The 137,517-nt window shown below is 49.4% G+C and overlaps 9 protein-coding genes and 1 pseudogene across 27 annotated transcripts in view; 2 read left to right on the top strand and 8 right to left on the bottom strand.

The window, feature by feature from the left end:
• Nucleotides 1-8,177, bottom strand: part of gon4lb (gon-4 like b) — a 27,317-nt gene extending 19,140 nt beyond the window's left edge. Inside the window, exons 1-20 of one of the 2 annotated variants that reach the window (XM_088386101.1) lie at nucleotides 7,705-8,177; nucleotides 7,316-7,435; nucleotides 6,755-6,901; nucleotides 6,555-6,670; nucleotides 6,105-6,179; nucleotides 5,974-6,024; nucleotides 5,862-5,900; nucleotides 5,691-5,789; nucleotides 5,515-5,574; nucleotides 5,326-5,442; nucleotides 3,509-3,743; nucleotides 2,834-2,935; nucleotides 2,320-2,360; nucleotides 2,119-2,234; nucleotides 1,725-1,902; nucleotides 1,572-1,658; nucleotides 1,313-1,493; nucleotides 1,095-1,245; nucleotides 799-949; nucleotides 620-736 (exon numbers count right to left, since the gene is read on the bottom strand). In XM_088386101.1, the coding sequence (XP_088242227.1) occupies nucleotides 620-736; nucleotides 799-949; nucleotides 1,095-1,245; nucleotides 1,313-1,493; nucleotides 1,572-1,658; nucleotides 1,725-1,902; nucleotides 2,119-2,234; nucleotides 2,320-2,360; nucleotides 2,834-2,935; nucleotides 3,509-3,743; nucleotides 5,326-5,442; nucleotides 5,515-5,574; nucleotides 5,691-5,789; nucleotides 5,862-5,900; nucleotides 5,974-6,024; nucleotides 6,105-6,179; nucleotides 6,555-6,670; nucleotides 6,755-6,901; nucleotides 7,316-7,349 (2,097 nt within the window). In that variant the 5' untranslated portion in view covers nucleotides 7,350-7,435; nucleotides 7,705-8,177. The remainder of the gene's footprint in view (nucleotides 1-619; nucleotides 737-798; nucleotides 950-1,094; nucleotides 1,246-1,312; nucleotides 1,494-1,571; nucleotides 1,659-1,724; nucleotides 1,903-2,118; nucleotides 2,235-2,319; nucleotides 2,361-2,833; nucleotides 2,936-3,508; nucleotides 3,744-5,325; nucleotides 5,443-5,514; nucleotides 5,575-5,690; nucleotides 5,790-5,861; nucleotides 5,901-5,973; nucleotides 6,025-6,104; nucleotides 6,180-6,554; nucleotides 6,671-6,754; nucleotides 6,902-7,315; nucleotides 7,436-7,704) is intronic. The other variant, XM_088386102.1, reaches the window with a different exon arrangement.
• A 6,411-nt stretch (nucleotides 8,178-14,588) lies between these two features.
• Nucleotides 14,589-22,915, top strand: ankrd34a (ankyrin repeat domain 34A). 3 transcript variants are annotated; one of them, XM_088386104.1, is made up of 3 exons: nucleotides 14,589-14,995; nucleotides 17,532-19,160; nucleotides 19,425-22,915. In XM_088386104.1, exons 2-3 carry the CDS (start codon nucleotides 17,564-17,566, stop codon nucleotides 19,562-19,564), a joined length of 1,737 nt encoding a protein of 578 aa, XP_088242230.1. In that variant the 5' UTR covers nucleotides 14,589-14,995; nucleotides 17,532-17,563; the 3' UTR covers nucleotides 19,565-22,915. The 3 variants fall into 3 exon arrangements, with proteins under 3 accessions (XP_088242230.1, XP_088242231.1, XP_088242233.1); XM_088386105.1 differs by having other exon boundaries at nucleotides 14,589-15,139; XM_088386107.1 differs by having other exon boundaries at nucleotides 17,532-19,574.
• Nucleotides 20,590-27,874, bottom strand: LOC148392675 (ras GTPase-activating-like protein IQGAP3; annotated as a pseudogene).
• A 29,673-nt stretch (nucleotides 27,875-57,547) lies between these two features.
• Nucleotides 57,548-75,854, top strand: LOC148392674 (DNA-directed RNA polymerase III subunit RPC7-like). 2 transcript variants are annotated; one of them, XM_088388029.1, is made up of 8 exons: nucleotides 57,548-57,745; nucleotides 62,835-62,941; nucleotides 63,011-63,149; nucleotides 63,215-63,286; nucleotides 67,174-67,230; nucleotides 70,230-70,321; nucleotides 70,543-70,641; nucleotides 74,506-75,854. In XM_088388029.1, exons 2-8 carry the CDS (start codon nucleotides 62,840-62,842, stop codon nucleotides 74,578-74,580), a joined length of 636 nt encoding a protein of 211 aa, XP_088244155.1. In that variant the 5' UTR covers nucleotides 57,548-57,745; nucleotides 62,835-62,839; the 3' UTR covers nucleotides 74,581-75,854. The 2 variants fall into 2 exon arrangements, with proteins under 2 accessions (XP_088244155.1, XP_088244154.1); XM_088388028.1 differs by lacking the exon at nucleotides 74,506-75,854 and adding an exon at nucleotides 70,698-70,905 and having other exon boundaries at nucleotides 57,551-57,745.
• Nucleotides 70,888-85,027, bottom strand: prune1 (prune exopolyphosphatase 1). Of its 4 annotated transcripts, XR_015861054.1 has the most exons (11): nucleotides 84,619-85,027; nucleotides 84,085-84,195; nucleotides 83,810-84,015; nucleotides 76,930-77,114; nucleotides 76,708-76,866; nucleotides 76,546-76,637; nucleotides 74,781-74,939; nucleotides 74,542-74,632; nucleotides 72,903-73,164; nucleotides 72,319-72,441; nucleotides 70,888-71,845 (listed from the first exon to the last, which is right to left on the bottom strand). XR_015861054.1 is itself a non-coding variant. In XM_088388026.1 (9 exons), exons 1-9 carry the CDS (start codon nucleotides 84,655-84,657, stop codon nucleotides 72,956-72,958), a joined length of 1,251 nt encoding a protein of 416 aa, XP_088244152.1. In that variant the 5' UTR covers nucleotides 84,658-85,027; the 3' UTR covers nucleotides 72,891-72,955. The 4 variants fall into 4 exon arrangements, 2 of the variants coding, with proteins under 2 accessions (XP_088244152.1, XP_088244153.1); XR_015861055.1 differs by lacking the exon at nucleotides 72,319-72,441 and having other exon boundaries at nucleotides 70,888-71,487; XM_088388026.1 differs by lacking the exons at nucleotides 70,888-71,845; nucleotides 72,319-72,441 and having other exon boundaries at nucleotides 72,891-73,164.
• A 567-nt stretch (nucleotides 85,028-85,594) lies between these two features.
• Nucleotides 85,595-92,875, bottom strand: myo1eb (myosin IEb). 8 transcript variants are annotated; one of them, XM_088388020.1, is made up of 27 exons: nucleotides 92,711-92,875; nucleotides 91,965-92,102; nucleotides 91,796-91,885; nucleotides 91,235-91,329; nucleotides 91,070-91,157; nucleotides 90,911-91,000; nucleotides 90,707-90,838; nucleotides 90,396-90,530; nucleotides 90,166-90,298; nucleotides 89,910-90,106; nucleotides 89,764-89,844; nucleotides 89,505-89,591; nucleotides 89,344-89,430; nucleotides 88,981-89,148; nucleotides 88,827-88,912; nucleotides 88,669-88,750; nucleotides 88,335-88,604; nucleotides 88,163-88,240; nucleotides 87,968-88,082; nucleotides 87,735-87,904; nucleotides 87,506-87,651; nucleotides 87,180-87,326; nucleotides 86,928-87,085; nucleotides 86,793-86,867; nucleotides 86,535-86,718; nucleotides 86,103-86,278; nucleotides 85,595-86,004 (listed from the first exon to the last, which is right to left on the bottom strand). In XM_088388020.1, exons 1-27 carry the CDS (start codon nucleotides 92,711-92,713, stop codon nucleotides 85,892-85,894), a joined length of 3,324 nt encoding a protein of 1,107 aa, XP_088244146.1. In that variant the 5' UTR covers nucleotides 92,714-92,875; the 3' UTR covers nucleotides 85,595-85,891. The 8 variants fall into 8 exon arrangements, 7 of the variants coding, with proteins under 7 accessions (XP_088244146.1, XP_088244149.1, XP_088244144.1 ...); XM_088388023.1 differs by having other exon boundaries at nucleotides 88,190-88,240; XM_088388018.1 differs by having other exon boundaries at nucleotides 88,163-88,334; nucleotides 88,399-88,604.
• Nucleotides 92,876-97,161: 4,286 nt separating this feature from the next.
• LOC148392671 (uncharacterized) lies at nucleotides 97,162-100,614 on the bottom strand. The gene is made up of 6 exons (XM_088387992.1): nucleotides 100,596-100,614; nucleotides 100,353-100,421; nucleotides 100,214-100,278; nucleotides 99,431-99,530; nucleotides 98,616-98,772; nucleotides 97,162-98,008 (listed from the first exon to the last, which is right to left on the bottom strand). The coding sequence occupies exons 2-6, from the start codon at nucleotides 100,413-100,415 to the stop codon at nucleotides 97,755-97,757; spliced, it is 639 nt and encodes a 212-aa protein (XP_088244118.1). The 5' UTR covers nucleotides 100,416-100,421; nucleotides 100,596-100,614; the 3' UTR covers nucleotides 97,162-97,754.
• A 184-nt stretch (nucleotides 100,615-100,798) lies between these two features.
• pi4kb (phosphatidylinositol 4-kinase, catalytic, beta) lies at nucleotides 100,799-113,778 on the bottom strand. 2 transcript variants are annotated; one of them, XM_088387989.1, is made up of 12 exons: nucleotides 113,652-113,778; nucleotides 107,482-108,063; nucleotides 106,812-107,147; nucleotides 106,443-106,670; nucleotides 103,275-103,502; nucleotides 103,103-103,212; nucleotides 102,444-102,548; nucleotides 102,256-102,379; nucleotides 101,925-102,190; nucleotides 101,565-101,697; nucleotides 101,368-101,488; nucleotides 100,799-101,285 (listed from the first exon to the last, which is right to left on the bottom strand). In XM_088387989.1, the coding sequence occupies exons 2-12, from the start codon at nucleotides 108,022-108,024 to the stop codon at nucleotides 101,104-101,106; spliced, it is 2,376 nt and encodes a 791-aa protein (XP_088244115.1). In that variant the 5' UTR covers nucleotides 108,025-108,063; nucleotides 113,652-113,778; the 3' UTR covers nucleotides 100,799-101,103. The 2 variants fall into 2 exon arrangements, with proteins under 2 accessions (XP_088244115.1, XP_088244116.1); XM_088387990.1 differs by having other exon boundaries at nucleotides 103,103-103,209.
• A 1,058-nt stretch (nucleotides 113,779-114,836) lies between these two features.
• On the bottom strand, nucleotides 114,837-120,135 carry selenbp1 (selenium binding protein 1). The gene is made up of 12 exons (XM_088387991.1): nucleotides 119,885-120,135; nucleotides 118,620-118,673; nucleotides 118,442-118,554; nucleotides 118,026-118,211; nucleotides 117,307-117,427; nucleotides 117,068-117,250; nucleotides 116,652-116,833; nucleotides 116,437-116,515; nucleotides 116,243-116,364; nucleotides 116,070-116,162; nucleotides 115,371-115,489; nucleotides 114,837-115,225 (listed from the first exon to the last, which is right to left on the bottom strand). The coding sequence occupies exons 1-12, from the start codon at nucleotides 119,886-119,888 to the stop codon at nucleotides 115,063-115,065; spliced, it is 1,419 nt and encodes a 472-aa protein (XP_088244117.1). The 5' UTR covers nucleotides 119,889-120,135; the 3' UTR covers nucleotides 114,837-115,062.
• A 146-nt stretch (nucleotides 120,136-120,281) lies between these two features.
• On the bottom strand, nucleotides 120,282-137,277 carry pogzb (pogo transposable element derived with ZNF domain b). Of its 4 annotated transcripts, XM_088387988.1 has the most exons (17): nucleotides 137,048-137,274; nucleotides 136,200-136,312; nucleotides 135,497-135,633; nucleotides 133,341-133,398; nucleotides 133,160-133,267; nucleotides 132,455-132,644; nucleotides 132,244-132,389; nucleotides 132,085-132,185; nucleotides 131,742-131,888; nucleotides 131,508-131,642; nucleotides 131,251-131,444; nucleotides 125,268-125,393; nucleotides 125,146-125,205; nucleotides 124,970-125,082; nucleotides 122,945-124,591; nucleotides 122,832-122,868; nucleotides 120,282-122,590 (listed from the first exon to the last, which is right to left on the bottom strand). In XM_088387988.1, exons 2-17 carry the CDS (start codon nucleotides 136,306-136,308, stop codon nucleotides 120,745-120,747), a joined length of 5,154 nt encoding a protein of 1,717 aa, XP_088244114.1. In that variant the 5' UTR covers nucleotides 136,309-136,312; nucleotides 137,048-137,274; the 3' UTR covers nucleotides 120,282-120,744. The 4 variants fall into 4 exon arrangements, with proteins under 4 accessions (XP_088244114.1, XP_088244113.1, XP_088244111.1 ...); XM_088387987.1 differs by having other exon boundaries at nucleotides 124,970-125,205; nucleotides 136,200-136,396; nucleotides 137,048-137,277; XM_088387985.1 differs by having other exon boundaries at nucleotides 124,970-125,205; nucleotides 137,048-137,276.
• Nucleotides 137,278-137,517: the final 240 nt, after the last annotated feature.

Below are 137,517 nucleotides of genomic sequence, written 5' to 3'. Positions count from 1 at the left end.
CAGGATGGCGCGTGAGATCGACAGGCGGACCGGTGCAGCGTCAGCTGTAATGCGGACTCTGTACCGGTCCGTCGTGGTGAAGAGAGAGCTGAGCCAAAAGGCAAACGCCTCAATTAACCAGTCAAACTATGCTCCTACCCTCACCTATGGTCACGAGATATGGGTCGTGACCGAAAGAACAAGATCCCGGATACAAGCGGCCGAAATAAGTTTCTTCCGCAGGGTGTCTGGGCACTCACTTAAAGATAGGGTGAGAAGCTCGGTCATCTGGTAGAGACTCGGAGTAGAGCTGCTGCTCCTCCACGTTGAGAGGAGCCAGATGAGGTGGCTCGGGCATCTCACCACGATGCCTCCTGGACGCCTCCCTGGGGAGGTGTTCGAGGCATGTCCCACCGGCAGGAGACCCCGTGGACGACCCAGGACGCGCTGGAGAGACTATGTCTCTCGGCTGGCCTGGGAACGCCTTGGGATCCCCCGGATTGAGCAGGATGAAGTGGCTGGGGAGAGGGAAGTCTGGGAGTCCCTCCTAAAGCTGCTGCCCCCGCGACCCGACCCCTGATAAGCAACTTCCGATCACGAGGACAAAACTCTGCCCCGATTCAAGGACTCTCATTCGTACCTTGAGCCAAAAGGGCATGATGGAGGAGTTTCTCTCCACTGGGGGGCGCTGGTCTCCAGGTTGCACTCTTGCACAGGCCAGCGGCAGCGGCGTAGCAAGCTGCCGAGCGAGGAACATCTGCAAAGAGCAGAAAGAGCTCAACTACTTGTGTCCAACACAGGACCCTTTCCCATATTCACCTTGAGCACATTTTCACGCGGCGCTCTGGAGCTGCTCATCTCACGGATGTGTTTAGTCAACTTCCAAGAGCTTTTGCAGAGCAGGTAGGAGCTGATCAAATGCTCGGGCTGGACGGCCCCCTCAAAGTGCTTCAGACCTAAAACAATCAGCCTCGACGCCGACACCATTTGTTATAACACGGTTGAGCAAAGATTTTATGGAAAATCATATTCAGAGAGCCGGCCGACCTTGTCTAAATAAGTTGGGAAACTCAACTTATCAAGTTGCCTAAGAATGAACGCATGTATTTATTTACCCGTCCTCTCCTGCAGTAAAAATACTGCGATGGGGTCGTGGGTGGTGGGAGGGATCCAGGTTACAAACAGGAAGTAGTTCTGGGTAGAGGAAAACCACTCGTGTGGCAAGCAGCCAGGCAGTGTCGGAGGGCAATACGGGGAAGGCGTGGCCTAAACACAGCAGGAAGTTCAGCCACGAGGCTTGGAACAGGTGGGGGTGGGGGTCATTTGTCCTTACTAATGGTTGCCGAAGACATTACAGGGAGCCAGCGCCTGGACACGGGAGGTGGGGGAGGAGGAAGATCCACTCGACGCTCAATCTCCCGAAGAAGGTCCAGTGCTCCCTGCAGGTTGCACGCCCGGAAAGACGAGGCGTGCAACAGTTGCTCCTGCTGCACGGCAAAACGCTGCAGCTCCTCCTGCTCGACACGTTACAGTGTGCTTTGGTTTGTGTGTTTGGTCATCAGTGTTTCTGCCCTGTTCTTGATTCAACTGACCAGGAAGTGTTTGGTGACAGACGCTTCGTGTTTCAGGGCGCCGACGCCGCGACTCAGCAGATGAACTTCTGCCAGAAGCTGCACGTGCTGAGAGAAGGGAGCAGATCAAGAGACCGGAGCTCTATTGGGGGAAAAGAAGGAAAGGGTGAGCACCTGTTGGATTTGTTGTTGCAGTTGGCGTTTGTGGGCCGAGTTGGGGCACAGCGCTTTAGGAAGCAACAACGGAGCGGGTGCAGCTGCGGGCCACGTGTGGTTGGTGGTGTCCTGCAAGGCTCTCCTGAATGGTTCCCGTCTCCGCATAGTGAGCGTGCCGGTTAAAGGTGGCTCCAAGCTACAAAGGGCAAACATGGCAAAAAGTGTGAACGGAAAGCCCCCCCCCCCCCCCCCTTCCCAAGAATGTTTCCTCTCTAGGTCAACCAGTCTTCCTTCGCAGCGCAGAGGAGCACGTTGCTCTTCCTCCTGACCCAAACGCTCACAGCACATCTTTGCTGGAGCGTCCCGACAAGAGGGCGCATCGGGACGCAAAACCCGAGCTGTGTTGTCTTACCACAAAGGCTGCGGGACATTGAAGCCGGGGCTGGCCTCTGGCTCCTCCCCCTCAGCTGGATGCTCCTCTTCCTCCTCATCGTCCTCCTCGTCTTCTTCCTGACGGTCATTCCAGAGCTGCAAACGCACAATGACAAAGCCTATCGACTCCTCGAGCATCTGGTCCGCATCCTCGCGGGCGGCAGAAGCAAGATGAACCCACCGTGTCAAAGAGCTCCTCCAGCAGCTTGTTGACTTCCCTCTCTGAAAAAGGAGAGAGAGAGGTGCACACGCTGCGTGTCAAGCATCACAACGCTCGCAGCTCTCGTCCAACTCTTGGCTTTTGCGGCTGGACATGAGTCCACGCTCGGTCGCCATGGAAGTTTGGGAAATTGCACACTTCTGCTCGCTATTGACTGAAAATGACATCACAGTGGCTTTGGGCTTAGGTAACGACGACCGCCCGTTTTCTGAGTTTGGTCTCGTAACGCCCCCCCTCCCCAGATGCTGACACATGAGTGGGTGGCTTTGGCGGCCTCATTCCTTTTCCACAAAAATGATATACAGCCGAATGGGATCTTTGGATGAGTGGAGCAGCATAGAAGATGTTATTGTCAAGAGCATTTGAGATTTAACTCCATCATTTGAATCAATTGGTATCAATAGTTGGGATCTCAATACTAGGACTGACAAGCGGGATGTACATGCTGGCCCAAACATCATCATGGGACACGTACTGGTGATCTGAACAGCCCGGTCTGTCCTGTAGTCCTCCAGGTCAGGTTCATCCAGGTCGTCCAAGAAGTTATACTCTGGGTCGTCGTCGTCGTCGGCTTCCTCTGCACAAAGCCATTACACATTCTGCCAGCGTCATCCAACTGATGAGCACAACTGTGTCATGATGTTCAAATTCAAAATAGGAACAAGTGAAAATAGGGATGGATGCCTTCAACAAAGTTTAGAAAAGTCTCCAAACACTGCTCTTTCTGGGCCAAAACTATTTAGAGAGTTTTCAAGGTTAACCTTTGTTTTGTCTCATGGCCCTTGACAAATCGCTGGGCAGAAACCTCTTACGTCCAATTTTGGTCAACATTTTAGACATTTTTATGTGTGGTTTTTGGGTCTCCTTGAGACGGGAAGATTGTGCGGAGCAAGGATTGGGTCAAGTCATAGAAAAAAGGAGGAACTTGCATTGAGTGAGCGAAGTCTTTCTTCCAAATACTCACATTGGTGCTGGTGAGTAACTTTCAACTGAAAATAACTAAACTGAAAATACCAACACGTTCTACAAGTACATGCCAAACGACAAAGGAAAAAGGTGGTCGTAATGGAGTGGCATAGCGTGAGAACAGGGCTGAAGCTTTGCGGTTTTGCCCAAGTGGTGAGCGAGCGATCGTTCATTTTTTGCTGACCTTGGTTGTCGGTGGCCATGAGTCCTTGCAGCCAGCGAGCCCAGTGGCGGTCTTCCTCCTTGCAGCAGGGGCTTTGCTCATACATGTCGGCTGTGATGTCAGGAGGCAAAAGCTCCGCCTCTAGCTGTTCCAGGGGGACGTTGACCAGGCGAAGTTTAGAACGCGTGCGGAACGCCAACCCGCTGGAGCCTTCGTCCCTCTGCTCCTCCTCCTCCACATCTTCTGTCCTGTGAGACTGCACACAAAACCAAATGAACTGGAGGCCCGAGCGTTGTTGAAGATCCCGCCGGTGGTGTGGGTAAGCTACGATATCATCATTCCTGCATCATCTGTTCTCTTTGATGTTCCGGAAGCCGGTTTTTGTGGTTGCGGCGCCGCAAAACGACAATGAAGGTTTTCGAATGGACGTATGTATGTTTAGTGTTGATGTTCCGCAGGGGTTGCCAACATTTTCAAAACGGAGAACTACTTTTATAATGCAAAGAGCATTGTCTGTTTATTACATACCGGACAAAAACATTTGCAAAAAAATCAGCTTTATATGACTATTCATAATAAATGACATTCATTTCTGTAATTTCAATTTCTCAACCATTGAGCACAGATGTTCTTAACCTGGGTTCGATTGAACCCTAGAGGTTCGGTGGGTCGGTCTCAGGAGTTCAGCAGAGCGTCCACTGCGGAGGTCCGAACACACCTGTATGTCGTGTAAATTTGTCACACTGATTTCCTGGTATGTAATTTGTTGTGAGTTCATACATTGTGTTGGTTTTGTTCTTTAAACAATGTGATGTTTATGCACGGCTCATTTTGCGCACCAGTAAAAAAAATCTGTGTTAAATGTGAAAAAAAAGATCATTTTAATTTTACTAAAGAGGGATTCGGTGATTGCGCATATGAAACTGGTGGGGTTCGGTACCTCCAACAAGGTTAAGAACCACTCTCAACAATGTACGCAATTCTTTTCATTACACGTTGCCAGGTTTTTTACATTTTCAAACGGTCACTTCAAAAACTTTGCAAGAAAATACAGTGGAGGCTGTTCGAGAAGTGAATCATTCGAATTCCGAATCATGTTTTCCCATTACAAATAATGGAAAAAAATTAATCCGTTCCAAACAAAAAAAAGGCCTTTTTTAAGCATTTTTTCATTTGTGCGTTTTTGTACGAGCGCGCAACTGCAGCGCACCGCCGAACGCCCAACCATAGCACGTAACCGACCGTGCAACTGCACCGCGCTGGTCGCATTACTGTGACAAAGCCGTTGCTGAAATTTAGAAAGTATTTTTAAAGTCCTAATGGACTTTCCAAAATTTAAGTGGCCCTCAGTGCGCAGGGAGCTTAATTTGGTCCGATCGCGCAACCGCAGCGCGCCGGGCGCTCACTGTCGCATTGCTTTAGGAGCGTCTTTGTGTTTTAGGATGGCTTTACTGCTCCCACTTGCTTCCTTTGGAGGCATGATTAGTGTTGATGCAATCGTCGGAGTAACGAGAACGTAATAACGAACGGAGTCAGTTGGCATGCAGGTCCTCTCGGCTCATCTCACGAGGTTCAACAACCAAATTTTGTCCGACATCCGAAGCAAAAAAAATCGAATTTTTTGTTCGAAATCCGATTTGTTCGAGAACCGGGATGTTCGAAACCCGAGGCTCCACTGTAATCTCAAATAGCAGGTGGCGCGCTATTTTAAGAAGAGGCCCGCCTGACGGTTACTCCTGCACTCCTTGGCGGCCACCTGCTTGGTGACCCCTGATGCCGCGGCAGTTTTTCAAAGCTCGTGTGCTGCCATGTCCCACACGCCGACTGCGAATGTTTACCGGCAAGGACACACAGGCGGGACCACAGTTGAGCTCCTCCTCCACAGCATTCAGGCGTTCCAGGAAGGAGGGACCGGCGGTGTCTGTGAGCTGGTGGGCGGCCAACATCGAGTGCCTCTGAAAAAGAATCCCGCCAGAGGCCACGTCATCGCACACCACCAGGCAACATAGGGGGATGTCACAGGTTACCTGGGAGCTGGAGTCACAACGTTTGTCAGGCGAAATGACGTCACCATCACTGAGGAAAGTCTACGTCCGCACAAAAGAGCAAACAAGAGAACCTTTGAGTCGTGATGCAGCAACATGACAGGCGGAAGCCATACGCTTCAAAGCGCTCATCAGGTTGCTCTCAAAGTCGGACAGACCTCTTCAGCTGTGTCATCATCGTCTTCATCTTCGGGACAGTACTCTTCATCCGACGAGTCTTCGTCGGCATCGAGATGGATGTCGACAAACTGAGGATGCTTGAAGACAAAACACAGCGTCAGCATTTGATTCAGCCCGCTGACATTAGAGGGGCGGCTATCCTGTTTTACCAGCAAACTTTGCTCTGCGGGCAAACTCCAATCGAGACACTGGCACAAGGACAGTTTGTCAAGTAGATGACGCCGATGACGACAACGAAGTTGTGCGTAGCGAACCGGTTACCTGTCCCTGCTGGATGGCTCTCTTCAATCTTGAGCGCGTCATCTTTGGCTCCTGGTTTGGTGACAAGGGACAAGGCATCATAAGCACACAGTCTCATGAAGGGCATTCATGTGAGCGTCGGCGTAACCTACAAACATGGGCATGTCCTGGGTTGCTCTGATGGCAGCTTTCATCATGTCCACCACGTGCTCGTGAGTAATCACCTCCTGAGAAAAGTACAAGCGCAAGTGCACAAAAAGTTTCGCAACCCTAGTCGGGAAGATTCCGCTTCCCTTTGGTTTCTTACAACAATGGCATTTACTTGCAGACCTTGCACGCGTTTTACCCTTACATGCAAAAAAAAGGAAGACAAATGGTCCCCTTTATACCATTCTCGGACCTTTCCCACCCATAAACAGCACTTATTTGTGGCTATTGGTTCAATTGTGAAGCCTACGGGATACATCGCAAGAATTCGACTTAAGCTCTTGTTTCGATGATAATAATACAAGAAATACGTCCGTAAAGCTGTTTTGTTCAGCAGAGTAACATCTTGGGGGCGCAACTCGAAGTCATGGTTGAGAGCGACAGGAGAGACTGACATGCAGGATGGTGCGCACGTTGCCAGACGTCAAGTTGTGCCGTCTGGATTTTCTGTCCAGATCGATGTCCAGTCGGCCCAGCTCGTCTTCACTGTACTCCTGCGGCTGTTGCCCACCTGAACAACATGGCAGACAACAGCCGTCGTGTGACTGTGCTGATGTTGCATGATGGTGATGATGTCACATTCGTTCTCAGTCACCTGACAAAGGTCTCCATTCATCTTCCAGTCCAGCACTCCTGATATTGAACCAAAAAGACGTTTCTCCCTTGTCTGCATCTTCCTCGCGCATCCCTGCTGATGACATCGACAAAAACCAGATACTTGGTTTGTATTTCTCCTCTCGATCTATCTACACGAAGACAGACAAGTTATGCAGTTATTTTATTATGACCGTTGAGGGATTAATCAAACCTAACTATGCAGGCTATCTCTCACGACGGAGGACATATTTATTGAACGCGAATCAACTACTTGCGTTATACAAGAGCACGAGCGTACGGTGAAGTAAACTAAAAATAAAGCGACAAAAATAAACGGCAACTGAGATGTGCTTGTGTCGCTTGAGCCGTCAAAGATGATGAGGACGTTTTGCTCCGTCACTAAAAATCTGGAACATTATGCACAACAGCCCGAAAAAGCCAGTCAGAATAAATGCCACTGCGCTTGTAAATGACAGCAAGAATCGATGTCCCAAATTGTTGAACAAATGTCTGTTTCAAAGGCTCGGGGACGTAGAAACAGTGGAAGAAGATAATTTACCGTCGAATGTTTGCTTCAAGCCAACTGGCAGCATCCTGGCTTCATTTCCGCCAACAATCCGGCTCCGGCTGAAATGGCGGCAGATGGTGCAGCAACAGCGATATGTCGCCACCTGCCGACCTGGAGGTTGACCGGGACATCAAGCGAAAAACTATGAAGACCAACAAAAATCAATTCAACGTGTCATGCGGTGTTTATGTACCGTTTATCATAAACGACGATGGTGTAAATGAAATACGGTATATAACACATACATAAACGGTTTATGCATGTTATGTACCGTATTTCATTTACATCATCATTTCATTCTTTCAATATTTATTTCTGTACTGTAGTATTTAAATATGCCACAAAATACTTACAAAAAAAAAATTTACTTTGGCACTGACCTCACTAACCCGTTCCCGTGTACACAAAGGCCTTTCTCGCAAATACTGCACACAAAGCTCTCCAGAGCTGTTGGATTTTGTCCACAATTTAGGGAGCGCGCTATCTGCGCCTCACGGCATGTCATGCGGTCGCGTTTAATTTTCCGGGCTTCTGTCTCGTCGATGTCGTAATTTTACTTCCGGTTTTATTTTGTCATCCCTTCCGTTTCAGTTCGTGTTTCCTTCCTCGGTGTTGGTTGTCTTGTCTTCCCTGATCCCGATTGTGTGCACCTGTGTAATTGACAATAATGGTCAGCACCTGTGTCCACGCCCTTTTGTGTGTATTTAGTCCGCGTCTTCCCCTTGTCCTGTGCCAGTGTGTCTTGCCTCGTCCCGACCACCAGCGATTCCTTGATGTCCGAGTTCTCAGTAAGACCCCTCCTCTTTGTCTCGCCACCGAGCGACGCTTTTGTTAGTACTGTGATTCCCATAGCCTTTTTGTCTCGCCTCAGTGCGACGCCTTTTGTTTGTACTTTTTGCCACGTGTTTTCCCTCGTAAGAGGCGTTTTGATTTGTACTTTTAGCCTTTTATCTCGCCTCAGTGCGACGCCTTCTGTTTGTACTTTTTGCCACGTGTTTTCCCTCGCAAGAGGCGTTTTGATTTGTACTTTTGATCAGTGTGCTTGCTGGAATAAATCCAAGAAAGAAACGACTCTGCATCCGAGTCCTTTGCCTTGTCCCGTGCCTGACAGTACACACTGGCCAGACATGGACTCGGCAGAGTCGGAGCACCTGTGCGCCGCAGTGCGCTCCCATGCCTCACTGCTCGCCCAGCACCAGAGGCAAGTGGGCGACTTGGGTGAAGAAATCCGAGGACTCGCTAAGAATCAAGAAGACTTCAGAGGAGCGGTCGCCACCCAAGTAGCAAAGATGGGTCAGCAAATGCAGGAAGTGCTCTCGCTCTTAAACGCGGGACCAGCAGCGACCTCCAGTACACCCGTTGCTTCCCCCGTTACTCCCCTTGCAATAGCTCCCATGACTGGCGGTGCCAGACTGGCTCCTCCAGAGCGCTACTCCGGAGAACCCGGCCTTAGCCGGGCCTTTATTACAGAATGCGAGATGCATTTTGAGAGGTCCCCAGCAGATTTCCCCACCGAGCGCTCCAAGGTGGCCTACGTGGTATCATACCTGACGGGAAGGGCCCGCACGTGGGCCACCGCGGAATGGGCCAGGGATTCCATCTCCTGTCGCTCTCTCCCCGCTTTCATCGAGGCTCTGCGAACGGTGTTCGATCCAATCTCCGCTGACCGAGACAAGGCTCGCCAACTCTGTCAGATAGTCCAGGGACAAGACACCGTCGGAGACTACGCCATCCGGTTCCGCACGCTGGCTGCGGAGTGCGGTTGGAACGCGACGGCACTATATGACATCTTCCTCCGGGGCCTGTCTGGATCCATACAGGATCAGCTAATCCCCTTAGACCTTCCCACCGACCTCGACACCCTCATCGCTCTGGCTATCCGCACGGACAACCGGCTGCAAGAGTGGAGGCAGCACCGAAGCAGGAACGCCCCCGCCTTCGTCCCAGTAGCCGGCCCTGACGTTCACCACTCCAGGCTGTACGGGGATCGGCAGCGCCAGGAGCCAGAACCGATGCAGTTGGGCAGAGCTAAGTTAACAGAGGAGGAGAAGTTACGGCGACGCCGAGAGGGAAGATGCTACTACTGCGGTGAGCTCGGACACCTCCTTCTCTCCTGTCCAGTGAGAAGGACCCTGAAAGTAAGCGCCTTCTCTGCGGCTCTGTCCCCGGGGCGAGTGCTCCCCAAGGGCAGGATTACACAGTTGGGAAGAGAAATAGAACTTGAAGTATTAATAGACTCAGGAGCGGACGAAAGCTTGATAGACTGGGCATTTGCTCGCCGGTGGGGGGTAAAGACTGAGCTACTGAACACTCCCGTGAAAGCTAAGGCACTCAATGGACAGGCACTCTTTGAGATAACTCACATAACAGAACCAGTCTCGCTGTCAATTGGTCCCCACCAGGAGAACATACGGCTACATGTCGTGACCTCTCCAATGAACCCCCTCATTCTCGGGTATCCATGGCTTCAACGCCACAACCCCGCTATAGACTGGGGATCAGGGGAAATAACGGGATGGGGGTCCGACTGTCATGATTCCTGTATCAAGTCTAACCCGTGCCCTGTGCCTCCTGCTCCAGATGCGCCAGCCCCAGACTTAACCGGGGTCCCTGCGTGCTACCACCAATGGGCCGAGGTATTCAGCAAGGCCAAGGCCACCTCTCTACCTCCCCACCGTCCGTATGATTGCGCCATTGACCTCCTGCCGGGTTCAACTATACCCAAGGGGAGGCTTTATTCTCTTTCGGGACCTGAAAAGCAAACCTTGAATGAATATATAGACTCCTCCCTGCAAGCAGGACTGATTCGACCATCGTCGTCGCCTGCGGGGGCGGGGTTCTTTTTCGTGGGCAAGAAGGACGGTACCCTACGTCCCTGCATTGATTATAGTCCCCTCAATCAGATCACCATCAAGAACCGGTATCCGCTCCCACTGATGTCGACCGTGTTCGACCAATTACAGCAAGCCCGGGTGTTCACAAAGTTAGATCTGCGCAACGCCTACCATCTGGTGCGCATCCGGGAAGGGGACGAATGGAAGACAGGGTTCAACACCCATCGAGGACATTTTGAATACCTCGTCATGCCATTTGGCCTCACCAATGCTCCCGCTGTGTTTCAGGCCATGATAAACGATGTTTTGAGAGACTGTTTGGACCGTTTTGTGTACGTATATTTGGACGATATTTTGATTTATTCCCCGGATCTGAAGACCCATAGGGTTCACGTCGAGACGGTGTTGCAACGACTCCTTGAACACCAACTATACGTAAAGGCCGAGAAAAGTGAATTCCACAAGAACACCGTTTCTTTTCTCGGCTTCATCGTAGCCCCGGGCAAAGTTGAGATGGACCCGGCGAAAGTAAGCGCGGTAACGGAATGGCCTACCCCTGACTCAGGCAGGAAGGTGCAGCAATTCCTGGGCTTTGCCAATTTTTATCGGCGGTTCATCAAGGACTTCAGTGCCACGGCGGCTCCCTTGCACGCGCTCACGTCTCCTAAGGTTCCCTTCCACTGGTCGGCGGAGGCGGCCTTCCAGGAACTAAAGAACCGCTTCAGCACCGCTCCCATCCTCACGCTTCCTGATCCGTCGCGGCAGTTTGTGGTGGAGGTGGACGCCTCCAATCAAGGAGTAGGTGCCATCCTTTCACAGAGAGCCAAGAGCGACAACAAGCTCCATCCGTGCGCGTTCCTGTCTCGACGGCTGACGCCCGCCGAACAGAATTATGATGTAGGGGATCGTGAACTGTTGGCAGTTAAACTGGCATTGGAAGAATGGAGACATTGGTTAGAGGGAGCACAGCAGCCTTTTTTGGTCTGGACCGACCATAAAAATTTAAAATACATAAAGTCAGCTAAGAGACTGAATTCACGCCAAGCCCGCTGGTCACTTTTTTTCAATCGTTTTAACTTCACTCTGTCCTACAGACCGGGAACCAAGAACACCAAGCCTGACGCCCTCTCCCGTGTTTTCAACTCGGATCCAGAAATTAAGAAGCCCGAAACCATCCTGCCTCCTCATTGCCTGGTTAGAGCAGTGACCTGGCCTATCGAAGGCCGGGTACAGCGGGCCAATGGTAACAAGCCACCCCCTAGTGGTTGCCCTGAGAACCGACTATTTGTCCCTGCTCAATTACGATCCCAAGTCATCCATTGGGCTCACACCTCCAGACTCTCCTGCCATCCGGGCATGCGCCGAACGCTGTTTGTCATCCAGCAGCGATTCTGGTGGCCCTCCATGAGGGCAGACGTCAAGCAATACGTTGCAGCCTGTCCCGTCTGCGCCCGGAATAAGAACTCCCACGGCGCCCGTATGGGGTTGCTGCATCCCCTACCCATTCCTTCGCGCCCATGGGCAGAGATATCCATGGACTTCGTCACCGGGCTTCCGGCCTCGCATGGGCGAACCACCATACTCACAGTGGTGGACAGATTCTCAAAGATGGCTCACTTTATCGCCTTGCCCAAGCTCCCGTCCGCTAAACGAACGGCCACCGTGATGATGGACCACATATTCCGGGTACATGGGTTCCCGAAAGACATTGTTTCCGATAGAGGGCCCCAATTCGTGTCCAGGTTTTGGAGGGAGTTTTGCAGGCTCATAGGGGCAACCGTGAGTCTCACGTCAGGCTATCACCCGGAGGCAAACGGACAGACGGAACGTATCAACCAGCAGTTGGAGACAAGTCTCCGCTGCCTGGTCTCCCAGAACCCCTCCTCGTGGAGCAAGAACCTCTCCTGGGTGGAGTATGCCCACAACTCCCTGCCCACCACGGCTACAGGTATGTCCCCCTTCAAGTGTGTGTATGGCTACCAGCCCCCAGTCTTCCCTGACAGTGAGCCGGAGGTGACGGTGACTTCGGCCCACGCCTTGGTGCGCCGCTGTCGTCGCGTCTGGTCGGCGGCTCGGGCCACGCTGGTCCGACAGGGGGACCGGGTCAAGCGGATGGCTGACCGGAGGAGACGTCCGGCGCCCGTGTACCAGCGAGGTCAACGTGTCTGGCTATCCGCCAAGGATCTTCCCCACCGGGGGGACTCCAGGAAACTGGCGCCTCGCTTCGTGGCTCCGTTCCCCATCGCCAAGGTCGTGCACCCGGCCGCGGTGCGTCTCCGCTTGCCCAGGTCCCTTGCAGTCCACCCCACCTTTCACGTTGGGAAGGTCAAGCCGGTGGTGGACAGTCCATTGGTGCCAGATCCTGCGCCGCCTCCGCGGACTGTGGGAGGTGGGACGGCCTACACCGTAAAAGAACTATTGGATGTGCGCAGAAGAGGCCGGGGCTGGCAGTACCTGGTGGACTGGGAGGGTTATGGGCCGGAGGAGCGGCAATGGGTGCCGCCTAGTTATATTTTGGACCCGGGACTTTTTGAGGACTTTTATGCGGCTCACCCTGGGGCTCCTGGGCCGTCTGGGATCCGGCCCTAGGGAGGGGGTTCTGTCATGCGGTCGCGTTTAATTTTCCGGGCTTCTGTCTCGTCGATGTCGTAATTTTACTTCCGGTTTTATTTTGTCATCCCTTCCGTTTCAGTTCGTGTTTCCTTCCTCGGTGTTGGTTGTCTTGTCTTCCCTGATCCCGATTGTGTGCACCTGTGTAATTGACAATAATGGTCAGCACCTGTGTCCACGCCCTTTTGTGTGTATTTAGTCCGCGTCTTCCCCTTGTCCTGTGCCAGTGTGTCTTGCCTCGTCCCGACCACCAGCGATTCCTTGATGTCCGAGTTCTCAGTAAGACCCCTCCTCTTTGTCTCGCCACCGAGCGACGCTTTTGTTAGTACTGTGATTCCCATAGCCTTTTTGTCTCGCCTCAGTGCGACGCCTTTTGTTTGTACTTTTTGCCACGTGTTTTCCCTCGTAAGAGGCGTTTTGATTTGTACTTTTAGCCTTTTATCTCGCCTCAGTGCGACGCCTTCTGTTTGTACTTTTTGCCACGTGTTTTCCCTCGCAAGAGGCGTTTTGATTTGTACTTTTGATCAGTGTGCTTGCTGGAATAAATCCAAGAAAGAAACGACTCTGCATCCGAGTCCTTTGCCTTGTCCCGTGCCTGACAAGGCAAATGCCATTGCCAATCACCTGTTATCCAATTTACTCACTGCGTGCTCGTTTGATTTCTTCAGATTTAGGAAAATGCTAAGATACTGAAGCAGAAATTAGACTTACACAGGTTGGTTGAGTTCAATCACAATTCTTGTTCAGAAAGCTCTGTTTTCAGGAAAGTACAATACAGCGCTGGGCCTTTCAAGACCGGAAGGTCTCCATTCAGAAAAGGCAACGTTCAAGGTTCTTTGGTCAGCTTATATTCAGTCGGCCAGTGTGGGCCGAGTTTGATGGGTGATGAGTCTTTGGGGTGGGGCAAGTTCGCAGGAGAGTTTGATTCCATGGGAGTGGGTGCTGGTTCGGTGAGAGCTGGTTCCGTGGGGTTGGGTGCTGATTATGGGCGATTCGATGTGTGGGGCCTGTTGTTTTCCTTTCCGTCTTTCAGCCTTGACGATTATCTTTAGCTGGGCTGTCTACCTCTGGCACCTGCTGGTTTTATCTCCAAGTGACCTTCCTGTAAACATTCTCCTCCATTCTTGCACATACCACCTCATCCATTCATCATTCTTTCAATTTTGTCATTTTGTACGGAATTATGTGAGCTTTTGGCTGTGACATCATCTACGTATTTATTAATGTTCCCTGACTATGCAAAGTTTGTACTCACCACTTACCATGTTTTTGTTTGTTTGTTCTTTTGATCTCCATGTACTTCCTTACGTCATCATATTCTTAGTTTAACCATGCTTTCAACCATATCTTTTCTTTTTTAGGCAAAATATTTCCCTCTATCCAGAACGTTCAGTAGTAATCGAAAACTGGCATCTAGCATTAGTCAAAACACAAGATACAATCAAGTACTGAACATTTTTAGACGACTTTGGCAGTGTCCGTGATTTAGAAAATCATCAGGCATGCATTAAACAGTTCCTTAAGGGTCATTAAGCTATTCAGGCAATATATCAAAAACATTTATTTCAAAGTGCTCAGAAATATATATCAGATCATAAAGTTATAAAAACCTTTCTCATTACCACTTATCAAAAATGTCTAGTTATGTCTTCTTTATTGATTTGGTGTGTAGGTATAATTACATGCTTAAAATGTTTCTTTTATTTATTTAATATCTGAATATACCTGTCTGCTTATGTACTTTATTCAATGAGGTTTGAGCATATCTGTTTTTGTAGCTAGGCAGGACTTTTTGTATTTCGACCCCGTTCCTTCAGAGCTGTTAAAATACAACTCATCTCACAGGTGAGGCACATCAAGATGCTGTTTGGACAGCCTGACTTGTGCACAAGTGCGCCTGGGGCTTCCCTCAAAAACAGCTCATGAATAAAGGAAGCAAAAATCAAAGTGTTTAGACACCTGCACTCTCACGGCTCGAGCTGATTCGTCTGTGGGTACGGCTTTAGGCACCTGCAAACAAGTGGCTGTTCTCGGTTGTCATAGTGACAGTCAAGTTACATGCTGATGCTAACGTAGCCACGTCACTCGGATGCAGCCAGCTAAGAGTTAAACTGCTCAATGAGGACGAGGAGGAGGAAGAAGAGGAGGATCAATGCGTCAGTCGTTCACGGCTTTCTTATGAAGATGAGAAAGATGAGGATGGCGATGAAGAATCTCTCGCCCGGCGGTAGGAAGAAAAATCTATTCTCTTTGCGTGAGCGCCCCTTCGTTCGTGCGTGTGCGTGCGTGCGTACGAGAAAGAGGCAGCAGTCTTGAAATATCGACAAGACTGCACGTGCGCGTGCAGCGATACGTGACGGCATCATGTCAGGTAAATGCTATGCTAAAGAGTAGCTCGCATACTTGCTAGAGACATCTAACCTCGCTGTTTTGAAGTTGTCGTGACATCATCATCATCCTACCGGCCATGACTTCATTGGGATGCCATTACAAACCCCACTATGATATCATCATGATACCAAGGTGACAGTGACGTGCGGTGAGGTTCATGACTGGGGAGGCACTGACATCGACATCACCCCCCCCCCCCCCCCGGTAAAATTTGTCCGGCACCTAACCGTGTCACAAAAAAGGTTGGGGAACGCTGCTCTAGAGTAGCTTATTCATTATTTTATTTGAACTATTTTAATTAAACTCCCATATCAACAGATCAACAGTCTTCACACATAAAAACACTCAATAAAGCACATAGAATCAAAAACTTGTTTAAGATCGTGTGTACCACTCCGTTTGAAAAGACATGCTCCGAAGTCCCGTTTGTCATGGAACGGACGCAGCAGGGCGACAGAACGCAGCTTGGACCAGGGTTTATTGAGAAAACTCAAAAGGCAAACTATAGATACTTGACTATGCACATGAATAACGGAACAGAAAGACAAAATAAGACTAGAACAGACTGCAGACAAGAACAAACCGACAGAGAGTGACATGCAGACAGGACTTAAATACACGCAACAGGTAACGAGAGGCAGGTGACCGTGATTAGTCATAGATTGAGAGACACAGGAAGGGAGGGGCGAGCACACAGACACTGACACCGTTGTCCGAATTAAACCTTTTAACTCCGGAGTTAGTAACTGATGACCTCCTGCTTCAACCGAAAATCCATAGTTGAAAATCGTTTGAGTTTGTATATGTAATCCTCCATTGTAAAACCAAATGTAAAAACAAAAAAGCCCGAATGTAAAACGAAATAAATGGACAACTTGTTGTTCACTGTAAATTTGAACTGGAGATCACTTATTCTACAGGTGGGCGCATGAAGCATCCCAGGATCACTAGCGCTCCCTGCCATAAGGCTGGAGAACCTGTTTTTGTTGCCTCCTTTGGGTCTCTTTTCAAAGCCGATTTGTTCATCTAAAGCAGTGGTTCCCAAGGTGGGCGGTACCGCCCCCAGGGCGGTAGAAAGATCTGGGGGGGCGGTGAGGAAGAAGAGGGCGGTAGGGGGGCGGTGAGGACAAAGGGGGCGGTAGGGGGCAGCAGTCCGAAGTCAGAAGTTGAAGGTGGCGGTAGGGGGGCGGCAATCCGAAGTCAGAAGTTTGAACGTTTGTTTGACGACACATGTGCAGTAGGACGAGTCAGTCGACGGGGGGGGGGGCATGGCCTCCCTTGCCTCCTCTGACCGCACGTCCCTGCAAGGTGACATCACAAACGCAACTGTGATGTCACTATTACATAAACATGTCACCGCAATGTCACTAGCCAGGTTCCCGTGGTGACCAAATCAAATGAAAATGCTCCATCTAAACACCTCAATCCAGTGCTTTAAGTGGGTAAAAGTGCCCTGTGTGCAGAGAGAGAGAGAGAGAGAGAGAGAGAGAGAGAGAGAGAGAGAGAGAGAGAGAGAGAGAGAGAGAGAGAGAGAGAGAGAGAGAGAGGCAAATGTACCCCAAGACCACCAGAGACTGTGGCACAAAGCATAACACAGAAGAGAAGATACTGTAGGCTCATTCTGAAAAATTGGCTGCACGATAGCTAGAGGCTAACATTGAGAAGTGCTGGTACCCCAGATTGGCCACTTAAAGCACCACATCTGTCACGGATCGGATGGAACATGGAGCAGGGCGACCAAGTGCAGCTTAGACCAGGGTTTATTGAGGGAAAAGGGAAGTGGAACGAGGCATCGAGGGAAACAGACGAGAACTGGCAAACTAATGACATGACAGACTGACCGACAGGGATTGCAAACTGAAACAGACTCGAAACAGACAGGAACCACAAGGACAGCAAACGTGACGACAGCAAACGTGACGACATCAAAGATCCGACAGGGAGTGAGGGGCAGACAGGACTTATATACACGACAGGTAACGAGAGGCAGGTGGGAATAATCACACTGATCATGGGCACACAGGAGGGGAGGGGCGAGCACACAGACACACGAACAGAACTATGACACGATCGGGGACGAATCCTGACAACATCGATCGGAATGACGGGCTCCAATTGGCAGGGGTGCTCTGTTATTTTCGCCCATCGCAACACGCTGTAATGGGAGTGTGCAGATTGGTCTTGGCCTGGCGACGTCGTCGTTCACGCACGCGAAAATGGCGGCTTCCAAACAGAACCAGTCTGCCCTGGATGGGAAGGCAATGTTTTGAAGCATTTGGCACCTGTTGCTTTGCTAAGATGACCAGAGATGGAATGACAAAAAAACACCTACAGCGAAACCCACCAACATTTTCTCTGGGCTCCTTCCCCAGGTCCGGCAACATCCTGAAAAGACCTCCTGACCATGGGAGACGCGGACCGGCCGCAGATGGAAGGCAATGCCCTCCTCAAAGCCGTCTCCCAGGGGAAGCTAAGGCTGACCCGTCTGCTGCTAGAGGGCGGCGCCTACGTCAATGAGGGGAACGAGCTGGGCCAAACCCCGGTCTCAGCGGCCTGCCTGGCCGGCTACGAGGATCCTCAGACCCGCTTGCGCATGGTGCGCTACTTGCTGGAGAAGGGTGCTGACCCCAACATCCCAGACAAGAGCGGCAGAACGGCCTTGATGCACGCCTGCGCTAAGCGGGCCGGGAAGGAAGCCGTCTCCCTCTTGCTGGAGAATGGGGCCGACCCCAGTCTCAAAGACTACTCGGGATGCTCGGCCCTCATGCATGCCCTGAACAAGGGCGACCGTGACACCCTGCAGGTCCTGCTGGATGCCTGCAGGGCCAAAGGCAAGGAGGTCATCATCATCACTACCGACACGTCACCATCCGGTACCAAAAAGACAAAGCAGTACCTAAACTCTCCTCCGTCTCCGGGCGTGGCCGACAAGGTGTCCCCCGAGTGCACACCCGCCGCCTGCATGTCTCCATCGGACGTGGAGATCGTCACCTCATCTCCAACGGGGTGCGACACGGGAGGAGATGAGGATCGAATTTTCAGCTTCCCGCTGGCCTCTGCGTTGCCGCTACTCGACAGCCGGCCTCAGGGAGATAAGAGAGCGGCGGCAGCAGTGGCACCTCCTCGCAAGCTGCTCAAGAGGCTCAACTCAGAGCCTTGGGGTCTGGTGACCCCCTTGGTTTCGGGCGGGCTTCCTCAGGAGAGCGTCAGGGGGCTTCTGGAGGAAGCGGAGGGAGTCTGCTGTCTCAGTCATCGAATGAACGGACTGTGCCTCAGCGAGTTTGCCAGACCTCTGTTGTCACGCCGACACAGCATCGAGACCCACGAGCCTTGTTCCCCAGAAGGCACGGAGCAGCCCGGCTCTGAGGTCCTCGCCCACTCCTCCTGGGTGGACAAGGTTCAGCAGCACCAAACGTTACATTGCAGGAAACCACCGCCGGAGTCCCAAGAATACGCCGCCGGTCATCAGAGCTTGGTATATCCCAAACTGACCCGGACGGAGTATTACAAGGCTGACGGCCACGCGGGCCCAGAATCCATCCCCGCATCCCCTGAATCTGGGCAGGTGTCTGTGGAGCGGAGGAGGTACAATGGGTCCCCCCTTTCCCTGGTCGCCAGCTCATCTCGGGAGTCTCTAGAGAACATCCCCAACCCCGTGTCCCCTGCGGCAGCGCGTCACCGGAGCCCCGGACTCCTGGAGCGGCGCGGCTCGGGCACCTTACTCCTGGATCGCATCGCCCACACCAGGCCCGGTTTCCTGCCACCGCTCAACATCAACCTCCAGAGACCCATCCCAGATATCCGCTGCAACAGCAAGCCCCCCTCGCCAGTTCACGCCGCTCACAAAATCTTGGTTCCCGTGGTCCCAGCTTCGCCCAAACGCAATCCTGACTTCAAGGTGAAAAAAAAGCTCACGAGGAGGCACTCCATGCAAACGGAGCAGATGAAGCAGCTCTCCACCTTCCAAGAGATTCTGGCTGAGAAGGTCATGGAGTCAAACGGTGATTGACATCTTCATGGATGGGCCAACCGTTTCTGCTCTTCAACGGGGTGTCCTGCTAAGAAACATCTCTTCAGCACAGGCTTTGCCATGTTTGATATCGTCACTTTCCTAATTAGACACACAAAGGGGCAATATACATACTGGATATTGATGTGTCAGCTTAATTATTTGGCAAAATATGTGTTCTCAATCTTAGCTCGGGCCGACAGAGTGTTGATGGGTGGAGCTTATGTGTTTGATATCTTTTCATCATCCGAGGTAGAAGCTGTGACCGTCGGGCCGGGGGACTGCCGAGGCTCCGGCTGGAGGACGTCTTCGTCGGTCTCAAGACCACCAGAAGGTTTTGCGAGATCACTGCTTGTTCATTTGAATGGAGACCATGCGATGTGCGCTGCTTGCTAATGGTTTTCTTTTTTTTTTTTTTTTCCACAAGTTTGAATATTTCTTCAATCTGTACGCATGAATTAGTCAATGTGAAAAAACATAATACATGTTTCTACAGCTTAACGAGTTGACGGTGGCCAATTGACTTGAAAGCAGGCAACGGGCGTGCGCAATAGATAGTACGCCCAACATCTGTCGGCCAATCAGAGGATAGTGACGACACGGCCCGCTGGTTCATTCTGAGGAACGGTTCCAATGTGACCACAGGGCCCCAAAAACCTGGCACGGGAACAGAGGAACTTAGTTGTTTTGGGTACAACGAAAACGGCTGGCAAGTGAGAGGGGAGAGTGGTCGTCCTCAGACGAGCTTCCATAGTAGAAGCTATACATTGCGCATTAGTAATGACAGTGGGGCACAGCTCCTCACAGCATCCCCAATCCAACCCTTAATGCTGAGTGTCAAGCAGGGAGGTATCGGGTACCATTTCTTTTATAGTCTTTTTGGTATGACTCGGCCGGGGCGAGGATTGAAACCACGACCTCCCAGTCTCAGGGCGGACACTCATACCACAAAGCCACTGAGCTGGAGGGGGTGGGGCTGAAAAGTGGGCAGACCCGTGCAGGGTTAAAATATTTTCTATAACACTAGACAAGCTAGGCTTATTGTTCATTTGCTGACAATCTATTGATTTTTCGCTCACTCAATCAATTGATTGATTTTCTTCCCAAGGTGGCACAACAAGTGACTGAAGGCTTATTATGCTTCTACTTCAGCTGAAAAGACGTTTCTTTGGCCAGTGATGTTTTTCGATGCTGACTTGTCTTCGGCATGGGTTTCTATTGATGAGCTTTTCGCCTGAGCGCACATTGGTATTCGCAAGGAGCACACACGAGTGCCACATGGCCACATGCATGTTGTACTGTCCACACGTGCTTGTCAAAAAACACTTCCATGTTTTGTCTCGCACAGGACAGTTCTTAACAAATGTGAAGAAAGTTACAAATATGTACACAGTACAAAAGTGATGGTGGTTATCTGTGGATCAATTGAAAGATGAAAACAAAGTAAGCTCCCCAAGGTTTATTTTTCATTTGTTGAAGAACTTTTTGTTGAGGAGGAATATGAGCAAGTTGACGTTGACTTTGGCTTTGTCAAACGTCTTCATCACTGCCACGCCGTCATACTGCAACTGGAGGAGGTCCTTGAGGCACACGAGCGATTGATGGCTGGCGTTTGCAGTGACACACGCGCTTAGCGTTACCTGGTATTTGATGTGGAATTCTTCCATGTCCACGTCGAGGAAGTGAGCTTTGCCAAGGAAGCTTCCTTTTTCTGCGCCGTTGGTGATATCGAAGACTACATTCTTGAACCTTCAGCCAAAAGAGAGACGACAGGAGCCTTATGAGAAGGCTCAACTCTTCTGGTTGGATTTTGCGATGACTCTATTGTGCGTATTCACTCAAAATGTAATCTATTTTTATTCATTTATTTATTTAGAATACTCATACTATCCAACTGGTGGTGACATTTCAATGACATTATCTATGAATACGATATATGAGGAGCGTTACTTGCTGGCGATCATCTCCAACCAGTAGGGTCCCACATGCCAACGTGTAAGAAAAGTACTATTAGACGCAGCAGCTTTCTTTTTGAAAAGGGGCCAAAGCGCCAGCAGGCGTTGCAACTTGGTGGCATCTGGCCAGATGAGGAGCACCATCTTTTGAGTCCGTCTTTGATTTTCTTCACGAAAACTAAGGCCAAATTGCTCCTCTTAGCGCTGACCAGTTTTATTTCTCCAAACCAACCACCGCATGCACACTCAGAGTCGGGGGCAGGTCCTGGATCTCCAGCAGAACGCCCTTCTCGTGCAGGCGCGTGGCCGTGTAGCTCACAAGCGGAACTTTCTTTTTGGCTCGCGCATCCTCCGTTTTCTTATCACCGGGTCGCCGACAAAGGCCAGTGGGTGCCAAGGAGCGGCTGACAAGCGGCTGACGAGCACCCTACCCGACGGCCGTCAGCCAGTCCAAACAGGAAGCAATGTAATGTCCATAGTAGTCCACCTGCTGGCCCAGAAAGCCGCTCTAGGTGCGCAGGCAGCACAGAGTCTGGCCCAGTTTCGTGAGCTCCACCCCCCGCGGCCAGCATATCCTGTAACTGGTGGGAAGCGACGTCAGCAACAAGAAGCAGGCGGGGCGGCGTCACGCGCGATCATATCAAGGATGCCCCCGAATGGCCCGCATGGCGCGAGGACGCCCAACGCCTCGAGACGGCGAATGTTTTGGCCGATCTTGCGCTTCTTCTCCTCCAGGCTCAGAGCTGTGGCCATGCCGGACGCCCTCCTCTTCATCTTGTCCGGCATGTGCGCGTCCTGAATCGCGCGGCGCCACATCAGTTCCCGGTGGCGCGCTCCCTGTTTCCACAAGCGACTGTGAGCAGAGGAGCCTTGCAACATATCTGCCGCAAACAGCATGCACAACGACATGCACAACGACATGCACAAGAGAGGTGCAGGAACGCGCGAGGACACGAGGCAAAAAGATGGCGAACTGGGACATGAGAAAGCTCTGCAACAGCACACAAGCATGAAAATAATGTGATGGACATGAAACTAGACCGATTTGCGATCAGATGAGGACCACGCGCGACTGCCATCGCACTTCAAGCGACTCCTTTAAAGTTGTTTGGCCCAAGCAAACAAAGATTAGATGACACTCAGAGTTGCTGTCCATCGAGTGAGGAGGAGGAGTCGGTGGTAGTGCGAGAACCCGACTGACCTGGTCAGGCAAGGCAGCAGCTCCCAGTACATTGACGAGTGTGTCCCCCGGCTGTGTCCGGATCACGTCCGCCACCAGTTGTTTGGTGCTGAACACAAAGCGCCGTCAGTGAGGCCGCCCGCCGCTAATTTGGGGCGACCCGGTGGGCAGGGGTACGACAGCAGTAGCCCGCCCGCGTCGTCCTGAAGCTCCTCCAAAGCTTCAAACTTGTTTGTGAGCATCAAAGAAACTTCCATCTTGCCCCAGGCCCACTGGCATCCGGCATCTGCTGCCCAACACAAATGACAGACACCCCAGCGTCAGCGCACTCGCTGCCGCTCCCATTGAGCTGATGCTGCCAGTACCCGGGGCCGTGGCAGCGCTCCCCATGAGCTCCTGCAGGCTGGGAATTGGGCCCACATCAGCCAGCAGAAGTCTGAGCGGGTCGGTGGGATCGGGACACAAAGCCTCGCGGTGTTCCAGCTGCACGACGCCACCGTGCTGAACAGACCCCACGTGACCGGCGTCGGGCCAACAAACGCCAAGGCCTACCTTGTGCATGTCCAGCAGCTCACCGAGTGAGATGTAGACGAGCGGCCGGCTGAACATCAGCGTCTCAGAGTACTCGTCCATCGCAAAGCGCTCCGCCGGCTCGGGAACGTCACATACGCACCACACAAACTTCCTGCCGCATGCCGAGATGACACTCTTAAGGCCACGGCCATCCTTCCTTTCGTAGATGGCTGCGCTCAAGTAAAGTGGCCATTTCCTCCATGCTTGGCTTAGATGAGGTACGGCTATTATCTATTGAAGAGGCGGCGGTTTGCATCCAGACCTGAAGGTGGCGTGCGCACGCGCAACGTAGCAGTTGACTGCCATCGCACTCCAAGTGACTCCTTTAAAGTTGTTTGGCCCAAGCGCACTAAGATTAGATGACACTCAGAGCTGCTGTCCACCGAGTGAGGAGGAGGAGTCGGTGGTAGTGCGAGAACCCGACTGACCTGTTCAGGCGAGGCAGCAGCTCCCAGTACATCGACGAGTGTCCCCCCCCCCCGGCTGCGTCCGGATCACGTCCACCACCAGCTATTTGGTGCTGAACACAAAGCGCCGTCAGTGAGGATGCCCACAGCTAATTTAGGGCGATCCGGTGGGCAGGCGTGCGACAACAATTGAGGGCATTGACGTGTTCGCCGTGTCCCAGGAAGAGCTCGGTGGCGGCAGCGCGCTGCAGCAGGCGGGCCACCGATCCCAGCAGGTGGCGGCGCTCTGGCCGCAGGGCTCCTGGCACCCCCTAAGGCTCCAACACGTCAAAAGGACCTGTGCGCAGACAGGATGACATCAGCGCAACGGACCTGGTTCGTGCCGTTCGAAAAGGCTTCGTTTCAAACGGCCCTGCTTTGGTAAGTGGTAATTTGTGATGACCTTGTAGACTTCATCTTCACTGGTAGCTGGAAACGTTGCCCTCAGGGTGTCCCGAAGAACCTTCACCGTGTAGCAGAAGGCATATCTGCACAAACATGAGCACTGGTGTGAAAAACAAAGAAAAAAGGCGGGGAGGGACTGTCAAAGAGACAGCGCACAGGAGTTTATTGATGTTGGAGGTGATGGCCTTGAGGATCCTTTGGGTCAGGTTGTGCAGGTTCACCATGGCGATGTTGACACGGTGGCGGACTTCGGGATGAGACAGAGCGTCCTCGGGGGAGATGTCGTAGGGAAGCGAGCTGGCGGGAGGGGCAGGTGAGCGGGCGGCTGACGGGTCGGGATTCGGGAGGGCGCGGTCAAATCTCTTGGGTCCACTCCGGCTCTCTGTCTGGTTGATCCAGCTCTTGTAGACGTCCAGGGGGTGGTCCTGATGTTGAGGTCGCCGACCACCAGGACCTCATGCAGCACCAGACCCAGCACCTCCCGCAGGACGTTGCGGCAGCGCTCGTGTCGGTAGAAGTTGAGCACCATCTTGATTACGAAGGGGCTCCCCCTGATCACGTCCTGGGGCTCGCTCACCTTGGACCTGATCACGACACGCTCATCAGCCCGGCGGCGGACGCCCTCAAATCATTCGGTCTCCACTGCCGGAGGCGTTTCTATTGGTCAACTGCAGATTGCTCCCGTATGGACCCAGCCTATTGGCGATATATCCCGACGGCAACACGGCCAATGTGTTGTAGGTGGACTCCATTGCAAACAGGCTGGGTTGACTTGGGCACGCCTTGTCTATTGCAATCTGAGCCATAGACGAAAAGAGAGATCTCACACGGTTTGTCTGCAAGTTGGACAACCATGGCGCCAACTAACAATCCGTGTCGATGCAAGCATGGCGGGGCTTTGGATTGGAGATCAGCGCAGCTTTTGCACTTGAGATAGAGTGCAGGGTGTGAATCTCAGCTTGTCAAGTTGAGTAAAAGTGAGAGAAATGCCAAAACATTGGGAGTCAGAAATTAGGGACAGCTCACACTCCAGCCCCTGAGTCTAACAGCCTGACATGTTTGCTTGCACTTTCTTGCATTTGTTTTTTGTTGGTGAATTGATTAAAGATGCGGTGAAAAATCGGATTGCCTGGCGAAAGAACTGTTTTGGTAGGTTTGCTGCTGATACTGTCACAGAATACAAAATTGTGTGGCTCTAAACCCATTTTGTGCGCTGAAGCAAGCAAGCAGAGACAAGTGGGCAGAAAAAATGCGGTGGTGGGGATGCGGTATGGAACCTGATCTCAAAATGGAGCGCCTGCGTGAACAGCTGCAGGAGCAGGAAGGCTTCCCGATCATCTGCTCCGTAGTCGAATAGGCTGAAGACGAGCATCTCCACAAAGGACGAGCAGCGATTCTGCGACATCAGGAAGATCAGCTGCGCCAAGTAGGACGGTCGAGTCTGAAACACAGCATCGTCTTGAGTGGACTTGAAACGTAACCCGCACGCGAACACACACGCCCCACCTGGAGCAGGTAGAAGAGGTTCTCGTAGGCCTCCAGTCTCGGCTCAGTACCTTCAAGCCTTTACTCCTCTCCACATCCATCAGTTCCGACAGCTTCTCCTTGTTCTTCTTGGTCAGCTTCTTGCAATGAGCCTCCACTTCCTGGAGGGGGCGCCGAGCTGTGGCCGGACCAAGCGGCAGGACCAAGCGGCAGGAGCGGCTCACCTGCAGGGTGGCCCTGCTGCGCACCAGCAGTCCGATCTTCAGGTCCATCAGGTCCAGGTCGTCCTCCAGCTGCCAGTTGAAGCGGATGGTCCAGGACACCTCCTGCTGAAGATGTGCCAGATCTGCCTCCTCCCTGATGTCACCGTGGCCCTAATCCAGCAAGTGGATGAACTTCCTGAGCACACTTAAGGGGGGGGCGTGTCCCCTCGCACTGGGACGGGAGCGGCCGTGAGTCTTCAGGTGACTAATCGTACACTCTGAGAGCTTACCCACCATCTTGTACTCAGCCGTGCCCGACTGCCTCGGAAAAAGCTCTGGATCTTTACAGCGGCGGCCACCTGCGGAACCGTGCGTTGGCTTACTCGGGGATACCATGTGGCCTGCATCTCATTGGCCGAATTGTTGCACGCGCACACTCACGTTCTGTCGGAAAATGCTCAGCCGCGCAAGGTATTTTCTCCTGGCCAAGCACATCTTCACGGAGGCTTGAATCTGCAAACAAACATCACCACAACATGGACATCCAAAGAACGGAGTAGGGCTGTGAACGACTTCTCGGGCAACTCATTGACGCGCCCCGTCAAATTCACGTCAGGTCTCCACTCTGATTGAGTCATCGGGCTGAGGAAAACCAAAGGCAAGTGTCCTCCAATGATTGAAGTCCATCTCCATTAATCCTTGCCACTGTACAGCGGCTTTTGACAGTTGCGTAATGGCAACAGATGAGGTTCTGCTCTGTATTTTTGAGGTGGCGAAGGAGACGTACAAACCGGCCAGTCCAAACGGGATGGTGTTAGGCTGAGGTGATTGGGCAACTGTACAACGTGGGCAGGGTTGTCAATGAGTTGTTGGTTGTTGGCCTCACCTTGACCGCTGCCCTCCAGTTGCCAGAGAGAGATCCCAACCGCCGAATGTACACCCTCTGCTGGACGATCCTCCTCCAGTGAGCCTGAACCCAAAAAGGCCGGTTGTCAGTCGGAGCCGGGCACCACGCGATCGGTCGCCGCTTCTGGTACCTGGATGAGGATGACGGCGCAGATATGGTCGTGCAGGTAACGCTGGTGAGCCGCCAGTTGCCAGTGGGTGAGGAAGCTCCGAATGGCCGCCTGGAAACAGACGACCAACTCTGGGTTGTCGCCCCAAAGCTCATGGTGCTGGTGCGCCCGCCACACGTCGCTGACCACATCACAGCAGCCGCAGTCAGCCGTCGTCATGACAACCCTAAGCCGAAGCCTCACCAGGATGTCGCGCCGGTCCAGGAACACGCCGTTGTGGATGAACCCGGGCGGTTTCTCCCACGTGCCTTCCGGTGTGTGCAGGTGGATGAAGAAGGAGGAGCCGTTTTGCGTCATTTGGAAAGCCGCCCACTGACTCTTGTTGTCTCCTGCAAACATGCACCAGACTCAGCATCTGACCTCTGACCTTGTGCAGCGTCAAAAGCGAGGAGTCACCTGCGATGGCCTTGCGCCGCAGCAAAGCGCTGAGCGGCTGCTGGTACTCTGCTGCGCAGTGCCGCGTCACGCCCTGCAGCGCCAGCTCTGGTAGCAACAGCACTCGCAGCGTCTGCGCGGCCTGCTTCTCCCTCACGGCTTGATTGACAGCTGCCACCGCCAAACACACTACGCACGCGCGAGTGCACACACAGTCAGCACCCATTTCAAATTCAAATTGAGAGAATGTTTGCAAAATAAAAAAAGAAAAAACTCAATATCTGGACTTTGGAGTCACGATCTCCTGATCAAGATGTTTTGGCTTGCGATCAGATAAGGGTTTTTTTAGGCCTGGTCTTTCCGTTTTTCTATTTTACTGTTTTACTTCAAGCCCGAGGTGCAGAAGGAATCACAGATCAGATAAAAAGCACAACTGACTTACAAGATAGTGAACAATAGTGTTACAGATTTTAACAAGCCTGAACTCATGATAAAGAACAAAATCAATCTTTTGCATCCTAAGCTTGAAAAAAGCAAAAAAAAAAAGTACATAGATCCGGTTTACGGCAGCCGCAAAGCATGCGAACATCACAAAAACGCATCAGATGGGATTGACCCAATTCAGAGTCCGATTCTGTCCAACACTCACAAAGGAGCCGGATACCCGAATATCCGATAGGGACATCCCTACTTTGAAGTGGATGCATTGGAATAGGGAACAATACTGTAGGTTTGCAAGCAATTAAATACTTTTTTGTTTGTTTTCAGAATGTGAGGACAATGTCCCGACTTGAACTGAATTGAGGTAGACGTGGCCCTATTTTTTGTTGAAAAATTAATACGTTGAGCAGAAAAATGTGCAACACAGCAACAAGGCAAAAAGAATCATGTGAGCGACTCACGTTTCAGAGCTAGCCGAGTGCCCCGATTGGCTCGTCTCATGACTTCCTGGATGTCAGCCAATCGGGGCTCTTGGTCTCCCACATATTTGCTCAACTGAGAACACATGATGACCTTGGGTTGAAGCTCAAAATGTCACAGGTTGGAATGACAAGTCACATTTCTAGAGTCTCGCCTGAGTCAGGAATGTCGATTGGGCAGTTAGGGAAAAATAATTTGGCTAGATATTGAAGAAATCGAAATTAAAATTTCCACATTTTTCACTCATTTCAAATGCAGCTTAGCATTCATAGTATTCAACTAGCAAAATTTAACGACTATTTAACGAAATATCGTGAAGTTCAATCCGTTCAGCTGCATCCAATTCAAACCATGAAGAAGCATTGTCGATCATGTCTCTCAATCATATTTATTGTGTTTTTCCTTTTGCAAGTCTTGGGACTGACTGGGCAAACCATCGTGAGAGGCCAAAATGGAAAACAGGATGCCCCCTCCGGTCGACACAAGCAGTGATAGGCCACATTTTGGAGCCTCTACTCGTCTATCTGCTCAGCTGTCAGACGGCCATCTGCTCATGGGACACAACATTCAACGTGAGCGCACATCAAAACAACACATGTGCAAATGGGCAGTAGTGTTGCCACCTGTCGCGGATTTTCCTGATTGTGCCGGATTTTCATGGTCTTTCCTGGGGAAAAAATAAAAATAAAAAATCCAGGACACTGAGATGTTCCAGTGGCAGGGCAGTGGCAGGGCGGCTCAATCGGAATGGTGAGGTGGAAACGGAGTGTGTGCAGGATAAGGAGAGAGAGAACGGAAAGGATCCAGTGACTAAAGAGTGTGAAGTTTTATCGTGGTGGAGAGACGGATGACGAGCGTGCTACTTTTATCTTGGGTTAGAAGTGCGAAGGGCGCCATTGCTTACATTACTGACACTATAGCAATGTCAAAAGTCCTGATGCACTTTCCAAAATTTAAATGGGCCTCAGTGCACACGGAGCTTAATTTTGTCCGATCGCGCAACGGCAGCGCACCGCCGAACGCGCAACCGTAGTGCGTCGCTGACCGTGCAACTACACCGCGCTGGTAGCATTATTGTGACAGAGCCGTCGCTGAAATTTAGAAAATATTTTTAATGTCCTGATGTACTTTCCAAAATTTAAGTGGACCTCAGTGCGCAAGGAGCTTAATTTGGTCCGATCGCGCAACCGCAGCGCGCCGGGCGCTCACTGTCACATTGCTTTAAGAGCGCCTTTGTGTTTTAGGATTCAAGATTCAAGAGTTTTTATTCGCCAATTATTCGCCATGTTTGAGCGTGCCAAACAAGGAATTTGACTTCGGTACGTCACCGCCTCTGTTAAACATTTAGGTGAAATCATTCAATCATATAGGAAATGAGAACCCTTGAGAAGAGACCACAGATGGGGGGGTCCTTTCAGGATGACCAGGCTGCAATGGATGCAAAGAGGACACAGTACAAACAGTGTAGACCAGGGGTGCCCAAACATTTTCAGCTCGCGAGCTACTTTTGAAATGACCAAGTCACAAAGATCTACCCACAAAAAAAATAATTTATTTTTTATATATATATATATATATATATATATATATATAATTTATTATATATATATATATATAAAATAAATTATTTTTAATTTATAATTAATATATAATATAATATATAATATATAATATATAATTAATTTATTAATCTATATATCTATATATATATATATATATGGCTGACGTAATTTTGGGAAGTCCAAATGATCACACATGGAACTATACATATATATAAATAATATATATATATATATATATATATATATATATAGTTGGATTTTGAGACAATTTAGGGAGCGCGCTATCTGCAGCCTGTTATCCAATTTACTCACTGCCTGCTCGTTTGATTTCTTCAGATTTAGGAAAATGCTAAGACACTGAAGCAGAAATTAGACTTACACAGGTTGGTTGAGTTCAATCACAATTCTTGTTCAGAAAGCTCTGTTTTCAGGAAAGTACAATACAGCGCTTCAAGAGCAGAAAGTCTCCATTCAGAAAAGGCAACATTCAAGGTTCTTTGGTCAGCTTATATTCATTTGCACATGCCAGTGTGGGCCGAGTTTGATGGGTGATGAGTCAGGGGGTGTGACAAGTTCGCAGGAGATTCTGATTCCATGGGAGTGGTGCTGGTTATGGGCAATTCGGTGTGTGTGGGGGCTGTTGTCTTCCATCCCGTCTTTCGGCCTTGGTGATCATCTGTGGCCGAGTCCTTGGCTGGCTCGCTCTGGCACCTGCTGGTTTTTATCTCCACGTGACCTTCCTGTGAACATTCTCCTCCATTCTTGCACATACACTGTCGCACCTCATTTTTTCAATTTTGTCATTTTTGTGAGCTTTTGGCTGTGACATCATTAATCTATTACTGTTCCCTGACTATGCAAAGTTTGTTCTTTTGATACTCCATGTCTTTGCACTGTTAAAAATGGCTGTGAAATCTACAGTTACTTACTGTATTAAACACAGTAACCTTACTGTGTATGATTATTACAGTAGAATGCTGTAATTGTTACAGTTACAACTCGTAAACATGACAAAATCACAGTAGGATAAGTATTACAGTGAAAAACACAGTAGTCGAAGCATTACTGTAAAAAAATCACAATAGCCAGTATAGTACTGTAAATAGAAAAGTAAACTTACTGTAATTTTATTGTCAATGGCGACTGTTAAAAATGACTGTGAAATCTACAGTTACTTACTGTATTAAACACAGTGATCTTATTGTGTACGATTTTTACATTAGCTTGCTGTAATTGTTGCAGTTAAACTTCGTAAACATGACAAAATCACAGTAGGATAAGTATTACAATGAAAAACACAGTAGTCGAAGCATTACTGTAAAAAAATCACAATAGCCGGCCGGTATAGTACTACTGTATTTTTATTGTCAATGTCTTTGATGAATGAACATTGAAAATTCCTATTTAAGTTTTTATATATATATATATAAAATGTTTTTACAGTAAGTTACTGGTTAATTGCTGCCAGTTAATTACTGTAAAATGTTTTTACAATAAGTTACTGGTTAATTGCTGCCAGTTAATCACTGTAAAATGTTTTTACAATAAGTTGCTGGTTAATTGCTGCCAGTTAATTACTGTAAAGTTTACAGGAATTTTTTTACAGTGTGCTTACGTCATTATATTAATCATGCTTCCAACCGTATCTTTTCTTTGTTAGGCAAAATATTTCCCTCTGTGCAGAGTGTTCAGTAGTAATCGAAAAGCTGGCGTCTCGCATTAGGCGACATATGACGTTTAGTCAAAACACAAGATATAATCAAGTACTGAACGGTCAAGACGACTCTGGCCGCGTCCATGATTTAGAGAAAAAACAACAGGCATGCATTACACAGTTCCTTAAAGGTCATTAAGCTATTTAGGCAATATATCAAAAGACATTTGTTATTTCAAAGTGCTCAGAAATACATATCAGATCAGAAAGTTATAAGACCTAAAATCTGTTTTTGTAGCTAGGCAGGACTTTGACCCCATTCCTTCACTATATATGTATATATATATATATATATATATATGCGTGAAAAAAAGTCCTCCCATTCACTATGAAAGTGATACTTTTTTAAAAATCTTTTTACTATGTCCAGCTGCTCTTTTTATACCCTTTCTTAAATTTAAGAGAAAAAACAGGGATCTGACAATTGGTGGAAACTCGCGAGCGTTAGTGTTGTGTTGTTCGCGCCGTTGTTTGCGCACGTGTCAAGTGCGAAAAAAGCCCAAAAACATTTTAATGTCACGCGATCGACCGGTCGATCGCGATCGACGTATTGGGCACCCCTGGTGTAGACAATTCAAAAAAAGGTGTGGAGCGCAGGATGTAATGGCACAGCAATGACTCTGAGACTCTTAAGAGTGGTGTGAGTTCATCAGAACAACAGCCTGGGGGAAGAAACTGTCTCTGTGTGTGCTGATTTTGGCGTACAGAGCTCTATAACGCCGTCCGGAGGGGAGTAGTTCGAACAGACTGCAACCTGGGTGAGAAGGGTCTGTAGAGATGTTACTTGCACGTTTCCTGGTCCTGGACAGGTACAAGTCTTGGATAGATGGGAGGTTAATTCCAATGATCTTTTCTGCAGTCCTGATTGCCCGTTGCAGTCTGTGGTTGTCTCGTTTGGAACCCGATCCAAACCAGACAGTGATGGAGGTGGAGAGGACAGACTGGATGATGACAGTGTAGAAGGTTTTCAGCAGCTCCCGCGATAGGTTGAACTTCTTGAGCTGTCTCAGGAAGTACAGCCTCTGCTGGGCCTTCTTCCGGACAGAGTCTATGTGGTCGGTCCATTTCAGATCCCGAGAGATTGTGGCTCCCAGGAACTTGAAGGTGTCTGTGGTGTCGAGTTACATGGTGGATAGGATGGTAAAAGATGGTGCGTGAGTGTATATTGGATTTGGCCCAGACGAATTGGCTTAAATGAAATTCCAAATTTCAAAGTTTGACATGGAAGACCTGAAGAAAGGGGCCTGAGTAGAGGTTACTTAAAAGTTAGTTCTTCAAAATTAACTAATGTTAAATTGGTAAAGTGGAATTTGTTGGTTGAACCAGTAAACCTCCATTCCCGTTCCAAATTTCACCAGAAGATGGTGCCAAATCAGATTGACCTAACAGTAAATTAATAGTTTAAAAAGTTGTTGATTAGATGAAGACTTGTTCTGAAGCACAGCAACACCCAATTTTGGATTATGTTATATTATTTTGTTTTGCTATAATATACTTTGAAACTGCTTGAATATTTTAATTTGCTAATTCGGGAAGCCCATGCTCATCGTTAGCTAATGAGAATGAGACATGTTAATCACAGTTAGAGTAAGCTGCAATACACAATATACTTTATTTTATTCTGCTTTGCAATACTGTATAGTTAGTAGCAACTTGAGCAGCATCATAGCACTGATGTTTCATTTACATAAAACAAACATTTATAAAAGGTTCGTTCAGACAAAGAGCATCGCTCTCTCTCGCCCAGTGGCCTTTCCCCGTTAGGAGTATGGCCCTGCGGCTACTGCCGTGGGTCGAGAACGCCGATTAGACAAAGATAGATTTCATTCTTTATGAGATTGACCCTAGGTCCGTTAAAATTAATTTATACTATCTTCAAATTGGACTGAGTCAAATTTTAAGATCAAAGACAGGCTAGGAGATGCAGACCTCGGTGCAGGAGACAGGAACCATTTTTAGGGCGTCGTCATCTCCATTCTTTAGGCCAGCCTGTTAGGGTTGATAGATTAGTTTGATCCTATGCTTATGTTGGAATGTAACCTGTAATAATTAACCTAGCTTGTCCTGTCCTAACAAAAGTAGTAGAACAAAGTGCTAAGATCTTTTGAACTGAGTGACCAGCTGCGGAGGAAGCAATCAAAGTTGTTCTGTTTACACAACGTCGTAAAAGACCCCCTGCTATGCTTTGACCAGAGGCCAGGGGCTTTAACCCCATCCTGTCCACTCTCACCTCCACTCTCATCTCCACTCTCACCCCCACCCTGTTTCTCTCAATAAAAACGCTCTTGCAAGAGGCCTGAGCCAGACCTCATTCGATCATCGCTGTACGGACAGCGACGAAGGGCTCTCCATTTGTAAATGCTTAAAAAGGGCATACTGTCTCCCGTGTGGTTCTTGCAAAAATAAGTTAGAGTGAGCACCACTCTAACACAGCCTGTTCTTTTAAACAGAATTCAGATTTTGGAACAAGGAGAACTGATCACTCGACTTTTCCACCAAACAGCATTTTAGACCTCTAGCCTCTTACCCTTTTTTACTATATTTTTGAGTTTTCAATCGAGAGAACTTCGAGACTGAATAAATTTTGCTCTATTGAGAATGGTGAGTGGAAATTATTGTTAAACAAGTTCCTGTGGTCTTAACAAAGACAGCTAAACTATTCCTAGCGGATAACTAAAGCAACAATCTTAAAAGGGAAGGAGAGCCGCTTAAACGGCCGCAATCAAGGAGATCCTGGGTCTCGACAAAGTAGTTACTCAACCCTCGGGTTTCTTTGATTTCAGCGGCACTGGCGTCCGGAAATGATGGAATTAATCTAACAATAGATTAGTTACCTGAACAGCGGTTAGACTCGGAATGAATCTTCTTTCCGTACCGGCTTAAATCAATTCTCGTCTCCCCTACAGACTGCGTTACTGCAGAGGGGCTAAAGTACAGAATTTTACCCTTTAAACGGAGAGCCGGTCACTTACATCAGATAAGTGCACGATTGACAGTGGAGAGAACAGTATTACCGTGGATAATGAGGGGGGAAAGTGGTGAAGGGTCTCGCCTGAAGTCCACTGTCATCTTCACGGTCTTGAGCGGGTTCAGCTCCAGGTGGTTTTGGCTGCACCAGTGGACCAGCCGCTCCACCTCCTGTCTGTACGCATTCTCGTCACCAGATCAGTCCGATGAGAGTGGTGTCGCTGCATAATTCAGGAGCTTCACAGGAGAGTCACTTGCGGAGAAATCGTTGATATAGAGAGAGAAGAGCAATGGGGAGAGGACGCACCCCTGAGGGGCGCCAGTATTGGTGGTCCGAGTGTCAGATGTGATGGTCCCCAGCCTCATATGCCGTCTCCTGTTGGTCAGGAAGCTGGTGATCCACTGACAGGTGGAGGCTGGCACGGCGAGCTGGATGAACTTCTCTTGGAGGATGTCAGGAGCGATGGTGTTGAACGCCGAGCTGATGTCCACGTACAAGATCTTGGCGCACGTTCCTGGAGTGTCCAGGTGGTGCAGGATGTAGTGCAGTCCCATGTTAACCGCATCATCCACCGACCTGTTTGCCCGGTAGGAAAACTGGAGGGGGTCAAGCAGGTGGCCGGTGACATCCTTAAGGTGGTTCAACACTAACCTCTCGAAAGATTTCATGACCACAGATGTCAGAGCGACAGGTCTATCTATAGTCATTCAAACCTGTGATGGCGGGCTTCTTGGCCACATGTACGATGGTGGAGCTCTTGAAGCACGAGGGCACCTCACACAGCTCCAGGGAACGGTTGAAGATCCGTGCAAAGGTGGGTGCCAGCTGTTCAGCACAGACTCTCAAGCAGGAAGGTGACACGCCGTCTGGGCCCGGTGCCTTCCTGATCTTTTGTCGCCGGAACATCTGGCGCACCTCCTCCTCACGTATCTGGAGTGCGGGCGCAGCCTCTGCAAGAGAGAGAGTAGGTGACAACGGTGATGGAGGTGTGGACAGAAAGGTTGTGGGGGGAGGTGAGTATGTTGATTGTGCTGCAGGAGGTCCTGTTGTGTGGGAGGACCGATCAAACCTGCAGTAAAACCTGTTTGGCTGGTTTGCAAGCCTTGGGATCTCCACAGGATGGGGGTTCGTTTCTTGATGCCCGTGATGCTCTGCAGACCTTTCCACACTGTTGAGGGATCAGGATTGGCAGAGAGGTGTCTCTCCAGGCTCTCCCCATATTACCTCCTGGCTTTCCTGACCTCTCGGTTCAGTATGTTTCTGGTCTGCTTGAACAAATCCCGGTCGCCACTCCTGTAGGCCTCCTCCTTGACTTTGTGCAGCCTCCTGAGCTTCGGTGTAAACCAAAGTTTGTCATTGTTGTACGTGCAGAAGGTCTTAGTCTGCACACACAGATTCTTACAAAAAACTGACGTATGATGTGACAGTGTCAGTGAGTTCATGCAGGTCTGAAGTTGCAGCTTCAAAAACTCCCCAATCGGTGCAGTCAAAGCAGGCTTGGAGGACCTGCTTTGACTCCACTGTCCACTTTCTCACAGTCCTCACCACAGGCTTAGAAGTTTTTAATTTCTGCCTGTAGGCCAGGTGGTCCGAGAATCTTAAAGCTGCACGAGCCACAGAGTGGTATGCATCCTTAATTACGGTGTAGCAGTGGTCCAGTGTCTGTGCCCCTCTGGTGGGACATGTTATGTGCTGTCTGTATTTGGGGAGTTCGTTTGTGAGGTTCGCCCCGTTAAAATCACCCAGAACTATGATGAGTGAATTTGGTAGAAGTTTCTCCATGTCTGTCACCTGGTCAGCCCCTGGTCAGCCAGCGTCTGCGTGGCTTCACTCGCACGTGCGTGTGGTGGAATGTAAACAGCCGCAATGAAGATCGAAGAGAACTCCCGGGATGAATAGAACGGCCAGCAGTGTATGAAAAGTGTTTCTAGGAGAGGGCTGCAAGACTCTTTCAACACCATGACATCAGTACACCAACGTTCATTAATGTAGAAACAGAGACCACCTCCCTTTGATTTTCCGGTGAGCTTCGCGCTGCGATCTGCACGCATTAGCCGAAACCCAGCTAACTCCACGGCTTGGTGGGGGGAGCGGTTCGTCTGTCAAGCCACGTTTCAACGAAGCACAGCGCGGCAGATCTACTGAAGTCCGTATTCCTTGAAGACGTCTGTTAGACGCCTAATAGACGTCTATTAGACGTCTATGCTATAGACATCACGGCATAGACGTCTATTAGACGTCTATTAAACGTCTACGGAATAGACGTCTAGTAGACCTCTAGTAGACGTCTATTAGACGTCTATAAGTAAAAGTTTTTTAGACGTTTATTGAGTAGACGTTCGAATAATGGCTAACAGCCCTGCGAACATTTTGACGTCTAATAGACGTCTATTGAACGTCTATATGATAACCAGACGTCTCGGCTAAAACACGTCTATAAGTCGTCTAAAATTGTAACAAATATAGACTATGCCATAGACGTCGGGAGCATAGATGCCAAAAAGACGTCTAGAAGACGTTTATTAGACGTCTATACTACAAACGTCTTTTAGACGTCTAAAAGAAGTCTTTTAGATGTCTATGGGATAGACTTCTATTAGACGTCTATATGTGAACTTTTTTTAGACGTGTATTGAGTATACGTTCGAATGATGGCTAATAGCTATTAGCGCGATCAGTTAATTTGAACACTACATCTAGACGTTTATTCAACATTGAGGTTCTCTTCAATACATTAAACTGGTGATCCTTACCTTTGTGTAGTTCCAGGATGTTGTGAAAATGCATTTGATTAGTGATGGTCCAGGGTGTGAAAATTTACATTTTTTAATACAGAAATAAGTTTCAGTAACTTACAGTCATACTTATGTTACCTGCAGATATAAATAGACCTTTTGATGTTAAAATTAACCAAAACGATAATTGAACCTAAATAAATAAATTTTTTCAAACATTATCCAACCATCACAAATATGAATGTGCAATGTTTTTAAATCATATGTTTAAAACTCTAATACTATACATGGAGTATTAAAAAATGGGGGCTATTTAATAGAACAAAACTACTACGTTACAATATAAATATATACATATTTTATGTAGGACATATCAAACAAAACAACCAGCTCGGCAAAACACAACAATATAAACATCATTTTCTTGTGGGCTTTTGATAGCCCCCTTTGCTACTCAGCGCTGGAGCCCGTTTTAATTTTAGAGCCATTGCGGTCCTTGTTTCATCATCCGTGACCTCTGTGTGTGTAGCCAATACCTTCTACAAAGATTAACTCGATGTACATCAGGGACCACCTGTTGTAGACTTTAGGATTACTCCTTAAAAGAAATATGAATATGGGAAGAAAAAAAACACAACTACCTGTAAAATAGTCTTTCCTTGATGCATCTCATGTCAGTCGCACTTCGAACATGAAGCAATCGCACAGGAACAAACAGACAAGTTTTTCTTTTATTTACCAGCGCTATCAGAGCAGTCTTCCTGAGGGCTTTCTGCACGAGTCACACGAGCACGCATATTGAACGTTGTCGTCATTTGTGTACAGTCTACAACAGAAAAAAATGTTATCAAACATTAAAGTCCCAGAGACATCCTTTTTTCTTTTTTTCAATTAGAACAGAATTTGATAGAATGTATAAAGAGAACACATTTGCCGCATTGGAAATAAAAAATGGACACCGATTACTAAGAATAAAGCTAAAATTAAATGCCAGTTTATCGATCGGGTTCCGCACGCAGCCACACTGGTGGCGCCATTACTGTGACGTCACAAATTGTGCATTGGGATCTCAACAAACCCAAACAGACATGAGACAGCATGTCAGCCTCCATGGCAGCAATAATCTTAAACAGAATGCAACATATTTCAATTACATGTGCTTCATTGATTTTATACATTTATTCTTGTTGGAATGAGCCTTTACAAGACAGTTATTTTTTTATAATATTTTGGGCTGGAGAAGGTATTTTTCCAAGGGTAAAATTCCCCATTTGCAATAAGTGATTTATTTTACCCTTGTAGTACAAAATGTTGTACTTGTGTGGGTATTATTAGGTACCTAGGTCTCATAAATGGTTTTATAGCAGCCCGGCTGGGGGTGGGATGGAGGCAGGCAGGTGGGTTGTGCAGGCATGTCAAACCACTACCGCTATCCATTAAAAATTAAAACAAACCAAAATCGCAAAAAATTCAACAAAGGCAAAGCTCTCAAATCATATCTTTAACACTGCGCCTTTGAAAGATTTCACTGATAAAGGTGCATTATTATTATAATTATTATTATAAGGGGGGATTAGAAAATTTGAAGCAATTTCTGGGAATTTCTGTCTATTAAAATCCTGTCTCCAAGGACCATATCCAGTCTAAATTCCCAACTCTGGGAACTGAGAAAGATGTCTAAAAAATTCATAATATTCATTTATTAATTATTTCCTGATGAGTGATGTCTGTAAAATATTTATTTATCCATCCATCCATCCATTTTCTGAACCGCTTAGTCCCCACGGGGGTCGCGGGCGTGCTGGAGCCTATCCCAGCCGTCATCTGGCAGTAGGCGGGGGACACCCTGAACCGGTTGCCAGCCAATCGCAGGGCACACAGAGACAAACAACCATTTGCACTCGCACTCACACCTAGGGACAATTTGGAGTCTCCAATTGGCCTACCAAGCATGTTTTTTGGGATGTGGGAGGAAACCGGAGTGCCCGGAGAAAACCCACGCGGGCTCGGGGAGAACATGCAAACTCCGCACAGGGAGGGCCGGAGGTGGAATCGAACCCGCACCCTCCTAACTGTGAGGCGGACGTGCTACCCAGTGCGCCACCGAGCCACCGCATTGTCAACATGGATAGGCGAGGTCATGGTCATTGGTCTTGAAAAAATTGTTGGGACAGAATCCTTTTTGAGCACTAGCTTGCACCGTGTACTTATGCCAAGTTTGATCCTCATAAGGGGTCCAGGTTCAAAGCAGGTTTCCTGGAAATGTGCACTGCACAGAACACTATAATCTGTCAGACCGGACCAGTCTTTCCGCGTCTTTTGTACCTGTTTGGTCCATTGTTTTCTCAAACCCTCGTCTTTTGGAAACAAAAATAGCGATACACCTGCTTCGTTGATGTTTCTGCATCCCATAGCGATACACCTTTTGCCTCCACGCTTTGACATACTTTTGTTTACATTCACTGAAGCTAAACGCGAACAATTTGAAACGTCACTTCCGGATTCTTCCCCAGTCTAGAAGGAGGCCGCTCGGTGCAGTCAAACTCGTCTGCGCGGCAAATATAAATTAAATTTTTCAAAGCAACAGCTTCCTTTTCGTTGTTTCGATCGTCAATTTATATTTATAAGCCCATAAGCTGATTTATACATATACCGGTGTCTCTGGGACTTTAAGTGCAGCCACTACATCGTAAGCCTTCACTGTTGTCTTTTTTTAATCTACAGTACAGATGTCAAACTAATCATACTGTCAGGGTCTGTCCGGGGTGGCATACTTCTTTTGTCCACAGGGAGCAACCGTGAGCAGAGTGGCAGAGTGGCAGAGGGCCCAGGTGCGGCTCATTAGGCTCGTTAAAGGAGGGCTCTTAAGGAGCATGCTGTCAACTGCGCGTCGCCTGAGTGTCCCTTCAGTGTGATCACCTCCACGGTTGTGCCTCTAGCTCCTTGAGCTCGCTCATAGTTCTCTTTTTGCTCATCAACGCCACGTTCTTCAATTCCTCTGGTCTGCAATATGATCTCCGCCACAGCCACATTGAATTCTCTGACCAAGTCTTGTTTATCCCGCTCGTAGATTCCCTCCACCGATCACTGCCAAGGTCCACCCCGTTCTGGCCGAACTCCTCACGCTCCGCCATTGCTGCCCCCGCTCCGTGCTCCTGGCTCCGATCATCCCGCTCTACCGCCACCGCAGCTCCTCCAATAAACACTCCTCACTCATTCTGAACGTCTGAGTTGGTTTTTCTGCATGTGGGTCAAATCAATCGCTAAAACGATGACAGAATACTCAGGCCAATCAGACCCAGCAAAGTCACTCAGACGCGCCCTCGCAGAACAGCAATACCAACTCCAATCCCACAAGTCCACTCTCCAAGCCCTCCTTGAGCAGCAGCAGCAAACCAATGATCAACTGGAACAAGTGACCAGATTGCTTCAAAACACCCAGGTCAGAGAAACCCCCTTGTCGCCAGCTGGCGCCTCGAGCGCCTCAGTATCGCCACCGACCCTGCACTTTGGCGAGGTTCGTTCCCCTCATTCGGAGAAGTTCTCCGGAGAGGGTGGTAATTGCGGAGGTTTCCTCCTGCAGTGTTCGCTAGTTTTTAATCGGTCTCCCCAGTCTTATCCCCACGATGGAGCAAAGATCTCATTTATTTTGGGACTCCTCACGGGCAAGGCGCTAAGATGGGCTGAAGCCCGATTTACCAACTACAGGCATCTTGGCTATCTTACGAAGACTTCTTAAAGGAATTCAAGCAGACCTTTTCGACCGAGATTGATCAGACCGGTGTGTCTCGCCGGTTGTGGGGGTTCAGGCAAGGGAACAACCCCGTGTCAGAGTTCTCCATTGAGTTTCGCACGTTAGCAGCTGCGTCCGGATGGGGCCCTGTAACCCTGAAAACGGCTTTTTTTCTTAAATGTCTTAAATGAGTCCTTAAAGGAAGAACCAGGGACTTTGGACGACCTCATTTCCCTGGCCATTAGGTTGGACAATCGAATTAGGGAGAGACGGAGAAGCGGACGGAGGAGAGATCACAGGTTTTTTTTAGCCAGGCCCAGTCCGCCTAGGCAATCGCCTAGCTAGTCCTTTCCAGAGCCCGAGGCCATGCAGATTGGCCGGGCCCGACTTTGCCCGGAGGAGCTGCAGCGGCGCGGCGAGTCCCGACAGTGTCTGTACTGCGGCTCCCCGGATCATTTCGTTGCCTACTGTCCAGTTCGGCCAAAAGTGAGGGTCCGATGGTCTTGAGGGGAGGACCGTCAGACCAGCCGACAAGTGTTAAGTCTCCTCGCTTCTCCCTACCCGTCATGATGTCTGCGCACAACCATCACTACAAGCTATCCGCGCTGGTCGACTCGGGGTGCGAGAGAAACTTGATCGACCAGGAATTCGTCTCCCGAGCCAAAGTCAAGACGGAACCTCTCCCTACGCCTCTCGCTGTCTCTGCCCTGGATGAGAGAGGGCTCTCCAGCATAACCCAACACACCAAACCCGTGGATCTAATCATCTCTGGCAACATCGTGAAATAATTTCCTTTTATGTCTTCCTCGTAAGACAGTCAGCCCTTGTACTTGGTTTCCCCTGGCTCCAGAGACACAACCCTCAGATCAACTGGTCAGAATGCCATATCGAGTCCTGGTCCACAACGTGCTTGTCTTCTTGTCTTCAGTCTGCCGTGCCATCTCGCCCGCCCCTAGTAGCACCTGAGGAACCTGGTCCGATCGATCTTTTTTTTTCAAAGTCAAAGTCAAAGTCAAAGTCAGCTTTATTGTCAATTTCTCCACATGCCAAAGACACACAAAGAAACCGAAATTTCGTTCCCCCCTATCCCACGGTGACAAGACATGGCTCACAACAGACAAACAAGTAAACAAGTACAACAAAAGCGTGCTGAATAAATAATGAATAAATAACACAACAATAAATAAATAAATAAGAGGAGCAGAAAAAAAAGGAGCAAGTGCGCGTACAGCAGACATTCCCGAAAATAGCGCAACAGTGCCGCACGCTACGCAGAAGGGGGTAGCGAGTTCAGGGCCCTAACAGCCTGGAGAAAGAAGCTGTTGGCGAGTCTGGTGGTGTGGGAGCGCAGGCTCCTGTACCTCTTCCCAGAGGGCAGAAGGTCAAACAAAGAGTGAGCCGGGTGACTCACATCTCTGGCAATCGAGGTTGCCTTGCGGGCGAGATGGGAGGTGTAAACGTCCTTCAGGGAGGGGAGCGAAGCACCAATAATCTTACTAGCCATATTCACTATGCGCTGCAGGGCCTTCAAGTTCTGTTCAGTGCAGTTACCACCCCAGACAGCGATGCAATTGGTGAGGACGCTCTCAATGGTGCCACGGTAGAATGTAGACAGGACTGCCTGAGGAGCACATGCACGCCTGAGCTTCCGCAGGAAGTACAGGCGGCGCTGAGCTTTCTTTGCCAGTGACGAGGTGTTTGCGGACCAGGAGAGGTCCTCACTGATGTGCACCCCCAGGAACTTGGTGCAGCTCACCCTCTCCACCACAGCACCGTCGATGATCAGCGGCAGGTGTGTTGCGTGACCCTTCCGGAAGTCAACAATGATTTCCTTGGTCTTATTGACGTTCAGCAGGAGGTTATTGTCCCTGCACCACGTGGTCAGAAGGTCAACTTCCGACCTGTACCGAGTCTCGTCGCCCTTCGTGATGAGACCCACCAGAGTCGTGTCGTCAGCAAACTTCACTATGCGGTTGTCGCTGTAGGTCACAGTGCAGTCATGCGTCAGCAGGGTGAAGAGCAATGGACTGAGCACGCAGCCCTGGGGGGCCCCCGTGCTCAGCGTGATGCTGGCGGAGATTTTGTCGCCAACACGCACCACCTGAGGCCTCTGACAGAGGAAGTCCAGTACCCAGTTGCAGAGGGAGGTACTGAGGCCCAGCTCGTCGAGTTTGCAGATGAGACGCTGCGGCACAATGGTGTTGAAGGCAGAGCTGAAGTCCACAAACAGCAACCTCACATATGAGTCCTTTCTCTCCAGGTGGGTGAGGGCCGAGTGGAGGGCAGAGCAGATGGCATCCTCAGAGGACCGCTTGGCACGGTACGCAAACTGGAAAGGGTCAATGGTGGGGGGGAGAACGGACTTAATGTGCTCCATGACCAGCCGCTCAAAGCACTTCATGATGATGGGCGTCAGTGCCACAGGGCGGTAGTCATTGAAGCAGGACGGTGCAGGTTTCTTCGGCACAGGAACGATGGTGGCAGCCTTGAAACACGAGGGGACGATGGCCTGCTGCAGGGAAACGTTAAAGATGTCCGTGAAGACACCCGACAGCTCCCCAGCGCAGTCCTTCAGCGCTCGACCCGGGATGTTGTCAGGGCCCGCCGCCTTACGGGTGTCAATTGCGGCAAGCGCCCTCCTCACACCGTCGGCAGAGAGGTGCAGGGGCTGCTCGTGTGGGGGGGGAGTGGTCTTCAGCGGGCAAGTGCTGTTCTGGGCGTCGAAGCGAGCAAAGAAGCGGTTCAGATCGTTCAGCAGACGGACGTCGCCCTCACAGCTCCTCGGCGCGGGCTTGTAGTCCGTGATGGTCTGAATGCCCCGCCAAAGGCTACGTGCGTCCTTGCTGTCCTTGAAGTGGGTGGAGACCTTGCACGAGAACGCCTTCTTCGCTTCTTTGATGCCTCGGGACAGGTCGGCCCTCGCTGTCCTCAAGCCAGCCTCATCCCCCGCTCTGAAAGCCTTGTCCCTGGCCCTCAACAGTCTGAGGACAGCCCCCGTCAGCCACGGCTTCCAGTTCGCGTGAGTGACGACGGATTTCGAGCAAGTCACATCATCGATGCACTTCGTGATGTAAGAGGTAACAGAGTCAGTATACTCCTCTATGTCCGTCCAATCGTTGTAGGTGGCTGCCTGCTTAAACATGTCCCAGTCAGTGGTGTCGAAGCAGTCACGAAGTGCATCGGAGGCACCCTCAGGCCACACTCGAACCCGCCTCCGAACCGGCCTGGATGCCTTTACCAATTGTCTGTATGCGGGCAAAAGCAAATCGGTGAGATGGTCAGAAAGCCCCAGATGGGGGAGGGGGATGGCTTTGAAAGCTCCCTTTTGCGCCGAGTAGACGAGGTCCAGGAAGCTGTCTCCACGTGTCGGAAAAGGAACATGCTGGTGAAGCCTCGGGAAAACAGACTTCAGGTTGGCATGATTGAAGTCTCCAGCGAAGATGGTGAAACCGTCAGGGTGCGCTGTTTGCTGTTCACTGACAGCCTGGTACAGTTCACCAAGCGCCGCGATCCTGTCTCCTTCGATATTGGAAGGCGGGATGTATACCGCGACTAGCAGAATCGCGGTAAATTCCCTCGGCAGATAAAAAGGACGGCACTTAATGATCACAAACTCCACAAGCGGCGAGCAGTGCTTACATACCACCACAGAGTCCCGGCACCATTCTTCTCGGATGTAGACGCATATTCCTCCTCCTCGCGACTTTCCCCCTCGTACAATGGCACGGTCCGCCCGATAGCACGCTAGCCGCTCCAGATGCACGGCAGAGTCCGGAATGTTGTCGCTCAACCAGGTCTCGGTGAACACGAGCACACAGCAGTTCCGCACTGTCCGGTTCGTAGACCTCAGCAGGCGAACGTAATCCATTTTGTTGTCCAGCGATCGAACATTCGCCAGAAGAATGGAGGGCACCGCCGGCCGCGCTGGGTTGGCCGCCAGCCTGGCCCGGACACCTCCGCGCTTGCCCCTCTTCTGCCACCTCGCACACCGTTTCCGACGGCTCCCAACCGGGGGAGGAATAGCGGGTGAGGTCGGCGACGTTTCAGGACGTAGCAGTCCGAGCGCCTTTAATGTCGACGCTTCAAAGTCCAGAACGCCGCAAAACCCACTTCTGCCGATGTCAAGCAGAACCTGCCTGCTGTACTTGTAGCACGATAAAGCACGACGAGACGAACACACAAGACTGTCGGACGAACACTCATTAGACGAACAAATCACCGTACTGACGGGACAGAGAGTGGCCGCTGCGTGTGCACGCGCCGCCATCTTGAAAAATATATCTTGAAAAATATCTTTCACAAGTGCCTAGAGAATACCATGACCTAAGACAGGTTTTTAACAAGAGCAAGGCTTCATCCTTACTGCTACATCGCCCCTATGATTGCACCATAGAGCTTCTTCCCGGAGCCCCGCTACCGTCCACTCTACAATATCTCACGCACTGAGAGACAAGCTATGGAGACATACATCAATGAATCACTGGCCGCTGGGATCATTTGCAGGTTTCTTCTTTGTGGGCAAAAATGCTAAGACTCTCCGCCCTTGACTACCGTGGCCTCAACCTCATCACTGTCAAAAACAGGTATCCTCTTCCCCTCCTCTCATCAGCATTTCAACGGGTCCAGGAGTCCACCATTTTCACTAAGCTCTACCTCCGTAATGCATATCATTTGGTCAGGATCCGCCAGGGAGATGAGTGGAAGACTGCTTTCAAGACCCTGCTAGGCCACTTTGAGTACCTTGTCATGCCTTTGCAAAGCCCTTGCAGTTTTTCAAGCCTTAGTCAATGATGTCCTTTGGGACTTCAACATATTCGTCTTTGTCTACCTTGATGACATCTATTCACAGAACCTCTCCGAACATCGCCATCATGTCCGCCTGGTGCTGCAGCGTCTCCTGGAAAATCGCTTATTTGTCAAGGCTGAGAAGTGCATGTTCCACAAACAATCCGTCTCATTCTTGGGATTCATTCTCGAGGTAGGTCAAGTTCGGCCTGACCCCGACAAGATCAAAGCTGTCCTGGACTGGCCTGTTCCTGAGAACCGCAACCAGGTCCAACGCTTCCTCGGGTTTGCCAACTTTTACCCCCAATTCATCCGCAACAACAGTCAGACAGCCGCTCCCCTAGCAGCCTTGACCTCTACCAAGACAACATTCACCTGGACTCAAGAAGCCAACGCCACGTTCATCACTTTAAATGAGAAGTTCTCACAGGCACCAATCCTCATTCATCCGGATCCCTGCAAACAATTTATTCTGGAGGTCGACGCTTCCGACACAGGAGTGGGGGCTATCTTGTCACAGCGCTCGGACTCTGATGGGACGCATCACCTTTATCTCTCGACGTTTGTCACCCGCAGAGAGGAATTATGATGTCTGTGACTGGGAATTTTTGTCCATTAAGTTGGCGCTTGAGGAGTGGCGTCACTGGCTGAAGGGCACTGAGCAACCCGTGCTGGTCTAGACCTACCACATGAATCTGTCGTATCTCCAGTACGCCAAACGCCTGAATTCTCGACAGTCTCACTGGTCCTTGTTTTTCTCTCATTTTAATTTGCCCATTTCTTATCGCCCAGGCTCCCAGAACATGAAGCCAGATGCCTTGTCCCGCCAATTCGCTCCCGGCGAGTCAGTGGAGGAACCAGCTCCCATCCTTCCCCCCAGTTGCACCATAGGCTCCCTCTCCTGGGATATCGAGGGACTCGTTGCTCAGGCTCAGCTACGGGTGTCCGATCCAGGCACGGGGCCACAGGGAAGGACCTACGTCCCTTCTTCAGTCCATTCTCGCCTAATTCACTGGTTTCATTTGGCCAAGTTCTCAGCCCACCATCACGATCACCAGACGCGGTAGCCATCTGTCCACAAGGACGTCAGGGAATACGTTCTCGCCTGTCCCATCTGCGCTTGCAACAAGTCCTCCCATAGACCCCCACTGGTCTTCTACAGCCTCTCGCATACCCAACCGTCCCTGGTCCCATATTGCATTAGATTCTGTGACAGGCCTGCCCGTCTCACAGGGAATGCCCACCATCCTCACCATCGTCAAACGCTTCTCCAAGTCATGTCATCTTGTACCGCTGAGAAAGCTTCCCTCTGCATTCCAGACAGCTCAGCTTCTCGTCAAACACGTATTCCGTCTCCATGGTATCCTGCAGGAGATCCTGTCCGATCGAGGTGTCCAGTTCATATCCCAGGTGTGGAAACAATTCTGTTCAGCCCTCGATGCGAAGGTCTCCCTGACATCGGGCTACCATCCCCAGACGAACGGACAGACCGAGCACTTGAACCAGGAGCTCGAGGCCGCGCTTCAATGTCTCTGCCGCGATAACCCGTCCGAGTGGAACAACTTTCTTCCCTGGGTAGAGTATGTCCACAATTCTCATGTCTCCTCTGCCACAGGACTTTCCCCGTTCGAGATTTGTTTCCGGCCGACGAGAAGGAGATCACGGTCACGTCTGTTCCGCCACCATATACGACACTGGAAGAACGTTTGATCCAACGCCATCAAGGGCCTTCACCGATCCATCGAACAGAACCGCAAGTACTTTATTCCCAGGTCAGAAGGTCTGGCTTTCCTCACGAGATGTCCCCCTCAAGTCTGTGTCACGTAAACTGGCCCCCCGCTTCATCGGGCCGTATGAGATCCTGGCGGTGATTAGTCCCTCAGCGGTCCGTCTCCATCTTCCTCCGAGCCTCCGATTCCACCTCCCACGTCGTGGGTGCCCCGTTCCTAAATCTGCGAACCTACCCTCATCTCGGATTACTGGTCGTCACTCCCATCTTCCTCTTCTGGGCCGCCAGGGGGCCGCCGTTGAGGGGGGGGGGGGGGGGGGGTTCAGGGTCTGCATACTTTTTTTGTCCACAGGGAGCAACCGTGAGCAGAGTGGCAGAGGGCCCAGGTTGGGCTCATCAAGCTCGTTAAAGGAGGTAGACGGCGGGCCTAACACGATTTAAGTGCACTTGATTGATCTGCATTAAGAGAGTACACAATTCTTTGTGTGTGATATCTAGTTATCATAAGTCAAAAACAATTTGTTGGGAGCTAATTTTTGGTCATCCTTTTTCACCATGTTACATTTTAATGAAATGTTTTCTCATGCATATCGTTGGACACCTCTAGCTGATAAACCAATGAAAATTTGCATACGGGGATTAAGGACCCCCCCAAAATGTAAACAAGATGGCATTGCATGCTGTCTGCATTGCATCGGAAGACAGTAAATACAATTCTAATAAAACTTTCAAGACTATGATCCAACTTGTGTAGTGTTTTCATTAAATTTTACTACAATAGTTGAACCCTGGCATATTTCCTCTTGTATTTCGCAAACTGTATTCAGCCATACTGACGTTACCGAGTTTGCTTGCAATTAACCGAGATAGCTAACGTTACCGTGATATTAACGTTAGTGCTTGTAACGTTACTAGGTGGCGTTTTTATTTATTTATTTATTTATTTATTTATTTATTTATTTATTTATTTAGGTATTTACAGTGGGAAAGATTGCAGATGGGGTGCTGCATGCATGTGTGCCATTCATGTAAAGAGCCCACTAAAATAATTCAATTTTCAGAGACAAGTTGGGTCAAATTTATTAATTGTACATTGCATTGGGCTAATTTAGATGTCCCAGACAGTGTAATAGCACAATTTGCTGTTAAAAGATTCACAGCCCGATTCCAGATGTGCTAGCTAATGTAGGTTACCACAGAGAATGCTACGTGCAATTTGCAAACACACGGAACATGGAAGCTGCCCGCAAGAGGAAGGAAAAATTGACAAAGACCGCAAAAGGTTCGTACCAAATTAGATTAGATTCAAATGTATTGTCAATGTACAGCACAAGTACAGTACAGCAAAGATAACTTTGACACCCAACCAGAAGTGCAAAAAGCAGTTAAGTGCAGAGTAAAAATTAATCCTGAGCAGTAGGTACAGTGCAATCAGGTCAATATGAGGTGAGTTATACTATGCGGGATAAAATACATGAGGGACGGATATGACTAGCTAAGTATTTACAATAAGGTGTAGAACAAATATTTGCAGGCGATACTAGAATGCTAATTATAAATATAGGGTTATAAATATGCAACATAGTGTCAGTATAAACAGATATGAACAAATATGTACAAGCGGAGTAAGAGTGATGAATAAATATATAGGATAGGAATTCAGCAATTATATGCAGATATGGACAGTATATGCAGGTAATACAGGTGTTGTGGTGGGGTTGTTGTGCTGCAGGCTTCAGAATGATAACAATTCAGGGGGATAACAGGGGTGCTGCAGAGTTCAGGGCAATGTCAGTCGTCTTGACCCGAAGAGTCCGGTATTGCTTCCTAGAAGGAAGAAGAGTAAACAGTCTGTGGTTGGGATGATAGGAGTCTTTGATGATGCACTTTACTTTAAACATGACACATGGTTACTGTATTTTATTTTACTGGACTGACCGTGAAATTTGCTCTGGTTTTTCTCTGTCATGTAACATGGGGGGTAGAGATGGTGCAAATGGTAGAATATGGATTGTTCACAGGAATAAATTGGCAGAGCTAAAATTCCAAATTTGTCCAAAAGATGGCGCCAGACCAAAACGTGAGACCAAAAGAGGGGCCAGAATAAGCTAAACAGGTTAAAATAGAAATAAAAGAGGAACACGGTGTCAGAGTGTGAGTCACGCATGGAAGCACAAATGTGATTTTTATTTTTTGATTTCTTTGCTTGGCTAAAAATGTATTCTGTAACCGCTTTAAGCAATATTATTTGTCAATTCGATCAAGAGACCCGTCACTATGAGAATAGTGGCGTGACATAAACTGTTTGGAGAAGCACAAATGTGATTTTTATTTTTTGATTTCTTTGCTTGGCTAAAAATGTATTCTGTAACCGCTTTAAGCAATATTATTTGTCAATTCGATCAAGAGACCCGTCACTATGAGAATAGTGGCGTGACATAAATTGTTTGGAGAAGCACAAATGTGATTTTTATTTTTTGATTTCTTTGCTTGGCTAAAAATGTATTCTGTAACCGCTTTAAGGAATATTATTTGTCAATTCGATCAAGAGACCCGTCACTATGAGAATAGTGGCGTGACATAAATTGTTTGGAGAAGCACAAATGTGATTTTTATTTTTTGATTTCTTTGCTTGGCTAAAAATGTATTCTGTAACCGCTTTAAGCAATATTATTTGTCAATTCGATCAAGAGACCCGTCACTATGAGAATAGTGGCGTGACATAAATTGTTTAGAGAAGTAGGTCAAGGGTTTGGATTTTTATTTCAGAGTTAATTGAAGCGTAACTTTAAAAAGTTATTTTCATGGAACAGGAAGAGAAGAAAAGGGGAAGTGAAAGGTTTTACCAAGGGCTAGCTGTGCATTTGGTGGAAAGTACTGCGTGGTCAGGGCGGAAACAGCTGCTGAAGGCCACAGATGTCCAAGCGTGGGAAGAAAACTGGGCACTCCTACCCTATAGTAGGCGTGGGAAAACTGACCAGTTCATTCTATAGGCGTGGGAAAACTGGGCAGTCTTACCCTATAGGGAAGGTATAGGAACAAAGAAAGGGGAGGGGGGGGACAGAGAAGTCTATAAAAAGTCCTGCAGGGACAGCTTCAGGGCTTTTTCCCCCAAAAGAGCGCTCATACGTGAAGAAGCCCGGAGGAGTTTCAAGATTTTTTTCCAAAGTCCCGAAGATCTTTGTGTGAGACGCAGGATCGCTGGTCTGAAATTAACTTGGATTTACTCCCAAAAATTGGACTGGACAACTTTACAGGAGAAATAGGTGAGGGATTACCATTTTTATGTATTTTAGCAAGAGGGGGGAATAGTCATCGGGCCGCCGGCTCCCTCGGGGCCAGCCTGTTTCTCTAATTTGGATTTTAGAAGTAAGATCGAATTGATCACTCGACTTTGCTTCCACCAAAAATAGCACGCAGCTGGTATTTACCTCTTCCCTCTTTCATGAACTGTGTTTTGCAATCGAATTGTTCTGGGATTGAATGATTTTATTAACACGGGTATCAGTGAGTGAAGTTGTTCGGTTTCTGGAGTAATTGAGATTTGTAATTCTATTCCATGTTTCTTCAATAAATGTGTTTTGTATATTACTTACTTCGTTGTGCGCGGATTTGTACTGAATATGCAACCGATGGTTTGGGGCCGATTTAAATAAAATAAATTAACGGAAGTGTTTAAATCGGATTATTGGTTTTGTGTAGAACGGAAAGTTATTTAACTATTTGAAAGGCTCAGGCCCGCTTCCCCTTTTTGACGGGCCGCGTAAAAAGTAACTCCGAACAAGTTAAAGACTTGAATAACTTCTGTAGTTATTTGAGCCACGAGTGAATTTCGATCCGTTCGAAAGTTTGTTTCGTCTGAATAAATTAACGAAAGTGTTTAAATCGGATTATTGGTTTAGTGTAGAACGGAAAGTTATTTAACTATTTGAAAGGCTTAGGCCCGCTTCCCCTTTTTGACGGGCCGCGTAAAAAGTAACTCCGAGCAAGTTAGAGAATTAAATAACTTTCGTAAATATTTAACGGAAGAGTGGATTTCGTTAAAAGTGAATTCGGCTGAAAATTTACTTCTTCTAAATAACATAACGACGACAGTTAAAATAAATCATTGGAGTTGGTGGAGGATAAAAGTATTTCGATTGTCCGTCGGGCGCGGCCCAGTTCCTAAATTTGTCGGGCCGCGTCAAAAGTTAAATGGGACACGATCAAAAAATAGACTTGCCTTCCAAATTAATTATTGGGCAAATCTAAATAGAGCACGACATTTTTATCCGGTTTAAGAAAGTTGTTATTCTTTTTAAAGCAATTAAGTGGGGTGAAGAACTCCGACGGTTAAGTGCTAGATCTACGTATAAGAAGTTGGAATTAATCATATAAAGGGCATTAATTTTCTTCTTAAATGCTATTATTGTCACACTTTTATTAATTCGATTCTCTTTCGAATAAAAAAGTTGGTCGGCTCGCTGCATGAGCGACCAAGTGGAACGGACCCATATCAACATTTACTTCGGCAAAACTAGTGCTTGGGTGCGCTATACAAACGAATCCCTGAGGTCTTAACAAAGACATCTAAAAAATATCTGTAACAAAATAAGAACTTCAAACGCTAGCGGGGAGCCATCAATACGATGCGGTCACTTCGAAGTCTTGCCTCGAATTGAGTTACTCGGCTCGAGCTTCGGGTGACTTGAGAGGGATTGGCGTCGTACACAAATTAGATTGATTCCGGTGGAGTTAATTTAACTCGGGTGGTTAGATTACGGACGAATCCCCGAACCCGGCTAAAACAAACCCGTTACCGGGAAGCCGGGGGCACCTTAATGCAAGAGGTGCGTTTGACATCTCTTAAAGAGAAAGCTATGAATACGGCTGTGAGAGATGTGTATTAATCCTGTAACATGGACACAACATCTTAATCCTGTAATATGGGCACAGCATGTATGAGTCAAGGTCAGATCTAGTCTGGAATAGACAGGAATCAACAGAATGTTGATTTTGTGATGTGTAACTACAGTGCAGGGTGTCCAGCTCAATCTTTGATTTTCAAGATTACAATAGACCCCTCAGGCTTGGTTAGATTAGATTAGGCCTAGAAGATATCTGTAGTATCATCCAAGGTTGAGCATCTGGGGAAACAAAAAACAACCAATACATTTTGGAGCATTGCTACTACAGTACATAAAGTTGGTCATATTATCTCTCTATCTAACCCATCCATCCCACTTTGTTTCCCTTTCAAATGTAGAAGACGTAGAGGCACACGTAACAGAGAGAAAAATGAGAAAGACAAGAGCACAGGGAACATACAGTATTAAAAGGGATACAAGCACTTCTGTGAAACACCTACCTTGTACAGTGTGTGTGTTTGGACTGTCAGAACACTGTTAATAATAAATGGTAAATTTTGGTAAGTGGGAAGTTGTGGAATAGGTAGGCAAAAGATGAACAGTGGAAAGTTGGAATGGGTTGAATCAGTTGAAAAATGTAGAAATGTACATCCGGTTCAAGATGGCGGCGCGTGCACACGCAGCGGCCACTCTCTGTCCCGTTCGGTGTTTTGTGAGTGTTTACTGAGTGTTTGTCCGGCAGTTTTGTGTGTGTTCGTTTCGTGTGATACGTCGTGCTACTAGTGCGGCGGGCATGTTCTGCTCAACATCGGCGGAAGTGGGTTTTATGGCGTTCTGGACTTTGGTGCGGAGAGATTAAGAGCGCTCGGACTGCTTCGTCATGGAGCGACGCCGGACTGGCCTGCTCTTCCTCGGTTGGACTGCGTCGTGAGCTCGGACTGCTCCGTCCTGGAGCATTGTTGGGATGCGTCGGCAGCGGGTCTGCGAGGCAGCGGAAGAGGGGCCAGCGCGGAGACGTCGGGCCAGGCTTGCGGCCAACCCAGCTCGCCCAGCCGTGCCTTCCATTCTCCTGGCGTACGTTCGTTCGCGGGACGACAAGATGGGTTGCGTTCGCCTGATAGGATCCACGAACCAGACAGTGCGTGCCTGCTGTGTGCTCGTGTTCGCAGTGGCCTGGTTGACTGTCATCTTTCCGGACTCTGCTGTGCATCGGGAGCGGTTAGCGTGCTATCACTCTTATATGTTCATCTTCTTGTTTTATTTTTCCTGTGTTGTTTACTTGTATGTGCGTTGTGAACTCTGTCTTGTCACCCTGGGATAGTGAGAAACGTAATTTCGATCTCTTTGTGTGTCTTGACATGCGGAGGAATTGACAATAAAGGAGACTTTGACTTTGAAATTAGAGTAGAATAACGAAATTTTGGAAAATTTGGTTGAATTTCAAACTTGGAAATTTTGGTAAGTGGGAAGTTGTGGAATAGGTAAGCAAAAGATGAACAGTTGAAAGTTGGAATGGTTTGAATCGGTTGAACAATGGAGAAATTAGAGTAGAAAAATGAAATCTAGGAGAATTTGGTTGAATTTCAAATTTTAAAGTGGAATTTTTGCTAAGTGGGAAGGTGTGGAATAGGTAGACAAAAAATGAACAGTTGAAAGTTGGAACGAGTTGAATATGGTAAGCATAAGGTGAACAAAGTGAATAAAGTTGGAATGGGTTGAATCGGTTGAAAAATGTAGAAATTAGAGTAAAAAAACAAAATTGTAGAGAGTTTTTGGTAAATGGGAAGTTGTGGAATAGGAAGGCAAAAGATGAACAGTTGAAAGTTGGAACAGGTTGAATCGGTTAAAAAATGTAGAAGTTAGAGCAAATCTTGAATCCCCGTAGAGAATGAATGGGAATTAAAAGAAAAAACAATTGCGCCAAAATTTTTTGAAATTAGGAACAAAAGGTAAAAAACGGCTTCAGGAGGTTCACTTTTGGGGTTAAAATGTTGAAACGGGTTTAATCGGGCAAAATTTGCAAAAGTTAGCGCAAATGTAGGTATTTAGGGCACTTAATGTTGAAATATGGTCATTTCCGGTTTGATTTGGGTCACTTCCGGTCTATTTGGGTCACTTCTGGTTTGGTGAGAGGCACTTCAGGTCAAGCTGAGGTCACTTCCGGTTTATCTGGGGCCACTTCCGGTTTAAAAAGGTCACTTCCGGTTTGGAATAAGTGAAAAGTGGAACGGAGTGAATCGGTTGAGTATGTGGAAGTAGTTAAAGGACAAAAAAGTCAGCGGAATAAGTAGAATAATAATAATAATGAAGGACAGCAATAACAATAGTGTGAAGGTCTTCACCTTCACACTAATAATAAAGGACAGTAATAACAATAGTGTGAAGGTCTTCACCTTCACACTAATAAAGGACAGCAATAACAATAGTGTGAAGGTCTTCACCTTCACACTAATAATAATAATAATAATAAAGGACAGCAATAACAATAGTGTGAAGGTCTTCACCTTCACACTAATAAAGGACAGGAATAACAATAGTGTTCACACTAATAAAGGACAGCAATAACAATAGTGTGAAGGTCTTCACCTTCACACTAATAATAATAATAATAATAATAATAATAATAATAAAGGACAGCAATAATAATAGTGTGAAGGTCTTCACCTTCACACTAATAAAGGACAGGAATAACAATAATGTGAAGGTCTTCACCTTCACACTAATAAAGGACAGCAATAACAATAGTGTGAAGGTCTTCACCTTCACACTAATAATAATAATGATAATAATAATAATAAAGGACAGCAATAACAATAGTGTGAAGGTCTTCACCTTCACACTAATAAAGGACAGCAATAACAATAGTGTGAAGGTCTTCACCTTCACACTAATAAAGGACAGCAATAACAATAGTGTGAAGGTCTTCACCTTGACATTAATAATAAAGGACAGCAATAACAATAGTGTGAAGGTCTTCACCTTCACACTAATAATAATAACAATAACAATAATAATAATAATAATAATAAAGGACAGCAATAACAATAGTGTGAAGGTCTTCACCTTCACACTAATAATAATAATAATAAAGGACAGCAATAACAATAGTGTGAAGGTCTTCACCTTCGCACTAATAATAATAAAGTGAATGGAGTAGAATAACATATGTGTGAAGGCCATCGCCTTCACACAATAATCGAGAATGGTGTCGAATAACATATGTGTGAAGGCCATCGCCTTCACACAATAATAATAAAGGACAGCAATAACAATAGTGTGAAGGTCTTCACCTTCACACTAATAAAGGACAGCAATAACAATAGTGTGAAGGTTTTCACCTTCACACTAATAATAATAAAGGACAGGAATAACAATAATGTGAAGGTCTTCACCTTCACACTAATAAAGGACAGCAATAACAATAGTGTGAAGGTTTTCACCTTCACACTAATAATAATAATACAGAATGGAGGAGAATAACATATGTGTGAAGGCCATCGCCTTCACACAATAACAATGTGTGAAGGCCTTCGCCTTCACTCAATAATAAAGGACAGGAATAACAATAGTGTGAAGGTCTTCACCTTCACATTAATGAAGGACAGGAATAATAATAATGTGAAGGTCTTCACCTTCACACTAATAATAAAGGACAGGAATAACAATAGTGTGAAGGTCTTCGCCTTCACACTAATAATAATAAAGGACAGGAATAACAATCGTGTGAAAGTCTTCACCTTCACACTAATAATAATAATAAAGGACAGGAATAACAATAGTGTGAAGGTCTTCACCTTCACACTAATAATAATAAAGGACAGGAATAACAATAGTGTTAAGGTCTTCACCTTCACACTAATAATAGAGAATGGTGTAGAATAACATACTATGTGTGAAGGCCATCGCCTTCACACAACAAAGAAATCAAATCGGCAACACGGTGACGAATATCTGAAAATCAGAGCAGAGCTTTAACTCACAAACACTTGGTGACAGAGGTGAGGAAACAGGAAACACTTCCTTGAAGTCAGCCTTAAAATTTTTAAAAGTTAAGATTAGTCAAAAACAAGTGGTGCATCAAAAACTTGCCTCTGTACTTGTGAAGTGTAATTTGGAATTCCCTCTCTATTCCCGTAGGTGGCCTTAGAATGTCCACCTGGCGTCAGTGATACGATTCTATTCTATATTTGCTGGTCAGGAAGAATTCAGTTTCAGCAATGTGTGCAATCCTATAATAAGGTAAAGTGGCTGTTGTCGTACATCACCAACAGCGCTGGTCAAGATCTCCTTTTTAGGACTGAAGTAAACTAGTAGATTGAAAACCGCAGCTGGTACACAAAGCCATGACATCAGCTCCTTGCCAGGTATAAAAGATATGGGCCTGACAGGGGTTGGGGGGCTTTTTTACATCCATGCCTTGGGCCACTCAACTTTTTGGAAAGACTTCACTTTGACATCGGTTGAATAAAATCTTTTCCCAATCAGCCGTGGTCCCTGAAGTGCTTATTTGTCTGGAAACAGCCACCGACCACCGAGTGTTTTTTGGAGACCAGCGAAGCAACTAAAACCATATACCACACTTGACTTTTGATCCGCAGTTTGTCGGTGAAAAAGTTTTGCTGAGTCTTCAAATTAGCTGTCAACCTCTCCGCTGTAGCCGCCCGTTTTTGTGTTGACTGCTAGCGTAGTTAGTATGCTTCGTAGCAAAATGACGGCTAATATTGTACTCCTTGAATACTGCAACTGTTTCTTGGCATATCAGACAAACCGGCATTGATCGGACTCAAGCAAAAACACATTTTGTTGTCCATTCTTTTTTAAACACTCGGCACTCAGTGTCCACCTTTCTTTTCTGTGCCACTCATTTTAATGGAAGGATTCCAGAGGAAGATTTGTGGGTGGCTTTAGCGTAAAACTGTATCTGAAAGCTCAGCGCGCGAATTACGAGAAAGCTAACGTCACAGCCCACACTCAAAATTCGGCACTGATAGAAATGGAGCGCGGAGTGCGCCGGGTCCGTACTACTGAGTACGTCCACGCACTTGTGAGTGTGCACCGAGCTTTTTGACACGGCTTCCGGGAGTAAATGCGTGGGCGGGCGGTTCTCCATCTACTGGGGAAACGCAGTCATTGCAGGGAAAATAATTTTTAAAAAGTTTAATAATACAATTTATTCAGGTTAAACGGGCCGGATTAAACGGCTCCATGGGCCGGATGTGGCCCGCGGGCCGCACGTTGTCAATAGCCGAGCTAGAACCATATAGCAACGAAATGAAATTCGTTGACGTGATCTGGTGTATCCTTCGTGTGCAACGTCACAAAAAGGCGCGCGAGAGTTAGTTTACTTCAGCTTTAAACTCCGTTTTGAATAACTAGAAACACGTTGAGTCATTACTAAAGACCCGATCGACAACGGCAGTGGAAGAAGCATTTATTTCAGTAGGAGACGTGGATTAATTTCCCCAACGGCACTTATGCTCTTAACTGATTGGTTCATTCGAACTGTCTGTTTGCTGAGGTTTGCCCCACCTCAACACAACCACCAGTCCCCACTGTTGGAACTAAGGACGCGTCCATCGAGTGTTGCTCCATGCGGGATGTTAAGAGGTGGTACGTGTCTGAGAGAAAATAAAGTACGTCATCACAAACGCCACGCACGGAGTCGAGTGTGTCTTATTATAGTCACACCTGGCTTGCCAGGCTCGGATTGTGAGTTTGCTGCAGTGCTTCGGCGAGCCGCTAGGAGGCGGCGCGCTAACGTCTGATTCGCTGAAGGATCCAAACAGCAGAAAGTAGAAACAATGGGAAGATGGCGGCTGGCGCGTAATGACTCGGGCAACTACGAAAGGCTTCATTTTTCAGCCGACTGACGACTCACAGCCGAAGTAAGACTTTGGATGGAAAGGAGTAAGCTTTGTGCAAAAGATTTGACTTTAGTGCAAAATCTTTACGACGACTGCTGAGTGGAACTTCACTCAACGGTTGAGTGGAACTTCAAGCAAGGTTTGTTGTCGTATCTGCTTGGAGAACTTGCTTCGTTTGTTTCACACTGTGGCCAGTAAGACGGACAACAACTACTAAATTTGTCCGCTCTCCGATTGTGCTTGACGGGGCGCATTTTCTGTCGCTGACAACGTCACGGTCACCATCCTATCGACGTTCTACAGTGCACGACTGAAAGGAGAACCGACTTTATCACTAGTCTCCAATGACGTTACGTCCAAGTTGGATATGAGATAGAGTAAAGTAAACCCACAATCGAATTTTTGATGGCTGAACAAAGTATGGCTTGGTGGCGATTTAAACGCAACATTCTCATAGTCATTCATCGTCGTCCCAATTAAAACAAACACAAACCTCTACATACAAATTTAATTCGAACAGGTGTTGTGCTCGATTTGGTTCCCCCGTGAGATTTTGTTCCCCCTACCGCGGGAGCGCGTACGCCTTGTTTGGAAAGCGAAAAACCGATGCCGTACGGCGTCAGCACTATGTTGTTTTCAATAAAAACATGAAGAACTCGCGTTTGCGTCAGTCAATTTTTTTTATTTTTTATAAAGGATTATTCTCATTTGATGTCTTTAAATTCATCCGCGTTCTGCCGTTGAAGCGGGGTGCATTCAAAGACCAGTCGTACAGACAGAACACTCATTCACTTCACCAAAAAGCAACAATATAATTACGTGAGCTCTTTGCATAAACCTCGATGCAAAGAAACTCCTCTTTTTGGGTACCGTTACATGCTACAAGGAGTATATGTTACAAAGGCGACTTTATACTTACTTGTGATCATCATTCATCCATCCATTTTATTACTCTGGTATTTTCAAAGCAAATTAATATTGTTGCGTTTATTAATTTGCTTTGAAATGACAGCGCAATATAATTAAAACCTGACACTATAGCAATGTCATACATTTAAGAAAAAGCCACACACGTTTTGTGATCACATCTTTCATAATGAGAATGATTTGAGTGAATTGATTTGAGTGAATAATTGAGAAGAAATTTCAGTTCTGAAGCCTCCTTTTGTCCCAAGCAAAGTGACAGGTGGTGGGGAGGGGGGATAAAAATTGTAACAGGAACTCTATGAAAAGTGTCAAGCCGTGAGAATTTGTGCCCCCCTCCCATTTTGAGAATGGTGAGTCCTGGACATCGACCGGGGGGACGACGACGACGACATAACCTCACGGGGCCGCCGTGAGGATGTGTTCCCCCCTGTAAGTTGGCCTAGTAATGAGGGATTCCGTTCTAATTTGCCAGACAACCTGAACAGACCCCCAAGAAAATAGAAAATAACCCGGTCGATGTCCAGGACTCACCGTTCTCAAAATGGGAGGGGGGCACAAATTCTCACGGCTTGGCACTTTTCATAGAGTTCCTGTTACAATTTTTATCCCCCCTCCCCACCACCTGTCACTTTGCTTCGGACAAAAGGAGGCTTCAGAAGTGAAATTTCTTCTCAATTATTCATTCAAATCGATTCACTCAAATCATTCTCGTTATGAAAGATTTGATCACAAAATGTGTGTGGCTTTTTCTTAAATGTTTGACATTGCTTTAGTGTCAGCTTTTAATTATATTGCGCTGTCATTTTAAAGCAAATACAATTTCCCTGAAGGACATTTACACCTCCCATCTTACCCGCAAGGCAACCACGATTGTGAGTGATGTGAGTCACCCAGCTCACTCTTTGTTTGACGTTCTGCCCTCTGGGAAGAGGTACAGAAGCCTGCGCTCCCGCACCACCAGACTCGCCAACAGCTTCGTTCTCCAGGCTGTTAGGTCCCTGAACTCGCTACCCCCTTCTGCGTAGCGTGCTGCACTTTTGCGCTATTTTCTGGAATGTCTGCTGTACGCTCACTTGCTCCTTTTTGCTCCTCTTATTTATTGTTGTGTTATTTATTCATTATTAATTCAGCACGCTGTTGTTTACTTGATTGTCTATTGTGTGCCATGTCTTGTCACCGTGGGATAGCGGGGAACGAAATTTCGGTTTCTTTGTGTGTCTTTGGCATGTGAAGGAAGTGACAATAAAGCTGACTTAGACTTTGATTTGACTTTGAAATGCAACAATATTAATTTGCTTTGAAAATACCTGAGTAATAAAATGGATGGATGAATGATGATCACTCTTTTGTAATATATACTTGTAGCATGTAATGGTACCCAAAAAGAGGAGTTTCTTTGCATCGAGGTTTATGCAAAGAGCTCGCGTAATTATATTGTTGCTTTTTGGTGAAGTGAATGAGTGTTCCGTCTGTACGAGTGGTCTTTGAATGCACCCCGCTTCAACGGCAGAACGCGGATGAATTTAAAGACATCAAATGAGAATAATCCTTTATAAAAAAATAAAATTGACTGACGCAAACGTGAGTTCTTCATGTTTTTATTGAAAACAACATAGTGCTGACGCCGTACAACATCGGTTTTCCGCTTTCCAAACAAGGCGTGCGCGCTCCCGCGGCAGGGGGAACCAAATCGAGCACAACACCTGTTTCACCAGCAATCTCCTTGTCCTTTATCCATATAAGCAAAAGGCGTACATCTCTTCCAGGGTAGGGCTCTGACATTTAGAGATGATTGGGATCCCCTTGAATCGCTTGACCGCTTTGAGGGCTCCCTTCTGCTTAATGATTGTTGGCACGTTTTTACGGTGATATTGTTTTGCAAGATCACTCACACGCACCCCGCGCTCATGTTTTCCTATGATGTCTTGTTTTAATTGTAAGAAAATCATCAACTTCTTTTTTCACCACGACTACCATTTGCGTTACCCTTCTTGGGATGCTAACTGATGACACCTCGTCGTGCCGCTGTCTAGCGGGCTAAACATGATGACGTCGTATGTTGGGAATTACTTTGGATATTGTGTCAAATATTTGATCTAATTTCACATGGTATGATGACAATTTTTTGTTTTATATTGATATTGAGTCAAATATTTTATCAAATTTCACATCACATGTTGAAAAACTTATGTTTAAGCAATCGTATGTACAGTTAAGGACAAAATTATTAGCCCCCCTTTGAAAATGTCATTCTTTTTTTAATATTTCCTGACTGCTACTTACTAGAGCAATGATATTTTAGCACAGCATTTATGAACATATCAGATTTATTAGGAAACCTTCATTACACATAATTTTGCTCAGAAGCAGAACATTACATACAAAACCAAAAAATACCATGGTCAAAATTATTAGCCCTTTGGGAGTAATGGTTGATCTGTTGAGTTATATTCCAAAGCACTGGTCTAACAAGTTGTTAAAACTTTGCCAAGCTCTCAATGATTGACCTGAAATCAAATCTAGAGGTTGCTTTCAATATTACGCATGGCTGAAGTTTACCTGTGGTTCACATTACTCTGCAATCATGGTGAAAGGAAAAGAAATTAGTCTTGACTTAAAAAAAGAATTGTTGATCCTCACAAGGAAGGAGAAGGTTATACAAGGATATCAAAGTAATTCAAAGTCTCAAGAACTGCAGTCAGAAGCATTACAAAGAAGTTCAAGGAAATTCACACAGTACAGAACAACAAAGGCAGAGGCAGGAAGCGAAAGATTTCCAAATCTTTGGAAAGAAAGGTAGTCAGAGATGTATCGAAAGATCCACGAACAACTGCCAAGACACTAGTTAATGACTTGGGGAAGTCTGGAATAGATGTCTCAAGGAAGACAGTCACAAGAGCCCTGCACAGAAATGGTCTGCGAGGGTGCAGAGCAAGAAGAACTCAACTCCTTCAAAAGAGACACCTTTAACAAGATTGCAGTATGCTCGGGACAACATGGAGAAAGGCGATCAATATTGGAAGCGTGGTCAGATGAGTCTAAACTGAAGCTGTTTAGTCACTGAGATGTAGCCTTTGTTTGGAGGAAGAAGGGAGAAGCATACAACCCTAACAACACTGTCCCGACTGTGAAACATTGAGGTGGGAGCATTATGCTTTGGGGGTGCTTCAGTGCAGCTAGCACTGGGAATCTTGTCAGGATAGAAGGAATCATTAGGAAAGAAGATTATGAGAAGATTTTGAGGGAAAACCTTAAACGGTCTGCTTCGAAGTTGGGTTTTGGTCGTCGTCTTGTGTTTCAGCATGACAATGACCCGAAACATACATCGATAATGGTTAAGGAATACCTTTAGAAGAGCAAAGTCAATGTTCTGAAGTGGCCTGCATAAAGCCCAGATTTAAACCCCATCGAAAACTTATGGAAACAACTGAAGACCAGAGTTCACGCCAGACGACCATCAAACCTAGAGGAACTTGAGAGAGTTGCCAAGGAAGAATGGGCTGCAATTCCTCAGGAGACCTGTCTTAAGCTTGTTGAGAACTATACAAAACGACTGCAAGCTGTTGTCCAGCAAAAAGGATACACAATTGACTATTGATGCAAGGGCGGCTAATAATTTTGACCATGGTATTTTTTTGTTTTGTATGTAATGTTCTGCTTCTAAGCAAAATTATGTGTAATGAAGGTTTCCTAATAAATCTGATATGCTCATAAATGCTGTGTTGAAATAATTTTGTCCTTAACTGTAGAGGTTTGACTCTGTCATTAATTGGCTGGTTAATTGATGTATTTTAATCAATATAAAATAGTGATTTAATTTAAAAATCATATGTGTTGCTGTTTTTTTCAAACTTTTAGTCAAATATATTCTGAACATGAATGATTTTATTTCAACTTTTTCTTTTCTGCCTCTCATCTATGGTTGATTTTGACTTGTTATTTATTTTTGCAGTCCTACTTTTGGATGATATATGGTGCACTCTTGAACCTTTTTATTTTGTGCCATCTTCAGGAGGGAAATACTTTTTGAAGGCACTGTAGTTCATAACCGGCTGCCAAAGGTCGCTACCGTGGCATCTTACATGAACACATTAGTTGTGGTTTTCTTGCATTGCCACGGCGACCACCTCCCAAGCAAAAACAGTCACGCTTTTGCTGTTGTCGTTGCACAAATGGCTCATAGGTGGGATGTCGGGGCGTGGTCGTGGCCGGCGCGGTGCAGAGGGCGCAAGCGTCACCAGAGGCGAACCGCTCCTGCCGTCTGTTCAGCAGCCCAGTCCTCTGTTTCCCGTAAGTGACCGACATCGGCATCAGCTCGGCTTGACCTGTGACCTTTGGCCTTTTTCCTGTGCCGCGCAGGCGATGGAGCACAAGCCCCTCCCCCTGACGTGCGGCGAAGAGGCAGAGTACCTGTTGGCCCTCAAGCAGGAGCTCAGAGGCGCCATGGGCGCACGACCAGGTTTCATCCAGCCGCACGCGGGTCACAGGTCACACGCAGGTCAGAGACCTTGGCTGCTGCTGCACATATCTAGATCCATTGTTTGATTTTGATCTGATATTCAGATGTGGAAAGATATTCAGACAAATACCACAACTCCAGCGAGCAAACGGACGCGCTGACCAACTGGATCACAGGTACATTTACGGACTTGCCATACCTTTGTTTTCCCATCCATCCATCCATCCATCCATCCATCCATCCATCCATCCATCCATCCATCCATCCATCCATCCATCCATCCATCCATCCATCCATCCATCCATCCATCCATCCATCCATCCATCCATCCATCCATCCATCCATCCATCCATCCATCCATCCATCCATCCATCCATCTTCTGCTTATCCGGGGTCTGGTCGCGGGGCCAACGGCTTTAGGTGGTACTCCGAGACTTCCCTCTCCCTAGCCACTTCATCCAGCTCATCCCGCGTTCCCAGGCCAGCTTAGAGACAGTCTCTCAGTGTGTCCGGGCTCGTCCACGGGGTCTCCTGCCGGTGGGACATGCTCAGAACACCTCTCCAGGGAGGCGTCCAGGAGGCATCTTGATGAGATGCTCGAGCCACCTCATCTGGTTCCTCTCAACGTGGAGGAACAGTGACTCTACTCCAAGTCTCTCCCGGATGACCGAGCTTCTCATCCTATCTCTAAGGGAGAGCCCGGACACCCTGCGGAGGAAGGTCATTTCGGCCGCTTGTATGCGGGATCTCGTTCTTTCGGTCACGACCCATAGCTTGTGACCATAGGTGAGGGTAGGAACATCTATCAACCGGTAAATTGCCTTTTGGCTCAGCTCTCTTTTCACCACGACAGACTGGTACGGAGTCCGCATTACTGTCGACGCGGCTGTCGATCTCACGCTCCATCCTGCCCTCACTCGTGAACAAGACCCCAAGTTACTTGAACTCCTCCACTTGGGGCAGGAGCTCATCCCCGATCTGGAGAGAACATTACCCCGTTTTCCGACCGAGAACCATGGACTCAGATTTGACCGCTTCACACTCGGCTGCGAACTGCTCTAGCGAGAGCTGGAGATCATGGTTTGGAGAAGACAACAGCACCACGACGTCTGCAAAAAGCAGAGACGCAATGCTGTGGTCCCCAAACCGGACACCCTCAAAGCCTCGGCTGCGCCTAAAAATTCTGTCCAGAAAAGTTATGAACAGAATCGGTGACAAAGAGCAGCCTTGGCGGAGTTCAACCCTCACTGGGAACGAATCCGACTTACTGCTGGAAATGCGGACCAAACTCTGGCATCGATGATACAGGGACCGAACCGATAAGGGTATCAGTTGGTTCAGCACCCCGTACTCCCGAAGCACCCTCCACAGAACTTCCCTAGGGACACGGTCGAACGCCTTCTACATTTCCACAAAACACATGTGGACTGGTTGAGCCGAGGGTATAGAGCCGGCCCACTGTTCCACGGCCAGGACGAAAACCACACTGCTCCTCCTGAATCCGAGGTTCGACCTCTCGACGGACCCTCCTCTCCAGCACCCCTGAATAGACCTTACCAGGGAGGCTGAGGAGTGTAATTCCTCTGTAGTTGGAAGACACCCTCCGGTCCCCCTTCTTAAAGAGGGGAACCACCACCCCAGTCTGCCAATCCAGAGGCACCGTCCCCGATGTCCACGCAATGTTGTAGAGGTGTGTCAGCCAGGACAGCCCCACAACATCCAGAGCCTATAAAAACCCCGGTCGGCTGCCTTTACAATGGAGGCACGGAACATGGTCCATTCGAACTCAATGTCCCCCGCCTCCTCCAGGACGTGGGAAAAGCTCTGCCGGAGGTGGGAGTTGAAGCTCTTCCTGATGCCAAGTGCACACATGGACACCCTTATGTTTGAACATGGTGTTCATTACTGACAATCCGTGTTGAGCACAGAAGTCCAATAATATAACACCGCTCGGGTTCAAATCGGGGAGGGGGCGTTCCTCCCAATCACATCCTTCCAGGTCTCACTGTCATTGCCCACGTGAGCATTGAAGTCACCCAGTAGAACGATGGAGTTCCCAGAAGGAGCGCTCTCCAGCACTTCCTCCAAGGACCCCAAAAAGGGTGGGTACCCTGAGCTGCCATTTGGTGCATAGACACAAACAACAGTCAGGACCCGTCCCCCCCACCCGAAGGCGGAGGGAGGCTACCCTCTCGTTCACCGGGGTTAACCCCAATGTGCAGGTGCCCAGTCAACAAGTATGCCCACACTTGCTCGACGTCTCTCACCATGGGCAACTCCAGAGTGGAAGAGAGTCCAGCCCCTCTCAAGAGGGCTTGTACCAGAGCCCAAACTGTGTGTGGAGGCAAGTCCTACTATGTCTAACCGGGACTTTTCTGCCTCACACACCAGCTCGGGCTCCTTTCCAGCCAGAGAGGTGACAGTCCATGTCTCAAGAGCCAGCTTCTGCAGCCGGGGATCAGGTCACCTCCCAGCTCACTTAGCACCTGAACCCTTTGGCCCCTCCCACAGGTGAGCCCATGGGAAGCGGGACCCACGTCTCATTTTAGGGCTGTGCCCGGCCGGGCCCCATGGGCAAAGGCCCGGCCACCAGATGCTTACCTTCGAGCCCCACCTCCAGGCCTGGCTCCAGAGGAGGGCCCCGGTGACCCGCGTCCGGGGGATGGAAAACGAAGTCCATATATGTTTTTCTTCATAAGGGGCTTCTGTGGGCCATGCTTTGTCTGGCCCCTCACCTAGGACCCTTTTGCCATGGGTGACCCTACCAGGGGCATGAATCCCCAGACAACATGGCTCCTAGGATCATTGGGACACGCAAACCCCTCCACCACGATAACGTGGCTTTGTTTTCCCAGGACAGTCAAAATGGGGGAGACCACTTTCTGCTCGCGCACAAGTGCAAGAGACAAATTGTGTGAGGCGAAGCTTCACGACCATCGAGTACTCCAATCGCGATTATTATGCATTGGCTTTAGACAGTCGCCATGGCTTCCCTGTGCAGGCAGGCCGAAAGACGGAGGCGTGGCTGCTGATGCGCACCAAGGACCCTCCGACGGCCACCAAACGACCGGCAAGCTCAGTGGGATTCGAATGGCCGACCCTGCCGCCTGAGTCCCAAATGGCGAGACATAGGCTTAAACTAGTGGGGTCCATCTCGAGGCTCGCGAACCAACACGGTTCGCTCTCAAAGCAGTCAGAAGCGGGGGGTTGAGGGTCATCGGCATTTGCCACGATGTGTGGGGACGATTTTACTCAGCATCCCGCCACTAGGGAGCGCTATCGGTCTCCACGTCAAGGAGATCTGCTCAACAACTAGGAGTACAATTGCTGCCAAGAGATGATGGTTCTTGAATCTACTTTTCAGATTTTAGGAGCGCTACTTTCAATACATTTTGGAGCCATTCAAATGCGACCGGCTTTTTTTTGCGTCTCTACTGGGCCATTGTCTTTTGGTTCACCAACAACTACATTTGATATGCGAAGGCTCGATTGGCATTTTTGTATGTACTCAAGAGTTGTCAAACAATACGCCATGTTCCAAAGTCACCGGCTATAAAGCAAAGCAAATTTAAGCTTCAATGTCATCGACCGCAAACAACGGAACTTCTTGTTGTTTCTTTGTTTCTCATAAGGTTTTGTCTTCAAAACGAGTTGAACACACCGAAGAGCCATGGAAAAAAATACAAGAGCCCAGTCGGCGTGTGTCCTCTAAGGAGGTTCAACATGGTTGAAGTTAGATTTGAATTTCAGTCATGAAAAAAAACAGTTGGCTCTTGCCATGAAATGAAATCAATCCAAGAGTGTTTGCGTCCCGAGTGCAAATATTACAAGTCTGAGCAACATTGGCGCACAAACCAAGAGCATCTGCAAGCTTTTTTACCTCCACCATTCCTTTTCCATTTGAGCTGGTCGCCCCGTTTCCCAGCTTCTTTTTGAGTCTTGAGAACTCAGGTGTGCGCTTGCATTGGCCAGCTTGCCGCTGCCGTCTTCAGTCACATGGGTGTCTTTTGCAGATTTGCCTCAACAGGTTCACTTTTATTTTTTGTTTTTTCTTGTTGTCCAGACTGGAAGAGGTTCCCAAAAGAAATACAACTTTGTGTTAGAAGATCACTAAAAACAGGTGAGTGCATAGAAACACGCGCACGCACAGCGGCGAGTAGAAGTGGGCTAATCATTGTTGACTGCCGAGAACAGGGGTGTCCAAACTTTTTTAAAAGGGGGCCAAATTTGGTGAGGTGAAAATGTGTGAGGGCTGACCATTCAGCCTGACATTCTTGACATAGAACACAAATCTAAACAAATTTGACTGTCACTCATTTTATATGAGCCTTTCTTATTTATATTTCTAGAAGCTTAAACATGTCTGGTTTTTTTTTGAAAAATGACATTATTGGCAAGTAAATGCTCACTGTAAACACGACAAGATATTGGAACTTTTAAATTCAAAACTGAGAAATAGCTAATCTTATTCAGGAGTACAAACACATAAATGTGGATTTGATAGTCACAAAACAAAATTAATTGTCTGAACTGCACTGTCTGGCTCAAAGGCGGTGGTTTCGATGTGCAAGATGTCACGCAAAGGAGGATTAGTTAGTAGTGTTCTCATGCAGCTCTTGTTTATAACCGAAAAGGTCTTCTCACACAAATACGTCGAGCCAAACAAGCTCAGTATTTTCTTAGCAAATGTTTGAATCTCATGGAACCTGATGGCTGTAAAAGTCCGCAAGAGAGAGCTGTAGTTGTCGACTGCAGCAATCTGCGTCACACTGCAGCTTAATGTTTCAGTTTGTTGCAGTTTCAGGTGGTCTGGAGCAACATCAGGGTCCAGGGAGAAAGGAGAGGAAAAAATCTCTTTCTCAATTGCTGAGAAATCCCGAAAGCGTTGTTGGAACTCCTCAACCAGAGATTAGATGTCTGCCGCATACCTCTTCGTTTGAGCGCTGATATTGCTCTGTGGAAAGCTGGTCATGATTTCCTGCAGTGTTGGATAGTGTGTGATATTAGGCTGCGTTTGTGACAGGTGCCTTTGGAAAAGTTGCATCTTGGTTCCAAAGGCTTTGATGTGTGAATACAGTTGGCTTACCACTGAATTGGGCCCATGAAGGCTAGTGTTCAGCATGTTCAGGTGCATTATTGTGTCAACTAAAAAACCCAAATCAGCCAGCCAAACTGGATCACATAGTTCTGGGATCTATTGTTCCTGTTTTGCCATGATTTCCCACCTAAGAGAGTAGAAGCGCTGCAGTGCAAACCCCCAACGTCGTTGTGATAGACATCTCTGTATTCACTCTGGATGTTGATTAGAAACTGTTGAAACTGACAGTGGCACACGGCTTTAGAGCGGATATAATTAATAGCCTTTATCAACAGTTTCATAACATGATCATATTTTAGATGTTTGGCAAAGAGAACTTGCTGGGGATTAATACAATGGCGTTTTACAGCTTTACCTCCTTCACAGCCTGTTACAGATTAGGGTTGATAATACTCTTCAGTTGCCAGCCATAGCAGGTGCGCCATTCATAAGAATCCCTTTATCCCACGGGAGTTTCATGTAATCTACGGCAGAGCAAACAGAAGTGAATAAATCCATTCCTTTTGTTTGCTCTTGAGGTCAAGTAGCTCTTCAGTCACATTCATTTCACTGTCCGCTCCTTTCAAAAAATAAGTAACTGAGCGGTTCCAATGCATCCGTGCTTTTGTCGCAAGCTAAGGAAAACAAGTCAAACTCCTCTCCTCTGGCCTCCAACTGCCTCTTAATATCTGATGAAAAATATGTGATGAAATATCTTCAATTCTTCACACCAGGCAAACATTGGCAAATTCTTGCTTCTTCTCAGGGCAGATTTTCTCTACCATTGACATCACAAAGTCTTTGATAAATTCACCCTTGGTAAAAGGTTTGCAGTGCTTCGTAATCAGCTTTGCCACCTCGTAGCTCACCTTTGTGGCATTTTCATTTGACTCTCGGGCTCTTACGAAAAATCGCTGCTAAACCAGCTTCCAGCTGCTGCAGTTTTTCGCTGCGTTCCTTCACCGTTACCTTGTTGTATATGTCACCATGTTTCGTCTGGTGGTGTCTATTGACGTTGTATTGCTTTAAAACAGACAGTCTCTTGGCAAATTAGGCGGACACAGTTGTTTCGTATTTCAATGAAAAAAATAGTCATATTTCCACTTGTTCTGGAAGCGCCGACACTCCCTGTCAACTTTCCTATTTTTATTTGCTTTAAAACAGACAGTCTCTTGGCAAATTAGGCGGCCACAGTTGTTTCGTATTTCAATGAAAAAAATAGTCATATTTCCACTTGTTCTGGAAGCGCCGACTCTCCCTCTCACTTTCCTATTTTTATTTGTGGTCGCCATTTCGGTAATTGGCCGTAAGTCACAGGTTCATGCAGCCAGAGTGCGAGAGAGTGGGGCTTACCAGATAGTAATCTGCTGGGTAAATATAAAATACCTTTTGTAGCCCGCGTGTGTGTTTTATACTTCAACAGTGCTGGCCACATATTATAGATTTTATGACAGGCTGCGGGCCTGATGAGAATTTATGTCCAATGATTGATGTCCACAATACAGCCCGCGGACTAATTGCGGTCCGCGGGCCGGACTTTGGACATCCCTGGCCAAGAATGATTTTCTTGGGCCACATTGAAGCCAAGCGTTGCCCGCCAAGTGCCAGCCACTAATCAATCGGTCAGATTACGTCCACTGCAATGATTAACAGACACCAGGATATGGTAGCATGCATCACTTTGGATTTGAAGGAAGCACAACATTTTGGTCAGTTAAACATTCGGCGAGGATTTTCAGCGTGTCACCTAAATTAATGAAGGGCGAGAGAAACGTCGACGTGTCGCATCTTTTGTCACTGACAATTCAACACAGGATGTGTGTGTCTAGCGTGGCAGTCAATGACTTGGCCAAATTTACAGTGATTGTCAGCTTGTCACCTAAATTAATAAAGCGGAAAAGAAATGCTCACCAGTTTTGGCACTGACAATCCAACGTAGGATGTGTGTGTCTGGCGTGGCACTCAACAACTTGGCCAAATTTAGCCACTAGCAAATAAATCCAGAACGCAATGCAGTGTCCTTGCTCAAACCCAAACGTTAGGTGTGTCTGGAGCGGCGCTGCGATCCAAGAGAGGTCGGGCTGATGAGCAGAAGGAAAGCGTGAAAGAAAAACAAGTCCTCCTCAAACTTGAGGTGAGCCAATCACTAAATACGCCAACATCAAGTCCACCTCGCCGCCGTCAACACCCCTCATTCCGCCTTCAATACACGCTGCCACCCTCAATGCTGCCTTCCACTCTCTTCACCATCTTCACCACGTTTCGCTCGCTACCGTCGGTTGCGCTGTAGACACGTGGCTGCTGTCCGTCACTTCTCTTTTAACTAATCATCTGCCGCATGTGGTCGTCATGGAGACGCTGGCAAACGAGGAGCAGCGGGGCTCCGAGGACGAGGAGGAGAAGAAGGACGACGATCAGGAGGTGGACGAGGAGTATGAAGAAGAGCTGGAGGAGGTGAGCCCGTGCACGAACGACTTTTATTTTGAAAGGTCACTCTGCGTTTGTGGCAGGACACCGATTACATCATGTCCTACTTTGACAACGGTGAAGATTTTGGCACCGGAAGCGACGACGACATGGACGAAGCCGTTTACTGAAACCTTCAGGCCATTGCCGTGGCAACACTCAGACGAAATGACCATTTTGCGAGCTTTCTTTTTTTAATTCCTTTTCATGTTAAATGTTCACTTTTTACTGAAATACAAAAAGTCAAAGTCAGCTTTATTGTCAATTTCTCCACGTCAAAGACACAAAGAAACCGAAATTTCGTTCCCTGCTATCCCTCGGTGACAAGACATGGCCCACAATAGATAATCAAGTAAACAAGTAACCAACAGCGTGCTGAATAAATAATGAATAAATAACACAACAAATAAATAAGAGGAGCAAAAAGGAGCAAGTAAGCGTACAGCAGACATTCCAGAAAATAGCGCAACAGTGCCGCACGCTACGCAGAAGGGGGTAGCGAGTCAGGGTCTTAACAGCCTGGAGAAAGAAGCTATTGGCAAGTCTGGTGGTGCGGGAGCGCAGGCTCCTGTACCTCTTCCCAGAGGGCAGAAGGTCAAACAAAGAGTGAGCTGGGTGACTCACATCACTCGCAATCGTGGTTGCCTTGCGGGCGAGATGGGAGGTGTAAATGTCCGTCAGGGAGGGGAGCGAAGCACCAATAATCTTACCAGCCGTATTCACTATGCGCTGCAGGGCCTTCAAGTTCTGTTCAGTGCAGCTACCACCCCAGACAGCGATGCAACTGGTGAGGACGCTCTCAATGGTGCCACGGTAGAATGTAGACAGGACTGCCTGAGGAGCACATGCACGCCTGAGCTTCTGCACGAAGTACAGGTGGCCCTGAGCTTTCTTTGCCAGTGACGCGCGGTGTTTGCGGACCAGGAGAGGTCCTCACTGATGTGCACCCCCAGGAACTTGGTGCAGCTCACCCTCTCCACCACAGCACCGTCGATGATCAGCGGCAGGTGTTTTGTGTGACCCTTCCGGAAGTCAACAACGATTTCCTTGGTCTTGTTTACGTTCAGCAGGAGGTTGTTGTCCCTGCACCACGTGGTCAGAAGGTCAACTTCCGACCTGTACCGAGTCTCGTCGCCCTTCGTGATGAGACCCACCAGAGTCGTGTCGTCAGCAAACTTCAATGCGGTTGTCGCTGTAGGTCGCAGTGCAGTCATACAGTGAGTTTTACGCCAAATCCTTGTTTTTGTTTGACAAAGTAGCATAGGAGTGGTCTGACTTGAGATTTTCAGCTTAGGCATCATTAAGTTGGCCTGTTGGGTTGCTTTGTGTGAGAGCCAAAAGCTGAGACAGGAAAAAGTCAGTGCGAAAAAGATGTACGAAAATGATGCCAGTGTGCGTACATGCATGGGCAAAGACAGCCACAAAGTACGACAGCTCACCAAACAGATCAGTTGGCCTTGGCTAGCTTAATGCTAAGCCAGAATTGGGAAGCTCATAGTCAGGAGCGTCAAGAGTGTTGTGAAAAGTGTTTGCCCCAATTTGAGGAGAGCAATCCCTTTTTGATTGCTGCAAAGCGGGAAGTTGAGCGCCCCTTGGGATCATGCGCACACGAGTTAAGTTGTAGCTGTCAGCCATCTGTGCTGCAACAGGCGGTATCAAGCCCACCTTCCTAGAACGTGGCATAAATTGTCGATGTGTAGTTGCCTACTGGCAGGCCAGGCACCGGTTGTCGTGGCGCCACTCTCACTGCGCATTATTTTCGTATCTGTGAATTCACACGCAGGCGTCCTGTGGGAAGGAGACGCTGTCATCAACACACACGCAGTGTTTCATGTAGCACACACACTTAGCTGTCTGTGGTTGCAAGTCAGACCATGGGGCGTCCCACAAAATCCTGCGCAACTGAAGTGCCAGAGGGCGGCCATCCTGCATGCTTGGCAACAGGATGGAGTTGGGAGCTAATCCCGCCATCCAGACCACGTCATCTTAGTCTGGTGAAATCTACGGGCGAGCTCGACATTTGCCAGCCGATTCTTTTCCCGATGGGGAGAGCAGTCCTCAAGTGGCACGGACAGATGTACCTTGACTTTAGAATGCAAGCGCAAGCCACAACATGCACAAAGCGCTCCTCCGAAGCGCTCCTCTCACACACACCGAGGCGCTCCTCTCACACACACTGAGGCGCTTTCACCCAACTCGACATTGCCTGCTGCGATGCGCAAGAAAAGTGACCCATGTGAGGTTGTTACCTTTATTTGCACATACATGACAGTGCGGTTGGAGAAGAGCACATCTTGCGGGCTCAACGAGCGTCGATCTGGCCAAACTTGTCATGCAGAGCGTGGGCGCTGATGGGGGGCGGTCCAGCGTCCAGGGGACAGCCCTCCGCCAGGCTGTTGGCGGGCGTGGGCGGCACCCGGCGCTCCCCGTCCTCGTTGTCCTTGTCGCGGCGCGCCCTCACAAAGTCTTTGAGCAGCGGCAGAAGCTTCTTTCGCGACGCCGACGCATTACCTGAAGAACAGACGGACCAAAGTCAACCCCATTGGCGGTGACCTTCCACGCTGCTTTGCCCTCACAAGGCCTCGTTGAGGCCTTTTCCCTGACCCGTAGAAGAAGGCCCAAAGTTTGCAGGTGGTGACGTATTTCAATAACCTGTCTGAGGAGGTTGACAAACTACAACAGCGAGAGCGACAGCAATCAATGAGAGTGAAAGGCTGAGGAATCAGTAACGGCCTGTCCTTGAGAGGAAAAGCTGCTTGGTCTGAGTTGTCACATAGTGTCGTCAGTCTCATCAGGGCAGCTTGCTTGTGGGTGCGCACCCACGACTCATTGTGGGGTGAAAGCTGCAGCTCAACAATTTGTTTTCTTCACACCTTCTCACACTTTCATCCTAACGCCAACCACATGTACAGTATCTCACAAAAATGAGTACACCCCTCTCATTTCTTTTAGTTTTTGGTTGTCGCCACACACGCTGGACACCATAGTTCCAGTAACCTATATCCTTAGTCTGCTTGTCTTCAGGATATGGATACGAGTTACTGGAACCATGTCCAATGGTCTGATGAGACCAAGATAAACATATTTGGTTCAGATGGTGTCCAGCGTCTGTGGCGGCAACCAGGTGAAGAGTACAAAGACAAGTGTGCTGGAAAATAATGGTGGCCACACAAAATATTGACATTTGGGTCCAAGTTTGACATTTTCAGTTGGGGTGTACTCACTTTTGTTGCCAGCATTTTAGACATTCATTGTTGTATTTTGAGTTACCTTGAAGTAACGCTACATTTACTTTGCTATCCAAGCTCTACAGTGACTACTTAACATTGTCTCAAAGTGTCATTTCTTCAGTGTTGTCCCATGACAAGATATAATTAAAACATTGCAGAAATGAGAGGGGTGTACTCACTTTTGTGAGATACTGTATGTCACTAAGTGACCTATTTCCCACAAGAGAAAAAAAATAAAGCCATATGAGGACAAATGGAACAAAAGTTTGAATTTGGATGCAGGGCACGCAATTAGGGATTTTGCACTCAACTTTTGTGCCTGATTAAAAGTCAACAAATTGCTTAGAATCAACAGCCGAGACGGTTCCAAAAAGCTCGGCCGGGCTGGGCGCATCACCGAACGGCGGAGGCAAAGGCGGGCTCGCTGAGTCTGGCCGCAGCGGTGCATTCGCAGGGAGGCACATTGATGGCTTTGTTTTTCTTGGATGAGAAGGCTTTTAAAATGACGAGTAGCTAAAATTCAAACCACAATTCCATTTTACCCGATTGCCCATGCCGAATCACTTTCCAATGGCTGAGAGTCAACTCTAACTGCGGCATGGTGTTTGTTTTTCACCGGCAGCTCATGGTGCTCATTTTTAAGGTTAGAGGGCCTTACCTTGGTGAAAGGCCACCACATGGTCATGAGGGCAGCTGATGGCATGCAGGTCCAGGGCAGGGTCGCTGGCCCGCTCCAGGAAGTGGCTTACCTGTCAGGAGCAGGCGGGGGAGTGGTCGTAAGAGGACATTTCATCACAACATATGCACCACTTTCACCGCGGAGACTTTACAGATAAAGAGACAGGGTACACGGGGCTTCCAGAGCCAGCCTCGTGCGCGCACACGCGTACAGCTTACCTGTTCCCTGCAGGTGGCGCTGTGACTAAAGAGTGCCAGCTCTCGGATGGGCTGCTTGGCCTCTGTGAAGGAGATGCTCATCAAAACCAGCACATCCAAAGCCAACTTGCGGCAGAATCCAGAAAGCTCCTCCTCTAGCTCCGCCCTCTGCAGGAACACCTGACACACACACGCACACAGACACATGCAAGCTAACACTCGCACACACGCTCACAATGACCCACGAAGACATATCATGGGAAATCCACTTTTTTTGCTTTTATATTCATTTTATTGTGCACTTGGAGTCTCCAAGATTGTAGAAAAGTGTAATCTATCCCTCCCGGTGTTGCAGAGATACTTTTATGATCTCTTCCTGGTTTCTTTTATATCAAACATTGTTTTAGGTTCTTTACCTGACATGTTTCGGCGGTTTCTTCCGCCTTCATCAGAGTGTCCTTTCTCGATAACTTCTTCGTAATAATTGTACTAAGTTCATCTTGTTTTTCCTTGTTTTAATCACTTCCTGGTTTCTTTTATATCAAACAAATTGTTTTAGGTTCTTTACCTGACATGTTTCGGCGGTTTCTTCCGCCTTCATCACTCATCACTATTTTTTACTCCGTTCATTTTTCTTCATTATCCATTACGTATTTTTATCTGTTACGTTTATCTGTTACGTCACATTCGTTGGGGCAGAACTACCAAACAAGATGGGTGCGGCCAAATGGTTTCGCAAATCCGCCATCTTTATTACTCTGAGAGACTTTTGTAGTCCAAACTCAAGGATGCTGAAGTAGAGAGATCAAAATGTTTCATTGTTGGATGCATCACACAACTTATTGCACTGTCCCCCAGCATCAGAACATCATAGAAGTGCCTGGTCAAATGTTATTTTTCAAGCTTGGTTCCCACATCTGTGGGCAGAGTCCTACTACTTCAAGGACGAGTGTTTCAGAAAATATTTGTATAGAGAAGGATTTGCCAACTTTGTTTCGTTGATGGTTCAGTTCCTTCAATCTATGGAAACGGCAAACACAGTAAAGCGGTAAACTTGAGATGACATAAAAATAATAAACTATTTCACTTTAATAATGTGTTTCTATGCACTTGTTTTTATAGCATTAGCGTCAGTCTTTCTGCTGATTTTAGAGCTGTGCGCTCTATATTTTCACTTCTTGTGAGTGTATTTTGAGTAGTTGTATCAGATGAATTGCATTGAAGGTGCTGTTTTATTCTTAAGAACACAATAATGTGTTGAATGCATTCTTCAACTTCTCACTAACGCTAGCATTAGCTTACTTTGTAGCTTGACTGCAGTGCTTATTTAGAAGACGTGTTCATAAATATTGTGAGGGGATTTATTTTAAGTGTTATGTATGTATTGACAAGTCTTCTGTCATTGCCATCTTTTAATCAATCAAAAAGTTTGCGGCGCAAGTAAACACCACCTCAGCTAAAAAAAACTAGAAATATATCCGACCGGAAAGGGAGGCGCATATCTTCCGGCCTGGAAGAAGTGGGGTGTGAAGTATCTCATTTGCATTTAAAGAGACCGCACCAAAACAGCATGCGCTGTTCCACTTTACATAGACCACAACTGAATGCGTAAAATGGAAGAATTTGTACATAATAAATTACATAAGTGATATGTAAGCTTTAACACACAATTTATATAGTGATATGTAAGGTTTAACACACATGCTCATTGACACACAAGTTTTTTCCTGACCTCGAGTTACACACACCCAAAGGGCTGTGAGAGTGAGAGTGAGAGAGAGAGAACCTCAATGGGCAGGTAGAGTACGGAGATGGCCATGGACAAACTTCCTTTGAGCATCTTCATGTCCTTCATCAACATCTGTTCCGTGTTGAGGCCTGAAGACGATGACATCATCACACGTGACCTCACGCGTGACATAAAAGGCCCCGAGCAAGGCGGACTCACCTGACACATCAAACTTGGCATTGTGCAGGGCCTGGAAAAGAGCGGCACGCGGTGGCAGGGAGGGGAAACGTGCTTCTAGGGCGGTAGCGATCAGGCTATCTTTAGCCGTCACCTTCCCCGCCGCGGGTGCCATGTTGACACAGTCCGCCAGGATGGTCGCTAAACAACGCACCCAATGCTCGTCAGTCATGGGCGACCAGGCGTCTCTAAACCCTCGCTTACCGTAGAGAAGCTGCGCCAGCTGCTGGTCCAGGATGTGTGGTGCTTTCTGGAGGAGGCGCTCAGTCACCAGGGTGGCGCAGGAGCCCACTGTCTCCACGGTAGCGGGGCAGGAGGGGCTGGGCTCTTGCTCCAGCATGTGATGGTCGATCACCTCCACCACCGCCCCCTCAAGGCTGGCATCTGAACTGCAGGGACAAACACCTGACAGGTCACCCCACTCCGCCTAAGCCCCCCACTGCCGGTGGTTGGACACAGGACCGGTTTTAGCTATGGGCAATATGGGCGATCGCCCAGGGCACAATCCACGTGGGGCGCATGAGCGAGCTCAAGAAAAAATAGAAAATCGCCAGTTTTCTAGCTCACTCAGTTCCATCTCAAATCTGTTCAGCGGGCACTGGGGTGATGTCAATTTGCTGCTGAAAGTTGGGGTTCTTTCGTTCTTTGAGCGTGTGTGTCAGAAGAGCAGCCCTCCCCTCTCGCCTTACCCCTCCCTCCCCGCCTCTCTTGCCTGCAGGCAAGAGGGCAGCGGCCGGCGGGGGACACCAGAGAGCAGAGCGGAAAAGCAAAGGAAGGGGAGCGAGGGATTCCAAGGCCACACAACTGCCTCCAAATAAATTGTATTTATTCATAAAAATAATAATACCTATCCACATGTAATCAATTGGGTTATGTAAAAATTTACACACAAAAAAAAAAAATCATCTCGTCACCTCATCTCGCCTCGAAAACTGCTCCGTTTGCATTTTGGGAACCGGATGTGAGTGAACGCTGGCGCGACTTGCTGCCGCTGCTCTCCGGTCATTTTTAATGTTTTGCTCTGATTTCTTGCAAAGTCTACAGCAGACCACCAAACCTTGATGAATGTGGTATTGTTGGCTTCATTCTGGGTCAACTCCCAAGCGGACTTGTCTGTCTGAAGCGTGTCTTTGACCGCCCAGGTGCTACCTGTGTGCTAGTGTGTTTGCTTTCCATTTGCTGTCCATCTCCTTTCTTCCCCCATCCCACCCCCTCTCTCTTTCCTGCTTCCAACTTCCCTCTGCTGCTGACCTATCTGAACTCATCCGAAACTCAAAGCCATCTACATGTCAACTTGACCCCATGCCTTCTTCCCTCTCTGCTGCCCCTGATTACTGCCATCATCCATTCTTTCCTCACCTCTGGCTCTGTCCCTCTATCTTTCAAATCTGCTGCAGTTACACCAACTCTTAAGAAACCTGGCTCAGACCCCAATATCCTCAATAACTTCAGCCCCGAAAAAGCTGTTACATTGCAGGTCCACACTCACCTCTCTAGTAATAATTTATATGAACAGTTCCAGTCCTGTTTTCGCCCTCGACACAGTACAGAAACAGCCCTCATTAATATCACAAATGATCTCCTTATTTCAGCGGACTCTGGTCTAATATCCATACTCATTCTCCTTGGTTTAAGCACAGCTTTTGACACCATCTCCCACTCCATCCTCCTTGACCGACTAGCCTCTATCGGACTGTCTGACACACCCCTGGCACTGGTTCCACTCATATCTCTCTGGCCGCTCTCAATTTATCCAGTTAAAATCATTCACAGCTCTCCCCTCCCGCCTGTCCTCTGGTGTTCCTCAGGGCTCTGTCCTTGGTCCCATCTTATTTATCATTTACCTCCTCCTACTTGGCCTGATTTTCCGGAAACACAACATTAATTTTCACTGCTACGCAGACAACACCCAGCTCTACATCTCCTCCAAACCCCCTTCCACCCTACCCCCTCTGTGCGGGCCTTCAAGAAATCAAATCTTGGTTCACCTCAAACTTCCTTAAAATTAACAGTGACAAAACGGAGGTAGTTCTCATATTATACATACGTTTATTACGTTGCGCCTGGACTACTGTAACGCATTATTCTCTGGTCTTCCTAAGTCCAGTAGACTTTTGTCTACTAACTAGCTAGCATTTTGTAATGCTGCTGCACAGCTGCTCTCACGGACAATGAAAATTTGATCACATTACCCCAATATTAGCCGACTTACATTGGCTCCTGGTCCATTTAAGATGTGACTTCAAGGTTCCTCTATTAACCTATAAATCATTGCATGGCTTAGCGCCTTCATATCTCGTCGACCTAGTTGTTCCTTGCGTTCCGTCTCGTAACCTCTGCTCGCAAAACACTAGTCTTTTAGTGACCCAGAGGGCCAAAAAAATGTCTGCAGGGTCTAGAGCATTTTCTATTCGGGCTCCAGAACTTTGGAATGCCCTACCAATGTATATTCGAACTGCTACCTCAGTAGAAATATTTAAGACACATTTCTATGATATGGCCTTTAATTAACCTGTAGTGACCGATTCGGCCCCTCCGTGAGTTGTCACCTTACCGTGATGGAGGCGTTTGCGTGTCCCAATGATCCTAGGAGCCACGTTGTCTGGGGCTTTATGCCCCTGGTAGAGTCACCCGTGGCAAAAGGGTCCTAGGTGAGGGGCCAGACAAAGCACGGCTCAAAAAGCCCCTTATGAAGAAAAACATATATGAACTCAGATTTCCCTCGCCCGGACGCGGGTCACCGGTGCCCCCCTCTGGAGCCAGGCCTGTAGGTGGGGCTTGAAGGCGAGCGTCTGGTGGCCGGGCCTTCGCCCATGGGGCCCGGCCGGGCACAGCCCGAAAAGGAAACGTGGGTCCCCCTTTCCATGGGCTCACCACCTGTGGGAGGGGCCAAAGGGGTCGGGTGCATTGTGGGCTGGGCGGTGGCCAAAGGCAGGGACCTTAGCGGTCTGATCCCCAGCTGCAGAAGCTGGCTCTTGGGACATGGAATGTCACCTCTCTGGCTGGAAAGGAGCACGAGCTGGTGCGCGAGGCAGAAAAGTCCCAACTAGATATAGTCGGACTTGCCTCCACACACAGTTTGGGTTCCGGTACTAGCCCTCTTGAGAGGGGCTGGACTCTCTTCCACTCTGGAGTTGCCCACGGTGAGAGGCGTCGAGCAGGTGTGGGTATACTTATTGCCCCCCAGCTGGGCCCCTGCACATTGGGGTTCACGCCGGTGAATGAGAGTAAGGCCTCCCTCCGCTTTCGGGTGGGGGGGACAGGTCCTGACTGTTGTTTGTGTATATGTACCAAACAGCAGCTCAGAGTACCCACCCTTCTTGGGGTCCCAGGAAGAAGTGCTGGAGAGCGCTCCTTCTGGGGACTCCAATGTTCTACTGGGTAACTTCAATGCTCACGTGGGCAATGAAGTGCTGGAGAGCGCTCCTTCTGGGGACTCCATCGTTCCACTGGGTGACTTTAATGCTCACGTGGGCAATGACAGTGAGACCTGGAAGGGCGTGATTGGGAGGACCGGTCCCTCCGATCTGAACCCGAGCGGTATTCTATTATTGGACTTCTGTGCTCAACACGGATTTTCTATAATGAACACCATGTTCAAACATAAGGGTGTCCATGTGTGCACTTGGCACCAGGACACCCGAGGCCGCAGTTCGATGATTGACTTTGTAGTCGTGTCATCGGATTTGCGGCCGCATGTTTTGGACACTCGGGCGAAGAGAGGGGCGGAGCTTTGATTGTGGAGGAAGATGCCGGTCCGACCTGGCAGACCCAAACGCTCTGTGAGGGTCTGCTGGGAACATCTGGCAAAATACCCTGTCAGGAAGAGCTTCAACACCCACCTCCGGCAGAACTTTTCCCACGTCCCGGGGGAGGCGGGGGACATTGAGTCCGAATGGACCATGTTCCGTGCCTCCATTGTTGAGGCGGTCGACCGAAGCTGTGGCTGTAAGATCGTTGGTGCCTGTCGTGGCGGTAATCCCCGAACCCACTGGTTGACAACGGTGGTAAGGGATGCCGTCAAGCTGAAGAAGGAGTCCTATCGGGTCGTTTTGGCCTGCGGGACTCCGGACAGGTACTGGATGGTCAAGCGGAACGTGGCTTCGGCGGTTGGTGAGGCAAAAACCCAGGCGTGGGAGGAGTTTGGCGAGGCCATGAAGAATGACTTCCGGACGGCTTCAAGGAAATTCTGTTCCACCATCCACTGTCTCAGGAGGGGGAAGCAGTGCAACGTCAACACTGTTTACAGTGAGTATGGCGTGCTGCTGACCTCGACTTGGGACGTCGTGAGTCGGTGGGGAGAATACTTCGAAGACCTCCTCAATTCCACCTACACGCCTTCCATTGAGGAAGCAGGGCCTGGAGACTCTGAGGCGGACTCTCCAATCTCTGGGGTCGAAGTCACTGAGGTAGTTAAAAAACTCTGCGGTGGCAAGGCCCTGGGGGTGGATGAGATCCGCCCGGAGTTCTTAAAGGCTTTGGATGTTGTGGGGCTGTCATGGCTGACACGCCTCTACAACATTACGTGGACATCGGGGACAGTGGTCGGATTTGTTCCCAGTGAGGGTTGAACTCCGCCAAGGCTGCCCTTTGTCACCGATTCTGTTCATAATTTTTATGGACAGAATTTCTAGGCACAGTCGAGGCATTGAGAGGGTACGGTTTGGGAACCTGAGCATCGCGTCTTCTGCTTTTTGCAGAAGACGTGATGCTGTTGGCTTCTTCAGGCGGTGATCTCCAGCTCTCACTGGAGCGGTTCACAGCCGAGTGTGAAGCGGTCGGGATGAGGGTCAGCACCTCCAAATGCGAGTCCATGGTCCTCGGTCGGAAACGTGTGGAATACCCTCTCCGGATAGGGGATGAGATCCTGCCCCAAGTGGAGGAGTTCAAGTATTTTGGGGTCTTGTTCACGAGTGAAGGGAGGATGGAGGACAAGATCGACAGGCGATCGGTGCAGTGTCGGCAGTAATGCAGACTCTGTACCGATCTGTCGTGGTAAAGAGAGAGCTGACCCAAAAGGCAAAGCTCTCAATTTAGCGGTCGATTTACGCTGCTACCCTCACCTATGGTCACGAGCTATGGGTCGTGACCGAAAGAACGAGATCCCGGATACAAGCACCCGAAATTAGTTTTCTCCGCAGGATGTCCGGGCTCTCCCTTAGAGATAGGGTGAGAAGCTCGGTCATCCGAGAGAGACTCGGAGTAGAGTCGTTACTCCTCCATGTTGAGAGGAGCCAGATGAGGTGGCTCGGGCATCTCATCAGGATGCCTCCTGGACGCCTCCCTGGGGAGGTGTTCCGGGCATGTCCCACCGGTAGGAGACCCCGGGGACGACCCAGGACGCGCTGGAGAGGCTATGTCGCTCAGCTGGCCTGGGAACGCCTTGGGATCCCCCGAGATGAGCTGGATGAAGTGGCTGGGGAGAGGGGAGTCTGGGAGTCCCTCCTAAAGCTGCTTCCCCCGCGACCCGACCCCGGATAAGCGGAAGAGGATGGATGGATGGATGGATGGATGGATGGATGGATGGATGGATGGATGGATGGATGGATGGATGGATGGATGGATGGATGGATGGATGGATGACCGATTCGGCGGGAGTTTGTGTTTTCGCTCCCTCCCCCCATCCCCCTCCACCCCTCCCTGGCTGGGGAGGTGGGTAGGTGACACCCAAGCTGACAGCGGCTGTCTGGATTCTCGTGGACCAATCAAGATGAGGGAACTGCAGCGGATTACCTCCCTCAAAGAAACTACCAGGACAATCAAGGGCACCTCCTGCAGCTCTTTGCTTTGAATTGGACATCCACTTTTTCTTTAATTTTTTTTACATTATGTATTTTATGTGCCCTCTCTACATCCATTGCAGCCTGGTGATCCTGAAAGGGGGATCCTCCCATCTGTGGTCCCTTCTCAAGGTTTCACATTTTCAGTCTATATAAATAAACTTGACTTGACTCATCGGTTCTAAAGCTTCCCTCAACAAACAACCCAGTCTCACACTCACCATTGACAACTCCTCGGTTTCCCCTTCCCCTCAGGCTAAGAGCCTGGGTGTCGTCCTTGATAGCACCCCATCATTTAGCACCTACATCAACAACATCATCCGTTCTGCCTATTTCCACCTTCGTAACATCAACCGCCTCCGTCCATCACTCACTCCAAACAGCGCTGCTATCCTGGTCCACTCGCTCGTCACCTCCGTCTGGATTATTGCAACTCCATCCTTGTTGGTCTCCCCAACAAACTCCTCCATAGATTGCAACTGGTCCAGAGTGCTACTGCTCGCATCGTTACCAGAACCCCTGTCCACCATCACATCACTCCTGTTCTACACCAACTCCACTGGTTTCCTATAAAACAGCGCATTGACTATAAAATTCTCTTCCACACATTAAAGGCCATCCATAACCTCGCCCTTCCATACCTGTCAGACCTCCTGCACATCAACATTCCCACCCAGTCTCTCAGGTCTGCCTCCACTATCACCCTCACTGTCCCCACATTCCGTCTGTCCACTATGGGGGCTAGAGCCTTCAGTTGCTCTGCCCCTCGCCTCTGGAATTCTCTCCCCCCAGACATCAGAAACATTGACCCCATTCATCTGTTCGCATCCCACCTCAAAACCCACCTGTTTAGGCAGGCATATGTCTGAATTCATCACTCTGCTGCAGATGTTTTTTTGCTTTTATACTCTTTTTTCTTTTTTCCTTTAATTCTGCATGCTATTTTATGTCTGTACGGCGACCTTGAGTGCCTTGAAAGGCGCCTTATAAATAAAATGTATTATTATTATCTGAAAAAATGGACAGTACGCATTACCTGCATTATCTGATGCACGCATGCGTGACGTGATTCATGTTACGTTAAGGATGTTTGACAGACCAGATGGTGTTTGCAAAAAAATTTTTTGGGGGGTGAGCAGGGTGGGGGGGGCCGCGATGAATGGTTCCCCCAGGGCGCAAAAGTAGCCAGGATTGCCTCTGGTTGGACATCACTACAAGTGGAACCTGTCTGACTGTTTTGATGCACTTTTTATGAGCTTTTTGTGCCTACTTGCAGGACAGCCAGCCACCTTCCAAGTTTTTACCTGGGAAGGACGTTGTGGTCGACGAGCGTGAGGCGCAGGCGATCCGACCGCCGCAGCGCCACCAAGTCAAGCTGGTCCCGGAAGAGCAGGAGGTCCGGAGACAGGCCTATCTGGCGCAGCAGGAACACGTTGTCGGAGCGGAGCGGTAGCTCCTCCCGCCGGATGTTGAGCAGCGGCACAACGAGCACCTCTTCGATGCCGCAGCTCTGCCCAGAAAAGGTGGCCGCTTGCACAGCACATTGGACAAGACGAGGCGAGATGGGACATGGGCTCACCTTGGACAGGAAGTAGGCGTACGCCAATGAGGACGCCATGGAGTCCAGGTCGCAGGCCTCGTTTCCCAGAACCACGTGGAACGGACAGCCCGACGGCAAGCCGGCACTTGCCTGAGCCAAGGGTAGCCCACAAAAAACAGATGACATGCAGCATCCATCTCACGAGCTACAACAGCCGCCCCCCGACACGTGACATTCGACACCCAACATGTGACAATCGAAACTGGGCAGTCAACATCCCACAGGCGACATTCGACGTCTAGCAGCCTACATCAGACTGGCAACACGAGGCAAATCTCCAACCGCGAAAACTGTTCTCTTTAAAGTTTGATTGGCAGAGACCACGTGTGACTGCCTGACCGACTCTTGCGCTTGACGCAGCTCCATGTCTCGCGGGATTGAGGCAAGCTCACGTTCGCGTTGCTCCAGGGAGAAAATGTCAAACAAAAAATGTCAAACGACCCCACCTTCGATGACTGTCATCCCCGCCGTGGACGCACGCCTGTCATGTGTGCGTGTGTGTGCGTGCGCTACCTGGACGGCTGCGTGGCAAGCAGAGAGAAAGTCGTCCATGGGTCATGCACGGTTCCGGTCCAGTGATCGAATGTTGCTGTGTGGCGATGAGCGTGTGAGAGGTTACGTTGCCTTCGCGGTCTTCTCCCAATGGGAATATTTTGCTTCGTCTACTGTTGTGTCACCGAGGCTCCATATTTGACATCCATCCAAGCTCCAGTCCGAGCGTTGGCTGTGAGAGAAGCCTGGTCGTTGTTCGGCGCGATGATTACGTCATCAAAAAAGCGACGATTCTCGTACGATTATCGCAATTGTAAAAAAAAAAAAAATCTGAGTTTTGTTTATGAAGAGACGCTTTAGAAGCCCCTCTAATTTACAGAATCAACAACACGCACACATTGTGTCGCTCGTGCCCAATTTTCGGCGAAATACGTGTACGTTTCTCTTTTTCAAATACCCCCCCCCCCCCCTTTATCATTTCCTTTGATGTATGCAGTGACGCCATTAACGGGCAAATACATATCACGCCAGCACGATTTGGTGGCTTTTACGAAATCTTCCCGCGTGCACCAAGCGCCGAACAACGTCGCTGCGTTCAGTCACGTTCAAACATAACAGGACGGGACTCGTGTTCGAGGCACATACGTTTCCCACCAGCACCTGGAAGCAACATGATCGAACTAAAAAAGGCAAATCTTGAATTTATGTTTTTCGAGAACTGTTTCTCATATTTTAGCATTTTCAAATATTTTATTTGCACGCTAGCTACGTTCTTTAGTCATTTCAGTAAGCTTTATTTTTAAAATTTCTTTAGTGGGGTTGGTGTTCAAAAGTCAATCATGTATAGCACAACGAGTTGCTAATTGTGTATGAAATGCGCTACAGAAATAAAGGTGCCTTGCCTTTTCGAATCCAGACAACACAACAGATGTCACTTTTTCTTGGCGTCGTTGACCTCCGGCTGGAACACTTGGAAGGCTTAAAAAGAACAAAAGTGTGAATCCCAACTCATTCATTTTATTCAAGTTGAGTGACTTAGTTGATTTCAGTCGAACAGAACCCTCAGCAACATCAATTGGCTTCAAATGAATAAAGGTGAATGAACAAATCTCAGCCGTCAATTTGACTTTCTCCCCGTTTTCCATGGCAACAAGCCACTTTGATGCCAGCTAGCAGCACATTGACCCGTGACCCCTGGGGCTTTAAAAAGAAAGTTTCTTTTTCTGAAATAGTAATGGAAAGGAAAATGTAAAAGAACTCCATCCATCCATGGATGGATGAAGTAAAAGAATGGTCAGTTTGCTATGACCTCAACATCTAGATCTTCTCCACGTAATTTCCGGGGAACATTCCCTCTCGTCCGCGAAGGCGTCCAAACCACCAGCCCGATGGATCTAAATGACAAACCTATGATGGTTAGAAAAAAGAGAAAACGAAGGAAGAGGAGGAAGGGAAATATGAAGAGGAGGGGGCAAAGAAGACGAGTGCGGCAAGTGCACTGGTACCCTCAGTGAGAATCTCAATGACATCATCCATGTTGAAACTGAGCTCATCTGTGTCTTGGGCATCGTAAGCGTAGAGGGCGCGACACTGTGGGGAACGAGGCTTCGACTTGGGCGCCGGTTTTGGTCGACCTGCTCCAGGGACTGGCTTCAGCTCCTTGGAACGCCGACGCTGCAGCCTAAAGGCAAGCACAAGCCGAGTGGGTGGAGTTGTACCGTTGTGACACGTCCCCCACCAGCTTGCCTAACTTCATGTCCCGGACTTTGCATGCGGCTATCATTAAGGTCACTAAGTATACGTGTCAGGTCGACTTTGAAAGGCTTTACTCGGGTTTATGCGCACGTCACATAGCGATTGGCCAACGAGTTTGGCTCGACTCGCTTGCCCCTGGCTCAAAATCCGTTGGCATGAGAATGAGCACTGAGTGTTCTCACCCGGCAGCGCCCTGGTCCGGGACGTTCATGAAGCCCATGTCCACGTGCTGAGCATGGCCGCTGTTGCGCTGATGCCGGTTCTGGAGTCGAGGAAGACTGGGCTGCTCCATGCTGGACTGCTGCCTCAGCGATGCGCCTCTGGAGGAGCTTCCTCGGCGTGTCCCGACGCCTCCGTTGTGAGGACCTGAGGAAGTCACGTAGGGGGAAAATCAGCCCCACACTCCCCGTCCTTAAAATGGTGGAATGTTCAACCGGTACCCGAGTCATTCTGGGCAGTGGGTGCGGCCCAATTCTCTCGGTAGAAACTCTTCCGGTTGTCCCTCCTGGTGGGTCCTGAGAAAAGACAGTGAGTCAGAAAGCCTGCTTGCGCTCACCAGAGCGTTTGGTGCTTACGTGAGCTTTTGGGAAGACCCGGTCCAATGGTGACACGCAGAACCTTGCCACTGGGTTTCAGGACTGCCTCGTCCCCCTGACCCAGCTGGAACTGGATCTGTCTGGAACCCGATGAGCTGAACGGGCCCCAACCTCCCTTCTTGACCTTGAACTCCAAACTGAAAGTGGAGGGGAAGGTGAAGCCCAATCCATCTGAACCGGGAGCCCGACTCGGCTGGCGCGAGGACGCCTGATGGACTTGTGGGTACTAACAGGTTGTTGAACTTAAGCGGAAGATTACTCTGAGTTTTCTCGTGATGACGTTTGACGAGTAGACTGAGGAACTCGGTCTTGAAAACACTCTGGAGAACACTGTCGTAGTCTTGTTGGTGGACGATGAAGATGTCGTCTTGAAGGGCACTACATGCAATACGCAAAGATTGCCACATTTCAGCAGGCTTGCAGCTTTGTCACCAAACGGTGAGCTCCTCAAATTGTTGTCGTGCCATTTGCTCAATGTTTTTTGCGCTTGGTTTTCCAAGACCTGTCCAAGTCTGCCTTTGGGTTCCCGTGAAACAGCTCTGACCGTACTGTCGTACCTTAAGGAGACAGACTGGATATTGGCGAGTTCCACCTTCCTCTTGAGAACCTCCTGTATTTGACCCTTGTCCAGCCCCTGTTTCACCTTCTCACGACCGATCAGGTACAAGAATTTGGGGGTGAGTATGAGGTCACGCTTGACCATCTGCTCCAAAGGATAAGAGCAAAGTGTGAGGCCGAGCAGCTTTCTCCTCCATGGTGCCTCCAGTTCAGTGTCCCTCCTCTTACCCTGAACCTGCGGTCAAATTTGATGACCACGTCGGCAAAGTCGATCCTCTCCCTGCGGCCGACAAACTGCCGGATCTCCGGATGGACGTCGGTGCCGATGTAATCGCCCACAAAGTTGCGGTTCAAGCTGTTCTGGCGCCGTTCCTTCTTGTTCAGCAGGATGTCAGACGCTGGAAGACAAAGAAAGAAAATCGCGAGGACGATGACAGTGCTGAGCGGAGATGAGGTCTCACCTTCCTCCCTCATCTTGACGTACTTGCGGACGGCGACGTGCTTCCGCCAGGCCTTTTGGATGAGCCGGGCATAACCGTTGTACTTCCTCTCCCTCATCTCTTCCAGCAGGAAGAGCTGCAGGAGAGACAGCGGCTTTTTGCTTTTAAAGGAAAAAACACCTGCACCTGCGCCAGCCTTGGCACCTGCGCCGGCACCTGCGTTGTCGCCGCATGCCTTCGTACCGACTCGGGAGCCTTGACAAAGACTTTCGTCTTCCCCAGCTGGAATTGGTCCTGGTCCATGTTGACAGATTTCAGTAGGTGCAGGACACCCTGACGCTCATCACCTTGCCAGGTGGGCCAGGTCTCTTTGGTCAGGACAGCATACCTGAGCAGCCCAGATGTCAGAGAAGGCGGGCGATGCCATTGCCGTGTCATCTCTCGACGCTGACCTCTGCAGGAACTTGCTGAAAAGGCGCCGGTACGCATATCCGGCTCGGCGGACCCGGATGTTCTCGCGGAGGCCCAGGTACTCCACCTGGTGCCGTACTCTGCTCTCCTCCCAGTCCCGAGGGCGTTTGGTCTCGTTGGGTTTGATGCAGCGAACGTAGTGAGGCGTACACCTCATGAGTGTCTGGACCAGCGTGTTGGCTTGTTTCTACGCAGAGGCGAGAGGATCAGAAGGAGGCGAGCGAGGGCGAGAGCGAGAGCGAGCCGCCCACCTTGATCTTGCTGCCGGCCGTGGTGGGCCGTCCTCTCTTGTCCGCCTCCAGGTTCTCAGGAAAAAGCACTCGAATGAAGGGACTGACATAAAAGCACGGCGCGCTGCCATCAGCTCACGACTACAAGGTTGTGGCGTAGCATGCTGCCGGGGACTTACAACTCGCTGCCTTGCATCAGCTCAATGATGTCGTTGAACAGCACATCTCTGTTCCTCTCGCAGAAGCCGCTGACGTCATAGGACACCTGAAAGACACATGCTCCGTCAGACGGGGTCACCGAGCAGGGGCCGCACTAGCTCCGCCTACCCACACCTTTCCGGCGTAGTGGTGCACCACAAAGCCTTTGTTCCAGCTGCTGAAGTGTTGGTGTGAGCCCACTTGACCTTGAAGTTTCTGCAGCAGAGTCTGGTCAGCGCCATCGCCTTTGGCGTGCATGGTGGCGCACACGTCATCCAACACGCTCATGATGCCAGGAGGATTCTGGGAAGATGTAGGGTGGTCAACTCAGACATTGCATCCAAAAGACTCGTTCACATTGCTCAAGAACTTTGGTATTAAAAGGTTCTCAGCAGCTGCCAAAATGGCAGATTGCAAAGAACGTGAGCCAAAATTAACAGAGTGAATTTGAAATGAAGAGGACACAATGTCGAAAGGCTGTGCCATTGGACAACTCACCAGCTTGGATTCAATGAGGTCACACACAACTTTGTTGTTGAAATACTCGATGGGCATCCACTTGATGCCCTCCTGAACGTACTCCTCCTACACACGCATAGGGACAGAAGTTTGAGAGGGAGGTTCTTGGATGGCAGGAATGGCTGGTGAAATCATAACACCTGCTCCGCCTTCAATGTGAGTTCAATGAAAATCTGCTGCAGCTTCTCGTTGACAAAGTTGATGCAGAACTGTTCAAACCCATTTTGCTGAAGTCACAAAGCAAACGAGGGGTTAGCGAGGAGTCTGTGTGTGTGTGTGTGTGTGTGTGTGTGTGTGTGTGTGTGTGTGTATGTGTGGGTGTGTGTATGTGTATGTGTGTGTATGTGTGTGCGCGTGTGCGTGCGTGCGTGCGTGCGTGCGTGCACATGGTGGTCGCACTTGGAAGATCTCAAAGCCGTAGATGTCCAGGACTCCGATGTTGAAATCCTCCCGGTCCTTCTGTATGGCTCTATTGACACACTGACACGCATAAACACACAATCAGCGAAAGGCGATGGACCAGGACAGTGCGGATGCAGACTCACGTCCACCAGGAAGTCAAAGAGGCGGCTGTAGAGGGCTTTGGCCAGGGCGTCACGGGTGAAGCAGGCCTGCTCCGTGTTGAGGGTGACCGAGATGGACTCACTCTTGCCGCCCCACTTGCTGTCCATGATCCTGCTGGTCAGTTTGCTGCATAGAGCGTCCTGGGGGATCCCCAGCAGGAAGGACGGGAAGGCCAGAACTGAAGCAAGCGCACGGCGTTACATGAGCTCACCCGCCACCCCATCATGCGTAACTTACAGTCAGCGCTCTCCACCACCGCAAAGTTGTTCTCCTCGCGAAAGTTTATGTTGCCCAGGTGGAGGATGCCCGCGACCAGCTGAACGACCGAATCCTGGTCTTCCATGGACAGGCCTACCACTGACATGGCGCCCTGACACGGTAAACACACATTCATACAGACGTACAGAAGGGGACGAAGACATCGAAGGGGCGACAAACGGGGAGGGAGGGGGAAGGTGCGGACCCACCAAGGTGTCAGAGAACTCCTTCTTGTCGTTGACGTCTTCGACTGTGAAAGTTCCCGATTGGTTAAGGTAGTTGTAGTAGTCAGGGATTGTGACCCCCAGGTTTTCCCTCTGCTCCCCGCTCGCCCCCTCCAGCAGCTGAGGGCCAGAGAGGTCAAAGGTGAGCAGACTGAGTTAGTAGCGCTGGCCGAGCGCTGCCTGCTGCAGTGGGAACAACTTGCTGCAGTGGGAACAGCTCGTGCCTGGCAAAATCCGGGATGCTATCCGGCAGTCCTGACTCATATCTGCTGCTGCCCGCTGGGACCTGCTAGTACCTGGTAGTAGATGTGGAAATTCCTCTCTCCTGGATTTTGCGAAACCACTCGGCTCTTCTCCAACAGGAAGTTGGAGATCTTTCCTCCGTCGGGAGCGCCGCCACGGCCAAACTGGATCTCAAAGTACTTTCCCTGTCAGGGGAGTGCACTTGTCATGCGCATTTGGGTTGGGGTGTGTACCTGCGTGCTCGTTCCAGTACTCACAAAGCGGCTGGAATTATTGTTCCGGACCGTCTTTGCGTTCCCGAAGGCCTCCAGCAGGGGGTTGGACTGCAGGATGATGTCCTTCACGTGCTGCACCAGAACCAGCACGCACACTCCTTAGGGCCCCGCCTCCGCTGGAGCCCCACCACCTCCACTCACCTGCACCTTGTCACCACCCCCTGACACCTTGGATACGTAGCTCATGATGTATTTGGCCGCCACCGTCTTCCCCGCGCCACTCTCACCGCTGAGGATGGGCCACAAAGTCAGATGGGAAGTCAGAGGAGAGGCCCTCTCTGCTTTAAGAAACAAAGTCCTGCCCACCTGATGATGACACACTGGTTCTCGCAGTCAATCATCATGTTGCGGTAAACATCGTCAGCCAACGCGTAGACGTGAGGCGGGTTCTCGTATTGAGCCTGCGACACAGGACATCATCAAGAGACACATGGTGGTGGTGTTGGTGGTGGGGGGCTCAGGACTCAAAACAAGCCGGTGGAGCCACCTTGGGGTGGTTACGACAACTAGTAGTAAAAAAAATAAATAAACACGGATGTGCGTTTCTGACCGTCTACGTCTTGCGCATTGCTACACCCCGCAAGCAACCTCGTGGCTTCAGAGACTTTCCTAAAATAAAACATGATGGTGTGACATATGGAAACTGCATTTCGTGCACTTGGGATATTTCCTTGGACTGGATTGACTTTTATGGGGTTGTGTTGGGTCTCACTTTCTTAAAGAGCTTTCAAAGGCACTTTTTGACTCAACGCTTGAGAATCTCCGCGCCAGGCTCATATGCAACAGCTTCAAAATCTACCAGCAAGCCAAAGCTGACGTTGCAGGTTGACGATTAGAAATGCGGATGTGCAAGCGTGCGTGTGCTACCGCGCCCTGGTACAGGTCCACTTCTCGGTCCGTGAAATAGGGAAGTTGTTTAAATGGATTGACGGAGATCAGAACTGGTCCAATGTAGGTCTGACAAAAATGGGTCAAGGGTTACAGGAGCAGTGGCTGTGATGGACTGAAAACAGTGCGCGCGTGTGTTTGAGGATACAAAGATGTAGTCATCCATATATCTCTTCTTGAGGTTCTCCGTGATGGTGTCCTCGTTGATTTTGGACAGGAGCACCATGTCGTCCACGCCGCTCACCTTCACGTCCTGAGCCAGCCAGTGATAACGCTCTTTGCTGCCCTGTGTGGGTGGGGCAATCACGAACACTTACTTAATTTTTTTGGTCCCAAAAAACGCGCGCGCACTCGAACTGGCTTCAGGCTTGACTGGTGCACAATGTCAGAGAACGTCCTGATAATGTGAGCTGCGGGTGTGTCTCCTGAATTTTCAGCATTCCAAAGTCCTGTTGGCTCATGTTAGTGGACACACATACACACTCAGCCTGTGCCTGGAGTTAGGGTAGTGTGTGTGCGTGTGCGTGTGCGTGTGCGTGTGTGAGTGCATGCGCGTGTGTTGATGCCCAGAGCTGATATGGCAATGTACTTTTGGGTTACAATAATGTTTTGGCATTGTCTCTTTTTGTTTATTTTTAACCATTTTGCTTGAAAAATGTTTGATACACTGATATTCTGATCTGCTAAACAAACCAGAAACCAGGACAACCAGGAAAAAGAAATAAGTCAAGGTAAACGTTACAGAACAGAAGCAAGCGTTCACAGCCCCAAGTACAAGGATCGGAGGCTAAATGTGGATTAGAACCAGCAACAAGACAAGGAGCAGAACTACGATCACACACACACATGGAGCAAAACCAGGATAAAGGTGTGTCACCAAGACGTTGGCCTCACCATGTCTGCTGCGGTCACTCCCTGGAAAGTTGACCCGCAATGTATCCAGATCAGACGAGTCCACTTCAGTCCACGCAGCTACTTCGGAGGCAGACAGTGTCAAGGCAAGTCGACTCCGTGCAGGTGTGGACAGGTATGGCCGTGCCTCCTCCTTCATGGAATTCCGGGGAAAACCCACGCGTGCCCGCCCCCTGCTGTCGGGGAAAAAAACAACAGGTCTTTATGACTTTTTTTTTTACGGTAAGATCGATAACACAACAAGCTGACCAAAACCTCCCCACTGAGCCATACGTCTAGTTTAAGTTTTATTTACGTCCATGCGTTTTATTTAAGATTTAGGGTACTCTCCTCGATCGCCCTTCGTGCGAGTTATTTTATTTTACTCTGATCCAGTTGTGGAGTTATATTTTGGATGAATATACACTGTTTAATGTATTTAATTCAATCGTACATGGTCTAAAGAAGGTCTACATTTAGACGTCTAAATGTGGTTAAAATAATAACCACACTTTACACGGATTAATGGTTGTTTAAAACGAAGCAGTACAACTTCTGTACATTATTTATACAACTTACAGCTGGTTTAGAGTTTAGTATTTCTAAATATGCTCATATTTGATGGATTTAATTATGTCGTCTATATTAGGTCTATAGATAGCCGAATTATATACGCGTCTAAAATCAGTCTACACCAGTGGTCACCAACACGGTGCCCGCGGGCACCAGGTCGCCCATGAGGACCGCATGAGTCGCCCGCAGGACTGTTCCAAAATTATCTCAAATAGCGGCACTTGTCAGTGAGCTGCATCTATTTATTTTACAGTCAAACCTCGGTTTTAAAACGTCCTGGTTATTGAACAAATCGGAATTCGAACAAAAATTTCGAGATTTTTTTGCTTCGGTTGTCCAACAAAATTCGGAGGTCGAACCTCGCATGCTGAGCCGAGAGGAACCAAAAAAACCCGACCGCGCGGCCCAGATGCCGACTGATTCCATTGTTATTGTATTTTCGTTACTTTGAGGATTGTATTAACCCATAATCATGCCTCCAAAGAAAGCAAGTGGGAGCAGTAAAGCCACCCTAAAACCCAAAGACGCTCTTAAAGCAATGCGACAGTGAGCGCCCGGCGCGATACGGTTGCGCGATCGGACCAAATTAAGCTCCCTGCGCACTGAGGTCAACTTAAATTTTGGAAAGTACATCAAGACATTAAAAATATTTTCTTAATTCTAGCGACGGCTCTGTCACAATAATGCGACCAGCGCGGTGCAGTTGCGCGGTCGGCGACGCGCTACTGTTGCGCGTTCGGCGGTGCGCTGCAGTTGCGCGATCGAACAAAATTAAGCTCCCTGCGCACTTAGGTCACCTTAAATTTTGGAAAGTACATCAGGACTTTAAAAATATTTTCTAAATTTCACCGACGGCTCTGTCACAATAATGCGACCTGCGCGGTGCAGTTGCGCGGTGGGCGACGCGCTACGGTTGCGCGTTCAGCGGTGCGCTGCAGTCGCGCGATCGGACAAATGTGCGCAAATGAAAAAAATGTTTAAAAAAGGCGTTTTTATTTTTGTCTTGAAACGGATTAATATTTTTTTAAATATTCCATTATTCGTAATGGGAAAAATAGGTTCGGAATTCAACCGATTCGCTTCTCGAACCACCTTCTGAAACGGATTGTGGTCAAAAACCAAGGTTTGACTGTATTTTTGCTATTCTTATTAAAATCACACTTACATCTGAACTGCAAATGACAATAACACAGAGTGAAAGCCAAATTGAGCAAATTGGCTATTTCAGAAGTGTATGTCAAACTGGTAGCCCTTTTTGCCTTAATCAGTACCCAGGAAGTAGCTCTCGGTTTAAGAAAGGTTGTTGATCCGTGGTCTACACTTAGACGAGACGTATAACAGACGTCTATGGCTCAGTGGGATAATATATATTCTTCTTTAGGAAGGCAGTTTTCGTCCTGGAGGTGTGTTTGGGGTCGTTATCCTCCAAGATGACCACTGCCTTCCCAAAGAAGCTGAGGGTGAAGGTGATGGACTGGCCAAGCATGTCCCCAGACCTAAACAATATTGAACATCTGGGGAGCATCCTCAAACGGAAGGTGGAGGAGTGCAAGGTCTTCAACATCCACCAGCTCCGTGATGTCATCGCGGAAGAGGATTCCAGCGGCGACTTGTGAAGCTCTGGTGAACTCCATGCCTAAAAGGGTTGTGGCGGTGCTGGAAAATAATGGTGCCCACACTTTGGGTCCAATTTTGACATTTTCAGTTGGGGTGTACGCACTTTTGTTGCCAACCTTTTACACATTAATTGTTGTATTTTGAGATACTTTGAAGTAACAATAAATTTACTTTGCTAGCCAAGCTCTACAGTGACTACTTAACATTGGGTCAAAGTGTCATTTCTTCAGTGTTGTCCCATGACAAGTTATAATTAAAACATTGTAGAAATGAGAGGGGTGTACTCACTTTTGTGAGATACTGTATGTGTGTGACGATAACGACCATAAATACCTACCGTATGGTAACAGCCACATTGCATCCACAATCTGGTGATGACATTGTTAGAAGAACCAATCAGAAGCAGAATAACTGGTGCGGCCAGAGCAGCTTCATACGCTTGCTTAGCTGCCTGTCAGGAACGGGGTGGAAATGGAGCAGGACGACCAAGTGTAGCTTGGACCAGGGTTTATTGAAAAACGCAAACTAACAGACTCGGCAACTGACATGACTTAACAAAACCGAACAACGTGACTGACCAAAAAGACGTGAAACAAAAAGACAGGGTGACATTACCAATGACAGGAACAGGAACCAAAAAGACATCATGGCATGAACACACAACAATGATCCAACAGGGGAGTGACACGCAGACAGGACTTCAATACGAGACGGGTAATGAGAGGCAGGTGAGAATGATCACACTGATCATGGGCACACAGGAGGGGAGGGGCGAGCACACAGACAAAACTATGACAATATGGACATGATCGGGGACGAGTCGTGACACTGCCAGTCAAACAGAAATACACTAATGGGAATGCACTCATGGAAATCCCACCCACGCGTCACGTTTGTGTCAAAACCGCAATCTGGGAGCAAAAGCTAAGAAACGCGGAGCAGAAGCAAAGAATCACGGAGCAGAAGCAAAATGTCAGGGAGCGCAATCAAATATTTTAGACCATTTCACAATTTTTTTGCAATGTGATTTTTTGTGCGTTTAGTAATTTGAATTGATATTTTTTGCTTGCGTTTTAAAAAGTTTTGTTTCAATATATTGACACAAAATAAACACCATATGTGCAGAGATCACAGCGGCGCTCCAGCGCGGTCCTCTTCTCAGCGAGGTTGTTTTGCTCGTTTTGCTCTGACGGACGTCGCCATTGCTGACACTCACCACGACAGCTCCAGCATGGAGAGTTTCGAGACGCTCGGGCATCCTTCTCAACTGTCATGAAAAAAGCAAGTTGATTAACATGTCAGGATTTGTTGATTAGAGGCTTGACATTCTTGAGTATTGTATTCATAAAGATGCACGCGCACGCACGCACACACACACGCACACGCCATCAAATGCAGGAATCAAACTCACGGTATCGCCACACAAGACAGGCAAGCGAACCCCTACACCATCAGCGACTGCCTCCACACACATGCAGCATGCGTGTGCACATTTAGGATTTGTTCTTGAGAACTAGCGTGGAGGATCGCATGACTTTCAGTGAGCGTGTGCGATGGCGGCGGCCCTGCACCTATTGTGCGTGCTGGCGACGTGGCCCCGCTCGGGAAGACGAGTCGCCGGCGTGCCGAGAGGTCAAAGGTCATTTCCCTTTATCACCTTGTTGGTCATCATCCCAGCAGGAAGTCCAGAAGCGAGCCACTGGGAGGACGACCTCGTGACCCACACGGCCGACTACGATTACACGGCCACCTTTGATTACGACTACGGTAAGGACACACAACACACGCCAGTTGCCAAGTTCCCACTTGCATGGCGATATACTTATTTTTTTTAAAAAATCATTTTCATTATGTTGATGGCTAAAAAAGATAAATGGAAGATGGCGATGCAATACAGACCCTTGCAGCTAGATAGCGCCGGCATCATTCACTACATCTGCCCACAAGCGGCAGTACAAAACCATCTGGCAGCACAAATGCACAATTTTTTGCCAACCGACCCAAAAAATAAAGCAAATCACATTAAGAACAGCAGGGGATTGTGCGTGTTTTCATGTTTTGGTGAGCACAAATGTAACAACTGTGACTTTTTTGCCACTCCAATAACATTGAGTGCAAATGTTCATGCTAGAAAGAAAAAAAAACACACTGTGGTGTTTTGTGGGGGGGGGGTCTGGAATTGACTGATAACATTAGCATTGAATTCTATCAACTTGAGATGCAAGTGTTTCGAGTTACATGCGCAGTCACAGAACAAATTTAGCTCAAATGCCAAGGCACCAAATGATTCTTTAATCAAAGAACAAGTCACACACACAAACCCACTAAACCCACTTTACACAAAGTTATTTTGAGATCGATGTGCTTCATTTATTGTCATCACTGACTGCCACAAAGTGTGGAGACCAATTTTCTACTTGTTTTCACAATCAAGCCATGATTGGAATGTAAGGGACCAACACAGCCACAAATGCCTGATTTGGCGCTGCTGTGACTTTGGGTCTAGTTACAGCAACATCTCTAAAAGCCAGAAACAAGGCGAGCAAAGGTCAGAATGTCAAACTCTGCCGAGGAAGTGTGTACACATGTGACCTTTGACCTGTTCAGGCTTCAGGGGCAGGACCCAGTTTGGTGCTCTTGCTGATGTTGGCGACTGTTCAGCTGAGGGTATGAAGAAAAACCTCTCAGCCTTCATTCCAGAACACAAAGTAAAACTTGTGCACCCGTTGGTCCCTCTCACCTCTCTATCTCACCTATCTAACAGGCCCGCAAGCTAAATAAGTCTATGCAAACGCGAGGCAAAACGAAAAAAAAAAAAAAAGCTTGGAGGTGGCAAAGTGCGCCGCGCTCATTCCCACTATGTTGGCAACTGTCCGGCGAGCGCCATGTAGGCATCCAGATCGGCGTCCAGTTGCTTCTTGGACTTGGCCATATACGCGTCTAGGTCGGCATCCAGTCGCTTCTTGGACATGGCCATGTAGCCATCCAGCTGCGCGTCCAGCTCTCTTTTAGTGGGCACTTTGATGCTCCGCCCCCTCGAACAAACAGAGGACTCCAGGGCTCCACGAGCCACTTTTTGGCAGCGACGTCCAGCCAGCCTTCCACTCCCTCCTGTGGAAGGACAGCCACATGTGACTCAGTGTGTGAAGGCTCGGCTCGTTGAGAAGCCTTCACTGACTGCTGTCGTTCATCAACACGCGAGAGACAAAAGGCAGAACAAAAACTTGGTGTGCGAGTTGTCGTCTTGGACCTTAGTCTGTTTGCCGTGGCAAAAAGGATCACTTATTCATGAGGTCTGCTTGTTATTTTCTTTCTTTTTTTTTTTTTTTTTTTTTTTTAACTGTCCCCAAGTATTAGGCCGCTTCGAGGCACTCTCTTCAATTGCGAAATCCTACATGACATTCTAAGACTAGCACCACAGGTTGGAACTGTTCGTCTCAACGGTGACGGTACATCTGACTACATTTTCCAAGTTTTTTTCATTGTAAGTTTTGGGTTGTTCTTCAGTTTTTGGGTGAGCTCAAGCTCATTTCCCTCTCAGGCAACAAACAAGCCAACAAAATTGGGTAGTACGACTTCAAATTGGAGAACATGAGAAGAAAATTGCCTAAAAAAACAAACAAACCGTGCCGTGACTATCTACAATGGAGCTTTTGTCCAGGTGTGTGTGGGGGCGGGGATTAGGATTTTTGTTGCAGAGGTGACACCTATCACTCACTTGGTTTGGCGAGGGCGGCGCGGCACCTGGCTCTCCAGCCGTACTTGTTCTGGAAAGTCCAGAAGCCGACCCGCCGCCAGCCCAGCCGGGTCCACACGCTCGCTCGTCTGGCGGGGGGTGAAGTCACGGGCACCGGCGAGAAGCACGTTTGCCCCTTCTGGAAGACGCAAACATAGACATAGCTGCTAGCACGGCGTGTCAGCCGGGCCCTCGCTACAATCACACGTCTCTAGTTGACATTCCAAGCTGACCGCCACTTGTTTCAAGCAAACGGAAGCCGTAAGAGTGGCGAAAACAGCTGCTGGTACAATTGCTTTGGTAGACATTCACTAACAGAATCCCATAATCCAAAACTGACAGCGAGCAGCTAATGCTAGCACCAGGAAAGAGCTGGCCCAGATTGGCCTCTTGGATAACCGCGCGCTTGAGCTCCGCCTGGATGCATGGATGGATGAACAGCAGATCACTGCGCTTGCCATTGTCAAATTGCCTTGTTTTCTGGCCATGTCGGCTCCCGTACCGCCTGGCAATGGTTTGGCTTACATTACCACGATAACCAGTCGACAACCAGTCGACAACCAGACACGCCCCCCCCCCCCCCCTCCCCTCCAACTTGTGGAGCTGAACTGCAAAATTATTGGCTGTCACTTTCTGGGTGGTTAATTACACTGAAAGACTCACTCAGGCACATGTCACAAAGAGACACATTTCGCTTGTTTTGGTGCAAACTTGATGTGTGGGCGAAAACTCGCCAAATTATTTGTACGCAACACATTCAAATGTCACCCTGAGGGTAAAAGTGGCAGAGAACTCACCGGACTAACTGAAGATGAGGATGCCACCAATAGAAGCACAGACTCGGGAGCGGTTGCCACGTGGGGCCGCATCAGTTGCCCAGCCAGCACCTGAGAGAAGCTAAATCCAAAAATCATGAATTAGGGGGAAGAAGGAAAAAAATAATAATTCAAAAAGTTAATACTTCAAAATACACGTGTAACTCACTATTTTTAAATAAATTTACACAATTTATTGTTATTGCAATATTTCTCTTATTTTTCTCAGCGTATTCTCCAGGACGTATGGGAACCAAATTTATGTCTTCTCTTTTCGGACCGATTAGTTTGTTTGCTACGTCAAGTTGTCTTTCATCCCTGACTAGTTCCTCGACTTGTAAAATCTCTGCATGCGGTTCCAGGGCGGGCCGACAAACTATTAGCAAACAAACGCTGCCCTCGACAAAGCCAGTTTGACATTAACCACCATGCTACACATCCAAGCTCTTACGTACTTTTATTTGCTGAGAGAATTGGGGATCAGATATCAATTACAAAAACAATATTTACAAATAGAGAGGTGTTGTTCAACCCCCCCCCCCCCCCCCCCCCCGGGTAATCTCTTAAAGACTGTCTAATATTTCAAACAAAGTTCCATCATTCAAAATAACCCAAAACCAATTTAAAACGGGTAGTTCACACCAAGCTTCCAAGAGGACAGAAAACCGGGATTAATTCGTTGAACAGCAGAATTAATTTGGACTAAAAATGAAATTGAAATTAAATGGTTGGTAAACATGAGCACGTTTCTCAGTTTCTACTCACCGCTGATGAAGGGATACGTCCGAAGAACGTTTCAGGCGAACGCGGGCTGGCATTCGTCTCTTCGTCTTGACGAAAAAGAGCAGGACAACATTAACGCACACCCGCAAGGGTTGAACGCAGCGCCGACGGTTGTGCCTACCTGTCCCGGTGGCCCACAAGCAAGGGCGCTGCAACTCCTGCTGGCTTGGAAGCTCCCGGCCATCGAGTCCTATAGCGTCAGCTCGAGGTTTTTCATAGGAACGGCGCTCATTGGCTAACCTAGCGTTAGCCCGCACGCACCTGATTCCTTTCTACCTCAAACGTCATTTCAGCGAGCTAACCTGAGCACTTTAAAGTATTTTGGCGTAATCTTTGTCGGTTCCTTGGTATTTAGTTCACCTACCTGTGCACTTGCAGGGGGCTCTTTGGCAGCTTTAGTTTCTTTCTTTCTTTCTTTCTTTCTTTCTTTCTTTCTTTCTTTCTTTCTTTCTTTCTTTCTTTCTTTCTTTCTTTCTTTCTTTCGTTTTCCAGCCGAGGAAGAGTCGAGCTTAAAAATGTTTTGCTTAATGACCAGCCTCTTCTTTCAGGAGCAGAAAGAGTTTACAGTGAAACTTTGTCACACTTTTATTTCGGTGCGTCCATGAAGCAGTACACTGTCAAATAAATCACCGCTGCCATTAAATGTGAACTGACACTTCCAAGCGACGCTGTACAATGTGGACGGGGCCTTGTTAGGAGTGGCAATGTTGACAGGTCAGGGTGTTTCCGTCACACCCAACAAAAACAACTAAATGGAGCAAAACATGTCAGGAATGTCACACCAACTTTTCTCCACGGAAGGATGACCAAGACACCAGTGACCCAAAAGACCTGAGAATGCAATCGTCATCATGGCGGTTGCACTCCAGTGGTCACATGATGCCGTTGGTGATGTACTGGAAGCCGTCGTAAAGTTTGGTGGTGAGCGAGCGCATGGAGCCCACCACCATTTGTTCAACTAGAAGTTGCAGCTGCTCCTCGGTCAGGCTCATGTGGAAGCGCTCCTTCAGGCCTCGCATGGTGCTCGAGCCGTGGAAGCAGGGTAGCTGCGAACCTGTGGCACGCCAAACGCACGCCTGCCGTCAGCTCACGGCCTTGCGCCCCATCTTAGCATGTTCTTGGCATGCGCTGCTGACCTTGTTGCATGATCTCCACAATTTGCAGCACACGCTCCATGTGCTTGCGAGCGGCGATCAGGCCCTGGAGCATCAACATCTTGTAGTAATTGAACATGTCGCCGTCGGGACCGCCCATCACCTGACATGCGCACACAGACGCGATGAGGTTGGGGCTTCGGCGAGCCTTGCGGTCGATGGATAGAACAAGGCAAGACCTCAACAAACTCGGCGGTGAGTTTGAAAGCGGACGTCTCGAAACCGAGGTTCTTAGGCGAGCTGGACAGGATGAAGCCGAAGTCGATGTGGATGATGTGGCCGCATGCGTCCAGCAGGATGTTGCCATTGTGCCTGAGGGGACAAAATCCACTTTTCAGGCTCATACTAAGTAGCGTCCCCTGTTGAGCTTGGGGGGAAATTTTATATATTTATTTATTTATATATTAGATGTGACTATAAATCACAGGGTCAGGCATGACTGGGCAACAGAATCAACAGAATAGAATAGTTTCTGATTTTATAGTAGGCGAATTGCGGGGTGAACTAAAAAGGGGCCCAAACTTTAGCTTTGCTCTGACCTGTCCTTGACCTGCAGCAGGTAGCAGATGAGGCTGTAGCCAGCACAGCTTTGCACAAAGTTCCTCTGCGCTGTCAGGAAGGCTTCGGTGGTGGGCGCACCGTGCTCCTGCAGGAAGTAGTCCAGCAGAGACAGCTGGCTGTGCTTCTTGACCTGATGCAGCGACACTGCGTTGACCACCGGCTCGATCATGCCGCTGTCCGACGACAGAACCAGGATCTTGTAGGGCTTGATCCACAGCGGCACCCGCTCCGTCTCCCAGATAGTCTGACAAACACATCGGCTTAGGGACGGAGAGAAAGGGGGAGGTCCCGGGCACGGCGGCGATTTACCTTCAGCTGCCGCAGCACCTGGAAGGCCAGCAACTCCTGACGGAGGTCATCACCACACTTGACGATGACGGATAGCAGGCGCCAGGTGGGCATGTGCCCGTAAGGGGAGCCTTCGCGGATCCTCCTGAACAATGCAGTCACGATTATGGGATGCGCGGCGGGAGGTGGCTAAAGCGAGGGACGCCTACCGGACTTTCTCCTCCCACGGTTCTTTGAGAGCCACGGCCGACGGGTCCTCAGGGTCGCGCTTGAAAGCGGTGGGGGTCTGCGCCAGTTGCTCCGACAGCCGACGCCTGCACACGCACGTTCCAATGTGTTGGTGGAAACGGCAACGACTCGACGGCCACGCCCGCGAGTCTTGACTGACACGCTGAACGAGGTGCTAGAGTCAAGACAGCGTCGAGCGGGAACAAGACATTCGAGACCAAGACAGACCGAGACGGTATTTGTCCAAGACAAAACAAAAGACCACAGTCTTGTTTTCGTGGCCTTTGCAACTAGACCACTTTCTACCCGGTTGTTTTGGAAAGCTCAGCAAATTTGTGCAAGGCATGTGGCATTTCAGGCGACACTTGGAAGCCAGCGCAGCAGCCGCACTGTCTCTTTCTGACAGCAGTACCGGGCCGGCGGTCTTAAGCAAAAATCTGGAATCTGACCCGTCCAAGTAAGAGTAAAAATGCCTTTGAACAAGACACTCAACAGTTCAAAGGCAAGACCAATCTCGAGAACACTTTGACGGATGCGCTGTCATCTGGAACCCTGCAACGCGGGATCGGCAACCTCAAAGCGCTCCCGACGGATACGTCCAAATGCAGACAGCCGCTTAACTGAGTGTCAGGGGACCAACCTGATGTCCCCCGCGGCGATGAAGACGGGTTCTTTGCTGTCAAGACTGCCTACGCTGTCCACGGAAAACTGACTGATGTTGTCGCAGCTGGTGTGAACCTCTGGAAGCTGCTGGAAAAGAGCAGTCATGCGGCCGACAACTTGGGTCCGAGAGCGCCCGGCCGGACACGAACCTCGACATGCAGCTCGCCGATGTCGTCCACCGACCAGGCCTCATCATCATTGTCGTAGTTGGGGACGGTGGAGAAGCTTCCGGCGCGTTGCTCGGTGCTCATGCCGCAGTCGGGCAGGTGCTCCACTGAGCGTGTGCTCCTGATACGGTTCTCCGGGATTCGAGCCGGCACCTTGGACGTCTCAAAGTTGTCTACCTCCAGAACCTCCACATAGATAAGGTAAGGTGCCTGTGGGATCAAAAATACTTTGACATTTTGTGCATTACGACCGAATGCTCCCTCTCATTCCTTGTGCCACTCCTTCCGGCGTGCCCGCCTTGGCCATCAGGTAGCGGCACAGTCATGCAGGCAAGCGGACAGGGCTCCTTCGCAACGACCACATATATATACATATATATATATATATATGATATATATATATATGATATATATATATATATATGATATATATATATATATATCATATATATTATATATGATATATATATATCATATATATATATATATATATATATATATATATATATATATATATATATATATATATATATATATATATATATATATATACATATACATATACATATACATATACATCTATACTTTGCAATGGTAATGTTTTTTTGTCTGAAGAATAAATGCCTGTGAACATTATTGTATGATCTGTCTCCATGACTCCAATTCACCATGTACACCTCTGACTTCCATACAACTGAATTCTGCCATGTGCATAGGTTTGGGGACGACACTGCTATTATTGGCTGTATTAGAAATGGACAGGAGGAGGACTACAGGGGCCTGGTTCAGTGGTTCGTCGGTTGGTGTGGCTCCAACTACAAGCACCTAAACACCGCCAGGTCTAGGGAAATGGTGGTGGACTTTAGGAGGCCAGGCCTCATCCTGAGCCAGTGACTATCAATAGAGACTGTGTGCAGACCTGTAAGGATCTTGGAGTGTTACTGGATGAAAAATTAGACTGCTCTGCGCATGTGGACGCTTTGTGTAAGAAAGGACAATGTACTTCCTCAGGAGGTTGGCGTCCTTCAATGTCTGCAATGTGATACTGCGGATGTTTTATCGTTCTGTTTGGTGAGCACCCTCTTCTTTGCGGTGGCGCCCTGGGGGGCAGCATCAAGAAGAGAGATGCCTCATGCCTGGACAAACTAGTGAGGAAGGCAGGTTCTGTTGTGGGCACAGAGCTGCCTGATCTGGCATCTGTAGCAGAACAGCAGGTGTTGGCCAGGCTGCTGTCCATCAAAGACAACCCTGCCCACCTACTCTACAGCAGTGTTTCCCAACCTTTTTTCAATCACGGCACACCTTTTCATTGGAAAAAATCTCGCGGCACACCGCCAACCAAAATCTGTTAAGCTCCTATATTAAAATCAGTTATATTACAACGAAACACGTACAGTCCTATTCCTATATATGTATGGAGAGTCGAATAATTTAATAGAAATAAATACTAAATATTCTTTAAATTGTATTCCTTTTTTTAAATATAAGTGACAGTTTTTTAAAAAGGTTTTAGACGGTGTAAGAAATAAACTATTTAAAGTGATTGTGATTAAAATAAAAGAATCAACGTGATTTTGTTTACTGTTTTAGACTAGGTCTATAAATATTGCAACAATAAGAACAAAGTCACTTTTAAAGACGCTCTGCTGTTCTGACAGCAACTGAGTGGCTATCACAGTCGAGGAATCTCGACTTGACTGCTTATTTTACGTATGTGAAAAATAACCAATCCAGGTTCTCCGGTTGAACTGCATGCTCTGATTTCCATTGGACCACAAACGCACCACAACCGTCATAGTGTCTGTCACTGTTAGCAAAAGCACACAGCAACACACACATAAACTGAATATGTGCCAATGCAATACAATCAGATCGACACAATATGAAATCTCAAGATTCTCCGATTCTCCACACATGCACGATTAGCAAGTGGCTGACCAGGCCTTGCGCGAACTGGCCAGTGGTTTGGCGATCCTGTTTACAATGCGCTCCGTAATTAATATTGGACAATCCCACGGCACAGCTGAACGTCTCTCACGGCACACCAGTGTGCCGCGGCACAGTGGTTGGGAAATACTGCTCTACAACACCGTCACTGGGCGGAGGAGTAGCTTCAGTAGCTTCCGATTTTATATTGTATATCTGTTATATACTTAACTGCTGGCAACTGAATTTCCCCCCGGGATCAATAACATATGTACCTATCTATCTACCTACCGACCTACCTCCCTACCAGTTAGTTAGTTAGTTAGTTAACGTTCGTCAGTCACTCTTAAAGGGAAATGTGCTTTCGGCAGTTTGCAAACATATTTTATTGAGGCTGCGTTAGACTTATATATAATCACATCAATATAATTTCCAGTAATGGCTGTGCTTGTGTGGTCGCATGGTGGGTGGTAAGGAATTGTGCAGGCAACTGCACGAAGTTGTTTTCTTCGAAGTGTTGTGCAACAGGATTTATCATCGGCCCGGCGAGAACAGGGAGGGCACCTGACGAGAACATCTCAAGGTCGGTGAGAAACGAGAATCACACCCCGTGCTGGTGGTCGGGCTTCGCGGGGAAAACCCAACCGCCAGACAGCTGAGGCCGGACAGCTGCACTCAGCGATAACACCCAGACGGGGATGAGATGGCCATCGACCAATCATCACACAATGTTTTGCATGTTTGAATATTCATATTGTGTTTCTTTATAACTGGGCAACCCGGAAGAATGTGTTGTTTTTGATGGTCACAAGAGCACACGAGTTTTGGTGTGAGGGACCTGGGACCCAGGCACCTGTATTAGCTTGCTTTGTCAGGAATAAACAATTGGTGAATTCGGTCTGATTGATCAACTGGTCTTCTCTTTGACAGAACAAACTCGCAAAATTGTTAGGTCCGCAAGTGTGTGCTAAAACAGTTGAGTGTTGGTCGTAATTTGGAGTCAGATCAATAACTAGAATTCGTAGCCTAAAACTCTCTAAAACTCAGTGCTGCTTTCTATATGCTAAGCTCAGCCCGGGACAGCGATGGCGTTGTTTTATTTTGTGTGAACTTGGAGCGGCAACAAACAGTTCCACGTCTGCCAAGTGACTTTGCCGCCACCACGCTCGTGCTCCGACGTCAAAGATCAAGAGGCGATACGTGCAAAGAGAAGGCGGGCATCACCTTGTCCTTGGAGTTGAGCACGACGGCCTGCGTATGCGGCACGCGCACCACGTGGTGCTCGAAGGCGGCGGTGGGCAGCCAGACGCGGGCGGGCAGCTTGTGGTTGAGCAGCGATAGCTCCGAGATGAGCCGCTGCGTCTTCTGCTCTTTGGTGGGCAGCGTGGCCAAACGCTTACCGATGCCCATCAAAGACTTGATGAAGTCGCGCTGCGGCGCCAGGCGCAGCGGCTGCCGGCCCGTGGGCCAAAACAACACAAGGCGGCGGGCGTTAGGTTTGGCCCCATTGCGGTTTGACGCAGCAGCAGGTGGGGCTTGCCCAAGCCAGCTAATGGGCGGACATTTCTCAATCAATTAAGGGTGCCCGCATACCTCGTCATGGCTGCTCTCCACTTTGGGGTTGCTGGCCGTCCTCTTGAGGTCGCCACTGAGGCTGACTGCCACGGCGGCGTCCGACTTGGACCGCTGGTGTGTGCGTTTGGAGGGCGACAGGCCTGTCTCGGTGGGCGCGGCACAGAAGGGCGCCAGCGTCAGGGGGTCCCGGCGGGCCCGGCTGGCGGCCGGCTTGAGCTGGTCAGACAGGATGAGCTTGCGCAACTTGGCACCTCGTGAGTGGCGCTGCGTTGAGATGTGCATATCGGACGAGTACGCCGCCAGTAGCCATGCGCACTGCAGACTGAAGGAGATGCTCTGCCTGCAGCGATGCACCTAAGGGAGGGACAGACAGACACAGACAGACACAGACAGACACACACAAACACACACACACACACACACACACACACACACACACACACACACACACACACACACACACACACACACACACGCACACACGCACACACGCACACGCACACCTTTGGCAGCCAAGAAAACACTGCTGGTTCCTGATGGCATATGTCGGCATTTGGCAAAGCTTCCCCCACAACTTCACGCAAATATAAAATCCAACCCAACTGTCCTGTGCGTGTTTGCATCGACTGCATGTGTGTGCATACGTTGTGCGCGTGTGTGTGTTTGAAACGTGCGCGCCCACACCCACCACGTAAGGCTTGATGGCGTCGCCGACGTGCTCATCCATGTGCACGTACATGTTGAGGAGCTGTGGCAGGAAGAAGTCGACGTCGTCGTGTGGAAAGCTGAAGAGTCGGTTGCCGATATAGGCCTGCACGCCGGGCTCCTTGGAGTTATGCAGGTAAGAGATGGCCATGGACACGTCAAAGAGTTTGGACTCAAACAGGCGCAGGAGCCACGACTGCTTGGACGGGTTGGGCCGCCGCCGCCGGCCACCCTCCACCCGCCCGTCCTCGTCCCCGTCCTGGTCCCTGTCTGACCCGGTCGACCTGTCCCCGTCGCAGGCGGGGTCGGTGTGTCTAGGCTTGAGCTTGTGCAGGACTTCCCGACATGCCCTCTCTGCCGCCGCCGCGTCGATCAGCGGCCCCGCTCCTTCGCTGCCCGCCCCCTCACCCGTCCCCTCACTGATGACGCCCAGTGGGGGAGTGACGGCGGCAGCGGGACTCGGACGCGGGGAGGGGGCGTCGTGTTCCAATTGGACGGGAGAGGGCTCCGCATACTTTTCCTCCATTGAGACCACCAGGAGGGAAGGAGGCTCCGCCCACCTTCACTGCAGCAGACACACGCATACACACAGATGAGAATGCTTGTTGTCACTGCGTACTTCTTGGCCCCATTTGGGGTTGGAAACTATGTTCTAACTGTTTTTTTGTTTTGAAACCGAAATTGCACATCATGCCAACAGGGCAGCACTACAGTTGCCGGTGGCTCCAAAACCCACAAAGGAGGAGGAACGTCGCACAGCTAAGATTTACGTGTCGACTACAGAAGTGTCGGATCTCAGATGTTCAACAATAGACAATCCAAGAACAAAGAACAAACCTGGCTGCAGTTCTGATTCCAAACTTGAAAAGCGGGATGAATGGTGAGGGCTCTGTGTAATGGATAATTAATAATCACAAGGTAGCCAAATTGACGGCAGGTTTTCAAGCCTAACTTTGGCTTGAGGCTTTTGGCGATTCGACTTTTTATCCTCTACAGCAGGGGTCACCAACACGGTGCCCGCGGGCACCAGGTCGCCCGCAAGGACCGCATGAGTCGCCCGCAGGACTGTTCCAAAATTAGCTCAAATAGCGGCACTCAGTGAGCTGCATCTATTTATTTTACAGCCAAACCTCGGTTTTCGAACGTCCTGGTTCTTGAACAAATCGGAATTCGAACAATAAAAATCTACATTTTTTTGCTTCGGTTGTCCAACAAAATTCGTAGGTTTAACCTCGCGAGATAAGCCGGGAGGAACCGAGAAAACCCGACCGCGCGGCCCAGATGCTGACTGACTCCGTTGATATTGTATTTTCGTTACTTTGAGGATTGTATTAACCCCTAATCATGCCTCCAAAGAAAGCAAGTGGGAGCGTAAAGCCATCCTAAAACACAAAGACGCTCTTAAAGCTATGCGACAGTGAGCGCCCGGCGCGCTACGGTTGCGCAATCGAACCAAATTAAGCTCCCTGCGCACTGAGGTCCACTTAAATTTTGGAAAGTACATCAGGACTTTAAAAATATTTTCTAAATTCTAGCGACGGCTCTGTCACAATAATGCGACCAGCGCGGTGCAGTTGCGCGGTCGGCGACGCGCTACTGTTGCGAGTTCGGCGGTGCGCTGCAGTTGCGCGATCGAACAAAATTAAGCTCCCTGCGCACTTAGGTCCACTTAAATTTTGGAAAGTACATCAGGACTTTAAAAATATTTTCTAAATTTCAGCGACGGCTCTGTCACAATAATGCGACCAGCGCGGTGCAGTTGCGCGATTGGGCGACGCGCTACGGTTGCGCGTTCGGCGGTGCGCTGCACGATCAGACAAATATGCGCAAATGAAAAAATGCTTAAAAAGGGCGGGTTTTTTTTGTCTTGAAACGGATTAAAAAATATTCCATTATTCGTAATGGGAAAAATAGATTCCGAATTCAACCGATTCGCTTCTCGAACCGCCTTCTGAAACGGATTGTGGTCAAAAACCAAGGTTTGACTGTATTTCTGCTATTCTTGTTAAAATCACACTTACATGTGAACTGCAAATGACAATAATAACAACACATAGTGAAAGCCAAATTGAGCAAATTGGCTATTTCAGAAGTGTATGTCAAACTGGTAGCCCTTTGCCTTAATCAGTACCCAGGAAGTAGCTCTCGGTTGGTGGTTGGTGACCCCTGCTCTACAGATTTCCGCCCGAGGCCGAGCCAGCGGTGACCGAGCGGAAGTGGGCTGCCTGCCTCAAAGACAGCCGGCAAGAAAAGCTTCCTTTGTCACGTCTCGTCCCCAACTGCTATGTGTCTGTTGTCTTGGTTTCTGTCTGTGTGCTCGCCCCTCCCCTCCTGTGTGCCCATGATCAGTGTGATTATTCCCACCTGCCTCTCGTTACCTGTCATGTATATAAGTCCTGTCTGCCCCTCACTCCCTGTCGGATCATTGTTATGTGTCAACGTCATGATGTCTTTTTGGTTCCAGTTGCTGTCATTGGTAATGTCACCCGGTCATTTTGTTTCACGTCTTTTTCGGTCAGTCTTGTTGTTAGGTTTTGTTAATGAGTCATGTCGGTTGCCGAGTCTGTTAGTTTGCCTTTTTGAGTTCACCAATAAACCCTGGTCCAAGCTGCACTTGGTCGTCCTGCTCCATGCTCCACCCGACCGTGACAGAATGATCCGACCACCAAAACGACCAGCGCTTGGACCCCCCTCCGCCACCAGCTCCCGCTGCGACGCCCGATCGTCGTCCGACCTTGTTCCAGCGCCGTGGGCTCCACAGCTGCCGTCGAACTTGCTTCCGCGACACCGGACCCGCGGCCGCCACCAGACCTCGCTCCAGCGACGCCGGACCCGCGGCCGCCATCAGACTCGCGGCCACCATCGGGCCTCACCCCGGCGTCACTGGACCCACGGCCGTCGTCGGACTTCTTGCCAGCAACGCCGGACCCGTGGTCGTCGCCGGACTTTGAGCCAGCTGCACCTGGCTCCACGCCCACTGCTGCGGCGCGTGATGGCTCCTGCCGCTACGCACAGCCACGCCTTCTGAAATGCCAACGATCACGGTACAGACTTTCAGAGTTGCCGCCGATCGCGGTACAGACTTCCGGAGTCGCCGCCAATTGCCGTACGGACTCCCAGAGTTGCCGCCGATCGCGGCACAGACTTCCAGAGTCGCCGCCAATTGCTGTACGGACTTCCAGAGTCGCCATCCGAGTGCATTTTATGTTTGGGTTGCCGCCCGAGTGTGGTTCTGTCCCCAAAGTTGCCGCCCGAGTGCGGTTCTGTCCCCCAAGTCGCCGCCCGAGTGCGGTTCTGTCCCCCAAGTCGCCGCCCGAGTGCGGTTTGGTTCCCCAAGTCGCCGCCCGAGTGCGGTTTGGTTCCCCTAGTCGCCGCCCGAGCGCGGTTCTGTCCCCCAAGTCGCCGCCCGAGTGCGGTTCGGTTCCCCAAGTCGCCGCCCGAGTGCGGTTCGGTTCCCCAAGTCGCCGCCCGAGTGCGGTTCGGTTCCCCAAGTCGCCGCCCGAGTGCGGTTCGGTTCCCCAAGTCGCCGCCCGAGTGCGGTTCGGTTCCCCAAGTCGCCGCCCGAGTGCGGTTCTGTCCCCCAAGTCGCCGCCCGAGTGCGGTTCTGTCCCCCAAGTCGCCGCCCGAGTGCGGTTCTGTCTCCCAAGTCGCCGCCCGAGTGCGGTTCTGTCTCCCAAGTCGCCGCCCGAGTGCGGTTCTGTCTCCCAAGTCGCCGCCCGAGTGCGGTTCTGTCTCCCAAGTCGCCGCCCGAGTGCGGTTCTGTCTCCCAAGTCGCCGCCCGAGTGCGGTTCTGTCTCCCAAGTCGCCGCCCGAGTGCGGTTCTGTCTCCCAAGTCGCCGCCCGAGTGCGGTTCTGTCTCCCAAGTCGCCGCCCGAGTGCGGTTCTGTCTCCCAAGTCGCCGCCCGAGTGCGGTTCTGTCTCCCAAGTCGCCGCCCGAGTGCGGTTCTGTCTCCCAAGTCGCCGCCCGAGTGCGGTTCTGTCTCCCAAGTCGCCGCCCGAGTGCGGTTCTGTCTCCCAAGTCGCCGCCCGAGTGCGGTTCGGTTCCCCAAGTCGCCGCCCGAGTGCGGTTCGGTTCCCCTAGTTTTTTTTTTTTGGGCCGTCGGGAGCCGTCCCTTGTGTGTGTGTGTGTGTGGGGGGGGGGGTTCTGTCACGTCTCGTCCCCAACTGCTCCACTATGTGTCTGTCTTGGTTTCTGTCTGTGTGCTCGCCCCTCCCCTCCTGTGTGCGCATGATCAGTGTGATTATTCCCACCTGCCTCTCGTTACCTGTCATGTGTATATAAGTCCTGTCTGCCCCTCACTCCCTGTCGAATCATTATGTGTCAACGTCATGTCTTTTTGGTTCCAGTTGCTGTCATTGGTAATGTCACCCGGTCATTTTGTTTCACGTCTTTTTCGGTCAGTCTTGTTGTTAGGTTTTGTTAATGAGTCATGTCGGTTGCCGAGTCTGTTAATTTGCCTTTTTGAGTTCACCAATAAACCCTGGTCCAAGCTGCACTTGGTCGTCCTGCTCCATGCTCCACCCGACCGTGACATCCTTCTCAAAATCTACTGCGCACCTCAACACGCTGTTGACCAATATTGTTTGTGAAGTGAAAGCCGCCTGTTTTTCATCCACCTCGGCGGGTGGGTGGTGGTGGGGGGCAGCCATTTTGACGCTCACTGTCAACTAAAAATGACGGCCAATCGCAGCTCTGCTTGCCACGTGACCAAACTCCGAACACAGCTGAGCAACCGTGATGTCATTTTCAGTCAACAGCAAGCAGCAAAATGCAATTTGCCGCTTGACTAGTCCTCCACCACAAACGCAATATCCACCCCAAGTCAAGTTCTGATGTTCTACAGTCGTAACCGTTCTGAGGGTTTTTTCCTGCTTTCTCGCTACTCAAATTTTTGGCCGCAACTTGCATCTGGTGGAAAATGGCTTCCATGGGTAGCAGAGCAAACCGACACTCCATCGGACATGCTGGGAAATAACCGCGGTATGGCATTTTTTTCACCATTTTGTCCAAAAGTGATTTTTCCCAAACCAAAACTCAATTCCTGCAGGACATGTGCTCCACTTTTCAACTTTCTTGATGCTATTGCAGCCACACCCCTGACACTTTGAGGAACTCGAAATCAGTGCCTTCACGTTTCGCACTTCATCCAAACACACTGCAAAGCAAACCTGCAAACGGGCGTCCATGTGGCACAGTGGAGGCGCTTGCGTTCGCAACACGCATGTGTCATTTCTCTATTTGCAAAGTTACAAAACAGAGCTGGGCAACAGGTGCCTGAGTGGCCCCCAGAAGAATGACCTTTTTTTTTCTTGTATGTGCCTCAGTGCATTTAGCCTCATTCCGAGGTTGTTGCGTGGGTGTCGTAAGCACAAGTCAACGTAATTCTGTTTTGCTCCTAATTACTGTCCCAAATTGAACATCTCACCCTCGCAGCCCTGCATTCAACTCCCCGTCACAGTGCAGTGTCAGGATTTCATTGTTTAAAAAAAGCCTTGCTTCTGCTGATCCCTCCATGAAAAAAAACATCCAGCTAGCTACCTCACTCCTCAGGACGTTATTTGGAGCCTTGCACGTTGCTGATTCACGTGATGCGGGAAGAACGAAAGCTTTCGAACGCGGTTGCTTAGTCATTGGATTTCTTATCTTTGGGAACTCGCTAGGTTACCAATTTAAAAAGGCCAATTAATTTCATTGCATCTCAAAATCCTGGCATTTGAACACGGGTTCTGCAGGCTTTACTCTCCACCCAAGAAAGACAAACAACGGACTGGTCCCCTCCGTGAGCGAGCCCTCAATCCAAACAACTTGCGCATCAACTCAGCAAATTGATGAAAATAACCTCGACGCAAACCCGTCTTTGTGGGCTTGCAACTGACATCGGCACACTCTGGACTAGGCTCATGCATTTCGCGGAGTAGCACTCGAGTGTGTTAGCGGCTAACAATCGGCTAGCAGTAGCAGTTCTGTAGATTAGCAAAGTGTTTGGCCGGCTCCGAGACCGTCTGAGCTCACTCGGAGGCTTTTTAGCTTCGTTAGTAGTGGCCAACTGTTGCTAGGGTCTGCTGAGTAAATGCCTGAACTAACTGGGAAGCTAAAGGCTAAGCTAACGTCGAACGAAGTGCTTGACGTGTTTGCTGGCGGCTCGCCCGTACCTTGTTGAGCTCTGGTGACTGTCAATCGGGTCGACGAGTCAACTTTGTCCTCCCATTGATGCTGTCGACTAGCCGCCCGTAGCCGTAGAGGATGATGCTTATTGGCCGCTAGGGGGAGACATGCAACTTTATTTGCCTCTCGTCTACCTCGCCGCCATTGTGGTCGAGTCAAACCGTCCGCTCGCGTCGAAAAAACTCTTTTGAGCGGAGCTTCTCAAACGCTCGACACAAAGTAGCAGCTAAATAAAATATTAAACACTCTAACCAGCACCATTACGACCGATTTCAGACTGCAGAAGTGCAGTAGGCCTTAGTGTTCATTAGAAACGAGACAACGTCCATTAACGGTCAAATTTTCCATTCAGCAGGATGAGAAAGTGTTTCTCAATTTTTGACTGGCCCACTTAACTTGAAACCAAGCAGTCATGTGTTGCGAACTTATGATGGATGACCCATTGTGTTGCCACCTATGCACTAAAATGTATAGCGAAGAGCAAGGAGATTGCAAATCATTGACTTCTTACCATGCCTAGCGACAATTTTAAATCCTCAAAGATGATGCTGTTTTATCATTAGTTGTGTTTCCAGTGTGGTGCCATACTCGTTACCTGTACAATCATTTCATTGTAGTGCCCCAAGTTACTGGTTCATGGAGTGACAGCCACTGACAACCCCTTTTATATATATATATATATATATATATATATATATATATATATATATATATTCCATACAACCTTCCAAAAACATGCACGGTAGGCTGATTGAGCGCTCCAAATTGCCCGTAGGTGTGTGTGAGTGTGCGAATGGTTGTTCATCTCTGTGTGCCCTGCGATTGGCTGGCGACCGGTTCAGATTGTCCCCCGCAATAGGCTCCAGCACACCTGTGACCCTTATTAAGAGAAGATGATGGAATGTTATGTTAATGGTTATCATTAGCAACAAAAGTAGTGAGCGCAATCTGGACTCATTTTTACTTCACAATGCCATAACATGGACCTCAACTTAGAAATATTTTTCCAGTGAACGGGTTTCAGTTTTAATGTGAAGCGTAAATCAAGATGAATGGCTTGATCCAGCAAAAGGCCATGGATTTTGAAGATGGCACAGTCACCCGAAACAGGTGGCAACAATCGAGCTGGTCTCACTTGGCTTTTTGGTAAGAAAAACTCTCCTAAACAGGCCTTTTGGGGCGACACACATTTATTGTACCAAGTACAACTGTGAGCCCCAGTGCTGCTGCTCTCTTAGTAAGATCACGATAATCATCATCAAGTCTTTTGCATTTGCATTTACAATCACGCATGTGTTGTTAACATTCAGACAAAACCATGTGATGAGCTTCAAATTGCAAGCACAGATCAAATTTGACTGACAGGCACCCTTTAGAAGAAGCAGCGAATGTTTGGGGTCACGGCCAGATGTCAGATGTGCAGTCTCCTCCCGGGTACCTCAGCTCATGAGCCAGTGCCGGACCACCGGGTTCCTTGCCGAAGTCCACAAGGAAGTTCTCGTTGAGAGTTAGACCCCCCTTGAGGGAGTCCACGTGGATTTGCATCATTACCGACCCCTCCCTGCAAATGGCATTAGCAACGTTAGCATCACTGCTGCCCAAAGACAGTCTTCTTTTGTGTGTGTGTGTGTGTGTGTGTGTGTGTGTGTGTGTGTGTGTGTGTGTGTGTGTGTGTGTGTGTGTGTGTGTGTGTGAAAGACACTAACCGGACCATTTCAGGGTAGAACTGTTTGTCCCAGCCACTGTAGAGTGACGTAGTTGCATATAGCCTTCGACCATCCAAACTTAACTGTAACATCTGGGGACCACCAGAGACACGCTTCCCCTAGACACATGCGCAGGCAGGTAAGTAGAAAACTAAAGCAAAGTTTGCTAGCAAGCTAGACAGACCGGTGATAAGACAGCTACTGCACAAAGATAGAGGGATAAATAGCTGGACGGCTTGAATAGGTATGGTCGTAGGTAGCAAAATAAACAAGGAATAACTGGACAGACAGACGATACATTCGCCTGCTTAAACAAAATAAAAAAGCCTAGAGCAGCATAGTTTTGTTGTGTTTTGCTGCTGATTTGCAAAAGCAGCCAAGTCTGGAGCAGTTGGCTTGGTTCACTGGCGAACCTGCTCAACTCAGTCAAAGCCGTGCCATAAGACCAACATGCTGTTGTTGCTCTGCTGTGACCTGATGACACCAGCAATTACCCAGTAACGCAGAACCCAGTAACAGGCTAGCTCAGTTCAGTTCGCAGAGGGGGTTGTGGAGAACACAACAAAAACATACTGGTCACTGTTGTTGTTGTTTTTGTATTGGAAGCAAGCAGACAGATGACTACTAAGCGCAAACTAGCTAAATGGACAAGCCAGTAGACGACAGACGAAAGTCAGGCAGGTATCCTGTCTGAGAGACCTGAATAAAACGGGGGCAGGGCTGCAGCTGGTTATCTGGGTCCTCTAGGACTCGGACCGGTCCATCACTGGTGATACTGCCTCCCAAAAACACCTGGGGACACACAGATGCAAAGTAAATGGCTCTCTCTTGCAGGGCTCCGCCTGTGGATGTGCAGTCATATGACATCTGACCTGTCCAACCAGTCGAGGGTTCCTGGTGTCGCTGATGTCGTACTGTCTGATGTCACCATGTAGCCAATTGCTGAAGTAAAGGAAGCGGTCATCCAAAGAGATCAGGATGTCAGTGATCAGGCCTACAGACATGCAGACATGTGTTAGACACGCAGGCAGACAGACAGGCAACTCAGGCTGGTGTTGCCGCAGACCTGGCATGTCAGGCAGAATCCATCCTTCGACTTTCTTACTGGGAACACCTATGACCTTCTCTGCAGCCCACTTTCCTGTCTGAGGGACAAAATGTGACATGAAACGGAACGGTGCAAAAGAGGACAATTGCGGACAAAGGTGACAGTAGAAGGCGGCAGGCAGTTTCCAAAGCAGAAGAGCTCTGGAATTTTGTGCCTTGCAAGTAGTCACCCACTGGTTCTCTGTAAAACCGGAACACGTTCCCCCTTAGGGCACAGCCCACAAAACCTTCTGTGGCATCTGGGTCATGGAGAAACCGGACCTCAAGAGGAATGGCACCCTCTTCTCCCAGATCCAGGGTCTGCACCCTCTTATGGGTGCTCCAATCCCACACGTGGAGGGAAGTACCATAATGGCCTGGAACAACAAGGAACCTGGCTGTTGGGTTCGAGTTTCCAATGCTGAGTTGGTGCCGACCAGAACCTCGACCCCGATCTGGCTTTGGACTACTTTAACCTGATAATAAATCTATGAGGTCCGGCGGGTAAGACCAAAAAAGGCCAGCTTCAAAAACAAGGAATGTTTGATCAATGTCTTGAGTCAGGCGCATTTTGAGGAAGGAAAGAAGAAAGACCTTGTCTTTGTTCTCACCTTCTCCGACATGAGCAGGATTAAAACCCTCTGCAAGGACTTTGGGGGCTCCCCACTCACTGCTGATCATCACGTTGTGGCGAGGCTGGTACCAAAAGTCGTAGCCAAAGGGGGCCGCCTCGCCAGGATGCTCCCAGTTGCCAATCACCTCAAAGGTCTCAGCATCCAGCAGCACAAAGCCACCTGAGAATTCAACAGTCCCAAACCTTGGAATTGACAGGCTGTGGTGGCGGTCTGACCTTTGCCGCCCCCGGAGGGGTCCCCCATGCAACTGATCAGGATCTGACCACTGCCCAGACAGTGGCTGGTGTGGGGGTTAGCCAGGCCGCATTTCCAGTACAGATCCACAGGCTCCACGATCTGAGAAGACGAGACAAGGGCCACGTGACTCGCCGTCACCTTTGAGGAGCCAAGCGCCGCCTCACTCGGCAACCGAAAGCAGAGAAGGGGACACGAGCCGCTGGCTCTGAGAACTTGTAGTTAAAGGCTTAGGACTTGACTCGGAACCTGAAGACTTTCTGCAGAAAACATGATCCTTGTCTAATTTCAAGGTGACAACACGCAAGTGTGTGTTGGCAATGTGTGTGATCGTGAGTTTGTCAATCCTGTCTGCACTGTACAGAAGGTCGCAGCAGCGACAGCGTCATGTCCTCGGTCGGAGCAGCACGTGCGCACTTTCAGGCAGACAAACCAAAGTGTTAGGCAAAAGGGATCATCCAACTTGAGCCTCTCTGCCCGCTGTAATATGGCATATCTTTCTTAGCCGCCTGCTTGATGGGACGCAGAGTTCAGAGTGCTCGACGACATCAAGTCGCTTGGAAGGATTTGACAAAAGCAGGTAGGTTAAAAACGGCTGAGAAGAAAATTGGATTCCCGAAGGAAATTGTGGCAAGCCTGAAAGGATTGACACCTTCCTCTGAGCCGACGCGCAAGACTGACTGCGAGGTGCAGGACGGACCTTGTGGAGTCTGGGCTTTCGGGGGTCGGCGCCGACGTCCACCACATAGATCCGAGAGGAGATGAGAGCCGGCAGGATGAGGCGGTTGCGCTTCTTGGAGGCGTCGCCGAAGCAGCTGCTGCACGCATTCCAGCCGCTGTGGTGGAGCTCATCGTTGATGTTGGGCATGGTAAGGCGGTGCACCACCTGCAAGACAAGCTGCAGTGTCCAACCAGCCCACTTTCAAATTTGCTGCTGAATTTCCCTCAACAGCAATAGATGAGCAACTGGTTCTGCTGAAGGCGCAACTACCGATCAGCTACCTCAAGTCTATAAAACCTAAAGAAAGAGGGACCAAAACAAGCGCACGTCCCGCAGAGGAAAGAAGCCGCTTGTTGGCATGAAGGAGGGGCAGGGTGAAAATAATGGCAACATACCTGGCAGTAGGACGAAGAGTCCGGGTCCACGTCCACGGTGGCCAAGTAGTCGGCCTGGCGGGTGGCCGTGTTGCGGTAGATGCACGGAAGATACACAATCTTCTCGCGATCGCCTTGAACATGCATGTACACTAAGTGATGTGCGCACACATGTAGACATGCGCACACACACACTCACCCTTCATGGCGTTGAGCGGGCTCGCGTATCCCGGTCCACATCCTGAGCAGCCAGCTGCGCACAAGCGAACGCAAAGGTCACAATACAGGATGTGGCAGCTCCACCCAGTCTGATCGCCCCCAAGCCCCCCCATGGGCAAAGGTCACAAGACGGGATGTGGCAGCCCCACCCAGTCTGACCCCCCAAACCCTCCCATTGTTGAAGGAAAGAGGAATGCGGTGAGGTGAGCAAATGTGGGAAAAGACAGGAGGCGCGTGTACAAGAGTCGCCCACACTCATCCAGGTCACAGAACCACTGGATCAGGCCGTTCCAGGCCCCAACAATCAATGAGCGTTACGCAAGTTGGGGTTGAACATTAACCAGCTGTCCCCGTGTTGCAGCTCCAGTCAGGTTGATCAGTGCAAGACTTGGGTTGGACTTTTGCAGCTGGCAGTGGCCTCTCACCAGGCCAAATGTCAAAAGACTTGGAGAAAAACAAGTGCATTCACAAGTGAGGGCAACATTTCCACTCTCAAGTAAGCTCATACAACTCTGGCCCACGTTGGAACCAGTTATGAGCGTAAAGTAGTCAGGTGGGCCACGCACGGGGATGCCTGGTAGACCGTCAACCTGTGCCAACGAATTCTCTGTGAGGCAGACAAAGGTCTCTGTCTTCCAGCCGTTCGTGAAAGTGAGAATGGTTCTGTCGCACACCTGTTCCTGCTAGCAGCACTCAATTGCAATCTTTTGCGCCACCAGAATGTTTTCCGAGGAGGAGGAAAGCAACTGGTTGCCTCTTTTGTTGTCGCTGAGCTGTGGTAAACAGCCCCGGTTTTGTTTGGCGGCCTAGGGAAGGTCACCTCAGGACTCGGTTGCCCCCGTGGAACCCACTTCCGGGTCAAGCTGCACCAGTACCAACAACAACATTTTGCTGAGTGCACAAAATGAGGGCCAGTCTTTGACTGAAAGTCTCCTGCTGTCGACTTTTGGGATGAACAAACACGCCAGCTGCATTGAAGTTACGCATGTTGTTGCTTGGTCTGCATTCACCGTTTCGAAAGCTTGCCAGTGTATGGGGTCAAGGTCATCTGGTTCAACATAAAAGGTGCAGCAGACTTAAAGAAAAACAGGAAGTGAATCCCAGTATAGGATTGCACGCAGCGATATCAAGATCTCGCATACTTCGTAGCTACGTGCACGGAGCGACGACAAGCATTTTACACAAAAGCAACAAAAGCATGTTTGTCGTGCGAGTGGGCTATTACGTTTGCAGAAGCTCACTCACCCATGTTGACGCTCGCTGGTGTTTAGCAGTCAGCATGCACACACACTCAGACACACACACACTCTCTGGGCCTCACGCACACTTTTATGGGTTTAGCCCACCAACGAGGGGGGAGAGGAGAGCAGAGGGGGTGGCAGGCGGAGCTTCTGGCGAGAAGGCCAATAAACTCTGCCAGAGCTAACTGGCTGGGAAGTGGCTCTTCTCTTTGCTTTGTATGTCACATGACAAAGCAAAGGAGCAAATGAATCTTTGGCTGTTTGGGGCCAAGGGTGGCTAACTTGCACGAACAGGGCCATCACCTCCAAAGTGAGCCAGGCAAAATCCACTCCAATCGTGGACAACTTGTTTTCCATTTGAAGTTATCTTCTGTTTAAATCCTACACAATAAAAGCCCCAGTTGACAATAAAAATACTTTTATATTGAAAAAATTGGAAAATGACTTTCAGCTTTCCCAGCAGAAACATGTGGCTTGGGACGAAGCCACAGACAGGACAGAAGAGACAGACTGAAGCAAAGAAAAGGACAACATAATGTATGAGGAGCTTCTCATTCCAATCGCTGTGGAATGCAGGCTACATGCTGTGGTTAGTGCTAGCATATAGCAACAAGTCAATGCCAACATTCAGTCACAATCAGTTTTGCATTCCAATTGGCCAGCTGCTCTGGAGTGGCTGAGCTCACTTTGGAGGCTGGACGCGAGCAGCTAGCTTGGGGGGGCTGGACGCTAGCAGCCAGCTTGGGGGGCTAGCTGCTAGCACCTAGCTTTGGAGGTGAGCACAAGTTGAAAATCGCAATGGACAATGCCGCATCATTGTCCGACGCCAGCCATATTGGGTCCTCTAAATATCTGGAAGGACTTTTAGCTCAGGTCCATTAGTTGGGGCTCGTCTTGGTTGCTCCGAGCTGTCTCTGTCCTGATCTCCGTCCTCGTCTTCATGGTTATCTTCCATTCATCCCCAACTTCCTCTCCGATCATGATTCTGGTCTCCCTGCTCTCCTTGGTGGCCTTCCTATCCTCGTTCTCCTGCTCCTTCTCTTCTTTTGCTTCTTCTTCGCTGTCCTCTTCCATTATCTCAAGCTGTTTTCCTTGGACCATTTTGGTGTTTTCCATTGGCTCTGGACCATTTGCCTCTTTGTTCTCTTCCCAGTTTCTGTTGGTGTCCACTTGTTGCTCTTCTTCCTCCTGGAGTTCTGTGTTTCTGTTCTCGTCCCTTTCCTCTTGCAGCTTAATTTCAGTGTGTGCCCCGGGTTTGTCTTGCTCCTGAGGGTCCTCCTCCTCTGCGGACATCTGGTCGTCATCAGAGTCCTCTTCATCCTCCACTAGCAGTAGGTCCAAACTGTCTTCAGAAGGCAGCAGTATATTTTCAAGATTCTTCAGGAGGTTCTGCCACTCTGCCTTTCGGTTGGGACCTTCCCGGTCTGTCCTTGGCAGGATTCCCGTAATCTCAAAAGAGGTCCGCCATGGCTGCCGGAGGTCTTTCAGGTACGTCAAGGCTTCGGCCGTCCAGCGGATCAGCATTTGAGCGGCAGTGTCTTGCAGTTTTCTTGGCGCCGCCGCCTCTTCGGGCTCCTCCTGGCCGCCAGCACTGAACTTGTCCCACCGTGCTCGGAGGAAGCGCTGCAGAGCCGGTTTGACACAGAGGTCCAGAGGCTGCAGGAGGAAGGAACATCCTTCGGGGATGACGGCCGGAAGAGTGCCCCAGTTGCTCAGGTTGCCGAGAGAAAGGTCTCCCACGTGGTCTTGATGCTGGTCCAATACCAACATGGACTTCCTGTGGCAAACTGGCCCAGAAAGATATGGCAGCCAAATTCGTTGAATCCAGAGCTTGAAGGCCTCCCGCGCGGTTGGGTTCTGTGAAGTGACTTGGAGAAGCACAAAGTCCGGCAGTGGCTCGCTGGCTGGCCGTCTGTCGGTCAGCACCAAAGCAGGCAGCATGGTTCCGTCAGCCAGTGCCGACAGACACACGGTGACCAGCGGCACCGAGCCCGTGAACTGCAAAGCCTCAGCGCGGTGCTGAACGCTTCCAGTGTCCACAAAGAAGCATAGCTCGTCCATCACGCCGACCGAACTTTGAGGAAGCCGGTTGGCCAAGATGGCTCTGTGGGTGAACTCCTTGAAGGACTGGACACGAGCCTGCAGGGGAAGCGGCAACCGATAGGCTCGCTTGCTGCCAGCGGGCGTCGGGCCCAGCTGGTGGCGGAGCATGAAGAGCACGGCCCAGTCGTAGGACATGCGGAAGGTGTCGCCCAAGGCGCCGTTCTTGTTGAGTGTGGCTGCTTTGTGGAAGAAGATGCTCTCGCTGACAGGAAGCTGCTGCTCACGCTGGCTCAGCACCCAGGCCACCAGATGGGCCTCGCCGTCCCCCTGGACCTGCATCTCGTCTCTGTCCCGGTTCTTTTGCTTGAGGTGTTTCCTGGCCTCCTTCAGCCAGACCCGGATGAGGCACGGCTCAATGGAAAAGATGGCGGACGCCTGGTGTAGGCCGCCGCACAGAGCCAGCAGCGCCACTCTCAGTTGGTGGGTTGACAGGAAGTCTGCTGGCTCCGTTTGGCTGCTGATGTCTGCCGGATGAGGCGAGGGAGGCGGAGAAGTACCCTCCTCTTTTAGAGGTGGCCTTTGCTTGGGGCTGTCGGCGGCCTCGTCTTCAGAGAAGTCTTCCAGGGGGGCCAGATGATCTTGGACTCTGTCGGATTCCGCCTCGTCACTGTCACACAAAACCGACGCACCCGTCAGACACCCAAGATGATTCAATTTTCCGCTGCCTCAATCTGACTCGAGTGCAGTGTATTCATGTGAGCCTGTCTGGGCATACATGTATTTGCTTTGAAAGAGCAGGACACCCAACAACAGAAAGAAGCGACTTGACAAAAACACAGTCACAGTTAATAAGATGACTGATGACAAAATGATTGTGTGGAGGCGGCTTAACAGCGGGCTGCGATTACCTATGGCTGCCTTCGAGGAATCCCACTTCCGTCAGGCCTGCGGACAACAAAGGCGGCTTTTAGCCGCGAAGGGCGGGCATCGGCACAGAAACCTTCGGATGAGCCCCACCCACCTTTGTTGAGAGGCGACAAGCCGTGAAACTCCCAGAAGCATGACGACTCTTTGCACAGTCGCGCCCCGCACACCACACAGCCCCAGGTGCCGGTATCCATGGTCTCACCGCAGTGTCGGCAGCTCCCGGACAAGCCAGTGATCCGGTCCATGCGGTGTCGGACCCTCCGGTCGCCCCTCTCCGCCCCCCGTGTGCTCCCATGCGAGGGCTGGCGGGCGCACTCGGCCAGCTGGATGCCCAGACGCTTGCGGAAGTTGACCTGCGTGAAGAGCCCGTCTCGCACCCAGGCCGGCGGGTTCTCCTTGCGGCTCTCGCGCAGGACGATGAAGGCGTTGACCACACTCAGGTTGACCAAGAACCAGAAGAGAGCGCGCCAATGGCGGTCCTGCAGTATTCCACCCAGCGGGTTACAGGCCAGGAGCTGCTTGCAGATGTCTACCCCTCGCATGTTCTCTTGCAGGAGTCGGAAGGCCATGGGCCGCCTGATGGGATCCAGGCTACCCATCTTGCTCTGCGAGCGCCTCCACACTGTGTCCGCTTCCCCCGCGCGGGCGTTGCTGGACAGGCAGCCCATCTCCTTGGTGTCCTTCCAGCGTGTGGCCAGCAGGGGACCCAAGCGCCTCTGCAAGAAGTCCCCGGGCTTGTCCAGTCGGCCGTCCTCCCACAGCGCTGCCGGCAGGATGGGACTGCGAGGCGGGAAGGAGCTGGAGGCATAGATGCCCTGGTCCAGAAGCTGCTGCACCAGAGGCACAGACATGAGCGACTTGGCCAAGTAAATGTGGTGGTGCTTGTTCTCCAGACCCTTGACCAGCTCCTGCACCACGCCCTGCCCCCTCCTGGCCGCTCTGGATGAAGAAGCGGGGGCCACCTCCTGGCCACTCTGGATGAAGAAGCGGTGGCAGTAGCCGGACTTGGAGTCACACAACAGCCACAACTGAGGCTGGCCCTGCAAGCTCCCCATTGGCGGATCTCCCTCCAGAGCGGGGAGCAGAGCTTTGTCCATGCTCAGGCAGCAGTTGGGCCGGTAGGCATCCCACATGGCGCTGCTCAGAATGTCCAGCATGCGCCTGAAGACGCGCAGCGGGTCGTGGGCTTGGTGGCCACGTGACAACTTGGCGGTGCTGAAGCTTCCCATGCGGATGTTGGAGGCCACTTGCTTGAAGCGCTCCAGGCTCATGGTGCGCTGGAAGGTGGGGCCATCACGTTGGTTCCAAGACCAGTACTGAGATGGCTCCGGGAGGTTGTGCAAGCCCATCAGGATGCACAGACCCAGGAAACCTTTGACTTCTCGCGGGGTGACCGGAACCCAGTCCCGGCAGCCCGAGTCCAGGTAGCAGCAGGTCTTGGCGTGGGCGTTGGTCTCTGCAGCGATCAGTTCCACCAGCGCTGCAGGGAACAGCAGGTTGAAGAAGTCCACAGCGTCGCCGTTCCTCAGCGCCGGCTGGCGAGGCCCGCAGGGCTGTGTGAAGGGCGAGATTCTGATCTCTGCGTCCATGTCGTCCTCGGGGCGCGTCCAGCTGTCGGACAGCCTCCAGTCCTGGTGGCCAAGCGGCTCGTCGCTCTCGAGCTGGCATGGCATCTGGTCGCTCTCGAGCTGGTGTGGAGGCTCTCGGTCCCAATGCAGCTGGATATCTGGCTCCACGTACACTGCAGACGACAAACAGCTCCAAGCTTGAGCAAAGTTCACAGGAGGGAACATTTTAAAATCTACTCTTGTCCTTCTACTCTGGTGCCATGTCATCTGGGAAAGCCAAAATAATGAGACAGCAATATTCTGTCTGCTTTCCCGTCATAATGCTTCATTTACGCACCAAGGTGACGCCAATTTGATTTGTCGTTTCATTTTGACTAACATTAAAAAAATATATTTTGTGACAAGTGAGTTACTTTCTGAATCGTCATGTTGAGCACGTTGTATTTCTTGACTTTTGTTTGTACAACAGCAAGGGAGGGCATGGCAAACACTTGATGCCTTTGCTTGAAGCCGCCGCTCGAGGCGTTAGGAAGCCTGCACTAAATGCTCACCTCTGGGGCGGCAGATGGCACCACCATGCTCTGGGTTGGCCAGCAGGTGTTCGGCCATCTCGTCCCCGGACACCGACGCAAAGTCACAGTGGCAACATGTCAAGAAGAAAGGACTGAAACATAAGCAGGCCTTTGTCAGCAGCCGCTCGAGGATGGAGGACGCGACGGCGGCTGACCAAGGGGGCGGGTGTTGATGCGGAGGGAGACGGTGGTCTTTGGAGCGCGGCACGTGGTGGCTGCAATGAGATGGCAACAATCGATCACGAGCCCCACTGCTTCCCCGCCCTTCCCGTCTTACTGGATCATGTGGCCTGCGTATGCGCGAGAGCAGCAGCTGCCAAAGGCGCACAGCAGGCAGCGCACGTGCGTGGGGTAGTGGGCAGCCATGTCACGCACGTCGCCGCCGCACTCCAAACACCACAACCTGACAACCAAAAAGCAGACGCTTGCTTTGAGCACACGCTTCAGTCAAATTACATCAACTGGACAACAATCAACCGGCAAACATAAAAATGCGCTGGCAGCGCTACTTTGTTCCCATTGAAATGCCCTCAAATAGCAACAATACAATCCAAAAAAATCCTTTTTTTATTAGGGACTTGAAACGAAGAACATTTCATTGTTTTGACAAAATTTGACGGCATCCATTTGCTGTATGCGTGTCAGTCATTATGGGGGAACATGACGCCTGCGCTCACGTGACACAACACGAGCCAAACCGCTCGGACTTCGACAGTAGCCAAACGGTGGCCCCAAGATTGAGCAAGGAGCAAACCACATCGCCCTGAACATGCGCAAAAGGAACTTACAGGCAGAAGAGTCACAATCTGTTCAAGTGCGACTGGCACTGAGGAATACACAAAAGAGAGAGTGCCGGGAAAATGAATGCGTGGTCTAATTTTGACAATGCCATGAGACCAAATGAGCATTTAACTCAGGTTTTGCCCGAGGAGAGGTCCGCAAGCGTGGTCGCCGTTCGGCCCAGCGTGGTTGCATACCTTGCTAGGGGAAAAAGGCTGCTGCTATTCTGGAACGCTTCAACACACAAAGGTGAAACTTAGACTCAAGACTATCTATTCACTCCAAGTACGTATGACTGAAAGCAGAAGCATAGACGCACGAGTCTTTTGGGGTAATGGCTTTATGGAAACAAAACACACATGGGTATTTCCCACACTTACAAATTGTTGTCACCATGCCAGTCACTATCGCAGTCCCTGGTGCGCAAGAAGCAGAGCCAAGCGCGGCGCACTCGATGGGCGCTTTGGCACGGCAGAGCCTGAACCTCGATGGGTTCGGTCGTGCGATGCCATCCAGGCCGACATCCGGAGAAAAGCTCTCCCCTTTGCCCTTCTGCTGGACGAAGGCATTCACCACGGCAATAACCATGAAGTGAAAAAACCTCTTGTGCCACTTCTTCGTGTCATCCTATCAGGGCACTGGCTACATCAAGTCAGCTGAGAGAGGGGTTGGGGTGAGGGTTACATAAAGATAGACCCAGCGCACAAATGGCTGCAATGCCAAATGGCTACAATACACACCTGTTGTATTATTTTGCCGCTGACGGCACAGGGATGTCCAGCGGCCATCTTGGGCATTAAAAAAAATCCCTGGAATCTCTCCAATGGGTAAAGACAAGCAAGTCGCTTCTCAGCCATCAGATCAGACACTCCTCGGGGCTGCTGTTGCTTTTGGAAAAGTCCATTTGGTTTGCGCCGATGGTGCTGCACGCCCCGCTCTTCCTTTCTGTTTGGTTTGCACCGATGGTGCCGCACGGCCCGCTCTTCCTTTCCGTTTGATTTGCACTGATCGTGCCGCACGCCATGCTCTTCCTTTGGAGCAGGTCATCGAAAAGCACCTGCACTTGGTTGGTGCTCGGCTTGACCTGAGCCCAGTTGTAAAGCTGCTCCAGCAGGTCCTTGTCCAGATCGGAAGTGCCGATAGCAGCGATCCTCTGGCTGTGGACGAGTGCCTCTTACTATCAAAAGTGCCTGCAAACAGTTTGTATCCTTCGCACGTTAAATTGTTTTTGCTCCTTCCAATTTGACGCGGTCCCCTCCATGAGTTGTCACCTTATCGTGGTGGAGGGGTTTGTGTGCCCCTATGATCCTAGGAGCCATGTTGTCGGGGGCTTCATGCCCCTGGTAGGGTCACCCATGGCAAAAGGGTCCTAGGTGAGGGGCCAGACAAAGCACGGCTCACACAAGGCCCTTATGATGAATAACATAAATGGATTTTGTTTTCCCTCACCCGGACGCGGGTCACCGGGGCCCCCCTCTGGAGCCAAACCCGGAGGCGGTGCTCGAAGGCGAGCGTCTGGTGGCCGGGCCTTCGCCCATGGGGCCCGGCCGGACACAGCCCGAAAAGGAAACGTGGGTCCCCCTTCCCATGGGCTCACCACCTGTGGGGGGGGCAAAGGGGTCGGGTGCAGTGTGAGCTGGGCGGCGGCCAAAGGCAGGGACCTTGGCAGTCTGATCCCCAGTTGCAGAAGCTGGCTCTTGGGACATGGAATGTCACCTCTTTGGCTGGAAAGGAGCCCGAGCTGGTGTGCAAGGCAGAAAAGTTCCGACTAGACATAGTCGGACTTGCCTCCACGCACAGTTTGGGTTCCGGTACAAGCCCTCTCGAGAGGGGCTGGACTCTCTTCCACTCTGGAGTTGCCCACGGTGAGAGGCCTCGAGCAGGTGTGGGTATACTTATTGCCCCCCGGCTGGGTGCCTGCACACTGGGGGTTCACCCCGGTGAACGAGAGGGTAGCCTCCCTCCGCCTTCGGGTGGGGGGACGGGTCCTGACTGTTGTTTGTGTCTATGCACCAAACGGCAGCTCAGAGTACCCACCCTTCTTGGAGTCCCTGGAGGAAGTGCTGGAGAGCGCTCCTTCTGGGGACTCCATCGTTCTACTGGGTGACTTCAATGCTCACGTGGGCAATGACAGTGAGACCTGGAAGGGCGTGATTGGGAGGAACGGCCCCCCGATCTGAACCCGAGCGGTGTTCTATTATTGGACTTCTGTGCTCGACACGGATTTTCTATAACGAACACCATGTTCAAACATAAGGATGTTCATGTGCGCACTTGGCACCAGGACACCCTAGGCCGCAGTTCGATGATCAACTTTGTAGTCGTGTCATCGGATTTGCGGCCGCATGTTTTGGACACTCGGGTGAAGAGAGGGGCGGAGCTGTCAACTGATCACCACCTGGTGGTGGATTGGGTCCGATGGTGGGGGAAGATGCCGGTCCGACCTGGCAGACCCAAACGCTCTCTGCTGGGAACGTCTGGCAGAATCCCCTGTCAGGAAGCGCTTCAACTCCCACCTCCGGCAGAGCTTTTCCCACGTCCGGGGGAGGAGGGGGACATTGAGTCCGAGTGGACCATGTTCCGCGCCTCCATTGTTGAGGCGGCCGACCGGACCTGTGGCCGTAAGGTCGTTGGTGCCTGTCGTGGCGGCAATCCCCGAACCCGCTGGTGGACACCGGCGGTAAGGGATGCCGTCAAGCTGAAGAAGGACTCCTATCGGGCCGTTTTGGCCTGCGAGACTCAGGAGGCAGCTGACAGGTACCGGATGGCCAAGCGGAACGCGGCTTCGGCGGTTGCTGAGGCAAAAACCCGGGCGTGGAAGGAATTTGGTGAGGCCATGGAGAACGGACGGCTTCGAGGAAATTCTGGTCCACCATCCGGCGTCTCAGGAGGGGGAAGCAGTGCAACGTCAACACTGTTTACAGTGGGGATGGCGTGCTGCTGACCTCAACTCGGGACGTCGTGAGTCGGTGGGGAGAATACTTTGAAGACCTCCTCAATTCCACCTACATGCCTTCCATTGTGGAAGCGGGGCCTGGGGACTCTGAGGCGGACTCTCCAATCTCTGGGGTCGAAGTCACGGAGGTAGTTAAAAAACTCCTCGGTGGCAAGGCCCCGGGGGTGGATGAGATCCGCCCGGAGTTCTTAAGGGCTCTGGATGTTGTGAGGCTATCATGGCTGACACGCCTCTACAACATTGCCTGGACATTGGGGACAGTACCTCTGGATTGGCAGACTGGGGTGGTGGTTCCCCTCTTTAAGAAGGGGGACCGGAGGGTGTGTTCCAATTACAGAGGAATCACACTCCTCAGCCTCCCTGGTAAGGTCTATTCAGGGGTGCTGGAGAGGAGGGTCCGTCGGGAGGTCGAACCTCGGATTCAGGAGGAGCAGTGTGGCTTTCGTCCTGGCCGTGGAACAGTGGACCAGCTCTACACCCTCAGCAGGATCCTTGAGGGTGCATGGGAGTTCGCCCAACCAGTCCACATGTGTTTTGTGGACTTGGAGAAGGCGTTCGACCGTATCCCTCGGGAGCTTCTGTGGAGGGTGCTTCGGGAGTACGGGGTGCCGAGCCAACTGATAAGGGCGATTCGGTCCCTTTATCACCCTTTATATATGCCAGAGTTTGGTCCGCATTTCCGGCAGTAAATCGGATTCGTTCCCAGTGAGGGTTAGACTCCGCCAAGGCTGCCCTTTGTCACCAATTCTGTTCATAATTTTTATGGACAGAATTTCTAGGCGCAGTGGAAGAGTTCAAGTATTTTGGGGTCTTGTTCACGAGGGAGGGGAGGATGGAGCGCGAGATCGACAGGCGGATCGGTGCAGCGTCGGCAGTAATGCGGACTCTGTACCGGTCCGTCGTGGTAAAGAGAGAGCTCAGCCAAAAGGCAAAGCTCTCAATTTACCGGTCGATTTACGCTCTTACCCTCACCTATGGTCACGAGCTATGGGTCGTGACCGAAAGAACGAGATCCCGGATACATCGCATCAGGATGTCTCCTGGACGCCTCCCTGGGGAGGTGTTCCGGGCATGTCCCACCGCTAGGAGACCCTGGGGACGACCCAGGACGCACTGGAGAGACTATGTCGATCAGCTGGCCTGGGAACGCCTTGGGATCCCCCGGGATGAGCTGGATGAAGTGGCTGGGGAGAGGGAAGTCTGGGAGTCTCTCCTGAAGCTGCTGCCCCCGCGACCCGACCCCGGATAAGCAGAAGAAGATGGATAGATGGATGGATGGATGAATTTGACGCGGTCCTCTTCTGAATCTTGACATTCCTATGACTGGGGCGATGAAAGAAATGTCATTTTCAAAAGTGGCAATCCTTTCTTTGCCGATAACATGAAATTCTTCTCACAGGTATGCAAGCTTTACTGAGTGGGAGCCAATTCATGGCCCAAAAAAGCAAAGCTCAGATTCAAAGGATAAGAAAGCACTTACTCGTCAGGGCAAAGGTGGGCTGCTTCTGCCTTGGAGAGCGAGGGATGTGGCGCCTCGGCATCAGAGTCGCTGTTGCCGTCCTCCTCAGGCAAGCAAAACTCGCTCTCAATTGTGATTATCGTCACATAGACAAAGTCCAATCGCTCGCCGTTTGGTTTTTGATAGCCGCATTTCCAAGTCAACCCTGGCCAATGCTCAAATGAGCCTCGCAAACTGTTTGTGTGAAAAGCCGTTTCCATGCCAAAGACTTTGTCATTTTTCCATGAATTTCACAGAGCTTTCAATGTGTCAATCACAGGGAAGCTTCACCGGGAAGGAACATATGAGGTGGGGGGTGGGGCTACTTTTTATGGTAAGCTTGTCCATTGGCTGCTGTGGACCTGGCGTTTGCATTTCGGATCAAGTGAGGACCTGACCTTTGTTTGGGCAAGGTCAACGACAAATCGTACGGCAAACAAGACAAGGCAAATTTAAATGTATTCCTCCAAATTTACATTTTGGCATTGAAAAAGGGGTCTGTGCCTACTTGTGGTTAGCAAGCCGTGCCTTACCCATTACCGTTTTTCCCGTGGACGTTATCCTTCGCAATGTGCCCAAAAACTCACATCGTTGTATGGCGGTGTCCTTTCTAAGGTAAGTACGTTGAAGCTATTCATCTCAACCTAAATTCTTTGTGTGCGGGATTAAATTGAACCTGGGTTGTTAGCCATCGTTATGGAGAGCCTTGTTCTCAAAAAGTAGAGCCATTGACGTTAAATGGTTAACCCTGGAGATCAATTGGAAGGACTTTTTTTTCATTTCTGATTGACTTGGCTTTATTTCTACCTCCCGTCAGTATCGACGCTGGAAAATGGCAAGAGCGATTGGTCAGAATCCCACAGAGAAAATGCCGCGTTGAATCGAGGAGGCGCCCAAGCCAAGACACCTGCCTCTGCGCACCGGCTCGCCATTCCCCCTCCCCTTCCCCACGGCAAGTATGGCCGCCTCCACAAATGGATGCACTTTGTCCTGATGAACCCAATCTAGTTTTCCTTTTTAGCTTACCTGCCGACATGCGGCCGCCCGAAGGGGGAAGGGGGGGGATTGGCCAGTGGGGAGTCCCCAAGGCCGGAGGCGCTCTGCTGCTCCGTCTTGATCTTGATGGGCTGGATGAGGCAGGAGGGATCCCGCAGGAGCTGGGCCCCGCCTCCGACCGATGCGGCGGGAATCCTTTTCTTGCCGTACATGCGAATGGTCACCTGGGCGGGTGGTGATATCAACATCAACAACAAGGACTCGCCGGGGAGCTCTGGGTAGCTCACCTTTGAACCCAGCGGGAGCCCCTCCAGCTTGGCGGGCCTGCGCACGCTGCGGTGGCGCTCCAGCTTGTGGCGCTTTTTGTCTGCCAGGAAGGCAAACTGCAGGCGACATCTGCTGCAGTGGAAGGCCTGGCCCGCCTGGCACACAAAGAACCACAAAGAAAGTGTTGGGATGGAGGCCGCGAGTGGTGCTCTGCACAAGATTGTGCATGTGTGTGTGAGTGAGTGTGTGTGTACCTGGTGGTGCAGGACATGCTTCTGATAGCTGGCCACATTCCTGCTGACTTTAAGGCAGAAGATGCAGAGCAGGTAGCGCGAATTTCTGTGGAAGCTCGCAAAGTGCTGCAGGACGTCCGAGTAGAAGGATGAGCGGTAGAAGCACACCTGAACACAAGCCACAATTCATCAGGATGCCGCAAGCGGGCACTGATGGATGGTGGCCTCCCTCCCATCCTGCTTCTTCTTCTGGGCTTCCCTTCACACATGCTAGTAACCAACCGCACTCACACATGGGTGCGTGGGTTTCCGCCATGCTAACTGCACACCCGAACGGAAGCGGCAACCAAGAAGGCGCGCCCACCTGACAGACATAGGGCATTTCTCCTGGTTTATGGTTGGTCTTCATGTGGTTGAGGAAGGCTGGCTCATCATCAAAGGCCCACTCGCAGATGCGACACGTACCTGCGGAGACCCGCCGTGGCGTCAAGATGGCCGGCATCGACACCACGCGTTAACTTACAGGAAGAGGGGGCGGGGCCGTGAACCCGCTCGCGGTGGCCTTGAAGATGAGCGCCGCTGGAAAACTGGCGGAAGCAGAAGGCGCACATCTTCCGGTCGTCGCCTCCTCGGACGAGCGGCGAGTGCTGAAGCGTGTGCTGCACCAACCTGCACCAGCAACATTTTCCTCAGCGGGTGGCCCTCCCTCGTCAAGCAGCCCCCGAGAGGCACACCTGAGGTTGTCGCTAAATGCGCGCTGACAAACACTGCAGTCGAAGGTGTCCAACGCCTGGCGGTACTTCTTCCTCAAAGGCTGCTCCCCGCCAATCATCCCGTAGTAGAACTCGTCCACGCTGAGGACCACCTTGGTCGGCATCATGCTGGAGGAGGACGACGAGCTGGGAGCCGCTGGGTCACCTGACGCTGCGATCGCAGCAATGAAAAGCAAGATGAAAAAAGGCTAACATTAGCACTTGAACTCAACGTGTGGATGGGGTTCTCCGCTTTCTATTTTACTCAAAGACAAATTTAGCATCATGTAAAGTCATTTTGGTACAGGAGATCTATGATAAGAAATGCGCTTCTTCTTTCTGACAACAAAAAAGAAAATGCGATTTTTAGCACGATAAGAAAAAGTCTAACTTTCCGATTGAATGCTGTCTGAAGCAAACAGCCAACAATTGAACGCAATACGAACAAATTGTCCTTCGCCGCAAGAGTGCGACGGGTCACCAAATCTGACCTAACAGTCAACAATTGAACGTAATGTGAACAAATTGTGCGTCGACGTGACAGTGCGACGTGTCACAAAAACTAACTTGAGCCACTTAGCCGTCAAAAAAGTGATGCTGCCCACAAGTTGGAGGCTTAACCCCAAGAAAACAATGGGCACCAAAACAAAAAGGCTTAATCAACGAGTGCGCAGTAAGGCCACTGACCTTGGTGCCCCCTGCTGGCGTGATGACCCAGCTGGGGGGGAGGTCCCAAGAGGGTGTGCCCGGCGGGTAAGCTAGAGGACGCGCCCAGGGCAAGCTGTACCCCGGGGGCTGCGCAGACGGTCAGTGCAAAATGTCAACTCAGCTTTGGACGGTTGAGCATGACGAGAGCGGCGGCACCTACACGGCTTCTGCAGCAGGTTGACAATCCGCGACGGTCCGGGTGATGGCAACGGCAACGCCTGAGCCAGAACAGTACACGTGCACACACAAAATGGTGACTTGTGCTTGAGTGTGAAAGCCTGGTCTTATAAAGCTAAAATGTGATGTAACCCCCCCAAAAAGAGATTACTTTAGAAAGGGATGCCCAAGTTTGGTTGCTAAGAGCCCCTTTCAAGATCCTGGTGGCAAGCCTGATGATTTTTTAGGGATGCATCTCAAACAAGGTTCTAAGTGTTTGAGTAAGCGTGCAGACGAGAGCGGGTGGGGGAGCGCCGGACCAGACGTGTCATAAAAGGTCAGGTAAAACCCAAAGGTGGGTCACTTGTGTTTACGCGCTGCCGTCAGGTGTTCCCATGAAGCATTTTCATTCACATTCATTCTGATTCCGATTTACAAGGCTCCTTGTAAAGCGGGACAATGTATTCAACATGGGCAGTACAAATACATATATATACCTATATATATGCATATATATATATATAGGTATATATATATATACATATATATGTATATATATATATATACATATATATATATATATATATATATATATATATATATATATATATATATATATATATATATATATATATATATATATATATATATATACATATATTATACCGTAATTTCCGGACTATAAGTTGCGGCTTTTTTCATAGTTTGGGTGGGGGGGTGACTTATACTCAGGAGCGACTTATATATGTTTTTTTCCACAAATTTTTACTTGATCATTAAGACATCACTTACAAGTATAGTTGACCACTTCCCATGTTATTTTTAGTATAGTTGATCACTTCACATGCTTTTATATCTTTATCTTGAACATATTCAAAACATAAAAAATAGAGAAAACATCAAATAAAGCAACCAAGACTTTAAAGCACCATATCCAAGTCCACTGTCTGCCGTATGTACACTTGCTCCATTTTTGCTCCTCTTATATTTATTATTATTATTATTTATTATTATTTGTTTATTTATCATTTATTCAACACTATGCCGGTCCTATGCCATGGAGCTCTCGTGTCTGGAAGTCCACGCCGCCACACGCTTGGAAGTTTGTTTAATAAAGAGTCGTTTACCAAACCCACGTCTATCCTTGTACTTTGTTAATGCTACAATATAGTTATATATTAGATCTGTGGAATAAAGACGAGGCTGACGTCAGGGCGCACGCGCGGCGATGTTGACAAAGGACGAGGAATTTGATCGATAGATTTAATGGATTTAAAGTGCACGGATGGTTTGATAATATTATTGGCTTATACTATAGTTATTTGAAATATAGTTTATCTATCGTTATATGAGCCTGTGGAATATTTTGAAGTGCAAGCGCCCTCAGCCGCGCGCACCCATTGTTGACAAAGAACGATCGATGGATTTAATGAATTGGAGTGACACTGATGGTTTTATAAACATGTTATTCATGTAATAGTTGTCCTTAATCACTCTATATGTTACGTCAGGCCCGTTCTCAGCTCTTTGTTTGTGTTTGTCACGTTAGCATACCTATCGTTTAGCCTGTTGTTGCTATTTAATGAATTGGAGTGACACCGATGGTTTTATAAACATGTTATTCATGTAATAGTTGTCCTTAATCACTCTATATGTTACGTCAGGCCCGTTCTCAGCTCTTTGTTTGTGTTTGTCACGTTAGCATACCTATCGTTTAGCCTGTTGTTGCTCATTCATGACTGTTTTTGGTGTGGGATTTTGTCGAATAAATTGCCCCCAAAATGCGACTTATACTCCGGAGCGACTTATATATGGGGTTTTCTCACTTTTTGGGGCATTTTATGGCTGGTGCGACTTGTACTCTGGAGCGACTTATAGTCCGGAAAATACGATATATATATATATATATATATACACACATATATACACATACATACACACATATGGGAGAAAAGTTTTTAAAAAAAAAAAGACCAGATAATATGAATTAAACCATTTCTGTTCAATATGCGTCGGTTAAAAAATAATAATACTATCAATGTACACTTTCACGTTTAACTTCAACAAGTACCGAAGCAGAGCAAAAACCAGACCACAAAACCGCGTAACCTGAGCGAACCGTTCCGGCCCTGGCACAGATGAAGATGCATGCGGGTGTACCTGGGCACTGAGGAGGAGGTGTGCCCCGCCGCTGGTCTGCGTCAGGAAGAAGGGCCTGTGAAGCAACACAGGGGCGGCGGCACAGGATGATGGAAGAGGCGGCGCCATTGACTTCAGTGATGAGGGCGACAAAGAAGCTGAGGCAGAAAAGCAAAGTCCTCACCACTCGCGTGCCACAGGCCATTATTAGCCCTCTTCAGAAGAACCACACTCTGCCCCGACTTTGCCGGCCAAAGTCAAATACATTCTTTCTTTCTCATTTAACAAGTGTTGGTTGGTGTCATCAGAATGATGTACCTGTGCTGATTGTCCGCTAGACGGCGCTCTGACTACATTCGATGCGATCACAGACACAATGACGTGTTATGTTACAACGTCACGACGGTGCGCAGAAGGTAAAAGCTTCAGCGGATGTGCAGAAAGCAGCATGACCTGCTCTTCGTGACAGAGGAAAGTTGTAGCTAAGGGTCAGCGTTTGCATGATTTTTTAAAATCTAATGAGTCCTGTTAAGCACATATTTGCAACGCAAGGCTGTCAAAGCCGCCACGTTTTGAGAGGGAAAGGCAAATGATTTCAAATGCACTCGCTGCCTTTGAAATCTTTTTACTCGTTCGCACAGTCGACGGGCATTTGTGGTGCGGTCAAAGTCCGCAATTGCGAACGATTGCAAACACAGACACGCACGCGGCTTTTACTCCCTACCTGGCTCACAAGCGCCCACGTTGTCGTTGTCTTCGTCCACGCCGTCGTCCACCTGCTGCCACGGTTCCAGCTCCTCCTCTTCACACTCCATAAACAACTCCGTGTCCATGTTGCTATGGAAACCACATCAAGCCGCCGTGCGAAGAGCACGCGCTGACACATTGGGCTGAGGCATCCTCACGCGGGACAACATTTGACTGGCAAAAAATTCGATCGATGTGTGCTAACGGCGACAGGCTGGTCATAAGCCAATGTCGGGGCACACATCGAAAAACGCCAGCCAATGTGAGGGCCAAGCCAACATAAGCACAAATTGGATGAGAGCAGATGAGAGCCAAAATAAAAATACTGAGATCAACGTGTTGCCCGAGAAGACGACATTCAATCGACACACGCAAACGGACATAGCGAAGACTGAAAGTGACGTATACGTGTTTAACTTGTTTCTTGCTTAACTAGACTACAGTAAAACGAATAAAGCAAAGCTAAGATAAACTAAAATAACCTAAGATAAGGAACCGTGTCAACGTTTGCGCTGCTCTGATATTTAATCTGTGGCGGCGGATGCAGGGTTCGCTGCCCCGTCCCTCCTCGTCTACGTTGACCTTTCTTTTTCGCTCTTCGGTCACGACGGCTCAAAACGCACCCACCAAGTGACCGGAAAGTCTATAGAAAATCCAAGTTTGCCCAACGGACGACGACGTGAAGGTTTATTCTGCTGCGCAGCGTTTTGTTGGCCACGCACCGCCCCTCTGGTGAACCGATTGCTCCCTCCGTGCTCCCGCCCAGCGCAAGGCGAGGTTCTCTACCTATCCAGACCGAAGCAGCCCGAGAGGAAGCGCGCTTACCTCCAGCAGGTAGATGAAGCCCAACAACACAACAAAAACAGCCGACGAACACGGACGGACCGACGGACCGAAAGAGACGAAAAGCGAGGGCGGGACTTCTGCTTGTTTCTTGTGTTTGTGCCGCAGATTGGTTGGCGTTAATGCGTCACTTCCGGGCAGGTGGCTTTCGTCTTACGATACACTGTAACACGAAAACACAATAAAACAACAAAAATCACGACAAGACAGTGCTTCAAGAGCAAGTATCATTTGAGTGGCATTGTCCCGCTTCTGGCTGGATAGACAATGTGACGTCAGCGTGACGCAACACAGGGATGAGAATCTTCCGCGGATCCGCGGATTTCCGTGTTTTTTTCCGTCTAAAGTATTTTCGTGAATCATGTAAATCCGTTGCGAAAATTTATATTTTTTATATATAGGGGGAGCGGCCGGCTAGCCGGCCGGGCAACTTTAGCCTCGGTGACTCTCGT

The sequence above is a fragment of the Syngnathus floridae genome, chromosome 10 (genome assembly GCF_059516105.1).
Source record: "Syngnathus floridae isolate MCC-2025c chromosome 10, RoL_Sflo_1.0, whole genome shotgun sequence".
Taxonomy (NCBI): Eukaryota; Metazoa; Chordata; class Actinopteri; order Syngnathiformes; family Syngnathidae; genus Syngnathus; species Syngnathus floridae.
The sequence above is the reverse complement of the archived record's forward strand: the minus strand, read 5'-3'. Positions and strand labels throughout refer to the sequence as shown.

Coding starts and splice junctions, on each gene's coding strand:
- pogzb (XM_088387987.1), bottom strand. CDS start 136,308: ATGGACACGGAGTTGTTTATGGAGTGTGAAGAGGAGGAGCTGGAACCG. Junction 132,645..133,159: donor CGCCAGCAGGGGGCACCAAG/GTCAGTGGCCTT, acceptor CTGCGATCGCAG/CGTCAGGTGACCCAGCGGCT. Junction 132,186..132,243: donor CGGCCCCGCCCCCTCTTCCT/GTAAGTTAACGC, acceptor GGGTCTCCGCAG/GTACGTGTCGCATCTGCGAG.
- LOC148392674 (XM_088388028.1), top strand. CDS start 62,840: ATGTCGGGGCGTGGTCGTGGCCGGCGCGGTGCAGAGGGCGCAAGCGTC. Junction 63,150..63,214: donor GGGTCACAGGTCACACGCAG/GTCAGAGACCTT, acceptor TCTGATATTCAG/ATGTGGAAAGATATTCAGAC. Junction 63,287..67,173: donor GCTGACCAACTGGATCACAG/GTACATTTACGG, acceptor CTTGTTGTCCAG/ACTGGAAGAGGTTCCCAAAA.
- selenbp1 (XM_088387991.1), bottom strand. Junction 117,251..117,306: donor CCCCTCCGGGGGCGGCAAAG/GTCAGACCGCCA, acceptor TTGAATTCTCAG/GTGGCTTTGTGCTGCTGGAT. Junction 116,365..116,436: donor GATTCTGCCTGACATGCCAG/GTCTGCGGCAAC, acceptor GCATGTCTGTAG/GCCTGATCACTGACATCCTG.
- prune1 (XM_088388026.1), bottom strand. CDS start 84,657: ATGGACGACTTTCTCTCTGCTTGCCACGCAGCCGTCCAG. Junction 77,115..83,809: donor GACCACAACGTCCTTCCCAG/GTAAAAACTTGG, acceptor TTGTCCCTGCAG/TTCAGATGCCAGCCTTGAGG. Junction 76,638..76,707: donor TGCCAAGTTTGATGTGTCAG/GTGAGTCCGCCT, acceptor CATCGTCTTCAG/GCCTCAACACGGAACAGATG.
- pi4kb (XM_088387989.1), bottom strand. CDS start 108,024: ATGGAGGAAAAGTATGCGGAGCCCTCTCCCGTCCAATTGGAACACGAC. Junction 103,503..106,442: donor TGCTCAACTCCAAGGACAAG/GTGATGCCCGCC, acceptor TTGATCCCACAG/GCACCTTACCTTATCTATGT. Junction 102,380..102,443: donor CCGTGGGAGGAGAAAGTCCG/GTAGGCGTCCCT, acceptor TGCATTGTTCAG/GAGGATCCGCGAAGGCTCCC.
- myo1eb (XM_088388018.1), bottom strand. Junction 89,845..89,909: donor TCTTTGACTTCCTGGTGGAC/GTGAGTCTGCAT, acceptor TATGCGTGTCAG/TGTGTCAATAGAGCCATACA. Junction 89,431..89,504: donor TCACATTGAAGGCGGAGCAG/GTGTTATGATTT, acceptor ATGCGTGTGTAG/GAGGAGTACGTTCAGGAGGG.
- LOC148392671 (XM_088387992.1), bottom strand. CDS start 100,415: ATGGCCGGGAGCTTCCAAGCCAGCAGGAGTTGCAGCGCCCTTGCTTGT. Junction 100,279..100,352: donor CTTGTGGGCCACCGGGACAG/GTAGGCACAACC, acceptor TTTTTCGTCAAG/ACGAAGAGACGAATGCCAGC. Junction 99,531..100,213: donor GACGTATCCCTTCATCAGCG/GTGAGTAGAAAC, acceptor TTTTGGATTTAG/CTTCTCTCAGGTGCTGGCTG.
- ankrd34a (XM_088386104.1), top strand. CDS start 17,564: ATGGGAGACGCGGACCGGCCGCAGATGGAAGGCAATGCCCTCCTCAAA. Junction 19,161..19,424: donor GAAGGTCATGGAGTCAAACG/GTGATTGACATC, acceptor CATCCGAGGTAG/AAGCTGTGACCGTCGGGCCG.